The 144,179-nt window shown below is 37.7% G+C and overlaps 3 protein-coding genes across 8 annotated transcripts in view; 2 read left to right on the forward strand and 1 right to left on the reverse strand.

Annotated features, from left to right (window-relative positions):
* The first annotated feature begins 12,054 nt into the window (after nt 1–12,054).
* Nucleotides 12,055–105,729, forward strand: LOC141745114 (heparan sulfate glucosamine 3-O-sulfotransferase 1-like). Of its 6 annotated transcripts, XR_012587679.1 has the most exons (5): nt 12,055–12,520; nt 67,045–69,657; nt 97,390–97,585; nt 98,616–98,685; nt 104,954–105,729. XR_012587679.1 is itself a non-coding variant. In XM_074592276.1 (2 exons), exon 2 carries the CDS (start codon nt 67,164–67,166, stop codon nt 68,091–68,093), a length of 930 nt encoding a protein of 309 aa, XP_074448377.1. In that variant the 5' UTR covers nt 12,055–12,520; nt 67,045–67,163; the 3' UTR covers nt 68,094–71,095. The 6 variants fall into 6 exon arrangements, 2 of the variants coding, with proteins under 2 accessions (XP_074448377.1, XP_074448378.1); XR_012587680.1 differs by lacking the exon at nt 98,616–98,685; XR_012587681.1 differs by lacking the exons at nt 97,390–97,585; nt 98,616–98,685; nt 104,954–105,729 and adding an exon at nt 72,200–75,082.
* Nucleotides 105,730–133,629: 27,900 nt separating this feature from the next.
* On the forward strand, nt 133,630–136,492 carry LOC141745111 (homeobox protein vex1-like). The gene is made up of 3 exons (XM_074592274.1): nt 133,630–133,892; nt 134,100–134,377; nt 135,123–136,492. Exons 1-3 carry the CDS (start codon nt 133,766–133,768, stop codon nt 135,489–135,491), a joined length of 774 nt encoding a protein of 257 aa, XP_074448375.1. The 5' UTR covers nt 133,630–133,765; the 3' UTR covers nt 135,492–136,492.
* Nucleotides 136,493–138,157: 1,665 nt separating this feature from the next.
* Nucleotides 138,158–144,179, reverse strand: part of LOC141745060 (uncharacterized) — a 6,472-nt gene continuing 450 nt past the window's right edge. Inside the window, exons 2-4 of the mRNA XM_074592173.1 lie at nt 139,721–140,079; nt 139,315–139,550; nt 138,158–138,798 (exon numbers count right to left, since the gene is read on the reverse strand). Coding sequence (XP_074448274.1) covers nt 138,439–138,798; nt 139,315–139,550; nt 139,721–140,051 — 927 coding nt within the window. The 5' untranslated portion in view covers nt 140,052–140,079 and the 3' untranslated portion in view covers nt 138,158–138,438. The remainder of the gene's footprint in view (nt 138,799–139,314; nt 139,551–139,720; nt 140,080–144,179) is intronic.

Genomic DNA, 144,179 nt, shown 5'->3' on the forward strand with positions numbered 1-144,179 from the left:
CTGTTAACATCATCTGGTTTAGTGTGTCATTCAGTAGAACTGGACTCAATCTTTTAGTTGGTTCTTATCAGAAGATTTATATTTCCCTTGTTGGAGATTTTTCATACAGAGTCATACGACAACCCTGCATATCCAAACTCTCAAGCATCCAGAGAAAAAAACCCTAAAATTAAAACTTTACTTCTTATGCTTATCTTTTTAAAGTATGTTTAATATAGTTAAAACATCTATATTAACAAACAGTTAACAAATGACTTACACGCAAAGCTATCATTGATTTTATGAGGAGTTCTAATGAATACATAATACAGCATAGAACACCTATAGATTTTTGTTGGCTTGCTTTGAAATTATTTTAGAACAGTTACTCTGTAAAAGAATGCTATGACATAAACCTTCACTAAAGTTACAGAGATGTACCACCATTCTGCTCCACAAACCAGTGGACAACCGACTGCACATACATTTTGAAATCTCCAGAATGCTTTCTATGGAGGATTGATCTGAGTAAGAGTGTGGGAACCGTTTCTTGGAAGTGAACTCAAAATAGTTAAAGAGAATATTTTATTTAAAACCAGCAAAATTGAGACAGGGAATAATTGAAGACAATTTTTAAGAGGGTTTTAGGGTTTTTTTTGAGCTTGTTACATGTTGCTTGCACCAGAAGACACAGATTATGTAAAAGAGAGTTCATGAAAAGACGTTTGCTGTACCAAACCAAATTTTGAAAAGGTGCCTCTGGTTTTGATGTCTCAAATACTGGATATATAGTATAAGAATATTAAATTTAGTTTACACTTAGTATAAGAATATTTTTAAGGAATGAGTACCTACAGTTACCACATCAATATCAGCTGGGTTTTGAAAGCACAAACCACTCTGAAAAATCAGGCCTCGGTGTTGCATAGGTTGGACATGTCAAAATTGAGGGCATATTTTTAAATCTTTGCAATTGTCTCTACCTGTAGAGTTAATAAGCAATTAAGTCTATCTACAAAGATTTCTTAGGCAAACATCCATTATTTTCTGTGTTAACCTGTGTGGTAGCCTTTGCCTACAAAGCACCATGTCTTAATAACGGAGGGTTTATTTTGCTCATATGCCTTTTGTTTTGCTTGTAGAACATTGTGTGGTACCTAAAACCACAGGAATACAATTATTCTTTGGGGTTTTGCGAGGGAGGTCTAATTAAGCAAGTCTCCACCGTTACAGGCACAGCTGTGAAAGAACTGACTGTGACATGAGTTATGCATCCCAAACTGAAGGCCAGGTTGCTCAATAGAAGATTAGGTTTATTGTTTGAGAGTAGAATCCATAACAAAAGAGATAATTAACATCAGAAGAATACAGATACCATTATTTTCTTGGTTTAGGTGATTAGTTTTTTTTTACAGGCATGGTAAGTTGTTCTTTTAATGTCAACCTGTTCTTTTAAAGACTAAAATCATTACTGAGTAAGCTTCTTTGATGAGTTAGAGTGGATTCTATTTAGTTAAAATATCCCATAGTGCTCTGATGTGTTAAAATGACCCAATTATGTACATACTTATGAAGGAAAAATCTAACTGAAATACCAAAAAGTATCATGAAGAGACCAAATATCAAAAACTAAATGAAGTCAAGGGCCATCCTATTTTTGTTTTAATTACTATCATTTCCCCTATTCCCCACCTATTAAAAGTGTGTATTTCCTTGTTCACCTCTTTTCTGATATTTTGTAGTTAGGCTGTTTCAGAAAAGGACAGTTTGCCTCAAACAGAGATATTGATCTTGATTTTGTGATGCAAATCATAAACACTTCAGTTGAATATTTTCAGCTTCCTCTGTCATGGGTCAGTGGCAAAGACTCAGCTGACTTCTACAAATGTAGATGCAGATGTTAGAGGTCCATTTCATGATATATTTGTAAAAAAATGAAAGTATTTTCAATGGGAAAGCAAGACTTCAAGGAGGTGAGAAATCTTAACTTTGAAATTTGCAGTGTATTAAGGGAGCTGTACTAGACTTAGTCTCCAGGCTACTATAAAATGGAGTCAGCCTACAAAGTAGTTTGGGAGCTGGACAATGTAACTAGCTCGCTTAGAAGTATTACAGGTATCATTTTTTCATAACTTTACGTTTAGAACCTTCCACATTTCCTCAGATTCATTTAACCCAAACTGATTATAGTTACGTATGTGAAATGAAGGCCAAATGATTTTATACATTGAATTAAATAATTTGCATTTTAGATACATTTCTTTATTTTTAACCCTGGGCATTTCCTTTTAAATGTTTTTTTTCCTTGAGACTTATCTGCTACCAAGCCTTTTTTTCAGCCAAGGACTTCAACATTTGAGGCTATGGAGCAAAACCGCTGATTTTTTAAAATTTAATTAAATAAGTGTCAACCCAACCATACATTTACAGGAACTTTAAATGGCCTGAACTTTACAGACGTGGAGAAGTAAGCAGGGGAAACACGTAAAAGATGGAGTGAATAAGATAAAGGTATGGAATATGATTGTTGTTAATGTAATCATCTATCAGTCCGTTTCACTAGGCTGATTGGTAAGACTTCACATTTTCCTTTGGGAACAGCGGATTTACCCTGTTCTTTGCATTAGTCTCTTCTCTATCTTTTACTGTCTTCTATATCTTTTACTGTCATCTCTTAAATCATAGTGAGTTTTTATCCTGATAAGAGGATAATGACCATTCTGTAATGCCTGGATAAATAAATACCCCATCTAACATTTTCTGAGCACCTACATGAACAAAGCTAAGTTTAAATACGACTTTCAGGAAAACAAACAAAATTGATAAGGTATTTCTTATTTCTTAACAGACTCCTTTGTTTTCATTTTCCTGCTTATGAAAAAGAGAGAAAATAATTTGCCAAAAAAGCCTAAACTGGAATTGTGCCATCTTCAGTTAAGTTGCAAAGTTCTGTCATCTTTTTACAGGTCTCATAAAGGGCCAGTTACAGTCCTTCAACTATGATCCCCTAAGTTCATGGGTCACCCTTTGCTATTTCCTGTGTTCTGAGTTTCTCCACAAGGTAGATACATGTGGAGCTATGAGCTTGTATCCGCTTCCCATATGCCACTCAGAAAACTACCTGATTCATGTAGTTTGATTCCCCATTGTAAAAGTGTATGTATCTGCCGTAGTTGTTTTAGGAGCACTGAAAAGATACATCTCCTTTCCTTCAAAGCTTCATATGAAGTGCTGTCATGCAGTGCTTACAAAATGGACCACTGATATCAAGGCAAAGGTTGTCCCATAAATTGTTTTGACATGGGCATATTTCTTCAGATCTGCTGTAATGTGCTTTACCTGAACAGTCTTCTGGAACAACAGTGGCAAGGACAGTAACTTTTTAACCATGCTACCTGAACTCTGTTCAGAACAGATCTAAGAGTAAATGACAAAGTTGTAATAGTCTAATGACTTGTCTACATGATTATTACTACTATTGGCAAAGAACAGAAAAAGAAAAAATTCTATCATAGATGGATTTAATGAACCAGCTAAGGTTATTCAGTGTTACCACAGCAATCAGACTGACTGTATATAAAATACTTTTCCATTAATAATTTTTCAGCCTGAAGAATAATCAGTTATGCACCGACGTAGACTGACTAAACATTCCATATATCTTGCATTACAGACTAAACATAGTTTTAAATCCCTCCCTTTGGAATCATCATTGCATCTGGATTTCAGCAGTGTAGTAGATGATAACAAATCCCAGGACGCAGTGTGCTGAAACTCTATACCAGTTGCTTCAAAATACAGGAGTATAATATATTACAAATGGCTATTTATGGTTTGTATAATAGCATCGGTGTGAATAGCAATTTACCACATAAAAACTGACAGGTTTCTACCCTGATTTTCCAATCTAGTACTGAAAACAGTGGTGAGGGTCAGTTTCTTTCTTGACTTCACAATATTTGTAGAATTACTGTAGAATAAGTGATTGGCAACTATAAACTAAAAGGAAATAAATACATTGAGGAATTGTGTTGACACACTGTAGTACATAAAACTATTGATGCAGAGTGAAGGATAGATTTCCCTGAAGTCAATGGGAATTTTGCTACTGGGTTCCACACTGACATTTCACTGTCAGTACACAGTTTGGCTATTTTTACCTTGAATTAATGTACAGTTCATCTACTTTCCTATCCCTCCCCACTCATCTTCTCCTCTTCCTACTCTCCCTCCCTCCCTCCTTACCTCTCTTTGGTTCCTGTTCTATATCTGCTGCATCTGCCAGGCAGTTAAATTTTAAAATAGCTTTTCCCTTTGAAGTGCTAATGCCAGCACTGCTATTTCTATAGCAAGTAACTTCACTGACTGTTGTAGTTTGCTTTACTCTTTGTTTTATGTGTTTGTATGTGCATATGTAGGATGTTATGTGATTTTAACAGTGAAGAGCTGGGAAAAATGGAAAGAAAGAAAAAAATCTCCTAATTAAGTTTTATAAATAAAAGTTAAATCCCAGCTGCTCCACCTCAGGCTGTGATTTTGTCAGTTCTCACGAGCTAAGCAGGTCAAACTTGGTGAGTAATTAGATAGGAGACCTCTGAGGAAAACCCAGGGTGCTGTATGTGGTGGCACTGAAGATTCAGTAGCTGCCACCGTTCCTTTTCAGTAAGTGTTAAATCATTGTTATGTTGTTCTTTCTTCATTCAGTCCATCAGTGGCTATTAAACAAGACAAGTCTGTACAGAACCTCTGTTTCAGAAAACCTTTACACTGTTTACTGCCAGAAGGTAGGACGATGTTCTTCTGAAACGACCACTTTGCACACACACTCTTTTTATAGTCTTTAACCATCTGCTAGTGGCCAAGGACAGGAGAGCAGACAAACTATACACTGGAGACAGAGTACTGGACTTTTGATCAGTTCCAGCATGGCATTCATATGCTTTGTTAATAGCAAGATTTTTTTTTGTGTACTGAGCACTTGAGCAATCACTGTTGTCTGCTTCAAGATGGCTCTTTTTGCTGTTGAATAAAACTCATATGTGTGTGTTTATTTTAAACATCCATATTTACCTTATTTACAGTAATGACCAACTGCCCTGATGTGACCATTATACAATATGCTCTTCATTTATGTAGCAAAGTAGAAAAAAATGCATTCCATACTTGGGTGTAAACTTAAAGTGTTTTGGACCCCTCACTGATACTGTGAGATACAGAAAGCTCAGAGGTGTCCATTTTAAATATGAATGTTTCATTCTTTCACACTGGGAATGTTTCATTCATGAGTGTGTTGCATCTTCCACATAAGTTGTTTCATTTATTTACAAGTATAGAAAAGAAAAACCCACTAATTAATAATGAAGTGACCAGTCAGGTGTGGACAGAGAAAATTAATCATTTGGACTGTCTGGATTATCCTCAAGGTTTGCTTTGGGAAAGATAATTTGAGATAACTGTTTCCTGATCTATATAAGTCAGGAATGTACTAATACTTCAGTGAGTTGAATAGCGGGTCAAAGCTTGACAGGTTGTCCTCTTGTATGGCTGTTTCTTTGAGCTGATCCTGTTTGTTTACAAGAAACTACAAAATCCCATTTCCCTGAACCAGGCAATGGAGTATTCCTTCACTGCTTGCTCCAAGCCACTGTAAGCCCACTACCCTAAAGGCACTCTCCTTTTCTAAGCTTTTTTTCAAGGCTCCACAGGGCAAATTCAAAAGATACCTGCCTACATTCTCTCTTATTCTTTCCTACACTTGCTGGAGAGAGGATGTAGGTGTGTTGAGGAGGTTAGAGACACCTAAATCTTCACATAAAAGTTGAGAAATAAAAACTTTTTCTCCTGTATAGGAATGTCTTTTTGATTTAGCAGGTCTTTGGGGTATTTAAAAGATAGGTAGATATACCGGTTTCAGCTCCCAAAGCATAAATAATTCTTATGAACACCTTAAAGGAAGGTGTACATCTGAAAATGTGAGGTGGGTATTCTGTAAATCAATTAATAATGGTATGTACATTTATATCCGAGATTTATCACTTTAATAACAGCATGTATGCTTTTATCTGAGATTTATCACTCTGTCACCAGCTTTGTTATTGTGCCCAATGGCTGGTCAAAATTTTGGGGTTTGTAGACTACTCCCACTAGAAGGAGGAACTGTTAATAGATATTGATCTTTTTGCAGTGCAATCCTGTTTCTAAAAAGCAACATTAAAAACACCCTGCTTCTTTACGCATAGCAGGAATTATACATATTGAAAAAGCTTCTTTTTTTTCACAGATTTAACCCATGTCAGTCTGTGACAGCAGTCCAAAACCTGTCTAGGTCTTCTCCTTGGTACCTGTTCTTTGGCAGTAATTTGACATTAGCTCTTTTTACATATTGGCTGTTTCTGCGTGTTTACATGTGTCCTACATACATAGCCCCCATTGGTTTCACTTGTATTTATTTTCTGCTTAAAACAGCAAAACCACCCCACCCGCTTCATTCACATTCTGAGCTGGCTCTTTCAAGCTTTTGTTTTGTACAGAGATATGTAATTGTGTTTGGGGTTTAGAGACTACAGTCATTCCAGCTACTTGTTTCTGCAAAGGAGCATAATGACTTCTTACATCTATCTTAAATGAAGAGGGACAGCTATACCCAAGAGCTGCAATGAGGTTTACCTGACCTATAATTTTACAGCATTATAAACCACATTTCAGCTGAAACTTCAGGGCTAGCAAAACAATAAAGGTCTTGGTTCAGCATTGTGGTGTAGTGAGTTTTCCTTCCAGTGATCTCATGTCTGTTCTGCCAGAAGCAGGAAATGCATCGAGGTTCTGAAGGGCAAGTCTGCAACACCCTTTACTCTTTGGCTAATTGCACAGCATCAGGAAGGTGTTCGGAGATCACAGAATCAGAGAATGGTTCGGGTTGGAAGGGGCCTCAAAGATCATCTAGTTCCAACCCCCCTGCCGTCGGCAGGGACACCTCCCACTAGACCAGGTTGCTCAAAGCCCCATCCAGCCTGGCCTTGAACACCTCCAGGGATGGGGCATCCACAACTTCCCTGGGCAGCCTGTTCCAGTGCCTCACCACCCTTATAGTAAAGAATTTCTTCCTGATATCCAATCTCAATCTACCCTCTTTCAGTTTGAAGCCGTTACTTGGTGTCCTATCACTACACTCTCTGATAAAAGAGTCCCTCCCCATCCTTCCTGTAGGCCCCCTTTATGTACTGGAAGGCTGCTGTAAGGTCTCCTCAGAGCTTTTTCTTCTCCAGGCTGAACAACCTCAACTCTCTCAGATGATGTACTGTAGACACCAGCCACGTCTGCAACTCGCTGTAGCTGCGTATAGACAACTTTGGACTGTTTTCAGGATGAGAGATCTACAAAAGCAATTTTAGTTACAGTCCACTCCAAGTCTGCAGAAGGTACAACCCAGCTGGACTAGCAATTTGGAGTAATGTCTTTTTTTGGATCATCTTATTCCTTGCTGTTCATTCACCCTTCCTATTGTCTCTCTTTTCTTTCTTCAGTTCACTGCATCTGGTAACACAACTTAGAGCAGTGCAACGGACATATGAGTGAGGGTATTAAAATCAAGGGCAATTTTAAAAATCGTAAATAGACTACATGGCAAAGTGTTTAAGCTTCAAAAATTATATACACTTGTTTGGAATGACCTCAGTAACTCTTTAGGAATTACAGAATTATGACATTTTTGGAAAATAAATTTGTCATCTTTCAACACCATTGATGTCCTCTCAGTAACTTGTGTCTCTCGCTTTACTGGTAATAAGGATTTCTAACACTGTTTATGACTTCAGTGAGAAAAAGTAATTTCATGATAATTAAGATGTCAGGAATTACAATACTCAATTACTAAATAAACATGAGAGAGGATGCACTTCTCTGGAGTCTTTCAAAGGTTGGCACTGTATTGAATACCAGATGCTGCCTATGTCAAGCCCTGAGGTTTCACATCATAAAGTTCCACATTTGTCTAGATAATCTCACTTTGTTATAAAGCTGCGAAGAAAAGGTCTTTGGACAATGAGGAAATGTTGAGTCAAATTCACCCTTAATGAACTCTAGTGACTTGAGTGTAGAAAGGTAGACCTGCCCCATTATTTGTCAGATGTTTAATTCACTTTAAAATTAATTGAAAAATCAAGACAAAAGACACCCTTTATGCCTTGAGTTTTAGTCTGGGCTTCAATCTGAAACAAATAGTCTATCACAATTCAACTGAAACCACAGTTTCTGTGTAGTGGCCAGAACTAGCTGTAAATCAGACCAACTTCATGAACCTTAGTGGATGAATAATTGTGACCAAACTTTCAATCAAGCAAATGTCATGTGGCCTTCAGGCCAGGGATATTTCACATAGCTGTACTACTATCATTTGCTTTTAGTTTTTAGATTAGATCAATCCAAGTCAGGATTGATCATATAAAATATTCTTCCGTAAATATAATTAATTTTCTAGAAAAAAAATTTAGAAAACTCCTGTGTTTATTAGGAATTTCATGTCAAATACAGTGAACCCTCAAAGAAAATTCAGTGAATGAAATCCTAGCCCTGATGAAGCAACTAGCAGAATTTCTTTTATTTTTATGTGATCAAGATTTCATCTGAAGGCTTTGATGGATATGCACCAAGACTAAATGTCTAGATGTGACAGCACTGAAACTTGAAGTTATCCACAATATGAACACGCATATTACTTGAAATATTTCCAATGAATCTGCGTCCATATAAATTCAGACATTGCAGTAGTGGAACTATGCACCCATATGTAATAAATCTGTCCATCTTTTAATACCAATAAAGCATCAGCAAGGAAGTTAATCATTTAGTAGGAACATAAAGTTGTACTTCAATAAATAAAAATATAAGAAATCCAGGCTTTGAAATCTCTTCTATAGGTACGTAGCTCTAAAAGAGTCACTGAGATGACTCATAAATAAAATTGCCCATGAAACTGACTTCTGTGATAAGGAATCTGGAGAATTTCCAAAAATAGTCAGAAGAAACAAGTGAAAAGCGTTGAAAACAGGTCCATTCTCCCTCCTCTTCTAGCCACAGTGATTTTTCTTCACGTAATAGTCCTAGGCCATTTGTAAGTGGAAATCTGGCACAGCAGATAGACGAGACTTTCACCAGGCTAGCCATACATGTTTTTCTCCTCTGTCCTTATAATTATACTGTACCTTTATCCCTCTATCACAAACATATGACACCTCATACACCTTCTCATTTAACACCTTTGCTTTTTCCGGAGTTTAATGCTAGCCACCTGGAAGCAGGTGTCTGTATAGGGGCAACTATTTAAATGGAAGAGATTAAAATTAGTACAAAAATTGTGAAGCAGATAAGGACCTGCAAAAGGAAGAGTTGAAAATAGATCAATGCGTAACATGGAATTTGCTAGATTCTTTAAGAATCAGTCTTATTATTTCAGTATCTCTTAATAATTTCACTAGTAGTCTTAGGAAAAAAAAAAAAAAGAAAATGTGAAATTTACTGTTGATTCCCATCTTGTCAACAGCACAGACAAGCTACTGGAGACAAGAAACGGTGTTATATTATAGGATAACAAAACACAAGATTATTCACTAGAGCCTAAGAAATACTTTTGCTATAATCCGGTAGTTTAAGAGCCAAAGCTGTATAGCAAATGAAAAATCTGTTGTTAGTACTAACCACAGGACAAGCTATAAACTATCAACATAGGAAAGTCATGAAAGAAAGTAAGGCAAGGCCAATCTCATCTTTATCAGTGTTTAAATGGAGATGAGAGACTTAATGCTATTATGCACATTACTAGTAAGAGTTTACTGGAATGCCATTTATAAAACTCTGTCCATCAGCGTTTAAAACAGACTAATTCAAACTGTAATAGGTCATAGATGTCATCAGGGAAATACAGAACTTGTTTTATGAAGAGAGATTAAAAGAGGATCTGGTTCAAGTAAATAAAAACTGAGTGTTGTATATAAATACATCAAAGGGTGAACCGACGAGAATGACACTTAAGGACAGTATTGAGAGGGAAACAAATGAGGCAATTTCTAGTCAGAGGAGTGATGTTCAGTCAGTGCCTTCAGTTGGAACATTTTAAGGTGAGCCAATGGATTACAGAAGATATTAGATAATGTAATCTGCTGAAAAGCAGAGTTTTGGACTGGTGATTCAGAGGTTTTACTTGAGTCCCATGTTTTTTTTTTACTTTTTCCTGCTAAAACTGGTGTACTCATGTGAATCTTTCAATTCTGATAAACTGATTTTTTTTCAATAAAAAATAAGTAGTACCGTTCCATCTAATACTATGGAATTATGTTGGAACACCACTACTAAGTGCAATGAAGTAATATGGTGACTATACTCAGAAGAAGTCATAAAACAATGAACAAAACTAAATCCACATGAAAATCAGACAAGAGAATTAAAAGCAAACTTTGTTTCATCAGAATATTAATCCAGGACACACACTTTTAAAAATAAAATCAGAAACAGCTTGCTCTGACAAATCTCTGTCAAATGTAACTGGTCTGTGACAAATACTGGGATGATTTTATATGCTTAATTTTAAAAGTTCAAAATCAGCTTTACCTGTGCTTTTATCCTACAATAAGAATGGCTTGCAATACATGGGAACCCTTAGAATTCACAAATGTGAAGAAAATGTGAAAATTTTGAAAAAGAGGGCAATTAAGATTTTTTCTCTGCAGAAGGCAAATAAATATTATTTTAAAAAGAAAATTCAGCTTTAATTCTCAAGTGTTATTGTGCCAAATGTGTAGTCTAAATGCAAGCACTGAAGTATTAAACATAGAGATTTTAGTCCTGCTATAAGTGCAAATCACAATGCAACCTCAGCTGTGGAGTTACAAGTAATTACTCTTTTGTATACAAGTAAGACAAAATCTACAGCATAATGGGAAAGGAAAAATAACAATAATGTGTCGTGTAAATGAAATTTTCCCAGAAAAAGTGCTCTACCTTTTCATTTTATTTTCTTTTTTCCTCCTTACACAGATTTAATTCTCATTGTCTATGACTGTCTAACAAAGGGCATGTGACAATTTGGGGGATCTCTCTGTGTAAAGCTTATGAATTCTGTTTGATACTTCGGAATCTCTATATATAGCTGTGTCAGGTTGAAAATTCTTTGCTAATCTAAAATCCACAAGGTAACAGGAGAAATATTTGCTCCTGGCACATGATCAATAAAGAATTGTTAAACCTTGATAACATCCTATTCAAATACAGTCCCTTGAAGCATGATGATGCTACCAGGTAGGCAAACCCGGTTTTATAGATGAGGTGAGGAGGTAATAAATAGGTGATAAATCATCTGTTCTACACAAATTTAATCACCTGATAAGGGAGCTATCTGATTTCTTAGATAAGGTGGCTGTAAGAGCAAGTGTCTCTTGCTTGGTGTTGTACATTAAGAACATCTGGCAGTGAGTACCGGAGGGGGATGATGGACTTGCAGGACTTCTACCTGTATTTGGAGTGGAAAATAAAGGCAGAGAAATGCAAAGGGGCTCCTGCCTTTAACAGCTGTTCCGAAACCCTTAAAATCTGAGCGTTTGCTTACCCCTGCTGTGAAGAAACTGCAAGTCCAGCGTACCGCAACTTTAAACAAATGGTACCTGAAGAAAGCAGAAGAGAGGGCAGTAAAGCCCCGTGCCAAGACGGGCGCCGGACTGGGCAAGCAGCCGGTGCTGCTGCTCCAGCAGACCGGAGCAAGCTCACACGCACGTCAGCGGTGCGTAGCACGGAGAAACCCGGCTCTAGCAACTGCCCAGCGGCCGAACAGTTGTTTTTACCAAGGCCGGGGGGCAGGAGTTGGGATACTTTTGTGCACCTGAGCCCTGTCCTGCTAATGCGACCACGGCCACAAGGATGCTCAGTGGCATTTCTGCCATCAGGGATTCTTGCACTGCCCGGCTCGTCCCCTGCGAGCCTGGCAATCCGCTCCGTGCCGCGGAGCCTTCGCAAACTCCCCGCCGTTACCTCGGCCTCGCCCGGCCGCCGCCCGCCCGCCCGACTGTGGGGCGAGGTCCCGCTGACAGCGGGCTGGGCGGCGCGCGTGCCGCGACCGTTGAGCCCTAACGGTTCCCCGCGCAGCAGGCGCGAGCCGGCGTCACCTGCCCTGAGGGATCCTCCTCCCTCAGACCTGCCGGGGCACGGGCGGCCGCGGCGAGCCGGGCGCAGCCCCCGCTCCCTTCCCCTCCCTCCGCGCCGAGGGAGCCCTGCGCCGACCGGCGAACTCCGGCAGGAGGATCGCTCCCCTGCGCCCTGCCTAGCCAGCCCCCGCTCCCCTCCGCCTTGCCTCCTCCTCTGGTCACTGGGACTGATGAATTAATCATGATGCGGCCGCTGTTAATGCATTTATGTGGAGCGGGCTGTGCCACCGGCTCAAGGCGCAGCGCGGTGGGGTGAGGAGAGCGCCGGCCCCTCCGCTCCAGCGCGGAGCCGCCGCCTGCAGCCGTGCGGAGCCGATGCCGCGGCCACACTGCTCTCCATGGCTCCGGAGGAGGTAATGGGAGCCGAGACTCTCTCCCCCGTTCCCCGGCAGTGAGCGAAGGGGGCAGGGCTGCCGAGGGTGTGGAGGGGGCACGGCGGCGCTGGCCGGGCAGCTGGAACTTGGCGGGGGGGGGGGGGGGTAGGGGAATGGGCGTGTTGGCGCGGGGGAGGTTCGCCTCCCGTCCCCGAGGTTCCCCCCAAATCGTGCCCGTGGGTTAAAAATTGCTCTCTTGGCGTAACCGTGCGGGAGCCGGGCTCACTTTTATCGCCGCTGATGCTGTCAAAAACGTTGTGGCTTCAGCAGTAACAGCAGCGAGCCCCCTCCCTCCGGCGGGCGGCCGGGTCACCCGCTCCCTGCCAGAAATTAAACGCTGATAATCCATTAGCTTCATCTTCCCCGTTTACGCGAGCGATGAAGACTTGCTAATTAATTTACATGCGAGGGAATGATCTCTGAAGGAAGGGAAAAATACCCCGTTGCACCTGCTCCGCTGAGACTTGTCATCTGAATCTGGAGGAGAGCTATAAATCATGTAAAGTGTTCGCGGTGGAGTCGGCTTCTGAGAGCTCTAGGATTATGTATCCAAATGCTGAATTTACATTTCCCACTAGGAAAAGACTGAAACTCAGGTCAGATATAAACTACATCATTTCATTTAAAACTAAACTGTAGTTATTTATTGTGATTCTAGAGGGGATTTTTCTTCTCATTAAATAGGAAGTAATAGACTAGAATAACTATTAGAGCATGCAGTAATGACTTCCACATTATAGCTTGAAATCTCTTGCAGAGTTGGAAGTGGTTGACAATATAAGGATGATGCTTCAGAATCACATATGTCCTCTTATTTTTGCTACACATGGAAAGACTGAGAATAACTAGGCTGTTAAAATTTACTTTCAGTTTTTAGCCTGTACAAAACCGTATTTTCTGAGATACAGAATGGAGAAAACTTGGACTAGGGAGATAACAACTTCAACTGAAAAGGCTGACTTTCTCAGCTACATCAGCTAAAATCTGTGTGGTGTCTGCTTTGATTATTTCCAGCCTTTGAAAAAAAACTTTAAAAATGTAATAAGCTACTTCCAAGAATTTCACATACTGTCTCTAAGGCAATGCTGTAATAGTTCTTGACACTTGCCTGTTAAATGAGCTGAACTGGGGAGAACTACTGTTCAGTGAGATGTTTGTGTTTAGGAATATTTATTCCTGTGACAGGTATTTCTTCATAGAATAGGAAATGAGGTTTTTTTAGGCTGATATGATCATGGTTTCATACTGTAGAAATTATTAATACTTCAGTTTTAATACATCAGTGGTTTTTGATATATTTGACTGGTTTTGTTGCTGGCAAAATGAGACTGAGGTTTTGTCATTTCAGATGGAACTAATTAAGATTGGGGTTAATTGCTTTAGTAGCCTAACATATTTTTGATAATACTGTAAGTGGCAAATATTATTAACTTCTTTTGTTCAAGTTATGTAAAAATACTGCTTTCTGATTAAAAAGATGTTGTGTGTTATAGGTGGAGACTGTACCGTTGCACTAAGTCATGTCATCAGAATGAGGGAATTAAGGAGCCTTGTGTTCTTGAACAGTGCATGTGATTTGCAAGTTTCATAAGGTGTGAGCTTATTGTAAAAGTGTGTGTATGTGTGTGGCAAAAGAGGGCTATACTAGGAAAATAAACTAATAATAACCCAGAAATCTATGAGGTAAGCAAGAATATACAAGCTAGGCTAACAACTCAGTATGCTTACTTTGAAAACAAGTATATATGAAGTAATTTTTGTATCACTGTTCTACAGCAACAAAATAAGGGAGCCAAAAATAAGCACAAGCCAGAAATAAAAAGACAAAAATTTAAAAGGAGACTAGTTCAGAGGGGAAGAAATAATTTGAAATGGAGTCTTTATGTCAAATCCAAGACTGCATGTCATTGTTGAACTAAATCATACATATACAGCAGTTTATGACATTAAGGTGGACGCCTCAGTCTATTCTATAACAAACCAATTAAAAGAGATTCAGTTGTTGAGGACTCAGTTTGTCACAGAAAAAGAGATAGTAGAGGTCAAATGGCAGTCAAGAGATGTGGACTTTGTTGGCTTTATCTTTGAACTTGGAACAGGAGAGCAATTTGTTTTCTTCTCCGATTCTTCTCTCTCTAACTGCAAATGCTATCATGAACAACAGTCCCCAAAGTGACCAAAGTATTAAGTGGTGGACATTTATTGGTCTGAGATAGCACTGTAATAGAAATACTTCTTCTGTGTAACTGTCATTGTTCTGGCCAGTGCTTTGGCTATGTAAATCATGAGTGGATGACATGAAGTTGTGAAAAATTAGGGGTTTAAATTTCTATCATTACTTAAGTTTCAGTCCAGTGTACATTTTTAAGTGTACACTCGTGTTTGTCTGCCAAAGTGTGGATCAAGTTACACTGGAAAAGCATTTGCTTCTTCTCTAATCAAAAAAAGAAAAAAAAAATCATTTGTCAGCCAGAAGGATGCAGGGAAATGTCTTTACAGTCACCAGACTTTATTGTGTGTACAATAATGACTTGATTGTGTTTGATATGATGGATTGTGGGCTTGGTAACTTCAGTGAATGTCAGACCCACCTACCTTTTCAACATTTGCAACGGGTTAAGCATGCTTTTTCTCTCATGAAACCATAGTGCTGCACATTTCTTGATGGACATAACTTGGAAAGGAGCTGAATGGAGAAGAGTTAGCTGTCTGCAACATTGCTTAATGTTCCCTTAATGCTATACAAATAACTATGGGGCAACTGGTCCGTATCTGTAGTCATGTGAATATGCCCTCTCTGTTTTCTGTAGATGTTTTTGAGTTACACACTGCCATACGAAAACTTTTGAACAGGTTGTTCAATGATTAACATAGAAATAGTGTGTTACGATGGGTGCAGGTAGCTCCGTGTCCTAACAGAAGCTTATATGAAGTTTTTGGGTAGCAACATCAATATAGAAAGGATATGGACAGCATTTGAGGTGTAGAGTACAATCAAATTCCTTTTTTGGTTGTTTATACAGTAAGCAGGAATCTATTAAACTGGCGAGGAGGACAAATATTTAATGAAGACCTGAAGAGGCAGTATCATTTCAGTATGTTTGCAATGCACTGCTCTGTTTAGTTGCTGATTAAATCTTTTTTGATCTCAAGGAGAGCTTCTAGTCATCTAGAATTATAGAACATCATCATGTTTCTATAAAAACATGGAAGCTAGAGAGGCAGGGGGTTAAGTCTTAAGACTGGTTTCTCTTAAAGATAAAAAATTGAACGTAATCTTCTCATAGCCCCAGTTGAACTTTAGTGGGAATAGTAGGAACAAAAAGGAAGGGAGGGAGCAGAACAGGGAGCAGTGCTTCACTGAAGTAATTCAGGGTTGAAGAAAAGGCCTTTCTGAATTAGGCAACAATCTTATCTAATCCCAGTCATAAAGTTACCACAGTCTGCCTTAAAGGCAAAGTACTTTGCTGTTGTTGTTCTTTTCTAGAAAGATGTTTCAAAACCTCTCTCCTAATCTTTAGAACTTTCTTTGAACTTCCAGCCTAAATATATTCTTCGATTCCTAATTTTTAATATCTTAATATTGTTATTGAAAAACAACTTCCCTGGTGCATAGCCCTCAATAAATTATAAACATTGATCATGTGCCTTCCTCAGCTGTTATGTGCTAGGATCAAACAAGCAGAGCAAGCACCTTTTAGTCTGTCTAGTAAAACAGAACAAATAGGAAGATGCAGGGCTTAGCAACTTGATTCTCCTGAATGTATCTCACCTACATCAAATACCTTGTACCTGAAGTATTTCCTCAAAGTCTTGAATAATAGTGATAATGCTCCACTTGGTCTACTGAAAATACTTCTTCAGGTATTGGTGAAGATCAGGTTTGTTTTACAGGTATGCCAGCTTGGCTTCATCTTCTTGCAGTAGGTGAGACGTTGGTGGGTGATTTCTCTTTTCCGGTTGCTCTCAAATGATAACATACCATGTAATCACAGAAATTCTGCTATTTGTAACTATGTAGCTTTGAAGAGTTGCTAAATGCTTTATCATTTCTAATATGCCCAATGGTCCTCCAATTTCTTCTGTAAGTTAGCAAGAACCTCCTCTGTATCAAGAGTGCTTCCTGTAACCAGTTTTTATCAAAACATCTCTATTTTTTGCCAGGTTCACAAACATGAAATAAGATGAGTCTGAAGAAGGATTTTTAAATAAGTCCATTCAATATATAACTCTTAGTCAGTTTTATAGCCACTTCATTTTTGTGTTACACCTTATCTTTTCCAACTCTAAATAATTGCTTGGTGATACCATATCAAATTCTTTTCTGAAATCTGGACAGATTGGACTCTGGGTTTCCTTTGCCTTAGTATTTGCTTTTAATAGTTAACTTATTTATTCCAGACTAATATGCCTTTTTAAAGTTATGTTGAAAATATTCTGATTTTTTTTTTTCCAAATTGTCCTCCTTAGTGTTGATTACCTTTTAATTGAAAAAAAGAATTCCCCAATTTTTCATACATTGAAGTCGGGATAACGGTTACTTAGGTCACTTGTTTCTCTCTTCTTCCACTTAAGCACTGTGTTTTCTACTCTCCAATATACTCTCCACTTTAATCTAGTTTTTTTTGCTACTCACTGTTTAAAAGAAGTAGTACCCTGCAGATTTCTGCTGGTGATACTAGGTCCTTTGTAAATTCCCTGCCCTGTGGCCAATCCATTAATAAACCAGGGAAGAAACATAATGTAATAGCTCAAAAGCCATTGTGCCTTAGTTGTTTAGAACAGGGGAATGATCCAAATACTTATTTTTTTAATACTTGGTTTAATTTCCTAGGTCAGCTTTGTGTCCCTACTGCTTCTTTCTTTCCCCATTCCCCCCTTACAGTACTGTCCATCCTGTTCAGCTGCTCAGATGGTGTTCTCTTGAGACTTCACAAAAACATGGGATAGAGGTGGAATATAGTGGGATTTTCGTGATGACGTGGGCGACACTTGAAAATGGAGTCATTGAATTACTACTGAAAATGTACTATAGAAGTGGAAAGTAGTAATTTTGACTGCATAATTTAAAATTTACTTGGGTTACTCTGTTAAATAACAGACTGACCTATGTTTGTAATGAGCAAATTTGCTGAAATTATTTAGAGATTTTGTAATTCTCTAGATTAGGACAACAGCTAATTCATGTGGCTCCAAAGAAGAAAATTATGTCTTGCTGCTGAAAGGGCTTTGAAGCTCTTTTCTCGGTTTCACGTCCAAGTTTCCTTGACCTCAAAAGTGAAGAATCTCTCCAGGATTCTTGTTTTGCTGGGGTATCTTTCTTTCTTTTATAGACCTTTCCTGTCTGTTAAAGCAGGTTCCTATTTTCAACCCAGTCCTTATTTCTACTGGTACCTGTGAAACAAGTGACAGTTACCAGAGCTTTATCAGTCTTCCTGCTGCCTACAAAGTTTTTAATGGAAACTGTGGAATTGACCAGGATCTCGTGCTAATTGTTGCTGCAAGACTGCATCTGTAGCCTCAAAAAGCCATTCCCCTTTCATGGTTATTTAGAAGTTTAGCTCTTCTAATTATTCATGTAAGAATCTATTCTCTTCAAATATTGAAGAAATTTCTATAGGGAAAAAAAATGCAGTTAATCCCCCTTGGCTAAAACTAACAAATACATTAGGAAGTTTTTAGGCCTAAGTAAGAAAGTAAGCCCTTCATATTAATGAAATAGATGATTCTAACTGAAATGTGAAGTAAGTGGAAAAGTTACTAAAGGGACATATGGGCTGCAATGGCTTGAATAACTTGAGCTGAAATAAGAATATGGGTACATTTCATTAAAGTGTGGTTTTGAAACAACTTTATTTTTAAAATGTTTCTTTTTTTTTAAATATGAGTAGTATTTTGCATTAATCTTACTTTTATTGCATTTTGACATTGCAGCTTCCTTTTTTAAAACCTTTCACTAGTGTTGATTTTGCTTAATCCCCAGAGTGTAACAATATTTATATAGAAATATTGTGGTGTAGTATTACTCTTACTTCAAACTTAAAATTTTTAGTTGCAGATAAGAAAGCAGAGTATGTCATGTAAATTGATAAATTGAAATAATGATAAATTGAAAATTCAGGGTAAGACATTACCATTATCATGCTAAATAGCAGTAGTTTGCCTTTATATATGTAACGGAGCTGCTTACACAAAAGATCAAATGTATATGGAACCACAGAACTGGAGAAGGTGGAGGGGTCCTCTGGAGACCATCTAGTCTAATCCCCCTGCTCAAAACAGGGTCACCTAGGGCATGTTGCCAAGGGCTATCTCCAGTTGGGTTTTTAATATCTCCAAGGATATATACTTTACAGCCTCATTAGGCAACCTCTTTCAGTATTGGACAACCCTCATGTTCAAATGGAATTTCTTGTATTTCTATCTATGACTCCTGCCTCTTGGCCTTTCACCAGATGCTACTGAGGAAAGTCTGTCTGTGTCTTCTATTCTCCCTCACATCAGGTATTTATACATACTGACAAGATCCTTCCTGAGCCTTCTCCAGGCTAAACAATCCTAGCTCTTCCAGCCTCCCTTCATGTGACAGATCCCCATATCGTCTCTGTGTCCCTTTAATGGATGCACACCAGTATGTTCATGTTCTTCTTGTACTGGGGAGCCCAAAACTGGACACAGTACTCCATGTGTGACCTCACTGATGCTAAGGGGAAGGATCGTCTCTCTCAGGCTGCTGGCAGTGCTTTTCCTAATGCAGCTCAGGAGAGTGTTGGCCTTCCTTGCCACAAGGGCACTTTGCTGGCTCACATTCAACTTCTTGTCCACCAAGACTTCCGATGCATCTTTTTCTGTCCAGTTGCTCTCCATCTAGTTGGTCTCTAGCCTTTTACTAATGCATGGGGTTCTTCCTCTCTGGGTGAGGAATGTGTGTTTCCTTTTGCTGAACCTCATTTCTCCACCCTGTTGAGGTCCCTCTGAATGCCAGCACAACTACTCCGGGTTTCGTTTGGCCTGCCACTTTCTGAGGGTGCACTCAGTTCCATTATTCAGGTCATTAATGAAAATATTAAACAGCATTGGCACCAATATTAACCCTTTGGGGTGCAACATTAGTAACTGGTGTCCAGCTAAATTTTGTGGCACTGATCACAGTCCTCTGAGCCCCGCAACTCCCCTAGTTTTCATTTTAACTCACTTCCATACTTCTCAGTAATAATGTAGATTACTACTGCTGTGTGGCCAGGATAATTAGCAGATAAAAATGTATTTTCACCATCTTTCTTTGTTCTGATTTAATAGCACTGGCACATGTGTGTACACACTAATTGACAGTTGTCATTTTTGTCCATGTTTTAGTGTATGAGTGTGAATTACCCATACCATATGTTTGACACAGGGAAGATGGTGTTACGTTTATATGTCGCACAGATGCTGCATTTTTTTTGCATTAAATTTATTTTCCTTGCTCATTTTTAAGGGAGAAGGACCCTCTGGGCTTGATATAGTTAAGGAGATTTTAAAATGTGTAGTCTTGAAACTGATTGTGAAGTGGGGGTGAATTAATAAGGCTATGGCTGAAGTTCATGAAGCCTAAATGGCCTTTCATTCAGCTGAAGCAATTCTGTATCTTATGTTAGAAAAATGCAAGGGCTTTTAAAGATATGCTTGCTTCAGATGGAAAAGAAAACTTAAGAACAGTTGCATCTGTATTCCACATTTCATCTTGTTATGCCACGCTTACCTGCTTTGCCAGAAGCAGTGAGCAGAAGAGAGCACTGGACTACCCTCATTGTAAGCAAAGCTTAAGATTTCTAGGGTTATACTAGTGCTGTGTTTAAGCTTGGTCTAGAATCAAGCTGTTTTGTCTCAGGGAAATGTATTCAATTTTGCTTGAACAGAAGGAGTTTTCTATTGGCTCATCAAGTCACTGGTGCCTTTGCTTTTAGCTAAAAAGCTGTATTTTCTTTTTGTGTGTGTGCATAGAAAAATGAGGAACCTTTCCATTTACAGAATATTGCAAAAGGTAATACATAAAATACTGAAACTGCTGATTCTCTTTTTTCTTCTCCTTGAAATGAAGATATGGTGTCCTAGGGACATAGTGATGAGCTAACTATACTTTCAACTTAATACCTTGACACTGATTTCGAGAAGCAATCTAGTCTTTGCAATTTGATTCTGAATTCACGTCCTGTAGGAACTCCATTAGAAAAATAGAAGAATTTTACCTCTCTGTGTGATGCTGAGGCATCTCAGGATGCCTCCAGAATTTGGAGAGAAATGGCTCTTGGCATCTTGGCTGCAGTGAATAAGTGGGAATCTAAAAAGTGCTAATGGGCAACTGTGAAAGTATGCTACTCTAGCCTTTACCTTTTTTCCCAAAATTAATATAAATGCATATGCTTATCATCTGAATTTCAGAAAAATAGTTACTTTTGGTTTTTCTTCTTTTTGTTGTTGTCTAAAATTTCCTGTTAACACAGTACATCTGTTTAACTTGGAAAGGCAGAGCAAATCCTTTTCAACTGGTGCTATAAAAAGTGCAGATATAGTTATTAGGTAAAATGTTACACATTACCTGCAGAACAATGGAGAAAAATATTTTATATTTTTTCCCTACTGTGATTCTTCAGAGTGCTAACCAACCATTTTCTGTATTACATTTAAGTCTCTGCAAGTAAAGTTTTATCTTTTTGTCATCTTAAAAAGTGTTTAGAGGGGAAAAAAAGGGGCCTACTTAAACTGTGCATAAACTGTAAACAGAAGACTTTCTGGTTTTTTGCAGGGATTGACTATAGAAAAATGCATTCTAAGATTGTATTTATATACAATGGGATCTTAGTGGATATCTGAAAAAATTTGAAAACCTGAAAGCAACATAATAGGGAAATAGATTGTGTTGATAAATGGCAAAATATCAGTTAGTAGAGATACTGGGTTTTAGACATAAGAGAATAGAGCAATACAAATACTGAGCGTAACTTTTTAGTTTCTTGATGGGGAGAAACTGCGCTACTTCTGTCTTTGTCATAATTTAGCACTTATATAGTGCTTACTAGGTACAGAACTTTTTATAGATACTAGTGATCTTCGTTACACCCTATGAAGGAGGTGGATGATATTCTACAAATGATCAGCGTAGGGCAAATATATTTTAGACCTAGAAATCTGATAGGAGTTTGAATTTTGATATAAATTTGTTTGAAGTGTATAAAGGTCAGACTATATCCCTCAGTATCCAAAATTGGCTCTTACAAGATGTGCTTTCATTTTTAAGGAACAAAGATACAGGATTTCACTCTGAACACTTGAATAACATCATGTCTCTTTGATAATGGAGTCTAGTCAGATTTGTTTTTTCCTGAATTAATGTGTTGGTTACTATACAGAACACTTTTTTAAAGGTTCATACAGAATATAACTTTAATTTACAGAGATTAAGTCAGATTTAGCTTCCATTTTTGTGGAAAGGTGGTTACACATGGAAAGAGGGAGCTTGTCTTTCCTGTCTCCACCCTCCTTGGTTGACAGACTTTCCCTCCAGCAATCAGTTGACAGCAATCAGTTTGAGGATTATTTCTGGAAGGAAAAGGTTTACAGATTTACTTCAACAGTAAGATTAAAAAGAAAGTAGCTGTCATCTATTTCCTTGGCTTAACTAGTTAAAATCATAGCTATAAAAATGCCATATTACTCAGTTAAGCTGTTCTGTGCATTTTATACAGTAAGCAGACCTTATTAAATGAAAGGTGGGTCAAGCTTTACAAAGAATAGTTTGTAACACAAAATACAAAAATTTAATTTTGTGTGGAACTTCAGATTTTGTTATTTATTGCTTCTAGATAAACCAATTCTTTAAAATAAGCTTCACACAGATATTGTAATGAAATATTTACCTTATGACCTTGTCATATATGAAGGAAACATAGATAATTCTCAGGATAAAAAAGTTCATGTCTTATAACAGCCAGATTCTTGAGCATCTTCCAGACTTGCCTCACATTAATTCCCACACCACTGTGTTTCCCATTGTACCATTTATAAAGGAAAGTACTGTCAAGTTTAAGATGGAAAATCATTTGCAGTTGTCAACTTTGACACTTTCTAGTGATAGATTCCTAAGATGCAGTATGAAAATAAGCATTTAAGATTTTTTTTTTCTAGGTTCCAACAGTTGGACGTCTTTAGACCTAATCCCCAAACATTATGTTGTCAGTCTCAGAAAGATCCAACTCTGCTTCCTTTGTACCACATGCTACCTTTAATTTATTCTGTAAAGAAATAGCTCAATTTAGTTTGATGGTGTTTTGTTGGGTTTTTTTAATCTGTTTATTTAATTTACAGAATTTCATTTTACGGCTTTGATTTTGTTCTATATTATTAAATGTTGAGTCTTCCAGTAGTTTTGGTAACCTGTGCATCACTGATTTTCTGGCTGTAATATTTTTTCCTCCCCTCCTATAGTAGATTAATGAAATACCCTACAATGCATAGACTTTTTTGTGCTTCTAGGGCTTTCTAAATTCAAAATCTGACATGTGCACTGGAGAATGAAGAAAAAGAAAAGGCTTGTTATTTTCATACTCTACTGCACTCTTATGTTAGCTCCAAGTTTCTGGATCCTAAAGTAAGATCCGTGCCTGTACAAAAAATCCTACAAAAAGTCCTGAGAGTTTAGTTCTCTTTAGCAGGTTAGAGACCTGAATGTTTTTGTTGTTTTCACCCTTTTTTTTAATCTCCCCTCAACAAAATTACGGAAGTCAAGGACATCATTGATTTAAATGTTTGATGGCTGGCTTTTTATGCTTGAACTTTACGTTCTATATCCTGATAGCATAAGTAGTGGCAATGATAGAAAACAGAAATTTCAAAACTACATTTATCTTTAAAAGGGGGCTGTTATGATAATTACATATGGAGTTTTAGAAAATAGAAATAATATAAATCTTCACTAAAGAGTCACTCCTCAAAGTCAGATAATCAGGTATTCAGAAAAGAGCATTGTACCTCTTTTCTTCGCAATTCTTGTGTGGTCATATGCACAGAATATTGTGCTTTAATACTCCAAGGAATTGTTCTACTTTGCTTCTATAATGAAGCAGTTTCCTTTAATCAAACGGAAGCCAATAGAAGTACACAAGCATTGAACATAGCTCTATATTGCCCACTGGGAGATATTTAAATTTGTGCTAGCTTGCACTAGAAGGAAATGCTGTTAAAGCATTTTGGTTTGGTTTGTTTCTGTAAAAACTCTGATGTTCAGTGTGTAAAATTTCCATTTAAAAAAAATAATCGGATAATATCATATATACATGTTAAGGCAGTTAACTGTTCGGCCAATACTACTATATATGTTTTAACATGTTATTCCTATACAAGCTGATCATATTATTTTTACACTGTAGATAAAGAAATATGGGCTGCTCTGCTGTTTTTAATTTACTTTTTGTGATCCTAGGGTATTCTCATTTATTAAATCAAATCATTTGTGTGTATATGTATGTGTGTGTGAGGAAGGAAATAACTGTCTAGGTCTTAAATTGCAAGTATTTGTTTTGATGGAGGTGATTTTGCATTTATCTATAAAAGATTCCTTGCTAAAAGGGTTCAGAGAAAGAAGGATGTTAGGATTGCAGGCTAACTTTTAAAAATTATGAATCTAAAAATACCCATTGTCTCTGAATATAGCTTATTACATGTGCATTAGTATTTTGACACAGTCTCTGCCTGTGCAGTCATGTGCTGTTGATCCTGGTCCCATGAAATGTGTTCATTGTGCACAGTTAATAATAGCAACAGATATTTTGTAGTTCTTAATTTGTAAATTTTAATGAGGGTAATAAGATTATAATGATGTTTATTTTTACAATGTTATTATAATCTTATTTTTTTAAACATGTGGAGCAACCAAAGCATACACAGTGAGTTGTTACATAGGAAGCTCTGGGTCAGACTCAGAATTAAGTTTTGATTTTGTAGCTATTGAGAGGTGCTCAATATGAGTCTTCACTGAAGTGAAGTGTGCCTCGTGTACAGTGGTTTAAATCTACTGCAGTGTGTAATTGAGGTGAGCTTGTTTTTAACACTTAAAAATGTACTTACATAAGACATGAAGGAATTTTAGGTATCAGTGTAGGATTGGTCAGAAACTTATGGAGGGGATGTATCTATTGACACAGTACTTCATCTTAATATTTCATGAGAAAATATTAATTCTATCTAATAGAATTACTGTCTTTCCTACTCCTAACTGACTTTAAGGGAACTACAGGTCCCAGGAATTCCAGTTATAAGGCAGATGTTACCACTCTGGCAGCAGGAAATCTGTATAGCTAGAGGAGTTTGTTTCACCTAACTTAATGGAAAATCTCTCTTTTTCTTTTAACAAAGAGCTCGGTGAAAACTTCTGTCCCCTTCACCAAATTATCTGAGAAATTTTGCTTCTTAAGTGGAATAATTTCTTGTACTACTGAAGCTTCAGAATTCTTCAGAACATGAATTCCACCCTCCAGTTAGCTAAGTATCCAAGTATCAAATACCTTCGTCTTGACCTCTTAACGTCTAATTTATTCTAATTTTGATGCTAAGTAAATACTTCCTTAGCTTTAATACATTCCTGTTTAATGTGGGATGGCTCTGAAAAGTGAACATTGAATACTGCAATCTAATGTGTAAGGTCATAAGGAAAACATTTTGCCTATTTGAAGTTTTATAAATTGATCCCTTTTTATTTAATATCAAGGGAATGAGTGTAGGAAGGCTGAGTGAGCTGGGAAGGACTATAAGTGGTTTTCCCAATATATAACTAGACAACCCCTTTTAAGTCCCATTCAGCGTTATTCAGACAGATACAGAAGTTTCTACCCACCTCTTTGCTGATGATAAGGTTTTTCTTCCTCACTTTCATATATAATGCAGCTATTTTTTTAGGAGATGCTTTATTCTGTGTTGGAGGAACATTCAGTGTATTTTAGTCACCGTTTTTACATTTCTTAAGAGTTCTGATTTCTTTTTTGTTTGTCTGTTTCCTGTTGTTAAGTATAATCAATATCTAGTGCAGACTTCTTTTTATAAAGTCTGTTTTTTCAGATTTTTTTCCTTTAAGTCTGTGGTTCCTTGACACATTTATGCTTTATTTTTCTGGCATCTCTGGGGTTTTTTGTGGGTTGGTGGGTTTTTTTGTTTGTGTTGTTTTGTGGTTTTTTGTGGTGGTGGTTTTTTTTTCTTTTTTTTTTCTTTTTTTTTTCTTTTATTTTCTTCACACTTGCTTTCCAGTTCTGATTTTGCGCCCTGCTTGTCATTCTTCAACGTCTTCTAATCTCCCATATCTGGTTTTATGAGTTATGAAATGAAACCTCACACCCTGTTGAATTGCAGGTTTTGATTAGTGCTGGTTGAGATGGAATTTTCTTCTGAAATGTTTCTCGGTAGATGACACCACTTTGTCAAAATTCTACCTGTTCACCTGTATTTTGACAGTGGTTTGGGTGCTCACCTGGTATTTGGATTGCAGTAAATTGGGCAGAATTTTGCTTATATGTTGCACTGGGTAATTTTTAATTTTTTTTTCATTCAATGTCGAGAAACTTGTCTTTTTTATGATGCAGCAAAAAGTGTCTGTAGAGTATAGCATCGTAGTTCTTGGTGAACAAATTTTTTGCTGACCAGCTTCAGCTATAAATGAACTTTGTATTTGGGACATTTTTGTCACATCTTAAAGTAAAAAAATTTTGGAAATAATTGTGAGCCAAAAGATATGGACATCTGTCATTCATTTCTTCTGAAGAGATCTTCAGTATATTATCAGTCCCTTCTGTGTAGTAGCTACTAGCTATGACAGTGTGTATATAGTTGAGTAGCGCGGCATATGCGAGCGTAGGACTCCTTCAGGATTTGAAACCCAGGTTGTCTCCTACGTGCTTTTGAAGGCACATCTTCTACCTGCAGGGAGAGTGTCCATAATTTTAGTTCACAGAAGGTTTTGTGGTAGAATGTTGGATTTGGACCTTTACACTCAAACTGTTTTATTATTTTAAATACTAATGAGATGGAGAATACAGCCACAGTGCCCATATCCCTCCCCTGAAGAAGTGGGCTGTCTTTAAGGGCAATTGCCTCAGAGACAATTTCACTTTTGGTCTTGGGTTAGTTAATTATGCCTGCGAAGTGAAATAGTTTCACAAAATTAATAAGGAAGGGACTTTTTTTCCTGATTTTTCCTCCAGCATATGGAAATGGATGGGCAGGTATAGTGGAAGGTTTATGTTCAGATCGCTTCAGGCAATAAAATTGTCTCGTGAATGCCTCCTCTGCCAGTTGGAGAAGAATGGTGACATTGGCATTGCCTAAAAACCAAGGAGAGCTGTGCTAATGTGTGCCAAAAACATCTGAGAGAGAAGGCTGTGTTGTGTCTGGTTCCTGTTGTGTCTGTAAATTCCTTGGACAAATGAGTTTGCAATGGGAGATTAGGAAATGATCTGATTAGCTGTAGTGTGCTATTTGGGGAAAATGCCTGGGAAGCATTTAGATGGCAATAAAGCTGCCTGTTTAGTAGAATACACTTGAGTGAAATAAAGAAGTAGAGATCTGAATGTCCAATAGTGCTACTACCAGCACAGTCCTAGAACTGGCTAGTAACTTTGGATGCTCTCCATTTTGTGCTACCAAATGGTATATTTAAAAAAAGTATTTACAGATAAAATATATTTAATCTTTCTGAAAGTTAGATTGACTTTAAAAAGGTCAATTTTTCAAATTCTGGCTTCATGCTTAAAGAATCTAGTCCTATATATTCATGTACTTTAATATATGTTCACAATGCTTTTTCATAGGCTTGCTTACAAGTAAACAGAATAAACTGCTTTACTCTAATGCTGGTTTTCCTCCTGTTTTTCACTGAAGGCAGGTAATAGACCTTCTTTACATTAGTAGTCAAAGCACAGTGGTTTTTAATTGTCAGATTTCACCAGGCATTTTAGCATGAGTACTTGCAAACATAACATTAGTTCTGCTGAAGTCCATAGGGCTGTATGTGATTGAAGTTACAGTTGCTAAAACTGAGGTTGCATTGAGTACTTTTGAGAGGGGTGTTTGTTTATAAGGAACACATTCCCTATATTCAATTAACAGTTAAATGAGACAAACATTTTTTTTAAAAAAGCGCATGGTATATAGAATTTTGAAACGGACCTCAGCAGAAGAAAAGCAACGTATTAAAATTTATTTTTTCAGATTGTTTTAAGCAGCTGGCATAGGGAAAACTTTAATTACTTTTAGGTAGTATTTAGATTGTGGTATTGAAAGAAAGGCTTCCAACTTCGGAAATTATGCTAAATTGGGAGAAACAATACTGTCACATTTTGTACAAAAGAACTTAGTTTAATAAAGTATTCAGGCTAATAACTGTCAGATGTAGCTAAATGCAGATATGTAATATTACTCTGAGGCAAGATTAAAATGGAGGGTATCTAGTGAATGGAGAAATCTTGGAGTGTGATGACCAGCAGAAGGATAGAAGGACCTGTTAGAAAAATACCTGGTGTATAAGGCACTGTTTCAGTACAGCTACACTGCAGCTGGAGAAAAAGAAAAGGGAGAGTTATATACATAAAGAATTTGAAGTCATAGACGTTTGTTAACTCATACATACATGGGAACATTCAAAGTTAAACTGAACTAAACATTTAATTCATATTAAGTCAACAGATACACAACATTTCTTCCTTGTCTCCATTCAGTGTATTTCACTGAATGGCCATTTTATTTCTTAAGAAATACGTGTACACATGGATCAATATATTTTAGATTTAATTTGGTTTAATGTTCCTGGAATTTTCTTATATTGGTGTGACCTCAGATCCTATCTGGCTATTAAGGTGTACTGTGTGCATTTGTCTGAGAGTAGCTACTTCATGTGCTTAAGTCATAGATTCACATTATCTCCCAGTGAGAATGCAGACAGGTTAAAAATACTGTTGTACCTTCTTGCCAAATAGCAGACTAACCTGCTGCATGTGAAACTTATTTTGAAGAGGATAGTAGAGAGTAAAGAGAATATAATAAAAAAAAAGATGTATCGTTCTTTCTGGGGGAGCAAAGAACGTGAAACACATTGAACAATAGGGTGGAAAGATAGATGTCTGTGTTTTAATGGACTTTAGGTAAGAGGAATGTCTGGGATTAATCTGGTGATAAATTAGATTCTATCCTACTCTCATAGTCCGTGCTCATTGGACTTGTTATTATGTGGTAATCCAGTTTCTCCATGTGACACCAGTATAAAAGAGGACTGTCTTTGCCTGCAGAGCCCAGTGCCATCCATTTTCCTGGTTGCCTCTGTTACAGACCAAAAAAATGAATGTACGTTGTGCTCCATTTCTAAGCATGGCTTTCTTTGCCCTTCATCACATTCCGCGTTTGTTGTGGAAAATGCAAGAACTGAGAGTCTGTTTTGCATCTACTGGGCTCGAGTTTATTGGTGAATGAAAAAGATGGGGCTCAGATTGGCTGACAGTGAAAAAGCTGAGCTTTCTGCTGTGAATAATCAACAGTTGGCCAGCAGCTGTGTGTTGAAGGGCTCAACTGTAGAGCCTTGTTGTGGAAGGCTAGTGTTTTATCATCCATATAATTGGTGTCTGAAATCCATCTGCAGCCATGTGTCGACAGATAACTGAGGTTAGAAATTAACAATCTCTAGCAGTGATAGCCACTTCCTGGAGAAAAACATAGATGCTATAAAAATGTGATAACACTATAGTGCTGATGTTGAATCAGCGTTAAAAGTTGGGGGAAGGACAGACCCTTAATCCAAAGTTTTAGTCCCCAAACCTTGGCCAAATTCCAGTTTAAATATATGCTGTCTACCTACCCTGACTGTCTTACTTTGAAGATGGTGTACGATGAAGAAAAGATGTCCATGGTGCAAAGGAGCAATTCTAACTCTGGCATTATAAAATCTGAGACATCCAAACTTAACCTTGAGAAGATAATCTTGCATGCTCCCCATCAGTTCCTTAACATCAGAAAGTGTCGGGGGGGTTGGCTGTGGCGGGTGCTGATATTTTCCCCTGCTCTTCATTTGTGGTCATCTTAAGTGAATTCTGTGTTCAGTCATTTTGGAGGCTAGTGTAAGGAAATACCATCTGTTCAGCTTGAAATTCTTGCTCTTTGCTTTTAAGCAAAGTAGCCAGTTCCCTTTTATCCCTCTCTTTGTTTTTTTCTTTCCAAAGCATGGTGAATGTTGTTGTTTCTTTTTTGTGAAAAACAGCCTGCATGCCCTAAATGAGACCCTGCCATTTTAATTCTTAAATTCAAACCTTTATTTTTGTTTTTTATGTATCATCTCAGTGTATATGCTGTCTCTCCCCTCTATTTTTCAGAAACATTAATGTGAGAGTAGTCTATTAGCATAGCAGGACCCAGGATTGTATTAGCTAGTTCTTGTCTCTCTAGAAAGGACCCCTATTCCTTTATTGTATGTTTTCTTTGAATTTGTTGACAGTTAGAGCAGGATCCCACTAAAGGAAAAAAATATCTCTTTGGAAAGCTAACACAGGAACAATTCCATATAACAGAAGTGTTACAGAGGAGTGGTCTTAGTTTTCATTGCTTGCACCTTTAGAGTAAAAAGTAGAAATGGATCCAGTCATTTAGTATGATTCTTGGACACTACAATCACAGTAGTTGAGAGTAATTGTGTAAGTGGACAAACAGGAAAATAGTAAAAGCACTTTAGCATTTAAGGGTATATACTATTTGAATTCTTTCCTGAAGAAGAATGGGGTCACTATTTTTCACACTTAGGTAGGATGACAGAATAATTTAAACTCTATTTGTAACAATGCTAACTGAAGCTGATGAGACACTGCTTTTCATTTAAGAACCACCAAAACAAAGGTATGTCACTCAGTAACACAACAGTACATATAGCTGAGTGGTTTTGCTGAATAATTCTTAGGAGAAATGAGGAAATGACACAAAGATGAAAATGAGCCGAATGCTCATGACCTTGTACTAGTACTTGAAGTGTGAATTCAGAACTGGTTTGTGAGAGCCCTTTAGATGGAATGGTAGATGAAGGTGAGCAGTAAAGAACTGAAAACAATTGCCTGGTTGTGTTTTGTTGTGCTAAGAGAAGTGGGACTTAAACACTCTCTGTAAATAAGCAAGATTGCATCAGACACCAAGTTCCATCATCTGTTTCTTTCCTTAATTGGAAGAAATCTTGAGAACACTGTAATTTTTTGTAGCTGTTTAGGTCAGCTGTAGTTGAGTTGATCCCACCTTTAGCAAGAACCAACTCTTTTCCTGCTAAAATAATTGAGATAAGAATGGAAAAAACAAATTCATCATGCTGAAGCATACTATCTCTGTTCTGAGTAATTGTCCCAAGGGATCTCTAGACAACTTCAGTTTTCTCAGTTATTTTTTAGAGCACCAGGAGCACTTTAGTCTGTTGGGGAAGCAGTTATTAAGTCTGCACAGTGCACTCTAACTCACTTTTGAAAGACTTGCACCTGCTTCCATTGAAATGTCAGAGAAGCCAGCCTAGGTATTGGATGAGGAAAGGACTGAACATGCCTCTTGCATTTGACTTCTTACACAGCTGCTCAGTGACAAGAGCTATAATTGTCAATAAAAAAACCCTTAGTCATGTTGAAACTGGGAAGAGATTAATTCTTCCAGAATGGGATGTTGGTTTTTATGTTGTTTTATAAACTTAGATAATTTTGAAGCTGTGGGTAATACAGTCTTTTATCTAGGTTGGCTTAAAAGTATGAGAGTTTTTAATCTACAGCATAGGTAATGTGTAAGATAATGAAGTGTTGTTTTCTGTACCATTTTGACTCTTACTGTATGTGTGGGTACTTAAAACTTGGTAGAGAATTAGCATTTAATATCTATTCCTCTTACTTACTTCTATTTTAAGACCCTTTTTCCTATTCCCATACAGTTCTTACAGGAGTGTGTTATTTGTCTTCACATTGTGTGTATTTCAAGACCATAGATGTTGGGTATTTTGGTTGGATTTTTTTTGGTTTAACAGTGCTAGAGCTAGTTCAGACCTTATTCACTTCCTTAAAAAATGAATTGTGAACACTTCTGTCATAGATTATAGGCTCACTCAAAAAATCAGTTTGGAAGAGACTGCAGGAGGTTACCTTGGTCCAACCTTCTGCTCCAAACAGAGTTAGTGTTGAACACAGGCCAGGGTTTTTTTCACAGTCTGGTCTTGAAAACATTTGAGGACAGAGACTTAACCACCTCTTGTGGAAACCTGTTCCAATGCCTGACTGTCCTTATAGTCAAAAGGCTTTTCCTTACATGCAGTCAGAATCTTTTGTGTTTCAGCTTACATTTGCTGTCCTGTGTCCTTCCACCATGCAACACTATGAAGAGCCTGGCTCCACTGTTGTGATGACCTTCATATAGACAAACTCCTTTGTTGTTAATAATAGTATTATAGATGTTTAAGTACTCTGGCTCGCTTAGAAGACTGGCTTCCTTTTTTGTGGTTCTGATGCCAAAAAGGTATTGGAGGCAATTAATCCAATGTGTCTACTCTTCTCTTTCATAGATGTGAGAGACTTTGTCAGTGTTTATAAATATCTGACCGGAGAGTGCAAAGAAGATGAATCCATATTCTTCTCAGTGGTGCCCAGTGGCAGATTAAGAGTCAATGGACATAAACTGGAACACATTAATTACATCTAAACATAAAAAAACAGTTTTTTACTGTGAGGGAGGTCTGGAGTGGGAGTTTTTGGGGTTGGGTTTGGGTTTTTTTTATTATTTGGAAATAATCTCAAATAATCTCATATAGATAAGTAATTTTACATGATGATAAAGAGATGAGATGCAAGTTAATGGAAGCCAACTGAACAATAGCTAAAATGCTATTGGAAGACAATTTTTTTTAACTGTATGTTCTTAATTAATTGCCTTTTATTCAGAAGCATATATCTGTTGGAATGAGAATAAAAGATCTTGATGTTCTTGTTTCCTTCTGTGAATGCACTATGTCTAATTACTTCAGTAATGTTAAGCATTTCAGTAAAACTTGTCGGTTATGTCTCCAATCAATTCCTATTGTTCCAGTAAGAAAAAAGGTAAAGTATTCTGAGTCATCGTATAACCAAAAATTATTCTTGTTTTCTGATTACGTATCTCTCAGATTTTATAAAACAAGACAAATAGAAGTTTATTCTGCTAGGTGTACAAACCAAAACAGAATTTTTCTTTTTAAGATAACTATTGAATTTCAGCCTGAACTAAATTTTCCACAGAATAAAGTAATTTGAAAATGCACTCAGTATTTTAGAAGCATTTTAAGATTTATGGCCTGTAACTGAAGATATTCAGAATTACAGATTAATTACTAAGTTGCAAAAATAGTGTATATTGAGGGAATGCCAGACATTTCTAAGCTGGTATTTAAGTCCTTTATTTCCAGGCAGGCGTGTACCCTGAAGTATCGACATTCTGTGGTACTATTACAACGATGATTACGCACTAATGCACTAATTCATCTAGATGGAACATTCCTGGAAGATGGTCTGACTGGAACCAGTGCTTTTGTTGCTCATAGATCATCCTTTCATGCTACCTTGATCAGCCAGAACTCAAGCACAGAATCTGTCGCCTGTGTTAGACTCCTGTGCAACACAAAGCATGAGATGTAAAGAAATCAGAAACATCAGAATTAAAACTTCTGATCACAGGGAAGATGTTTGTACTGTTTCACTCTGTACACAAGCAGTAGGTCCCAGCAGAGAGTAAGGTGTACAAAAGTTAGGTCTTTTTTTCCCCAAAAGTTGTTTCTACTGCATTTGGTGGTTTTAGTTGTTTCTTCGTTCACTTGATCATCAGAATTCATTATTTTGTCAACCTAAGGAACTCACTCAGAAGCTTAGGAAGAAGAAGTCCTATGATACAGCAGATGTGATAGAGAACTCAAGATAATAATTGATGAAAATAATAGAATAGTTTGTGTTAGAAGGGACCTTTTTATGTGTTTTTTTTAATGCTTTTTTCCTTCCCCGTCCCCCCCCCCCGACTTAGTTGAAGACAGGTCATGTGCTCCTGTCCTAGTAGATAGAACTTCTGAGTATGAGATTAAAAATTTTTCAACCCTGTGCCACCCAAAGAGCTGATCTTAGCTTTTATCATCTAATAAGTCTAAGATGTTTTAACTGATCAAATTGGAGAATCAGTGTGAATACTTCTTTTCTTCTTTCATTTTCTTAACCTGCAGCCATTACATATTATTGCCTGGCTAATTGATGTATATAGAAAATAGGTCGCATGTCAGTAGTGACATGTCCTAAGGCAAAGCTCTGTGGAAGAAATACTCCTTGAGACCAGACTTTCTCTGCCTGGAGATCAATTCTCCACCTGTGAAGTAGTCCTAGGGAAACTAAGCAAATCAATATAAATGCAGAGACAGCAGAGAGAAAACCTTACACTGAGATTTTCCTATCATAGCATGTCTGCCATGTAAGTTTTCACACAAAGATTGTCAAGCCTCTACTTTTACATTAGGAAATACGTCTCCAATAGATTGGATGGCAGGGTTTTATGAGGACTTTATTTGTGGGAAGAGTGAAAAGTAGAAACAAAAACTTCCTTTTAGAAGCTAAACCTCTAATCCTTGATTACTTGGTTGGAAAAGTGACAGTTAATCCACTGGTACCATTAAGAATTATGTCTCTGGTTTTCATTTTCTCTTGGGTAACAAAACCCAAAGAATTTAGTATGCTTGGCATATATCCCTCCTCTGCCAAAGTAGTAATGTTAAGACAAACCCCATGGGAGTAGACTGTTTTGCCAGATCTTTTACATAGATTCAAAACCTCTCAGTAGTCATGGTATTCCTTAGATTTTCAGTGTGGGTTGTTGTTTTCTTTTTTTGAGACGAACTCCTGTGTCTGTTTAGCACCCAAGGATATCTTTGTGGACTTCACATTGTCTTGACTGGGAGTAAGCAACATCTTCCAAAATGTATTTTTTTTGCAGTCATGCACAAAGTTAAGACAACTGCTTAGAGAAACTAGCTCTAATACTCTTCAGTTTTACTGGAACTTCTGAAAATGAGGTGTTATACATATGAACAGCCTAGATTATATTTCAGATGTGAAACTCATGGTTAGAAGGGTCTAACTTTTGGGATTTAGTCACTAAAAGAGGCATCAGAATCTATATCTATAGTGGAGTGTTTTGATAAAGTTGTTTTTGCAAAAAAAAAAAAGTATAAATAATCTTTGAATAAGAACAAATCTGTCTCAGAAGCATTTCTGGTACTATCAAGTTTCCTCTTTCAGCCCTGAAAGAGATAATCATGCTCTGAGATAGAAGAAGATTGCCTTTGGATTTTAGAAACATATTTTTAGGTGAAAGTGAATTTTCATTGTTGTTCTGTTATTATTTATCTGTGGTGGTGACACTGTGTTAGGTAAGGTGTTTTCCTGTATTGATAAGCTTTGCTAGGAAATCACTTTCTGATCATTTCACTTAGTAAGTTTCAAAGCTTTGATATCCTGGGCATTAAATGTAAATGTAAATGAGGTTTTATTCAGGCTTTTTGGTTTTGATGCATTTCCCAGAAAATTAACTGTAAATGCAGATCCATGCACTCAGGTTTAGAGATGCATATATAAAGAGGTAAATTTTCTTGAGGAAGTGTCTTTAACCTGAACTTGAATTTTTGGGTTTCTAAAATGTTTTTTTTGAAATGTAGTTATTCTAATTGTTTCTTCAAAGAGAGAAGAAAAGGATACTCTTTCCACCCCCAAAGCTACTGTCATAAAAGCACTGTTCACATCTTTCTTTCAATTTTGTTTTGTAAAAATATTTTTAGAAACAACAAAAAAATCTCCTGAGTTGAAAATTTTTTACATTAATTACAGTTTTCCCTGTCTGTTACCATCCTGATTAATTATTATTATACCTGCACCTCTGCTTTAAAGAATGCTTTAATTCTGTCTCATCTATCACATTAAAAATAACACATTGAAACTCTCTCCAGACATCATAATTTGTTTTTTAAATTTTAGGATTTATTTTCAGGAAAACTGAAGCAAAATACATGTATACAATAATATTGCAGATATATGCTGCTTCCTGATGACACTGTGTAAAATTGCACCAGATCACCTTCTGTTTCAAATAGATTGCACAAAATACGTTTTTACATTTTATGTTGACTTGTTTTTGGTTTGCCCTCTTTTCCCCAGATTATCCTTTTGGGACACTGGATATGGCTTCAAGCAGCACCTTTTTAGCATCTGGTAATTGGTAACACAGCAATTGAACTGAAAATGCATATCTTAAAATGAAAATCAGGAAGGACAATGTAGGGCATAGATATGAAGTATAGAATACAGCCTTACGGAGCACCTGCTATTTGCTAATGTTTGTGTGCTTGAGCAGTTGGTGGTACTTAAAACTGACATGGTACATTGAGATTCATCAGTTTGATAACAACGAGTCCCAGGGTCCATGCTGTGGGCTAACAGAGACACTGGTAAAGTCTAGTCAGGAGTGAAGTGCTGTGGCTGTAATTGTAACAGACAGTGATCCCTACCAGTTCTACAAGTAAATACAAATATAAACTTCCTGTTATATACCTTTTAATAGCCTAAATGTAATGTAGTTAGGCTCTTTTTCGTTGTCTGATAAATCTAAAATAAAAATGATGTGATGTTTTTGTAATTTTGCTTTTTCTCCCTTAATCTATTCTTCAGAAAAATGAGCTACATTAAGGGTGGTACAAGCACATCAGAGTGTTCTGATCTGCTTCACTTAGTAATCTGTTTTGAAAGACGATACATACACAAAGGCAACAATTTAAAACTTCAGGCAACTAATTTTGAATAGAAACTTTACTGCTAAAATGATTTAGTAGTATCAGAGGTTTCAATAAACAAAGTTACCCTCTAGATACTCCATAATAATTTTTTATTTATATTTATATGTATGCCTTCACTTACTAACTTTCAAATTAAAATATAGTTGGTGAAACTTGAGGAATCTTTTACTACAGACTCAAGTATTTTGCAGTGTCTCAGTGCAGGGCTAGCTAGAAGACTACCTATTTTAGACATGAAATAATACCAAGTACACTTTAATTGCACATTCTTCAATTCCAATCTTCAAGTTTTTGGTGGGGTTTTTTTTCAGTTTCCTCCCATCTGTGGTGACTGTACAGATACCGCTGTGGCACAATAGAGCTCTTAAGATAGTTATTATAGATTCTATAAAGTAATACAAGTCAGTACTTTTTAATAGCATACTAACACCTGTGACTCTTGTTCGAAATTTTGAAGCCCTGAAAATGTGCCACAGAATAGCTTATATATTATAGCCATTATTTCTGGACTTATCCATATTGTACATTGTTAGAATTATAGATTATTGTACTTTTAACTAGTCAGATGTAAAGGTTTTTCAGCTGTTCTGAGAAACTTCTGATGCTTTTAACCACTTCTCGTAACTTTGGTCTCTGATTAAAATTAAATAATACTAACAGTTGTTTTCTGAAATTCTTTCTGCTTTATAATTGTTTCTAAGAGCATCAAAGACTAGAATGAAATTGATATTCTTATAACTTAATTAAAATGTTGTTTTACTGCAGAATACTGAGCATAACCTTCATGATCATACTGTGCATATGAAACAACTCTGTATTAAACTGCAGAAAAGAATCTGCACACATTTAGATACAAATGAAAGGTTCAAGCCAGACCTAACTTTGCACTTGAATTTACATCTTCTGTCTTTAAGCTTGTCTGTTTGCTCAAATATCTTGACGACTTTTCCATGTTTGATGACTTTTCCATGCTGTATTCATGAACGTGTCAGTTTTAATGGGGAATACTTCATCTCATCCTGGACTGAGGTTCAGTCAAGTAAATCCCTGCGTCCAAACATAGGCCACAGAAGTCATTAAGCTTTTATATAGATTATAAAGATGTAAATACAGTTTGCTCCGTCAAGGAAGGAGAAGTCTTCCTGTGCATGCACTAATGAGTTCACAGACAGGTGGTAGCTCCAATGTAGGATGCACTGAAACTGTTGCTGGTGCATTTGCAGCTTGAAGTGAGCACACATGGCAACTTCACCTACCTCTGCTAACGTTGCCATGATTGGAGCTCTTACATTTGCTCTTAGGGGGCTGCTTTTTTTATAAACTGAATCTTATACTAGTAGAAGATGTCAATTTTCAACAAGCCTAGATGCAGAGTGGAAGTGTAATCCCATGCTCTCTCCAGAGATAACGCTGTCTGAGAGCTGTACAAAAATAAGTCTTGAGTGACTTAAAGTGAGGAATTTGATTTAAAAAAAAAAAAAAAAATTTCGTTTTATGCACATTATTAATACTTTTTTGTTTTTAACCTAGCAGTATTTTTTAATATTTTTTTTTGGAAATGCTCTGGAGATGTTCTGTAGGTAAACAAATACCAGCAATGCCGTGTCTTCAGGGCAGGTAGAGAACAAGGTAAAACTTAGAAGCAAACTGTGTTTGACGAATTCTATGTTAAATAATAACTTCCAGTAAAGACTTTTTCCATTTAATTATATTCAGTTCCTGAATTTTTGAGAACACGTATAGTAACTATTTTGCAGTGTCCAAGTTAGCCCATACTGAGCATCTGGCACTTTTTATAAATAAAGTGGTATATTAGTTTTTTGATTGAATCTTATGGGGATGAGATGATCTAAAGTTCTTAAAGCTTTCTGTTCTGCTTCTTTCAGGGAAAATTTAGGAAAGAGAAGGTGATGCTTTGATATCTGTTTCTTTTCTCTTTTTTTTTTTTTTCTTTTTAGTATGTTCTTGCAACCATCTGTTCTTTATAATTTATTTTTATGCCAGAAAGTTCTTACCCAGGGTGAAACTAGCTTTATGCAAAACACTGTGTGCTTCTTACATCCTCATAAAAAGGTGTTGGATCTTTGCACACGGATAACATTCCTTTGTGCAACAGTCTCAAACAGATGAAAATATGTTAAATTTAACTGGTGGCTTTCTTGTGACCTTTTTTTATTGACAGATTTTTTAAAAAACATTATTAGTAATATACTGATATTTAATAAGTGGCAGTTGATGTTGCAAGGAACTCAAAGGCTTTTTGTTCTTTGTTCTCTGCTGTAGGATTTCACGTGTGAGGCACTGCTTGCTCTAACATTTCCTATCTTACTTTTGTCTGTGGTGTAGTTTAGGTGGATCTCTAGACATTTCAGCAGAATGCAACCAGGTTACTTTGTTTTATGGAAATTAGCTTTCTCTATTTTTTATTTTTGTGTCATTTTATGTTTACTGGTTTCAACATATATTTCACAGAGTTATAATCAACAAGGTATGTTAATTTGAGAAGCAATCAGTGGAAGCCAAAAATGCGGCATAAAGTTAGGTAAATACTTCGTGGAGAGCAAATGCATAGATATAATTTTTCATGATCTTGATTAATCATGCTTTACTTCAGAAACTAATTAACTGACCATATGTGACATTATGTTCTACGTATGTACCAAGTTTATAATCAAACAGAAATCACATTATACTAGAAACTCTTGTAATGCAATTTAGTCAAACGTTACCATTTTCCATTTATTACAGCTGCTTATTAAAAATACAAATATAAATAATACAAGTCGATAAGGGCTTAGTGTCAGTCTTGCTACCATTCACACAGAGCAGACAGCACTTTAAACACAAGGAAACTGAAGCTGATATCACCTTGCTTTTGTTGTGCAGGTTACTCCTTCCTTCTCTCATGTCCTGGCAGAGAGACTCACTGACTGTCCATTAAATGCATGGAGGCCATAGGTTTTCTTTAGCTTCATCTCTTGATAATTGCTGTGAAGTCTCAAGATCACAAGAGGAAGTGCTTGATAGGAGAAGGGGAGATGAATGCTACATGTCTTAAAAGGGACCATGGCCTCTTCTGGTTTTACCTGGCCAGATAGAATTCTCCTGATTTCTGAGAGCTGGGCTACAGGCTAAGGAAAGTCCCAGAGATTTCATTAAGCTATTACTTTTACTGTGGTATTCAGTGGGTTTAATAAGAGTCGAATTTGAGCAGAGAGGAAGGAATTTCATGGAGAAGAATATTGAAATTTAAAGGCTTCTAACTCTTTGGATGACTTTAATTAAAAAGTTTTGGTAGATTTTTTTAATGTATTTTTCACTGTGTCTGGATTTTGATTCTTTATTTAACTCTACTATGTATTCTCTCCAGACAGCTTAGTAGCTCAACCTCATTTACTATTAAGAAACTAAAAAAAAATGTCCAAAGGGCCGGGAAAGAATACCAGTCTTTAAAATGAAATCTTATATATTTTTTTCCTGAAGTGTTTTTGTTCTGTTATCTGTCTAGGAGATCTTTGGTTTGTCACTAATGGAAAAAAAAATAATTTAGGCTTCAAAATAAAGTCTATGTAATTTTTAAAGTATTGTTTTCTACAAAAGCAGGTTTACAATAGCACTATCAGATCTTTTTCCCAGCAGAAGTATATTACAGTACTTATGCTGAGCAGCGTAGACATTAATAGCATTAGACAGTGTCTGGGCAGGTGAGCTACTTCACCACCTGCAATATCCAAACTAAAATCAAGACTATTTCCAGTGGGAAGGGGTGCACCACAGTTCCTTCTTAAAAACAATCTGCTGTGGTGGATTGAGGTCTTCGCTGTCTGCATTGATTTGTCACCCAGTAACACTCCTTTTGGAACATGACCCTTTGCTGCCAATAGCAGCTGTCGATCCTTTTATTACCTTACTAAGGTAGATAAGGCAATTCGGTAGCTAGTAGAAGCTTACTGTTTCAGGTATAATCTCTAAAAAAAAAAAGTGTGGGCAAGCCTTCCACTTTTAAGATTTTCAAAGTACTAGACTTTCTAAACTTTTTAATGCCAGTTGCCTTTACAAGCAGCATCTTCTATTGCATTCTTATCCTTAGGATATTTTAAAAATTATATTTTATTGCTATATCTCTTGTCCAAAATTGCAAAGAGTACATTTTTTTACAATTATGTCAAATGTCCATTTTTAGAGGACAAGTTGAATATAAGGCATAGGTGGACAAGAACTTAAAAGCTGTAACAACAAACTAGATATAAATAAATGTTTATTATATTTTATTTGAAGAATTTTGGCATGGCTTGTAAATGATAAAAACCATGCTTGGATGTGATACTGTTCCTTGTGGAGTGAATTTTTGCTCTGAGTGGAAAGAGGCCTTTCAGCCACCTCTGGTAGGTCAACTAGTACCTTTGCCATGTGAAGATTCTTCTCAAAAAAGATTCACTTCTACCAATGTATTCTATTTCCTTACCTACCCAGATTAAACAGCCTGTTCTTAATAAGATTTGGTTCCCAGCCACTGCAGATTTGTCCTCTCTGCACTCAAGGGCTTAACAAAATAGTGAAATCTCAACTGTTGGAGGAAAACTAATGGTTTTTTTATTTACAGTATTACAATGTGTCTTGGAATTCAAGCCTAGGACCACTGGGTGGGGCTGTACAAATGCCAAAGACTTCTGCCTACAAGAGTTTATAGTGGAAGCTTGAACTAAGAGACAACAGGTGGATACAACACAGGAAGGGGGAGTAATATAAGGAAACAATGAGATGTTAGAGGGTAGTCAGTCAGCAAAGGAGCAGCTGGCTTTTGAAGGCCAAGAAAGCAAAGAATTTAAAATAGGGCAACGAAGTAGCTTTGCTGATACTTTCTAGTATGTTTTGTGTGCAGAAGGGCACCACAGGAGAAAACTCTGCAATCCTCCTGCGAGTAAAGGAATGGACAACAGAAATAAGTTACAGATGGATGGTGATAACTAAAAGATAGCAACAGACAAGGGTAGATTATAAAGCACTGAAGAAAATGAGGAGAAGCAGAAGACAATGTGGATTTTTAGCATATATTGTGATAGCTTCAAATCTTTTTAACTTTTCTTCTTTTAAAGAATTATGTTATGGAACATTAGAGTTAAAGCATCCATCCTACATACAATATGTGATACTTGATCATAAAAGTTGCATGTTGATCTGCCATAGTGTTTTCTGTTATCTTTAAGTTGCAGTAACTACAGAATCCAAATGATTTAAAGATCGAAGCCTTCTGAGAATACATCTGATTCTTTTCTTTTGTGTGTCAAGTTGTTGAAAATTTCACTCTGAAAGTCTACTGCCATGCTTAATTAGCAAGCAGATCATAAGAGAAACTGCTTCTTCACCAACTGTGACCAGCAGGTATTGACAAGAAAGTCATGTAAACTCTACAAATGACTGCTGGTGTGCTTAAAACAGCAGAAAAATATGTTCACTTCAATGTCCCCTGGGGCATTTAGCTTTGTATATTAGACAGCAGCTTTTACTGGAAATGTGAGCACAGGGCTTGTGAACCTGGAAAAATCTATAGATAATGTTCCAGCTGTTTGAAAAAGCCTACACACAGGTAGAGTGTTGTCAATATTTGAATCGGCAGGTTCAAAACTTTTTTCTAGGAGATACAAAACCAAAACAGAAATTGTTCATTTTTCTGCTTTTTAAAATAGTTTTTGATCTATTTTTGGTACCTTTTTCTTCCAGGTATCAGCACTAAAGCCACAAAGCAGTCCTCTTCCCATAACAGCAAGGTCCTTATCTCTCTATCACCATGACAATTTTAATTTCTTTAGTAAAATTATTCTCATAAAGCAGAAAAGAAAAAAAAAAGTTAGAAGCCTTACTTAATCTGTATTAAATTCTGTAAAGAATTGATGCCTTTGCAAATAAAATCCTGCTTTTTATTGTGTTGTTAGTAGAGAATTATTTTTACATCCTAATTACAAGCAACTGGGATTCTGAAATCATGTTTGCGAATAAGCTGTTATATTGACGTCAGTGCAAGTGAGGATGCAGACAAGTATCAAGAGCTGGCTGGCTTGACCATAGAATCCTCATTTGTGGAGATGCTAATTTGTTTATCATTAGGTCCTTTGGCTTCAATGGACCCAGGCCCCCTGGGAATGCTTTGCATTATAAATTTGTATTAAACCACAGCCCGCCCTGAGAGATGTGTGTGTATACATATGTATGTATACATGAAAGCATCTCAATACTTCTGTATAAAAATAATCTGAAAGATACATAACTGTATTTAGCACACAAATTAAACTGTATTGGAGAATACCTTGATTAATTATAAAGTCCTTTGTAACTTACTAATTTAAGAGCTCTCGTGATCAGTTATGCAGAATTTCTCTCTTTAAAAACCAACATACATTTTGTATGCCTAGTGACAGAGATATGTGTGCATTGTTATTACCTGTATGAATTCAAGTGACATATTGTACATTAAAACTGGCAAAGAATTAATCTTGCAGACCGGTGTCAGTGAGAACTTTTTGCTATGTTGAATTATTAGTAGGTGCAATTTATAACAGTATTTTTGTAGATTGCTGTATGCCTTGTCCTGTTGATGGAATGAGTAGTACAGTTACTTTTAGGAGTCTTCAAAACTTTAGATGGTAGCAGCAACGTTTATGCCTATGCAGCTATGTCTGCAATTTACTATCAACTTCCCAAGCTCAAAAACTGAAAACCCAAGGGAGGTGGTAATTAAACTGGAGTTGAAAAGGTATAATGTTCTGTAAGATGTTTTGAGAAAAGGATGAAAAAGCCAGGGGATAAGGAGGAGAAAACACAAGCATTATCTCTGAAGTGGTGTGGTCTCATAATGGAAAATTAGTTCTCAATCAGTCAAATCAGGTACTTGACTGTTCTTCCAGAGACCAGATTAGTGTCCTAACAGAGGCCTATCAAATATATTTTAATGAAATACTGTTTTTGTTAAACATTGAAATGTTTAAGTTTTGATATTGTGCAGAAGGAACATCAATTTGAAAACTTTGGAATTTGTATGGCTTTGCAGTAGTGATCTCCAGTACATGTTTTAACTGCAATTATTATGACTTAATTGGTATGAGAAATACAAGGTGGCTTCTTTCTTCCCTACTAGGCTAAGCTTGCTAGAATTAACTGAAATTAAGGCTCTTATGAAAGTGCTACAGTAGTTTCACTGGTAGAACAGAATTCTGGTATCTTGATTCTTGAAGTGTGCCTTAACCAAAAGTCATATTTCAAGCCTAGTAAAAATTTATATCCATGCATATGCGTGTCTGTGGTTGTTGTTGTTTTTTTTTTTAAATTGAAGACCTCTATTACTGTAGGTGATGGGACCCCCATCAATATTGCTGAGTTCTGATTTTTTAAAATTAATATTATTTGATATTATTATGTAATATTTCTGTAATTAAAATACATGTCTACTATTGAACATTAGTTTTTGAGGATGCTCTTTAAATACTACTGTATAATAATTGACTCAAAGTATTTAGGTTTTTGCAACTGACCCATTTTTAGAAATTTTTGCAACATTTGCAGATTCAGAATACAAACAACTCCATTTATAGAATGCTCATTAAAAATGAAGTAGCAATTTAGTATAGGAACAGTTAAGAGGTCAGTAAAAGTCACTGCAGCATGGGGCTAAAGCATTTCCTTTTATTTGTCATGCTACATACCTTTTTCTATCAGTAATATAAAAATTTGGTAACATGTAGGTAACATAAGATGTTTATTACCTCAGATACCTGCATGCATAATTAACTTTCTTATTCTGATTAGACATAGTAAAATAAAAAGTGCTGATAATGGTAAGCACATAAGCAAATATTCACTTTCAAAGAAAATAATATAAGAAAATATATTCTGTTGCATTGAAAAATATTTCACATACATTTTTAAAAGTACTTATTAATTTTACATACTTCTGTTCTTAGCTGTTTGGTGTAGTTGGAATCACAGAATGGTTCGGGTTGGAAGGGACCTTAAAGATCATCTAGTTCCAACCCCCCCTGCCATGGGCAGGGACACCTCCCATGAGACCAGGTTGCTCAAAGCCCCATCCAGCCTGGCCTTGAACACTTCCGGTTATTATCAGGTGATGTGTACCTGGCTGGTCTTGTTAATATGGGCTGTGTTTGCAGAAGTCTTGCATTTGTGAAAACTTAGACTTTGATATTAAAGGTTGTCCATTTAGAACGGAAACATTAAAATGTACTGGAAGCTTGTGAAAAAGTTGCCCTATGTTTCCATCTCTATGGAGTCTTGAAATGTTGTTGTGTGCCTATTTCTAAATCTAATTTTTATAGAACATGACTAGTTTGAGCCTTTTAGGTTCTGGGTGCAGTTAAGCAAGTATTTAAGAATGTGTGAACAATTCCAGTTTATTTTGAAAGTGAGCTATTAACATAAGCCTAGAGGTTTATATTTGCTGAAGTGAAGTTCAAGTGCCAGATACAATAACGTAGTTAAAAATATTCCAGGACTTGATGTGGAAGATATGTCAACTGAAGATGATTTTGTTGAAATTGCAGAGTGATACGGAAATAATTATATACATATTTTGCTTGGTTGTCTTTGTTGGGGGATGAAACCTTTGATAACAAAAATAATGTAAACAAACACTTTTCAACTTAAGTATGGCTTTTTTGCCTCAAGGAATTCTAATTTATGCTTAAATTCAAGAACATGGCTAAGAGCTTTACTGGATATCTCTTTTCAGTCATGTCTTGAATAGAGAGAAAAAGTGAAAATTTAGTTCTAAAAGTTACTTGAGACATGGAAAACTGATCTTCAAGAAATAAATTGTGAATTACCAAATGGTCGTTTGTGGATTGCGCTTCAAACGTGTATTACGTTAGAGACTTTTTGTGTTTACCTTCTCATACTGAAAAGGCTTACAGCTGTACACATTTAAAATGTTACGTGTCAATAGGCAAGCACTTACTCTGTTTTTAAAGTATTATGTTAATGCTTTTTAAAGCATTTTGGAACCCTAAACATGTTGCAATACTCTTGATGAAAGCATAAACTGCTAACGTTTTAATAGCATAAAAAACTAGTTTTCTTCTGTTTTAGGAAAAGAAACAGAGACACTGATTCTCATTACTTCCTTACTTTCTGAAGAACCTTGAATCTGTATGCATTAATCTACTTTTAAATTTTATACGTGACCATTTTAAGCAAACTTGAACTATGAACAGTATACTGAAGAGCTTATTTCACTGATTTAAATTGTTGTAGTTCACATATTTTATTTGGAATATGCAGTGAAGTTTGCTAGTGGAGCAAATTACCAATGTACCACCAATTAGGGTTAAAAAAAAAAAAGTAAGTTACTTTGCATAGAAAAAAAATAAGAGCTTTGTTAAAGAAATAGTGAAGTCCTTCGTTATGGCAAACAAGTTTCAAGGGTTTGGGGGAAGAAAGGTCCAGTGCAGGTGTAATTCTATTTGCAATATAAAGAAGAATCTGTTTACACAAATGTGGTCGGGACAGTTTTTGTTAGAAGACTAGAAAACAAATCCTTGAAAGCTTCCATTTCAAGGTAGAAATGGCAGTACAGTTGAGCAGGTTTAAGAATATTCAAAGTTGGATTAAATGTCTTCTTTCATCAGAACTGCAAAAGGACTGAAAAAATGAGAAGGTTCACTGGGTATCAGATCCCAAAGAGACAGCTAAAGCCTTTTTATGTTGAAAATGTTTCTGTGATGTCATATCTTTGAAATAGCTTCTGGGTAGACAGATCTTGGAACTGCTTCTGCTACAGAAGACTAACACCAAGAAATAATTGTTCAGCTTTTCACTTTTTAGGACATACTTATGTTCTAAAGTCATAGAGTATGAATTTTATTGCATGGGCAGTACACTGTATGGGCAGATATAACAAGCATTTTGTTAGTTACTTCTTTGGGGGTGTATAGCTTTCTCATGTAGGTGTGCTCCGCCCTTCGATTGAGTTCTTGTGCCATATATTAACTAATTCTCTGAAGTTTGCCTTTTCTCTTGATTCTTCTGTAAAACAGAACTCTTTTGGACAGTAATGTAATTTTTTCTACAGCCTGCTAAGAACCTGTAAGTAGGTGTCTATTACATTTACACAGGTAGTTAAGGGAATGTGGGGATGCCACCATCTATGCAATCATTTAAAGAAATGCTAAAACCACAAATGCAGCAGTTATTTCTGTAGAATACATGTAATTTGGGTGCAATCTTAAGAGTTAAAATCTCAAACCATTGGTTAGCAGAAATGAAAGACTAAATTGTGTTTTGTCGTTTGTTACTTTGTTTTGTTTAATGGAATACCTCAGATTATTAGTCTTTTTGCTCTCATTTAGTTTTTCTGTTGTGCTTAGTAGTACTTGTTTCATGTGTATTGTTGGGGTTTTTTTAAGCTTTAAATAGACTGCCATAAGGCTGGCAGTGTAGAATATAACCACAGTGCCCTGTATGATGGAGGCAATCAGTAGAAGTAGAGACAGAGAAAGGAAAGCTCAGGATGATAAAAATAAATTAATGATAAAATTTAGGCATCTTATCTGTGTCTTACTAATGCTTCTAAATAGCAACACATTGGTCAGTATTTGGAATGCAAAATACAGAAGTTCAGACATTATTGTTCTGTAATTTCCAGCACCACAGTGTGTGGGCATTCTATGTGCAGTGAATTTAGATTACATATATGTATGAATATATATATGAAAATATATATATGAATATATCATGTGCTGATAATTGTTTTCTTCATGCACAGCAGAGGAAGCTGTTCATGGAGGATTTGCAGCCATCAGCGGACTGGTCAAGGTAGTAGATTCACTCAAAAGCCTATGGAAAACTCAGAGAAGTGGTCAAAAAAGGTGTTAGCATGGAGTGGTCTGAAGATATTTGTATGCAAGTGCTTGTCTTATAAAAGAAGCTAGAAGAGGTGCCAGTATTTCATACTGCACATTAATAGCATCAGATTTTAGTTTTTCATAATGCCCAAATAATCAGCTATTACAGGAAACTGTTCCATGCAAGTCATCTGTCTCAAGCTGAATGTTTCTCAAAATTGACCTATTTCAACTATATCCAAGAATTGTTTAAAAATAAAATAGGGAAAAACATTGCTATAACCTCTTAAGACTAAAAAGCTTGAAACCTTTGCTAGTAGCAGAAAGGGTTTCCCTCTCTGGGGTTCACTTTTTGGAGTCTGTAGGGAATGAGCTGTTAGTGGTTACGAACACCTAAGCCTCCAGCTCCTCTTTGGTCCTGGTATTATTGAAACACATCTGGTCTTCCTTTCCAAGTGTCTCAGCCCTATCTGTCTGTTCTTTTCAGCTTCTTCAGCACCCTCATGGCTTTTATGCTCCTTTGCACTGCGTGGTTCTTCATTGCAGTGCACTTCAGTGTGACTGCTGCCTCACAGCCTGGGTGCCAGGCGGGGAGCGCTGAGCCCATAACAGGGGGTTCCTGATGGGCCTGGCAGCTGCTCTGTCAAAGGGTAGGGCAGGTTTGAGGTAAAAAAGCTGTTTGGGAAGGTGGAACAGGCTGTGCGCAATGGGTGATTCAGAGAGCTTTGGCAACCAGGTTTCAAAAAAGATGTTGTGTATAAACACAAGATTGTGTGTATAAACAGAAATTAATAGAAACTCTGTAACTTGGCCAAATCTGAGGGACATTTTCATGGGCTCAGTAAAATGCTGACATTTCTTTGTCATATTACAAAGCCCTGTTTAACAAAACAACACTAAAGCTTCTCAAAAAGCAAGTTGTTGTGTATGTTTTTTATAACTTGAACAAACAACATGATTTTCCCCAGCTTCATTCGTGGAAGCAGCTTAGCTCCCTAAATTGCCATTTTCAAGAAAAAAAAACCACCTTGGGCAGGTACCCAAACGTGGAGAATTTCAGCTGACAGGTTTTTGGCAAATTTGCATGCAACTGAAAACTGGATTTGCTGATAAACTGTGTTGTGCAGCATTGGTGTAAGTCATTCTAACAGTAATTAAAATGGCAAAGATAAGTGGCACTAGGGAGGGGAAGAACTGAAAAAGGAGGGAGGAATACAGTGCAGGAACAAAAGGAGAAAGGTGAAGCCATGAAGGTAAATGCTGAGAGTGCAGAGCAAGTTAAATAGGAGAGATAAAGATCATGGAGAGCATACAACAGTTGGATAAAGGTAGATAATAGGCATTGTTTTACTGTAAACAGGTGTCTATTTAATAAAGTGTTCTGGAATGAGCAGTGCATAGAGCTCAATTTCAAAGTAGTTGCATAGACTTAACCATATAATAAAATGTCAAGACTAAAGACATTATGAGTTTATTAACATTATTTAACCTATTCTTACGACCTGTTCCAAAGCTGTTGAATTCAGTGCAAATAATTCTTACTGGCAGGTGGAGTTTGTATCGTATACTTACTGTAGAGATCATTTACTGCAAAACCATCATCAAATCTCAACCAGTGAAGTGCAGAATGCTTTCACCTAGTGTGGAGCATGGATTCATGGACTCTGGCAGGGTATAGACCAAAGACCTTTATTGCAACAATCTGACAGGCTTTATAGCTATACACACTCTCCACGCGCAAGTTGTGTCCTGCTGATAGATTGAAGGTTGACTGCCATGCGCTTCTCTACTTCTTCCGATTGGTTTCTGCTGTCTGTTCACGAGGAGCAACAACTTCATTCTCACGTCCTGTTTCTTGCTGATTCTTACTTGTTTTTCTGTTCTCTCAAGGACGCAGCTTTATCTCATCAAGGTCGAACAGACCTATGCTGCTCTCTACCTACTACAACCTAGACCACTTCCAAAGCAGTATATTGGCATCTTGAACCATCTGTGTCTTTTTGGTCTTGGACTTAAAGTACCAAATTACAATCCTCTAGAATGCAGAAAGGTGCATTTGAATTATTCTAATTCATTTGAATAATGTCTTTATTCAGCTACTTTTGATACATCTCTGACAGATGTATGTTTAGTCTATTCTAAAATTGAGATTTTTCGCTAAACCTTCTTACAAGGAGGCACCAACAAATCAGTATGTAAGAAATGAAGACATGCCTGTTATTCCATTATTGAGGGATAATAGAAACTTAAAAACCACAAATAGAACATAAAACCACAATAAGGTAAACTTTAAAAAGAGCTTACAAAACAATTTGTTAAAGACATAAAACTAGCATTCTTCCAAATGCACCAGGAACAGGAAGCCTGTCTTTATGCAGCAAAATTTGCAGATGAAATTAAGTTACTCAGAATAGGAAAAATGAAAGACAACTGCAAAGAAACACTGCAGTGATACTGAATGATAAAGTGACAAGTGAAATTCATTGTAAATAAATGTAAAGTAGTTCTCAAAGGGCTAAAAAAAAAGCCTTTTTTGTACCCAAGAATGGACTTCAAACTGACAATTACTGTTCAAGAACTTCACTGTGAGATGATATATTCACAGAGATGTGTATTCACTGTGAGCTATGAAAATACTAGCAGTCAAAAAAAAGCAAATTTAATATTAGAAATTTTTAGGAAAAAAATAGAACAAAGTAGAGAACACCGTGGTTACAAGCAGTCACAGTGGTGCACCTGCACCTTGAAAAGGTAAAGAGAAGAATGAGTAGGAGGAGTAAAGGATGATTAAATCTTTCAAACAAGGAACAAGTAGAACTACAAGTTTTCAGTCTGGGAAGAAGAAAATTGAAGGGGGCTATGACAAGTTTATCAACTCATGAGTGGCGAATAAATAGATTATGACTCTTCTACTACAAGGACATTGGGCATTAGATGAAACTGGTAGATGGTATGTTTAAGTTAAGAAAGGAAGTATTTTTTCATGTTTCATATAGTTATGCCATGGAACTCCTTGCCACAAGGTGAGTTTACATTGATTCGAAAAGTAGTAAGGCTCGTTACGTAAGGACGATAAACCTAATAATTCTGTCTCAGAGAGCCACTGAAACTCAGGCTCACTGGAAGCTGGGAAAGTATGCTTGGAAAAATCATTGTATGTTTGTCTCAGTTTTGTACATCCCCTTACTACGTGTCCATGGGCCACTGCTAGAGAGGGGATACAGGACAAGTGAAATGCTTGGTCTGACCTTTCTTAGATTAAGTTTAACAAATGTTCCAGTTAAAACTGCTGCCATTGAAGATGCAAGCATGCTTCAGTTTGCATGTAGCTTCAGAGATGGAGAGCTGGCTTTGTTTCTTTCGTGTGTTTGTTTTAATTTGACTTAATCTGAAATATTAACATCTCCATTGAGACGAATGGGATAGCATTGCTAGATCTTTGTTGGTATTGTTACATGAAAGTATGTAACTTTCATGGCTAAATATATTTTAATTTACTCACTGCATATATTTGTATCTTTTTTCTGCATTTAATCACATATCAGCTGTTGCCTTATATAATTCCTATACTTTCTTTTTAGTACATCTTGAATGAGAGTTCAGTGTTTATTGTCAGAAAGCTACAGTGGACTACACAATTTTTAAGCATAAGAAAAACAGTATGCAGTATCTTTTATTAATGACCCGGATGATGGAGGAGACATATGTGACACTAAGCAATGAAAAGTGCAAGCACACTGAAGGACAGGGCTGGGTGTCAAAATGTTTCACTATATTCCAAAAATGGTTTGAATGAAATAGGCTGCAGCTTAACAGGGACAAGTACCAGTAGGAATAAACAGAAATGTTTAACTGTACAAATCCCAGGTGTGGGGTTCCTGACAAGCTAAGAGTGCTATGCAGAAGAATTTAATGTGATTTGATGGATTATAAACTGCCCAAGCATTAATGCCAACCAAGCAAAAAAGCAGGAAGAGTGTAAGGATTATTTACAGAGACCGTAATCTGGAAACAAAGTTGGGTGGATGGTTGTTCTCTGTGTTAATGAGGTCTTATCTGAAGAGTGAGGCCTAGGATTCTGTGTCATGGTCAAGGTGGAGTGGAAGCAACAGAAAGAGTCTAGAGATCAGCTCTAGACTGAAGTCAGAAGTCTAGAAAACCCTCAGAGGTTTTTCTTTGTACAGTATAATGTCTTCAAATTCATCAAAAGCTGTCGCAAGACAACTGTTTAGGATTCATCACGTAATCATGTTACTTTGTGTGTGCCCTGGCACGTAGAAGGATCTGAGTTCCTAACTTTCTCAGTTAGCTTGCTTCATTTTTTTTATATTTACAGCCTCCTCTTCTCTGGCATGTGACTGTAGTCTGTCATGCTGCTGTCCTTTTTCTTGTCTTCTGTAAGTATGGTCTTTTAGTCAGAAATGGAGATTTTTCTTTGCCCCTCTTTCCGTAGAATTCAAAGAAGTAAACAAATGCATCCAAACCTACTAAAAATTATTTATTCTTTATTGATATGAAATTTCTGTGGAAAATACATTAAAATAAGTTGTTACATACTTTCTATGATCTACCCTTTAGTTATTATGATCCCAGTAGTGCAGATTTCTCAAATTGAATGTTGTTTCCCCTTGAGCTCTTGTAAAATCTATTTTATAGTAGACTGCTTATTTAAGACACTAAATACTGTATTTTGAATAGAGCTTAAAATATCCTTTTTCTTTGTTGGCTGTTCTTTCTTTTTTATTTGTGTTGCATAGGTTTTCAGTGATATTTAGTAGCAATGACACTCCTAGATTAATTGTGCATTGTTTGGAGCATATAACTTTGTCAGTTTGAATTTTGTTGCCTATTTGTTTCACTGAAACATGTTTTTTCCAGAACTTGCAAGGGGGTGAGCAAGGGTTATCCTAGTTCGTTTATCTAATGTAGCAGTCAAAGTACAAACTCCTGAGAAAGAAAAATACACACATCTTTTCACTATCTCTTTATATTAACAAATTATTTAGGCTTGCAGTCTTCTGTTGACAGCCACCTCTGAACTCCCTCTGTCTTTTGAGAGAGATTGACCAGAATGAAACACACTGTTCCTAGTCACTCTGAACCATTCGTTTACCAAAATACATTAAAATTGGAATGGCATTTTCTCTCACTGCTTTTGCATACTAATAGTGTGCTTGCCTTTGTCCACTGCTGTGCATCAAGCTGAAGTTTTCATTGAGAGCTTTGAGTGTTTCACAAAGAATCCAAAGGGTAGGGCTTTCCAGGAAGTCTGAGGGATCTAGGTGTCCATCTGTAATTTGAAATTCAAATTTCAAACCAATTAATAAATGAATCTCCCTTAGACTCCTTTGAAACTCTCAGACTGTATCTTTTTCTGAAGGGATGCATGGTGCAAAGTTCTGAATTAACTGGAGGCTGAAGATTTCATGCGCATTCCTACATCTTGGTTTCTGAGCTATATTTTAATTCACATTGAATCTTTGCTTTTTACCCAGAAACTAATAGTGAAATACTTTGTCAAAAGGTCAAGTAAGGTATTTCAACCTGTTCTTTTCCCCGTGCTATTTAGCTTGCATGGTCAAGGGAATCTAAAAGCCATGTAAAAATTTTGCTCAGCAAAAAAGGATAAGTGTTGGATTATGGGGGGGCTGGGGAGGGTGTAATCTAAATAAGTTTATTTAATTTTAGCATATCATAGTTCCCTTCCACTTTCTTAAGTTTTTCAATGTAATTTCTTCCAATTTACATCAATGACCGTGGCTTTTTTTTAGTATTGTTCATAGATTTAAAATTGTTATCTTTCAACACAAGGGGCTGATACTGTTTAATAGTTTGTCAGCTCTGTAATTCAAAATACCCCCAGAACACCTGGATATATTTATAAATGTGCATGGATTTAACATTTCTGTTATTGTTCAGCTGTAGCAGTGCAGCTCACCATTACATTCTTAAGGAATCCATTTTATGGTTGCCTCCACCTTTCTATCACCTGAACATTCAAGATATTTGGATTTGCCTTTGTCATATCACTGCAAGGTGAGAAACACAAGTCTTAAGAACACAAGGTGAGGAAGAGAGGGGAATATTTCAAAACTTTCATAACTTTGCTACTAAGTAAACTACTCTGTGACTGACTTCTGTGCGACTAACATTAGACCAATGTAAATGCTTCTGAAAAATTTCACCCTCAAGGCTTGTCTTCAAGGGGAAATTGCTGTAAGAAAGCTAAGGTGTAAATTTTAAAACACATTAACTGCTGAGCTCTGACTCCCCATGTGCATAATCTTAGAGTGTGAGGTGGTTGCTCTACTTGAAGAGCATCTAATCAACTGTAAATTCAAACTCCGTCTCGCTTTGTTATGGCATCACTGTCCAAGATATGTTTGCTCCAGCCCCCACAGGAAAATGTGGACATTGATCTCAGATTCATTCAGCCTCCACTCCAGTCACAACCACGATACCATTCTTACCACTTTTGCTTTCCTACATACCTGCACTATAGCAGAATCTAAATTTTCCTAAGGTTTGATATGTTGTAACAAATCTAAGTTCTTCTATCCATGTTCATGTTTCTGGCGTATACACATTTATCTGTTTGCAATATACTTTTATAATCTACATTTATCAGCATCAGCTGCATTGCTCGTGAACCCAGGTAATTTAAATTCTTGAATCTGACTACATTATTTTCTGCTACTGCCTCTTCTTTCTTTCTCTGTGTGCTGTATGTGTTTGTGTATTTACACAAATACAGTACCTAACTCTGGTCATTAGAATTATTATTACCATGGTTTTGCCTACAGATGCTTAGTTTTTTCGCTTTTTTGTAACTTCCATTTCTTTCTCCACTCCGTTCCTCTTTCATTACCAGCTTTGTGGTGCTTTTAGTAGAAGTTGGCTACATGTTATAATTTCACATTCAATTTCTCTTGCATACTTAAGAACACAGCAGATCCATAATGTTTTATGAAATAGGTTGGACTTCATGATTTATTTCTCCTGCTACTTCTAAATTTGACTGAAACTTGGTTTCTGAAACATTCTCAGACTATGGCTGACAGTTATATCAGTCTCTTTTTTAGAATGTCAGGGGAAATAGCTTCATTTTATGAATGTTTTTGATGTGCTACTCTAATTTCTTATATAATTTTCATAAGCTCCATAGTCTAGGAATTGAGACTCCTTCACGTTCAGTAATTGAACCACTTATTTCTCACATAATGGCACTTCCATGTTGTTTGATTGTGACATCTTGATTCTGATCTCAAAAATTTGCTCTGAACTGTTTGTTATCTATAAACTCAGAGTAAGCAACTTTTTCTTTTGACTATAATTCCCTTTAAGGCATCAGCAGGTGTGACAGCTTTCCAAGTACATTCGTGTCAGACTATCCCCCCTAGACAGAAAGGTTCTGGAAGAAGTTTAACCTGCTCTTAATATTAATGTTCTTTTTGCTTGAAATGTATTTAAATTGATAGGTGCCATAAAGAATAAGTGGGACATGAGTGTGAAAATATTTTAGCTAAGAAATGTCAAACTACAAATCTAAGATTCAGCATTAAAAATGTAAAATAATATATGCAACTTATAGTTTCTAGAAGAAATACTGTCCTCCCTTGAGAGGAAAAGCTATTATCATTGCTTTAAAACAGAGCTGGCATCAATAACCGGTAGGTTATGCTGCTTACTTGCATTGCCTTTTTTAGCATGCTGTGAACAGAAATAACTATTCCATATTTTACAGTTACAAATTAATTTAAAATCCAGATTTATTTTCCCCTGTGGGCACATATGAAAGGTAAGAGGACTGAACATTCATAATCAGAAAAAGTCCTTTATTGCCACAAAATTAAACGTGATGTTGCTTTAAATAGAAGTATACATTTTTCACAAACTCCACTGGGAGGAAATAGTACTGACTATGCTTTGCAAACTACTTTATGTATCAATGACCAAACAGTGAGAAACTAAAAGCTGAGAGTAGGAAGATGGATAGGTTGTGATAAGTAATTCTGGCATTTTTGCAGAGATCCTCTTTCCCTAACAAAATTTCATGTTAATCTTTCTGAATTAGTGTGTGTTTGTGAGGTTTTTTTTTTTTAAACTCAAAGTTCTTCGGAAACAGCACAAGGTTTGGACACACGTCATCAGCTGCAAATAGGTAGTCTGCAGGTGTTTGCCAGAGAATCATTACACATACTTGTGTATGTTTCTTCCATCTTGCTGAGTTGGAAACTGGTTGTATCAATGTTTGAGAACAGGCAACCTTCACTGGAGTTCTCAGCCACCCTAGAGATAGAAAAGCTTCAGATGCTCAACATCTTTAAAGATTACACCACCATTTACACAGGGAATTAAGATTCTCTAGTCTTATATTCAGCACTATCCTACTCCATTTTATTAATGGAGTAAAGTACTGAGAGTAATGGCAGCAGATCGTCTTTCTGATTTTATGTGCATTTTATGTGCATTTAGGCAGTCTCATTTGAAAGTGTTGATTTGGTGCTTCACTTTCTGTTTTTAGTGTGAGTCCCACTGGACTTGCAAATTAACTGGTATTCAGGTGTTGACATTTGTTCTTCAAAAGTTTTAAAGTAACTGCTAAGCTACTGATGAAGGATGCCCATAAAACTTGCTGAAAATACTTCTGTTAACGCTCTGGAAAAACTCAGAATGCATTGAAAATGGAAAAAATAATGTACTCAGAAATAAAAAGTACAGTGAGATAATTTTTATTTTTTTTTAAATTACGCCATGTATAGGGGCTGCTGAGTGTGCATATAAGGCAACAGAAACAAGGATCAGGATGCACAAGATATGTATTTTACGTTTAAAACCATCACATACAAACACCTACATCCTAGCTTTACATAAGATTGCTTTAGTGGTAATGGAGAACAGGTGAAAGAGAAAAGAGGACTGATCCTCAACTTTTCTTTTTTAAATTTCCTGAGGACAAACTAAATGGATTAGAACAGTATGGAATGTGTGGGTTGTAAGCTATATAGTAAGAAAAAATAAATTAATTGTGGCTAGACAATGGCATTGATAGATCACAAAATCGATCTCCTCCTGTTCTGTTGCCAGTCTGGAACTGAAATAACAACATTTGTGCTTTGGTTTTTTGTCTCTCTGGAATGTTGTTCTTGACTTTATTTGTGAGGGAAGGAGACTGAGGGGGAGAAGGAAAAAGCAAGTGATGGAAGTACCTTTTGTCTTTATGCCACGCTAAAGTATTGATCCTTGGGGAATGTCCAGTTGTGGCAATATAAGACCAGTAAGCCATCATAGTGTATCTTTTTGAGTAGCTGAAATCAGGGGTTTTACAATCAAAGTACGTATGCTGTACCAGCTACCCACTGGTAAGAGAATGACTTTGAACATTCTAACACCTTATTGCTCTAATTAATATGCAGTTAACTATGAAAATATATCAGAGTCCCTCCCTACCTCTGCCTCTTTCTCCTCTGTTAGAGGAGTTTCTAGCTCTTTGCCAACTACCGGAATACTGATAATATCGTTCAGACTTAAGGAGGAAAATATTAAAAGGTCCTTATAAGATATCTGGGTGCAAAAGATGTTTTCCAAATTGATTCAACAATTTCAAATAAAAAAGTACTAATTATAAATTTTATCATAATAGCCAGCAAACTCCCGTTTGAATCTGGGAGGGAATCTTACCATGCTCTGATTCAATTTGTGACCACATCTGTTACGGCTTCTCCTAGTCAGAGTTTCTAATGTGACAAACCCTTACCATTTGTCACACGTCTCACAAATTTGAAGTCTTAAAGTCCAGATCCCGAATGTATGTGATGACTCCTAAATATGATTTTACCTTAAAGAGCTATGTGAAAATTGACAGACAGAGCTTAAAGGCTCCAAAGAATTGCTGTAGGCACTCTCAGCCATCAAAGAGCCTTTCTGAGAAGTTGTAACTGATTTGGAGTGAAGCAGCATTAAGTGAATAGTGCAGAAGGCTTATTTGGGTGCAGAGTAGCACTCAGCTATGGGGGAAGGTGATGCCGTATGGCAGGGAACACGTTCTGCTTGAATTAGCCAAGCTATTTGATGCAGTGGTACTGCAGGTATTTTTCCCCTGTCTCTTCAGGTTTAGAGTACAACCACAGAAGGTATTTTTGTGGGGAGACCTTAAGCTTGTAGATGCAGAGATTGTTTTTGCATAGGAGTTGCTTTGTTTTCCAATTAAGTTTTAAGAGTTTTTGACGTATGTTTGTATGTAATACTTTGACTTTGGTTAGACTACTGATATGCCTACAGGTTCAGGCCATACATCAAAGTTTGAAAGATGGGGAATGCAGAGACGCTTTTCTAAGTTCTGTCTTTCCTAATTAAGAAGTGCAAAAGACAGTCAGATAGGATCCCTACTAAATCTCAAAGAAATGCTGGAGATAAGCATAAGTGCTTGGTATCAGCTATCTGCTCTCAGACTTTCCACATGGTGAGTGGTTTTTTTTAGTGTATTTTAGCGTATTACTTCAACAGTGGGAACAGGTCTGGTAAGGGGCAAAGGATCTGATTTCTACTTTTTCTATGATATCCAGAAAATAAACTGTCTCCTACTTATTTTGTGTTTTCAGACTGTAATCTTTGACTCTCTGTTTTAGCCTGAGGAGCAGTGCCAAAGAGGCATGAGTTTGGCACACTGGCCTGTTTTCTGTGTTGTGCTCTGGTTATTGGTAATTTTCAAATGAGTCCTCGATTGCTTTCATTCCTGTGCCTCTGCAGCTTCCTGCTGGGTTGCATGTACATGTAACTCGATAATGGATATGTGTTGAAAACATTGAGTTTTTATTCAAGAAGAGTATTATACCTTTGTTTCTTTGCTAATGTGTTTGCCTGTTCTGTATTACAGTATTGTATTTACCTTCTCTGTTAGCAAGGATTTGGTTACCAGTGTAAGACAGAGTTTTGCCTTTTTACTACCTTCTGTATTAATCAGTTTTAGGAATTGATAGGAAGTTGCTTTCTGTGGTCTCTGACTTGAAGCTCTGCATGTTTATTTACTTTGAGGAAATATAGACTGTGAGGCTTTTTTTGTAGAATTTTGGATTATTGATGCCCCAAGTATCTCAGCATACCTAAACTCAGTGTGGACTGGGTATATTTCTTGGTCTTGCAAATGCTATTATTTCAGCAAACATTCATATTCACTCAGACCTTTTGTCTCTGATCCTGTCTCTTATCAGGGCCTATGCCAGTACCCAAAATTTCAAAATTAAATTTTCAGTCTTAAATCAGTTGTCTAGATGACTTTTGTTTTCGGTGTCTTTATAATTCTCCCACATCCTCTGTTTTATAGTCACTCTTAAAAAAAAAAAGAAAAAAATTTGCTCCTGAGCTTTTTTTTTATTTCCCTCTGCAGTATTTTTCACAATCCTGAGTTAACTAAAAACTATTAAAGATATCAAGTACTTAAGAAGTAGCTGTAGTCAGAAAAATAAATATGTCCTTTGGTTGCATGCAGTAATGAAGTACTACTTAAACTTTGTTCAGTCATCCTTTACAAGGCCAGGTCATTTTAACTGTGATGGGCCTTTCAGCTGCTTTGTTTTATTGTGAGTGAAATCTCAGCTCACTTTATGCCTCTGCTTTTCAGTATATTCCTGAGCCAAGAAGTTGGCTCCTTCTTTTAATGTCTGAATTTCACATTAGAAGTTCTCCAATCTGCTGATTGATGGATAGTAGGACTTATTACCAAGGGAAGGATCAGTTTATTTCATGCCTTCTATAATGGAGATATACAGCAATTATCCAGGACCCAATACAGCAGTTCTTACCAGTCAGCATCATATAACTACTTCCCAGAGGCTGATGCCAGAGCCTTGGAAACGTTCTCTGAAAAGATATTATAAACAGAGGGTAAGATACTGAGCTTGGCTCAGCAGCCTTGGCTGCAGTGCTTAACAGTAGGAGAGCATTCAAGGTGGGGACAAAGGAGCCTCCTTGCCTGCAAGACTTCTGCTTCGTGGCTTCTCTCCGTGGCCAGCTCCTCACATGTCACTTCTGGCTGTCCTGGGTACCTCCCCCTGCAGCTGCCGATGTCTGGTGAGCTCTGCCTGGAGTGCTGTCACCCTGCATTGGGGCAGTGCTGAAAACATGAGGCATAATATTGACAAGTTCTGCCCAGAAAAACTCTCCTGTGAGACAAAGTCTTCCATTTTTGGAGTCCTTGAAGTTGTAATGCTTTGGAATCCCCACCAGTTCAGAATAGCAGGGGGTTATGTTTTCAAATTGGTTTGGTTTTTTGGCTTTTTTTCATGCCAGGAAGCTGTGCTCTTTACAAGAGAGCATAACAGGTTCTAGGGTCACCTATTTGACATGGATGTTCTGTAGGAATTTTGTACAACAGAGAGCTAACCTGTCCTCATCCCTATCAAATGCCTCTGTTGCCACCTCTGACCCTCTGAGAAATCTTTTCCTTTGAAAGACAGGTCTCTCATAAATACTCTGCAGCAAATTCTAATTTTAATTCCTAAGCATCAGTGAGCATTAAGGTGTTTTTTTTTTGGTGACAATGAATGTGGGCAAATGAATAATATTCAATTAATTATACCAGAGATTGAAGTTTAACCTTAGTAAGATCTGTAGAAATAAACACAAAAGCTAGTTATTGGCCACACATTGCTACATCTTGCACCTTTATAATTACACAGTTCCTGCTTATTTGGCTGAAGACCTGGCATGGCATCTCAGTTACTTCAATTTATATTAGTCCTTATGCATAATTAACAATTAGAGGTGTAAGTTTAATTCAACAAAACAATAATGTGATTCCATTTGAAATATGCCAGTGCAATATGTAGGTATTAGATACATAAAATTGGCCTTGTCATCTCTATTAATTTGACCACTATCTGTGTTTTACATCTTAACAGCAACAGAATTTTTGTTATGTCTATTTAGAGGTATGCTTAGAATGTACCTGGCTTTATGGACTAAACATATTAGGGGCCTTTATGAAATTGAAATTCAGTAACTTTTATGTAGATGGTTTGAGTATGATATTTTTCAGAGATACCATGAAATATAAACGTGTAGGCTACAGCTGTAGAAGGTTTATTTAGCTCAGAAAGATATTAGTGTATTTATACTGTATATATTACCATATATAAGATACTGCTATATATTTGCAGTCATATTATCAGGCAATTTTCTATCTTGAGTTATCAGAAAAGGGAATTAAAAAATATAATGCCAGCCTTAGGGAAGCAAACTTTTTTCAAAACTCCTATCTGCTAATATCACCTGCCAATGATTTAATGTGTTTATAGTTTATTCTAACCTTTCTTAGCTTTCCTTTTTATCCATTATAGTCTGTGTACTTGGTAGAAGGGAAGCCTGCAGCCAATTACCATTACTTCGCAGGTCCTATCTTTACTCACCAAATACCTGTTTTCTTTTTTATTCCTTTTTTTTATTCCTGTAAGGTAATAACTGTTGGCTGTTATAAAACGGCAATCTCATTAGAACAGCTTCATCCAAATAAATTCACTGCTGATATTAGGACTTTAAAATGTTAACGTCTTTGTCTTTCTTTGTGATAAGATATGTTTTTATATTGAAGCTTAAAGAGATACCTTTTGACTCTTTTATTTCCAGGAGAGTTGTTATGACAGCAAAACAGCATTTTTGGACAGTCTGTGGGATCATGTTATTTTAGGTAGTGCCTCATTTAAGAATTCTTAGTACATCTCACTATTAAAAATATGTCCATAGTTAGAGTAAAATTAAAGTGAACAATATTCTTAAGTGCATACAAGAATGTTAGTGTTCTTTATCAGCAATATGAATTGCCGCGATGTTTGTTTGATTCTGGAATCTGTGGTCCTTTTTGTACTTTCTTTGTCCTCTTCTCCTTGTATAACCAGAGGCCAGTGGAGCCCAACTTGAAGCTCTGTTACAAAACTCCAGTGTCATATTTTACTCACACTCAACCTTTCTTGCTGTCTCCAGTTTGCATTAGACATTTTCCGCAATTACAGGTGGGAAGTATTCTTCATGTCAAATCTGTGTATATTCATGAAAACTGACAAGTCTCTCTTAACAGATTTTGATAAAGCCTAGTAATGACATCATGGGAGTGTTATTTAGTTTTTACACTTAATCTGGCAACAGAGTATAGAGTAAACGTGTAGCAGAATAGTTTCGTGCCCTATCTGAAGATAAAAGGTTATCGTGTGCGGGGATAACTGTCCTTTCACACATGGTCTTTAGTTTCATGGAATAGTTAATTTAGGATTCTTCTGAATCAGATCTCAATGAAACTTTTAGGACACAGCTCTAAACATATTCAACTGCACCTATTTCTAACTGGTCTTATTCTGACATAAACCAAAAGTAATTGCACTGCTTGTGATAAAATTAAGGTCTGCTCACGATTGTTTCAATGTAGGAAACTTTTTCAAAATTTTAAATATTTTTTACACTTGGAAATGTGCTCTCATTCTCTCCTGAAGTTGGTCTAAGCGTAGCTAACCTGTGTGGGTAGAAGAAGATACTTTTTTGTCAACCACTGGACATGTGCCAAGTATTTTTAAATGTACATTATTTCACAAACTATTCTATAAAGCAGAATTAAGGTATTATAAACAGGACTTGTGATGGTTGTATTACTTCCAACATTTAATGCTTAGAATCAATAGAATTAGTCGTTGCTTTATTGGATTTGAATAAATTGATGTTGGATTGTATTAAGCAATGTGTACCATATTGCACTGGAATATTCATTTGCCTGTTTTTAAAAAACGTATAAGCCATACTGAGAGCAGATTTGCATTTATTATGCTATGTAATTAGCTCTACTTTTACCAAAGGAAAAAAAGCAGCCAAATTTCAGATATTTGAAAACTTTTAGAATTGTATTGTTGTTGTTGTTATTTAGTATTATTTATTACATAAAGCCAGTATAGGTATGGATATTTTACGCTGCCATCACAGTATGATTTTCTTTTAAAAAATTCCTGAAGCATTTCACCTTATATGACCTTTGGTTAGGCGTACAGTTAGGTTGCTATAGCTTTTATTTATATTGTCAGCATTAGAGATGTTCTTAATTACAGAGATACAATTGAGCTGTTACAAATTTGTGTTCCAGTAAGCCTTAAAATCTTTGAGTTGCACTTTTCTCAGTGGCTGATCTCTGTGTTGGGATGAGTTGATATCTAATATGAATAAACAGGAAAAGCACTACACCTTTTAAATCCAAATATAATTTTAAAAACCAAGGCAAAAATTAGTGCTTTGTTATACTTGTTCTGACCACCTCCCTTTGTTGTAGTTTTCAGTAGTGGACAGGAGTATTTCTGCATAAAACCTGAGTTCATACTTTGTTTTAATTGCGGGGGAGAGGGAGGGAAGTGTGGAGCAAGTGGGAAGAAACTGCTGTATTCCATAAGATACTCGAACCTTACACTGAAGCATTGGGGAATCTCTTCGCTTTTCAGCTCAGCATGTAACCAAACTATAAGTTACCATAAGATATATGAGTGGCTGCCATGAAGTGGCAAAGTTGGAATTGGAAGGAGAATTCGAACCCCTGGGGTTTTTATTCTTGGTTGGACTGTAAACCTGTTATATGACCTCGAGCAGATCGCATTAACCCTGACTTTCCAAAACATTTGCACTCCTGAACTGGATCTATAGGTTGGTCAGTTGCAATTTCCCGTAAGGTGGGAATGGTGCCTTGAAAGGGTGCAGACAGGTCATTACCACAAAGTGCTGTGAAATTCTCCACTGAAAAGCATTACAGGCAGTGGAAAGTATTATTAGAAATTAAAAATATTATAAATTGATAATAATAGTATAGTTAGGTTTACCCTAGATGTCGTACTTTACCCTGAAGCAAGATAAATCATAAGCCGCTTAGAAGTTTTTTTTTTTACAATAGAGTGCAGCAGTTAAGGGTCTTTAGAACATTTCTTCAATATTAAAATGATTTTTCAGCCAGCATATTAGCTTCTTCAGTCTAGTCTAAGGTTTTAAAAAAGTATACCAAACAAAAGTGCAAGGTATTAGTTACTTAATTAGTCCTCTCTGCAGCATGAATTTATTTCTGAACTTAACTTCTGCTTAATAAGTATCATATCTGTTGATGTTCCTTATGTTACTAAGCAACACCAACACTACCAAATAATAGGAAAAAAACCCACATAATAAGGCACTGTAATTCTGATCGTGTATCATGGGGTTAATTTCTTAGGAATACTCTGAGATTCAAAGAATGTGCAGTGCAGCAATGTAAAATATATTGTTTTCATTATAAAAAGCAGTTCATATCTTCTAAAAATGTGCAGTTAATTGCATAAAGACAGAAAAGCAACACAAAAATTACTCAAATAACATTCCAATTATATTTGATAAATCATCTTTAAAACCTTTACATTTATGTAGCAATTATAACCTAACCACGGGATCTAACATCTTAGAGCTTCATCAAAATCAATCAAATATCTTAGGCTGAAGCTGCAACGTAGTTCTGATGGAATTGCTCCCAAAGGCAATGTTGATCTATTTAGGCACCAGTTTTACAGCACGTTCCAAATTCAATTATTTCTGCTAGTATTTCCTGGGTAAGGTTTCGTTCTAGCAGTGACTCGAGTAAGAAATTGCTGTTATATAAAACAACTAATTAATTGCAAACTGGTTAAACTGACATAATTGTTTTCAGAAATGCTACTAATACTTTCATCCATAGAAAATGCAGAGTCTCTTCCATTACTCCTTTCTAAGTGTGTTTTATAGACAACTTTTTTTACACAGGTTTTAGTGTATTTCAGAGAAATTCCTTCTTTCTTCTCTTCCCCTTCTATTTTTTGCTTAAGCTATTAACCTAGTTAGTCTCAAGAATACTTCTCACAAACTCTAAAAATAATTTTCTTTCCGGTTAAATAAAGTTAATTAAAATACCTGTCAACAATCAGTTTATGAAACTGTTTCAAGATGGGATAGTTCCAGAATTTAAATAATGTAGTGAACCATATATCTCCACCTTGGTATTTGCAAGGCATTTCTTGCTTGGCAGACATTCAGGCTGGTCTTGCCTTACTTTCAAAGTGCTTGTAGTCTAATGTATACAGGTGCATACACATTATAATGTATAATGTGCTGTATGTATCAGCACAAAAAAGGTAAATTGAAAAAAATTCCTCAGCCTTCCTGAAAGAATTTTAATTTAGAAATGAAGATGAATAGAATGTAAATTAACACAGGGGTTTCAGAGTAGGTTAAAAGAAAGATTGACTGCTTCCTGCTCCCTTGCCGGGGGCGGGCGGCAAATCCCTGCCTACTGGCATCGCAGCTGTACTGCTTGAGATATTCCTACTTCAGAGAAGAGAGGAAGTGTTTTCAATACCATCTCGTGTGTAGCTGTATCCTTACTCAGAATGGACTGTTCAGGAACCTTGTGAATCACCCCAGATTTGGCTTGAAATTATTAAAGCAGAGTCACTGCCTACAAACACACTTAACATTTGAAGGCCGATATTTTAGGAGTCATCTGGGGTATGATGTGTCAAATTGCACGGTCGGTGTTGTATGAGAGCTTTTCAAAACCAACGTTAGCTGCCATTACAGCAGAATACATTTTGATTCTTCAACAGCACTAAATAGCACGTTTACCATTTCCCAAACTTGCCATGCAAAAGAGTAGTCATTCTGAAAAACGTAACTACAGATGGGTTTCGTATAAACATATCTGTTCTTCTGTCCTGTAATTGGCATAGAAATGCTTGCATTCCCGGCTCTTGAGAACTTTAAATAGAACTTCCCTGTGAAGTTCTTAGTGAAAAACTCGTGACCTTTAAAATGAAACTTCTTTTCAGGTTTGTAAAGGAGAACAGTATTTTCTCCAGTCTGATTACAAAGCCAATTTGTACTTGGATTTTTCCAATATTTAATAAGTGTATGCTCACACACTTTACCTGGTTGAAGTTGTGCTCTTTTTGAAGAAGCAGTTGCCCTTTAGGTCTTCCTTGGACATAACAGGGAATTCTCTCCACAGATTTACTCACTAAAGGTCATAGTTTATTTTTTTAAATGGCAATTTCAGGGTTAATATTTTCTATCTATCTGTGATTTTAGAGCTCATTCAGGCTAACAAGAGTCATTCCCTAGATATCCAAGACACTGGAGGAGGTTTTAATAAGATTTAGAAAATAGATTTAATGGATCTGCTACATTGGCTAGACTGTTATTACCAAAAATGTTCTTACGTTAAATGTTTAAGTCTAAATGTTTAAGTGTAAAGTAAGCCTCAAAGTAAACAATTTCTAAATAGAAATACTGAGTGCTTCTCAGAGCCATGACAAATGGGAATTGGCTGTGTTTTCTAAGGTCGTTTCTAAGAGGCAAAGTACTGTGACCAATATATTCAGAAAAAGAAAGAGACTAACTGACAGCTGAACTGAAGAAGGAGCTAAAGTTGTAGTATTTCTGAGACTACTTTAAAATATGAGCCATAATTCAAATAGATTCCAAAAACAGTTACTGTTTTTAAAATGACTGCTGCTTCACTGTATGAAATAGCTTGTTTCCACATCCTACATTGAAAACAAAACAAGTTGAGGATATAGGTCTATCCTTAAAAATGTTATAGTTGCTCAGAAATGGGATGAAGTCCAAGAATCCTCTCAATGAGGATTTATCCTGTAGGATTTTCAGACATACAAGCAGGCAATCCAAGTATAGTGGTTCCAGTGCAGGTGTTGCATTGATCTGAATATTTTATCACTGCTATCTGTTTCAAATAGTATATATAAGAGTTACCCAAGGGATTTCAAATGTTAGCAACACAGTTGCAGTGATGTTTTCTTTTACTTACACGTGTATGTGTACGTACCTGCAAGCCTAAAGTTTTTTTCAAACGTTTAAGAGATTTAACATTGACCACTTCCTTAAAATGATCATATGCTCTGTGGATTAAGAAAAATAAGGTATCCAGCTCCAACCAGACTTGCTGCCCTGCAAAAGGTTTTAGGTGCCCAGAAAGCACCTAGGTATCTCTTATATGGAGCTTTGGAGGAACTGCAGAATATTATCTGAAGATTTGATTTTCCCAAGATTTTCCCAACACTTAAGTAACTACACTTCACAACACCTGTATACGTGCAAAGAATCCACCCTCTCTCACTTATTTTTTCCACAGTGATCCAGCACAGACACTTCACTTTTGCTTTGCCGCACTATTAGTTTTCTACTCTAAATGGCTCAGATTCCAAAATTTTTCCTATATCTGTGCTTTGTTTTCTGTGTCTAAGAACTCTTTTTGTATGATCCTTAGCTCACTGGAAACCAAATGGATGCACCACTCTTCAGTGCTATTATTTAGATTAGGATATATTACTCTAGCAGGAAATTTGGGGAAAGGCATTGACATTCAAAAATACTTTGTAATTATTATTAATATCATATTTGGTATGGTATATATGTCACGAGAAGTATATGGTGTTTATGGAAGAGAAGTAGGGAAATCAAAGCAAGCGAATAATGGGCAGGAATTTAAAATCAGGTAAACAATTCTAATGTTCTGCTTAAAGGAAACAAAAGCTGTTTGAAAGGTTAGAAACCATCACAGGTCACCCACGGTTAAGGAAAAAAACAACAAATCGGGGTTTTTTGTTCTTCTGAAATAAAGTCAGGGAAAACAAACAACTTTGGTATAAATTTTCTGTTGTGATGACAGATTAGATTTGTGAATTGAATTGTCAGTTGAATTTCCAACTGATGATGGGTTTAGAAATACTGATTTGTCTTATTTTATTTTGTAGATGCTTCAGAAACTTGCTGTGTGTTTACCACGGGTTCTGCCAACCAGCTCGAGAGGGGACTTACCTATTCTTTGATTAGTTGAGCATAATATTATCTTGAACTAATTATTTCTCTCCACATGGCCTTCCTACTAGTGTCAGCTTATCTTCTGCTGACTCACACTCAGGGTGCTCCTGTTGAGAACGGGGCACTGTTGGAAACACTGAAGTCACAAGTAGGATTATTCAGCAATAAAAGCGAACACTATTCAGCACAGGTGAAACCTCCTGGCACAAGCCGACAAATACCTCAGACAATCATCATAGGAGTTCGTAAAGGAGGGACAAGGGCTTTGCTGGAAATGTTGGATATTCATCCTAATATTGTAGTAGCAGCTACAGAAGTCCACTTCTTTGACTGGGATGAAAATTATGTGAAAGGAATAGACTGGTATAGAAGTCTGATGCCATTTTCTTATGGAAATCAAATTACAATTGAGAAAACACCAGGCTATTTTACATCACCACAGGCTCCAGAAAGAATTCATGACATGAATAGCTCCATTAAACTGCTGCTCATTCTAAGAGATCCCACTGAGAGGGTTATATCTGACTATACCCAAGTGTATTACAACAGAGTAGAAAGCCACAAGCCTGTTCAGCTTTTTGAAGATATTGTTATTAAGAATGGAGCACTTAATACCAAATACAAAGCTATTCAGAGAAGCCTATATGATGTTCATATGGAAAAGTGGCTTAAGCATTTCAGTTTGGATCAGATTCATATAGTGGATGGCAATACTTTAATCAAGGACCCTCTTCCTGAATTACAAAAAGTTGAAAGATTTCTGAATCTTCCTTCCCGAATTATGTCTTCTAATTTTTATTTTAACCAAACCAAGGGATTCTACTGCATTAGAAGTGATGGAAGGGAGAGATGTTTACACGAATCCAAAGGGCGCCCCCATCCTCTTGTTAACAACACCGTTTTAGAGCAACTGTATTCTTACTTCAGAGAGCACAATGCAAAATTTTACAGAATGGTTAATCATTCCTTTGACTGGCATTAATGCCTTTGGAATCAATGTTTCTTAAAAAGGGCCTGAAAAAAACTCTTTCAAACATATCTTTCTAAACTGTAAAGATTCATGTTATGAGAACTTAACATACTGGTTATATGCTTCTTTGGAATAACCCATCTGTTAACTCATTGAATTGGTACCTTTTACATTGGGGAAAAATGTGTTTCACGTATTTGTATGATTACTGTGAGTCATATTCTGATCTTCTTTCTCCCATCATGCAAATACATTAACTTCAGCAGACTTACTTCAGATATGTATCTGTTACAAGATTTGTGCTGTTTTGGAAAAATGACTGCTTCTAACAGTGTAAAATATGTAAATATTTGAAATGGTATTATTCTAACTGTTCTGTATTTTTTGTTGTTAGTATTTTTTATATTACGCACAATGATAGTGGTGTTGATTTCTAGAATTTTTCATACAATAAGCTAAATTGTATGTTAAAACAGGAGCATACATAGTGGCTCCAATAAATAATTCATCCTCTGTTAATATGCCGAAGTTCTTAACCAATTCATAATAAAATGAATCTATTTCGCCTATGATTTTGAATAGGTGAACTAGAAGCTCCCTGTCTGTATATCATTAGTATTAAACCACACTCATACTATCTTGGGTTTAAAAACAAAAATAATCTCCAAACAAAGAATATGAACTGTTTGAAGAAGCTTTAAGTGAGAGTTCTGAATGTAAAGAAATTAAATGATCCCAGGTAACCTCAATTTACACTGTTATTCTATACACTAAAAACAAACAAACAAACATCAGTAACTGTACAAATATTTGATTATATAAATTATGTCACTTTGCTCTTGAATGGAAAAGCTCTTCATTAGTACTACCATATTAATCATGGTTGTATTCTGTGGCTAGTTATTCTATTTCTCTGCTGGCTTTAGTTTACATACCTCCCTTGGCACATTGATTCTTGTTAAAAAAAAAAAAAAAAAAAGTTTTACTTGCTTGCTCTCCAAAGCATGGATTATTTTTATTTTGTCATTTCTAATGCAAATTGTGGGACGTACTCAAAATAACATCTTGTTATACTGTATAACTGAGACACAGTGGTCAATATGCTAAATATGAGAGATTATATGTAAAAAAACATACCCATCTATACCCCTGCATTAGGCATTTTTTTATTTTTAATATTTTTTTGTTTGACAATATTGTGCTGGTCTGTTCTCCTTTTTCATGTAAATGTTTTATTATATATTAATACCAAAGAAAAAAAATAACTTGAAATGTTAAAGATGGTGCCAGATAGAACTATAGATGCAGATGTGCTTGTTTGACATTGTACCTTGTAATCCAGAACCTCTGGTGCACCCCGTAGTAGAAGCATCCATTAGGTGGATTCCTCTTTAAGCTTCTCAGGACACTGGTGAGCTGTAGTTGTGTGGGCCCACTCTGAGCATCGCAGCATCAAATTCCACTGAAACCTTGTTGAGAATCCTGAATCTGTGTCCTTCTGTCTAAGCCGCTGTGCAGCCTACAGGAGCATGTGTTCCTAACGTGGGATTCAGTCTTCCACTTCAGAGGCTAAAAGGTATGTATCGCAGCACTAATTTTTAGGCTGCTAATACTTTATGAAGGGGCTACTTAGGTGTTAGGTATGTAGCAGTATTTCACTGAAGCTGGACTGAGTCAGACCCAGACAGGTTGTGTGCAAATAGCCTTCATCAAATATTCGCTCAAAAATGTAAAATGTTAAAAATAATATAATAAACCTTACTCTTTATCTCTTCTGCTACTTGTATGTGCATATATGAGAGAAAATTATGTTTATTTTTCATTAGCATATAATTGACTTCTGAAATTGTCTTTCTGAAGTATGATTATTTACTACATCTCTGATTTCTACAGATGGACAAAATTGTTACTTACTTCTTCCACCTTTTCTGAGATTGTGGCTTCTTAATCATGAATGGTGATCAGATCTGGGCACTTCTCAGAAGTACAAAGTTGACCTGAACTAGATGTGGAAAGAACAGGATGATTGTGCTGGTCTTAGACCATCTCTACAAGGACATTGGATAGCTAAACTGTAATAATTACAGCTGTCTAGTCTAACAATACTTTCTTCATTTGTAAGTAAAATGATGAAGTAGTTAAGTAAAAACCCAGAAAAATTCTGAACTCTGAATCAGCAGGGTCATTTTATATTTGACCAACACTTTGTATTTTGTGGCCACAATCTGATAACAGAAGCCCCAAATCCAGATTCCCTATGTTGTTTAACGTAGCCTGTTCTTTCTGACCAATGCAATCTCAGTGATGAATGAAACTCATTCCAGTCCACTAATTTCAGAAATGCAGTATTGAAGGTAGCAGCATATAGAGCAGTTTATATCATTGTAACTTTTTTTCAGCATTGCTTTCTGTTTCTAATACATTGCAAAACTTTCCATATTCTTCTTGTTTTCTTTCTTTTCAACGATGATTCCATTTAATAGTATTGAATATGAATAACATTTTGGGGTTTTGTTTGTTTGTTTTTTTTTTTGCAAGAAGCTAATTTGAAGACAATGTATACTTCCTGAAACAAAGGTTTCAGGTAGTTTTCTTCAGTAACTGAAAAGTTCACATCTATATGTCACATTCCATTTCATAGGCTTCCGAGAAAAAAAAATAATTCTGATGTCTTTCTGTATTTATGCTTGCAGGCATCAAGTCTTTCTCTCTCTTCTCTGAAGTTTACAGCTAATCTTTAAATGAGTTGAATGCAGGAACACTGGTTGGCAGAAGCTGTATGCGTCTTTGAAAATGCAGGTCTCTTTCAGGCATTTACATTTCAAGGAGAGCTGATCTTTATGGATTTGTGACGCATATATCTACTTGATTTGTTAGCACTCTTCATTCCTAATCAGCATTTTTGGGAAGGACAGAATTGATGGAATGAATTGAATGATCATTTTAGAGTTTACTAATATCAGAAGAAATAGATTATGCATATTATGATTTGGGAGACGGGTTGGTTGTTTTGGTTTGGTTTTGCATAAATCAAGATTCTCATCTGAAGTTTTGTTTTGGTAAATGGTCTACAAAGATACAACTTAACCTCAGCGTAACAGAATTCAATAAATATAGTAGACTATAATTTAACATTACAAACTGTTTCAATCAGTTTCTGATTTTGTGGTCTGAAAAATATTATGAGGTCATGACCTCCGTTCTTACTGTCTTCAAAAGATAACACTCCTTCCCTCATCCTCAGGAAGGGGATCAGATCAGCTTAAAGATCTCCTGACCCATTCTTTAGTAATTCTTTAGAAATAAAAAGTACTCACTTCTTGGCATTTCGGATTGAAAACTAGTCTAATTTTGGAAAGAACTAGAGGCTCACCATCAGTTTAAAGATGCTATTAACAATTTAAGAAATTACAAATATGTCTTATGCGTTTCCACATTGATAGCAAACCATAAACTATTCGTCTCCAAATTCTCCAAATCAAAGGACTTTCATCTCCTTATCTGATACTCAAGAGGTATTTGCAGAAATAAATTTCACGTGGGAAGGTTGCTTAAAGAGATCACGCAGTTGTTTTAAAGGTTGTTGGGAGCATCTGAAAGAGATGATACAGTCACATGTGTAAGACTACTGCAGAATTTATGATGATTTGCACAGCTCTTTGATGTTGTTTTGCATTCCACAAATACTAAGCCTTCACTTTAAATACTGTTCTCTTCCTTTTTTTAGTTAAAGTGCCATAGTTGTAGTTGCTTTGATCTAATAGCACTGAAAATTACTAATATCAAGCAACTGCAGCTGTTAACTGGATTGGTTTAGCCTTTGCCACAATAAGCAGCACACTCACACTTAATACCTAAACGAGTCTAATATTAGCATTTTTTTTATATGGGCTATATATATTACCTATAGTACATAAAGAAAAAGCAGAAGGAAACTTAAGAGCCAGGGTTTTGCCCCAAAAAGCTTCTAGTACGTAACTAATGGGATGAAAAAAAAGAGGTTCCTCTATTGGACTCACCCATTATTTTTCCAGGAAGAGGGTTGGATTTTTTCATTGTATCCTTTGTATCTTGCTGCTCAAAGGCTTTGGGCTGACTTCTGGCCTTTTCTTTCACAGCTTTTACAGTTCTGCTGAAGAATACCTGTTAAAGCAGAGACGTTTTTGGAATATCCATAAACAATATTGTGGAGACCTTTACAGACAGCATATGCTTAGTACGCATCATTGTATGCTGCTGCACAACATCAACCCCTTCAGCATCCGTTTGATACTGTAGGGAAGCGCATCTGCATGCAGTTTTCAGTCTTCACGCACATTTCATGAGTGCATCAAAAAGAAATTTTAAAATTGGGTTGCTTCCAGCAAGTCTGACTGCTTTTTGCCTTTGTCAATTCAGATGCTTTTGTGAGTAGGACAAAAATTTTAATATTGTCAAAATCCTTATAATGTCTCGTTTAATCTATGTGGTCAGAAACAAAAATATGGGTTATTGCTTTCCTTTATAGGAGCACAGTTTAAAAAAAAAAAAGTGAGAGATGCCCCAATATCTTGATGCATCGTATGTCTTGCACAATAACATTTCCTTGCAGAGAAAGAAACATTTACATTATTTAAGTAAAGATTATACTACTGTAGATTATTATTTACTGTACTTTTGGATTTGATCCTTCATTTCCTCCAAAAGCTTGAATTTTGTCATAGAAATGAACAGACACATTGGAATTAAAATCAATAATAATTTGCATAGCACATTAATCATTACCAGCAGTTAATAGCCAATGTTTACTGGCCAAATAATTTCCACTTTGATTATTTCAAGTTTCAATGTGACTTACTAAATTGTTCTGCTATTTTATAAAACAAATTTAAAAGTCAGAACCACAGTGGATAAAAAGACCCTGTAGTATCATTCTGTGATTATAGAGGAATTGTCATGTCTTTAAGGTTAATTAACAGTGACATGAGTTTACTGCAATTCCCGAAAAATTTTTGGAAGCCAAGATACTAACGGAACTGCAAAGTATAAATTAGTACTTGAGGTTGAATCTGCTACTAAGGGAAGATAAAACAGATTAAAATGGACTGACACAAATCATACTTTCCTGGTAAAGTAAATGTGATGCGAAATGTGCAGTATCTCATGTATTAGCCCATATAACAAGTGCTATGAAGTCTATTTCCTGATGCAAAATGGTCTTACACTTTTACCTTGTATGTTCTTTTAGTTCCCTTACAAAAACTTCTCAGTAAGTGTTTAAAGAAAAACATCTTAATGTAAACTCTTTACCAGTGGTACAGGTTTTCTCTCAAAGGGCATTTCTCTGGTTTTGTATTGTTTCCTCTGAGATAAAAACGTGGTTTGAGTTGCACTGCAATAAAAATAGACAGTTATCGTACCAGAACAAAGAATATTACTTCTGTTTATTACAGTTCCCAGTGAAGAACATTTTTATATAGGGACTGATAATAGTTTAACAATCTCTTTGTATTTTCTGTCTTCATTAGATAATGCAACTATGTTATAGTTTTTCTTATTCTGAAGAACATTAAAGCACTGACTTACAGATCTAAATCAGATGGCAGTAATAAAAGGGAGGCACAGGTAATTAAGAATCCATTCACTTTGCCACTCAGATTGGCTAATATTTGCTTATTATTTAACTCTTTAGATGTGAACATTTTGATCCATCGTAAACTTTCCATTAGGAATGCATCAGTCAAACTTGCAACAGGAAAAAATAAGGCAAGGGCAACTAGAACGCAATGAAACCTGAGGTGAAGGCCCTCTTCTGCTAAATATTTGTGGACATAATATGGCATAGTTACAAATGAAAGTTATGACTGGCCTGATAAGACAATGCACAGGACTAAGTAACATGTTACTCCAGGGATTTATCTAGGTATTCTATGTGCCTGGATTAGTTTTACGATCATTAGGCTATTAGGGAAATATGAGAATATACATTTTCAAAACACTGTATTTCATCTTATTAGAGAATACTACAATACTGTAGGACAGGTCTATCCTTGGGTGAAATGCTGCAGTGCTACTAAGGCAAATTGGATGGGAAGTAACAATTCTCTACACTAAGTGTTGGGCATTTTTAAATTCCTTATGGAAAATTAGCAGCACTAGATAGAGCGGTTTTGTTGTTGATTTGACAAAGACTGTCAGCCTAGAAAAATGCTGTGCAACTGTCATGAGAAGATTGAAGATACCTTTTCTGTCCTCTGCCAAGATACAAATCTACTACTCAAGACAAGTGACACAGATGGAACGCTGCAAACTGCAGGGGGTGCATTGCTGCCTTGAGTGAAGAAAGATTAAAGACTCATAAACAACATATGCGATAGTTACACACACACACGAATCACACGCAGCTTGCAAAATACGCTCAGTCTAAAATAAAAACAAGCAGGGTCTACAGCTGCGCACTAAAGTGGTGCTGTTGAAGGCATACTGAACCAGGGGCAACAGTTCCAGTACGAGCTATCTGTAACTTATTATTTGTTGTATTAATAAACTGAAGTCTGTTTAGGCCATGCTCTAGGCATCTTCTGTGAGCCCGCACCATATACTGCTCTTAAGATTTTCACCTTGCAGACAAGGGGTATTGTATTCTTAGATTCAAAGTAAGCTTCATCCATTATGTGTTTACCAGACAAACCATGTTTATGTGATTGAAGTTCCTTGTCAAGTGTACATACAACAAAATGAATAAAACAGATAAACAGATTCTCTGGAAAAAAAACGCTAATAGGTCATATACATAGGGCCTGTTTATGTAGAGTAAGCATAGCAGAACAGGGTTCAAGTAAACTGCCTTTCATACTTTTCAAAAATAAACTTTCTGTGTGTTTTCATTTCCTTTGATTTTGGGAGGGGAAGTCTCCTCTACATTGTTTAATAACAAACTTGGAATTTTAAAGTTCAAATTCATCTGAGAAATTAAAATATTTTGGTTTCAGTGTCTAAAATAGGAAATTACCATTCAAAAGTTATTACATTTTTAGTAGCATTAGAAAACTGTTCACTTTCTTTTTAGTTCTTTTATGCCTTTTGTCACACCCTCCCGCCTCTCCCTTGAAAAAATATTTTCATAGCAAATACCCTTTTTGCAAGCTGATTTCAGAGTTAAATGGGCAGAGTTCACAATATTAATGACTTGCATTAGAATTACAAAGATTAGGTAGGGTGATAGCGAAGTCTTACATTTCCACGACTGGAAAAAAATGGCATATGAAGTAAAACTGTGGTCACCTAAAGTGGGTACCTGCTGAATCATACTAAGTATTGTGTGCTCCAGATTATATAGAGAGAGATCAGGGATGCTTCAGCCATCCAAATGACTGCTTGCAATGTGTTTTGTGAGTTTGGAAAGAGTGGTTTCCTGCTTTCATCAAACAGACGTTCAGGCTTCAATCTGAGAAAAATCTGGGTTCCAGTTCTTAGGGTGCTTGTGTGGAAGTGAGCCTTTAGGTGCCTTTTTCCCCCCTCATATTATCTGCAGGACAGATTTTTGCCAAATTGCAGTATGTATTCCATTGGTAACAGCAAACTAACTTTGGAAACCCCATTTAATTTATTTTACAAGGTGCTGGGTCCTCCATTACTTTTGTCCAAAACCCCAGTTGTTGCGGATAGTAATTATTCTAGACAAATACAACCACCCAGAAAAATAGGAATGAAATGCACTAATCCAGCTTTCTGTAGCTACTACACACAATGAGACAGAAAATACAGAAGCTTGTTATCTTGTTAGGGTCCTTTGTCCATGACTCCTGTTTATCAAATAAGTATTGGATACAGTTATATATACTTGTATGACTCCCTGTCCTGATCATCTGTATATTATGATCAAAGGGCACAGGATTATGTTACCTCACTTTAATGCTAAAGCCCAGGATGTTTATTTCACATAAATGCAACTTCACTGCCAGTCACCCACTGTCTTTGATTTTCTTCTCTATCTATAAATTCTTCTCTTGTGTTTTTTTCTTTATTAATGAACACTGGCTTTTTCGTGGAATAAATAGTTTTGATCTTAAATTTAGTTTTCCTGATCTGAGAAAAGTAAAAGCTGAAACATATACTACGGCTTCCAAAAATGAATAAATTTCGTTTTTATGCTCTGTTAGTATATCAGGGAATCAGATTACAAACTTGTAAACAATTAAGACAAAATAGCTAATCCTAACACACGTAGCAAGCATAATGACTGAGGATATTTTTTGGAGGACAGGAAAAAAATTCACCTTCTGTTTTAAAAAAAGACATATTTATTTGATATTTAACAGAAGCATTTGGATTCAAGTGCTCCATTAACGTGAAGTGGCACTGGCTTCAGTCAGCTGCGCTGACTGCAGTAAAACTACTCTAATTTGTAGCTGAGGATCTAGCCTAAAACGCATCTATGCACAGAATGCTACTTCAGTGTTAGGTGGCTGATAAGGCAAATGAAATAAGTCTGCTTTCTGAAACATAAATACTCTTATCACTTAATACACAAATTAAACATTTGATGGTAATGCTAATACAGAAGCTATTTCTCTCTTAATTTGATTTTTCTGTAGAAATTCTAGTCAGTGACAGATTTAGTCAGTGACAGTGAATAAACTGTATTCTCTAACTTCATGTATAAATGAGTGCATTTACTGCAGGGGGAAGGGGGGGGCGAAATTCCTTTATTTGCATCGCTGGCCTCATTCTGTCAACATATCACCCAGATTGCTGGATACACACAGAGATGCATTCTGGCAATGCTAGGAAGGGACCTGCACCTCCTGCTGTCTATTTCAAATTATTAGTAATAGGATGATGCTTCTGGCACATCTAAAATAAATTAATATTGGATTAATTCAATTCAAGGAGGTGTCAGGAAAACATATTGCAGATTCATTCATCACAAAGTTGAGACCAATGTGTTTCAAAAGTAGTACCACAGTAATTATGTTTACATGTATAATTGCCTAAAGTTGAGCCAAATGACAGAAAGTATTCTAACACTTTCCAACATGTCTTCAGTGCTGATTAACCCACCAGTTCATAAATATAAATATAGTATTTTCAACACTAACATTAACACAAAGAATTTTTTTTAATTAGTTTTGTTTTACTGCAGAAAGCATTTTATCTGAACTACCAAAAGTTTTTTTTTTTATTGCTGCTGATTCAAAGTTGTGTTCACTGACCATTGCTTTGTTGTTCACCAATGATCATTTAGATCTTGTAGAATATCAAGGAATGACAGTGCAGCAGTATTTTTTTTAAATGGTAATAGGCTGGGCAAGAACAACTGCCAAACTTTACATAATTGCGTTAAGCGTAGTACTGGTTGAAAAATTTTGTGAGACTATACCTAACCAAGTTATACATAGTTAATGCAATACCAAAAGTAAGAGCAATAGAAAAGGCCGAATAAACATTTTAGCATTTATAGCACCTTATTGATAGGAAGATCAAAATAAACAAAACAAATGGGTGACTGATTCTGTAGTCTCTGACCAGGAAAAACTCCTACCTATACGAGACGTAACGCTTGAGCTAAGGCCGCAGATCTGGACCATTGATCTGAATGTGCTGTATTCTGATATTTTATTCACACTACCTGTGTCTTCAGTAGGACCTCAGATACAGTTATATCCTACTCAAGGTAGGTAAACCTGTCAGAATCTCACTGGATGTGAGGATGAGTTCGGATTTACTCGTCTTGTAGTCATGACAGGCAGATGAAATACAGATAGAGTAATAAAGATACCTTTAGCAAAAGAGCCTCGGCATGTTTAGTAGCTTGCCCTTCATGCATTTTACAAGTGAAATGCATAAAAAACTTATTTTTCTCAAGTATTTAATATCTTATGATTTAAAATAAGCAAGCAAATAGCCTCTCAAAGTTTCTGAAAAACACTGCAAGGTAAACTGAAAAAGTCAAGTTAATAATTTTTCATAACCAATGTCCAAGGCAAAGAATGATGGCTCTTCAATAAGATTAGAACATTTCTGCAGTCTTCCTTCCTTAGTCTGCCACTTTAAATCATAACTACAAACAGTGAAATAATTACAACTAAAAGTATTTTTGCACAAATCTTGCCGGTTACAGGAGAAAAGCATATTTTTAAATATACTACATTTGTGACACATTTGAGCTCTGGAGGGAAAACATTCCACACACCCAGTACTCCAGAGGAAAAGATACTGTACACTTTCAGCTAATTCCATTTCAGAAAGCCCTCAGGCCCCAAATTTCTCTCTCCTAACAGTCAAGATTGAAATGGAATACAGGGCATCAGAAGCTCAAAAATGCACTTGGGATGCAATCCTCTTGGGACTTTAAATATTAACATGAAAAAAATCTTAAACCTTGGGCTACCAGGCAGCTGAGACAGATAGCAAAACATTGTGAAGAGTTCACGCTCCTTTCTGCTAATCTCTCCTTGCAACAATAACCCACAACTGCACAGTGAACCAGCTGCAGGCAACAGATCATTTATGCAAGTTGCCTAATGTACTGCATGTATTTCTTTAATCTGTCTGCCATTTCACAAAGATAGGCATCGTGATTATCATCAGGGAATTCAAACAGAGCTTGATCTCATTTTCATCGCAATAAAGTTAACAGTGGCTTCAGGTCCTTGAATTGCCGCCCCTGGTCAATAACAGCACGTAGACTGCACAACCTGCCGGCCTGCAGGAATGGTACCTCATCACAATTCAAAAGGCCTAGAGAAATAACACTTCCTTCAGACCTCCTGCCTAAACCAATCACAATAAATTAAATCTTCAGGGATTCTGTTTTAGCTAATCTCGTCTTTTTATCATGTACTTCAGTCATATCAATGGAAAACAATTGCATGTCTTTAGTTGCAACTGGATATAGGTTATGCTAATGATAACTCAGGCCATCTTGCTCTCAAACTCTCGATAAATCATCATACGTAAGCACAGGAACCAAACCAGACCCTCGTGAGACACAATGCTAGGCAAAAACAGGCAAGAAAATAACTACGTTCAAAAGTATGCTGGCACCATCTGCCATACCAGGTGGCTTAGAAAAGTAAGCCAGTCCCAAAGAAATGCAAGACTGAAAAAAATCATAGGTTTCTTTATACTATTCATTTTGATTTTACATTCCATTTTTAAGCCTTCAGGGTGTTCCAGTGTCATATATCCACGCTTTTCTCTACAACCAGAAAACACAGGCATTTTCTTTAGTTAAAAAATAATACGCCAAGATACTTACACTAACATATTCCCAAACTTGCAATAGCTGAAACTTTTGGGGGAAAAAGAGCAGCTACCTTGAGACTTGCACTTCAAACATGGGAGCTGGCAAAGTTGGAGAGAGCTTCATCACACACTTCCTCTTTCTAGCTAATTAGCTGGAGAACTATCTGGATCTGCAGTATCAGGGAGAAGATGATGCAAAAAGGCAGTAAGGTAAACAGTTATAAATCTCAGGGGCCAACCTCGACTCATCAGATCCTCATTTAATTTTATGCTAATGGCATAATTCAAAGCCAAATTCTTCTGCTGCTTTAATCTGAATTTGGCTCGTGGTAGGAACTTGTAACATTTAGATCAAACTCTATGAACAACCACTTTTGTTAATCTAGGGGATATATTCTTTTGTCAGTAATAATCAGTGATACATATTCTTTACAGACTTTTTTCTTTATAATGAGATGTCCTATTCAAAAAGATTTGTGCAACATTTTAAACAGAAGCTGCAAATTTTCAATCTCTGACCTATAGTGTTCTTTAAATTACTTAGATTATCCACATTTCATGTGGATTTTGTTATTACCCGGTCATGAAGTTTTCCTGTATGTTTATGCAAGAAAGGAGTTAAATCAGATTCGAGCTATATTCATGCTCCAATACTGTCAGGCATTCTGCACATGAGAATGAAGTATAAGTTACATAATTTAATAAATGTATGATTTTGTAGCTAACATACTTGTGCTTTCTTGACGACTTATAACTAGAAGTTAGTAAGTCTGTTTTGGATGGGAATGACATCAAGTTTGCATTTATAAACCCATTAACAAATGAAAGAACTTTTTAAGTGCTGGGAAGCAACAATTTCACAATAATCTTTTAGTTTATCCTCAACCAAATACCTGTACTCTGGCACTTTGTAAAAAATTACAATGTGAAATTCCTTCTAGTCTTCGTAAACCAGCAGTTTATGCTGGTACATCCTAATCTCTCCTCCATCCATACCTCAATCACTGTGACCAAATAAATGAAGAGAAACTAAATTGTTTCAGAGCTTTTTGCAAAGAGGAAGGAGCAGTTTTCTCTTCAAAGCTCCAGGCTTACTGGCCAGCTGTTAATTTACTGTGACTTCCTTCAGCAGTAGTTAAATTGGATGCATCTTTAACCAGGGAAAACTTTGCAAAAAGGAAAGGCAAATGCTGTCGGGACAATTTCTTTACATGATGTTATAGAATTTTAAATAAAAGTAAAAAAGCCACACTCCCTTCGCAAACAATGCCTCTAGATGTGAAACACTGTTAGCATCTTTTACGTACACAATCCTGCAGCAATCAGTATATCGTAACAAAGACTGTATTATTCCCTAAGCAGCTCCCTGAACTGCGCAGACAGAACACAGCCATACCGTCCCCATACCTCTGCTATGGGCAAAGCACCACCGGGGGGACAGGGAGCATGTTCTCTGTAGTGGTCTATCAGTGGTGATTTATCAGTCTGATCTAGAGATACACCTTGACAAAGAAAAATGGAACAGAAAATAAATTCTCTTCCAAATTTCTTAAATGCAATGGATCCCTGTCTTTCAATAATGCGGGGGGGAGGGAAGGGGGGGAGGGAAAGAATCGAACTACTGGGAACATCGGAAAAGAGAAAGACATGCTTCTATTTAGTCCAAAAGCAGACATTCAACAGAGCTTCTGTACTGAGAGAAATTTCCAACCCCACAGTAGAAGGCAACATTAAAAGCACAGGGCATATAAAACAGGGCCCATATTTCATGTGGAAAAAGTTAAAATTTCTTGTGGTAAAATGCAAATTTACTTAGATGCTGGGGGGGGATCAACAAATGCTAAATAGATCTTTTTTAAAAAGTGAAAAAGAAATAATGAGTTAAACAGTAAAGAAAAAAAATTGATGTATCATATAAGGAGAACATTAGCTAGATAAAATTAAGTAGGGTACTGTTTCTCATGTATTTTATGTAAATATATTATTTGAGTGTGTTGAATCTCATCCATTACCTTGTAATATATCAAATGATTTTTTTCCCCTCTCAAGATTAATCCATGTGGTTTCAATACTCACTGTAGTGTAAACAGAATAGTGATGGTTTTATAAATATTAATAACTTATTTTATATAATGTGCTTCTAATGATAGAAAATGACAATATGAACATTAACAACCAAACATGTTGAATCCGATGCTGAGCCAATAAGAACGTTTTTCAGACAAACTGAAGTCATGGTGGCTATTCTTGGATTTTAAAGATACAGCTTAGCTGTATCAGTTTCACCCAGTTAATTAGAACAACTGGCAGTCTGAGCTGACAGCTACAATTACTTTTTTTCCTGCCACAGCAATAGTTTCTTATTTTTTCTAAAGGTAGTTGCTTGTGTTTCTTATGGGAAAGCAAAATAGAAAAAATAGCTCTTCAGAATTAGTTTTCCTTGAAGAAAACTCCTACCTAATGCTTTCCTTTTGACTAAAGCTAAGTTTTAATCACAAATATCTAAATTGGTTCAAGTATTTTTTCATCTATGTGTGTATTATCTTTACTCATCAGTGTCAAACAGGCATGCAGGATTTTCTGGGTGGCCGAAAAGATTCTGTCACTAAATATGGATTTTTTTAGTGCACGCAAGAGTGCAGTACGTATTTCTAAACAAGTATTTTAAAATTTGTTATTTCTATGTAATTATAAGGAGAACTGGTACTGACCGTAGGCTCAGTAGGTTTTTCAGATGTATCTATTTAAAATGCAAATGTGTGTATATGTGAATATCAGGGTCTGTGTCTATAAAAAGCCTCTTTAAATGTTCAAATTCCTAATTATTTTTTCAAAAGATTCCTGGGGATTCTTTCACTCAGATCACCTTTCAATTTTTAATTTACTGTATTAAAATCTCAATAAATCATCATATTGCCAACTTCTTTATCTGGAATTCATTAACATATCAGAAGATAATTTATCAGTCACATCTCATATATTGCTTCTCATACATCAATTTGTCATTTCTCTGCTTTCATTCTCCTTTGTATGAACTAAGAAAATCTTATCTCATTTCAAATTTCTATTAATCCAGGACACATACATTTTAACTATTTAAAGTCATCTAAGTGCTTAAATTAGCTAAGTTTACACATGCCAAACTGTTAAACTTTTTTTGGTTAATAGGTGAAAAATTTTCTAAACTTACTGAGGCATAGAAAAGGTTAAATTTAAGACTCATCAATGCTGGTAAAATCTTGCAATAACAGATTAATAACTATTTACGTACAGCTAAGAACCATTTAGCTCCAAGAGTATTAACAGTGTTGATATAGAAAGACTTCTGTTTTCTGTGCAGTCTTGGACAAGTCACTTAAGCCTCCCTGAATCTCAGAGATTTTCTGTAGGACATCAGTCAGAAGAACTGAATAGTGCTCTAAGTAAACACTCTTCTTCCAGCATACATAAGGCACTATGGAACAACTGCAGGTTGCCCCCACTTAGAAAACACAGTGGTCCTATTTCATGGAAGTGTAGTGAAGATGAATTAGTCAAGATTACAAGGCAAACAGACACACACAAAATCTAGAGTAGACAGATAAGTAACCACATGTGCCTGAACTAATATGATCAAAGTGACACTAAAAATGCTTTTGGTAGCTGGCCATCTGCCTCCATTAGAAGACAGGTTCTCATCTGCACTCACATTCAGGTGAGATACATAGTATCAAATTGCATCTACACCTTCTCTGAGTTTCCTCTGATGGCAAGGATGATAGAAAAGAGCTACTGCATAAATGAGATTCAATCTTAAGGCATCAGATGTTGCCTACAGGAACAGAGGTATATTTTACAAAATTCAGTTATAGTATGCAGACTATCATTAGATGAATGAGAACTCCATGTGGATTAGCAGCAACTGGAAAGTCACTAAGACTTTATGTCAGTTAAACATATTATGGTTTGAATTTTGAAAACCACAAAAAAGCCAACTCTTTTGCACAATGATTTTAGCAGATCCAAAACAGTCCCGTTTTAAAACTTTGCAATATAAACAGAGGACTGATTCCATAAATATCCATCACCAAGGATAATAAAAGCTATCTGATTTTGTAATAGCACTTTTGCAGGAGTGAATATAGAAGAATTTATGGAATGGAGACACCAAGTAGAAGCAGAAGAGGCTGTAGATAATCTCTCGTAACACTTTGCAAGACTGCAACTATAAAAGACAGTTGTGAGCAATCAATATGAGAGTTACCTCACATGACTTTAGATACTTATATTGTAGCTACCTGCATGTAAGTTTACTGTCTACATTTATCCAATAAGAAGTAATATGCAGCAGGGGAAGAAATATTTGCTTCTAGAAGACAGTTCATCTGACCTATTTTAGACATCTCTGCCATATAATACAAATTATGCCCTAAAAGTATCTATTTCCATTGACAGAAATCTTCAAAAGAGTTAACATTTGCAAATATTTACACTGTACATTTGCACATATTTACACTACAAGTGTCCAAGTTTGAACAGATGAATCTTACCCAAACTGCTGTCAATGAGAAGAGCAAATGAAAAGTGTTTATCCATAAACCTGGATGAAAACAACCATATTCATCCCCACTCTGGCAACCAAAAAAGCTGTTGTGGCCAGAAATAATTGTGGGAATTCAAGTAGAGGTATTCTCTTTAATACGTGTACCTCCTATTTTTTTATAAGGCATTGCGCTCTAGGTCCTTGTTTTTAAACTGTATCCAATTTATTCAGTAGTGTTCTACAAAGTACTCAAAAGAAAAATTTTCTACTAATTGCTGTTAATGAACCCTTAAAAGGCTGCTACAATAAGCTCCTGACTTGTCTCAATGACCTCCTGAAACAGCAAATGCCAATGAAAAATTATATTCCAGGAAAAAAAGTGACTTTATTTTCACTTTATCTCCTTACTTCATACTTTGAGAGAGCGAAAAAGAAGACAGTAGTCATTTCTTACTAATCTTCGCACCTCAATCAAATCCCTATTATTCATCTTATTCAGACTGAATTATCCTGGTTCTTTTCAATCTCTCTTTGTTCCTATAGAAGTACTACTACATCTTTAATCACTTTCTTAACACCTATCTGGACTCTTTTAGTCTCAGCTTTATCTTTCTTAGGCAGCTGTCAGAGAAGGCACTGGGATCACAAACATGTACAGAAATATGAGTAACAGTTTTTTACGTAGGGTTTCTCAGATTACCGGTGAGCCTGTGCACTTACTTGTTCATACCTTGAACTTAAAAAACAAGATGTTCTTGTGTCAGTTTATAGACTGCAAATGATCTTCCAGATTAGAGAATAATGAGGTAGAATTTGTGAAAGTTTCAAATGACAACACAAACTTGTAATCTCCTGTAAATATAATATAATCATGAAAACAAAGTGGCAGTCTGCCAAAGCAAATATTTTAGAACTCCATGGGAGTACTGTGGGAAAATACTGCAAATTATATGGCTTAACAGCCACAGAACCAAGAACAAGTATAAAGAACAGAATGAGTTAAGAGAAAAGAATGAGTCATTGGAAATTAAAAAAATGGTAGAAAATTAGTTGATCTAGGGAATCTGCCTAGGTGGAAGGAGGGAAGAGTGGTAGGAGAAAGATACTTCAAGGGATCATGGATATTTTACTCTGGCAACAGCGCCAGAGAAAATTAATTCCAGAAAACCAATATATAATTTTGTTCTGAGTCCTATTAAGTTTCTCTGAGACAGACATCCTTTCCGCCCTTTCCCCTCCCCAACAAAGAAATGCACAATGATCAAATGAGACCTTTTAATCCTTTATATCAAGTTGGATGCCAAGAAGAAAACATTGAAGAACTTTTCCTGGACAAAAATGTAACTGTCTTTGTAAAGTTTTATTGTTGGTCAGAAAAAAGGACAGAGGTGGCATAACACAGCTGAATGATCTTGAAGTAAAACCACCGCTCAAACTGTTGAAAGATTTCCTACATATTTTTAATATAGCATTGATAGAGAATTTGGGCCAAATTAACGTAACTATTGATACCAACCTCGTTACATGAGGGGTAAGTGTGAGTCACATTTTCTTGAAAAATTTGCAGTTATTTCAACTCAAAGAAAAAAGAAGAGACTAAGCATTCTGTCAGAGAGCTTCTTAAACAGATTCTGCATGACTGCAGGGAGAAAACAAGCAAAAAAGCAAAGATTTCCAGAGAATTGAAAAAAACTTTAGGAATATAGATAAGCCAAGTTCACTGAAACAATCATTCTCTTTGAATCAAAGGTTTTTAAATGGATTTTAGACAAATTTTGTAGCACCAGGATGACATCAAGTGGCTACTCAAGTCAATTACTCCACACTTGCTGGAAACAGTCATTATGACATCTCTCCTTAATAAACTATTCCTACTGTGTAAACAAAATTGTGTTACCAACAACTGCCTCTATTTTAAACTCAATTTTTACATGTCTTAATTTCAAGTCCTCTGTGCTTTCCTCAAGCCTCTCTCTCGAAATAATAAAACTAGAAACCTTCCAACTCATGAAATAAATCTCATTTTCATCTAATATTTTTCAATTAACGAAATCAGAAATACAGATTTCTTTGGATTTAACAGGTTTATTAAACTTTGTATTAACTGAAATAATTAGGCTTCTCCAGTCAGACTTTAACTAGAGGAAAAGAAACTAATCTAATACCAAGATCTTTCAAGGTGTGTAAGGCAGATTATTAAAAATTGAAAGAAACTTTACAGTTTAAAACAGTGAGAACAATCATTCACTGCAACAACCTCCCCAGCGACATGATAGAGTCCCCAACGCTGGAGGTTTTCAAGATGTGGTTGGACAGGGTGCTAGATAATCTTATCTAGGCTCCCCTTCCCATGAAAGGTTGGACTAGATGATCTTTGGAGGTCCCTTCTGACCTGGGTTATTCTACATTCTAGAGAAGTAACAGCTGTAGCTTCTGATAAACTTGTATTAAGGCTATAAAAATATGATAACCGGTTTAAAACTAGTTAATGGGTAAACACTTCAAGCACCTTTTGACTTTATTAGTAATGTGATTCACTAGAGTTTGTATTTCTCAAAATTTTATTCCAAGAAATGTCCACCTTCAAACATGGCAGTAAGAATTATAGCCCAAAACTGAATTTGCAGACAACCAAATATCTAAGAGTATTTACATCCCTAACATGAAGAATGTGATCTTAAAAGTTTACACATTTCCTTCATAGCTGTTGCACAGGCTTTAAGAAAGTCTCCTCAAAGCAAAAAAAAAAAAAAAACACAACCAAACCAAACAACAAAAAACCAACATAAATAGCAGAATTAATGGAACCTTCCTATGAATTTGTATCCTTTGATCCCCCTCACAAGCTTTACTCACCACAAGAACCTCACACTTACTCCAAAGAACGAGGTATATTCTGCCTGCTTTTCCTTTAGTGGGACATTATTTTGAATAAATCTCTTGCATCTAAGTACCATTTCCACAGATCTCATAGGAATTTAAGTATATTTCAAATTTGCTTGAAAGTAGCTGTCATTTGAAATGTTATTATGGGTGCAATGACAAGACATAGAGAAACAGAGCGACAGCATCACCAAGTAAGCCTTGTTTCCTCAACAAGTTCATAGAAAAAAAAACAACACAATAAAAACAAACAAAAAAACCCCAAACCACCACACCCAAAATTCCAAATCCCCCACTAACTATTGCCCTAGACAGGCATAAATTTTCATAGAATCATAAAATGCTGTGGGTTAGAAGCGACCTTAAAGATCATCTAGTTCCAATCCCCCTGCTACGGAGAGGGATACTTACCACTAGACCAGGTTGCTCAAAGCCCTATCCAACCTGGCCTTGAACACTTGCAGGCATGGGACATCCACACCTTCTCTAGGCAACCTGTTCCAGTGTCTCACCACCCTCACAGGAAAGAATTTCTTCCTAATATCTAATCTGAATCTACCCTCTTTAAGTTTAAGGCCATTACCCCTCCTCCTATCCCTCTCTAGCTTTCTTGTAGGACCCTTTTAGGTACTGGAAGGCTGCTATAAGGTCTACCCGGAGCCCTCTCTTCTCCAGGCTGAACAATATCAGCTCTCTCAGCCTGTCTTCCTAGGAGAGGTGCTCCAGCCCTCTGATCATCTCTGTGGCCCTCCGCTGGACCTATTCCAGCAGGTCCATGTTGGGGGCCTCAGCTGGGAGTACACAAGAGTGGAGCAGAGGGGCAGAATCACCTCCCTTGACCTGCTGGCCACACTTCTTTTGATGCAGCCTAGGATGCGGTTGGCTTTCTGGGCTGCAAGTACACATTGTCAGCTCATGTTGAGCTTCTCATCAATTAACACCCCCAAGCCCTTCTCCTCAGGGCTGCTCTCAATCCATTCTCCACCCAGCCTGTGTCTGTGGTTGGAATTGGCCTGACCCATGTTCAGGACCTTGCACTTGGCTTTGTTTAATTTAATGAGATCTGCACAGGCCCACCTCTCAAGCCTGTCAAGGTCCCTCTGAATGGCATCCCTTCTCTCCAGTGTGTCAACTGCTCCACACAGCTCAGTGTCACCAGCAAACTTGCTGAGGGTGCACTCAATCCCACTGTCCGTATTGCTGACAAAGATGTTAAATAGTACCAGTTCCAGGACTGACACCTGAGGAACACCACTCGTCACTGCTCAGCACTTTGACATCGAACCATTGACCACAACTCTTTGAATGTGGCCATCCAGCCAATTCCTTATCCACCGAGTGGTCCATCTGTCAAATCCATGTCTCTCCAGTTTAGAGACAAGGATGTTGTGCAGAATAGTGTAAAATGCCTTGCACAAGTCCAGGTAGATGATGTCAGTTGCTCTTCTCTTATCCACGACCACTGTGACACCTTATCCATCAATGCTGTAGTTTTAAAGGTGTCTGTTTCTATTTTTCTCTTGCTCTTCCAATGTCCTATATTAATTTATCGAAGGCTAAAAGTCTTCCTCATTCCTTTTGTTCTTTCCTTTTCCCCCCAGTCTAAATGTACCTGAAAAGACCACCCACTTTGAAGATGCCTTGCAAAATATACCTACAGGAGTTTTGTCCAAACCTTGTCTTGGCAGCAGTTTCTACTCTGCTTGCACGTCAGCTAATATCTTCATTCAAATACTCAAATGACACCAAGCTGTCGAGTTCTGCCAAGAGTTCCTCTAAGTTATGTTGTCATGTTTTTATTTAAAAGCTCCGGTTGACTCTTGGAAAGGTGTTTTTATCTGCTATGAAGCCCACAGTAAGCAGATCCATGATAATTCCTAGAAAAGCAGGCCTTAAGGAAGCTACTTATCTAGAAGAACTAGGCTGCCCTTCAGAATCTGATAATCACCCAAATGCCCTCGGGGACTTTTCTAACAAGACAGTCACCTTGTCTTGTCTGATCTTTGGGGTTTCAGAGCCCAACTTAATGAGGAATGACAGCTCTTAGTTCATGGCAGGTTCTGGAATTAATGAACTTATTTTAGATGACAGACAGAAAACCTGCTGCATTTAATTTGTGATTTTATGGTACTGGGTATAATACACATTTTTAAAAGTATTTGTCCTCTAAACAGCTACACATTTTTTTACTCCAGTCATTTATTCATATTGAAAGTCATTTTAGAACAATATAAGCACTAGGGTTGTAGGCATTATCAATATTAATTTAACCAGTGTTACAATATTAGCAACTTAAAAATTACCAGAGGCAACATAAAGGCTTGATTCTGTTTTCACTGAAAGTCACAGCAAAACGCATGAGTTTTAACAGGAATATAGTTGAGGTCCTATCATTTTTAATACTTTATTTTGAATTTTTAAAATATTTCCTTTTAGTAAAACACTGCAAATTCAAGCATCTGTAAAGTTCAGGCCATTATCCGTTTGAAGACTTCAAACTATTGCTAGCAGATTAGTCATACAAGTGGCCAAGTGTTTAGCTGAAGCAGTTCAGTTGGCTTTTTCTAGTGGTATTCCCTTTTATGTCCGCGTTTGGTAGCTCTACCAATTAATTTTCTTTCCTCACTGCAAGATCAAAAGGATGTTCGTTCATGATGACTTTGCTTTTCTCTGTTCAGAATATTTTTGGCCTTTCACTTTTCGGGCAAACTAGAGAGTGAACTGTCAGCTTTGAAAGTATATTTGATTGCCATGATGCACAGATAAGAAATCATGCCCCTATTTCAGTCATAGACCGAAAATAAAGAACACAGAATTAAGCACTAACCAACTGATATCATTAAGTCATTGGCTGTAGAACACCGTCAGAGAATGGAAATATGCGGCACTCATCTAAAGCACTTTGTACACATTACTTCCAATAGTATTTGATAAATAGCTATAAACTTTAAATAGTCACACTAGAAAACCTAAAAGACAGGACATCTTAATAAAGGACAGATATAATCAAATAGGAAACCTGTTCTTATTGTTGTCAGATGCGTGTTCCAGTTTCTGTAATTTATTTTTCAAAGCCTTCAGGATTTTTTTCTCTAAATCAAGACTAATAGTGCATGAGTGTCAGAGAGAGAGCATGAATAAGCACAGGAAGAGAGAGAGCAAGAGCACGGGAGCACACAAAAACTGCTGAAAGTTATTTCCCATAGGCTTGCTCTATAATGATGGAAACCATCTCAGAACAAAAAAACGTAGCTACTTAAGAATCTCTTTTGGTGTTCCTTTTTAACAACAATTCAACATGTTTTCCAGTACTGACCATCATTGGGAAATTCAAACTTTTCCAAGCACAGGAGCAAAGGAAGAGAGGTATTGTAATGCCGCGTTCAGCATAAAGAGAGAGAGAGAGATGCTTTCTTTCCAAATTCCAAGAGAATTTGCTTCCTCTTTTTTTTTTTTTTTTTGGCACAGAAAACACTGAGAAAGAGAATGCAGTCTGAGTATCAAACAGGATGCTTGGATACCTTCCTTTTTAAGCATGGGGAAGGACCTTTACTGGCAGACAAGAGGAAGAGACGAATTAGAGAAGTTGAGACAATGGGAAAAAATAAGTTACGGAAGCAATCATATTGAATGCTAAGTACTTTGTAAACATCAGAATTACTTTGTTTTGATATAATTGTTTTAATGAGAAAATATCAAAAAGTCTTAATAAAAATCTGTTAATGCATTATCTCTTAGCAACTTGAGGCTTGTTTTGAGTTCATTTTTTTTTGAGGGTCAGATCCTTACCTGACAGAAATTCACATAGTTACACTGACTTAGCTGTAACCAGCTGAAGTTTCATGAGCTATAGCCTAATATCAACAGGAAACATACAACTTCTATAACTGCAATGCCTGCCACAATGATAACAAATGACTTTTTCCTCTCTGGTGGAGTGCTATTTTAACTTGAGGTGTAATTAGTCACAAAGGAGCAATAAGAAAAAGTTTTAAAATCCATTTCTGATCTTACTGACATACATAGAACTTGATATTGCAAATTAAAAGCAGGTTGTAAAACAACTGGATGAAATAATACAGTATTTGGTTCATTAATGGAATCCTGCATTGTGAATCTAGCCATCAAGAATGCATAAGGTGTTGCTTAGTCAACAGCAGGCAAATGAAAAGCTTTGGAAATAGCATAATACAGGATCAGACCCTTTCATCAACAGACCTATGTTTTCCTTTTGTTACTGGTGTACTTGTAGCATCATTGATGTCTACTTGTTATGTTCCTACCTAGTTTTAGCTCCAGCTAAGCTCGGCCTTAGAGATCTCATCCCTAAGTGCTCGAGCAATGCTTTCATAGCACCTTCCTTTGGCACCTATTCTAGTTTCCTCTTCCTATATGCCCTCTTTTTGCATTAAAATGCCATAGCTGACTATCTAGTGTTGGCAATAGTCTCGTTTTGAGCAGGAGGTTGGACTAGATGCCCCTCAAAGGTCTCTTCCAAACAATATTTCTATGGTTCTGTGAATACTTATTTCCACTAAGTATTGAATTCTAAACTGTACATATAAACAGTACATATAAAAATTGGTTTTTAGTGCAATTTATTCATCAGAATACAGTCAGTACTAGTTTTGGAAACCACAGGATATCACTCCCACTTAGTAATCAATGGTCATTATCTCAGAAAAAAAGTTATTTTGACAAAAATTTTGGTGCTTACACTGAACTGTCATTATTTAAATGAAATATTTTCTTTTAAGAACTGTTACTGTGATGGTTGTTAACACCTTAAGAAAGAGAAAGATGGCATTTCAGGCCCTAAATGTTGATTATTGGCTGGTATCATCTGACGATACACATAGATGTTTTAATAGTTATAAAGACAGGCAAAAAGATGTTTTATATTTTCTACATTATGGAAAAGCTATCGGACAAAATCACTTCATTTTGCCACAAACAGTTCAGTTCCCTACTCCTTTGCATTTCATCACAATAATTTACACCTGTTCAAAGGGTACATAATTTGTTACCAAACTGGACTGGTTTCATTTAACACCTAATTTCACTCTGCATGTGTGCAAATTAATACACAAGGTGCAAACCAGTAGAGAATTAGGATTCAAGGTAGAAAATTCTTATCTGGTGATTAACATTTCAAAATACACTTATAGAATGGAAGTTCAACTGAGGCAATTCCTAAGAGTACAACTAAGTACACATGAAGATATTTGAAAGTCTTAGTTCTGTCACCTGACAAGAGGACAGAGGTTTGGGTTAGCCCAAGGATGTAAACTAGATAGGAGTTATTCCTAGATGAGTGTCCACAAATAGCTGTTCCCATCCAACTGTCTCCAACTCTGTACCAGAGACATGTTCTAGGGAAACTAGGCAGCAAAAACAAAGTATAGAGGAACTTATGAGCCCGTTTCCTTGTGGACTTTGCCTCCAGATCTGAAGAAATTAAATACTGTCACAGGCAAAGCAGTCTTATCACTCAGGGAATTATTTTTTACTTCATTTAATTTATTGCCAATTAACACTTCTAATCACTGATTCAGGTATTGGGAAAAAGAAAGAGTAAGTAATTAAACAAACACTTATGGAAACATCTTTCTTCCCCCTTCCCCAGGCTCAGTTCAAGACAAACTCCTACCCTCTCCCACTTGCAAGTCTCAACTTGCATTATTTTCACCATGGGTTATGTTCTGTCCATCCCAGTTCCCTCAGTGAGGTGATGGGCAGTGCAGGAAGTTGTCATTAAATGTGTAATGGTTTCATTCTGCAACCCATTTCCGGGGCCAGGAAAATGAGGTACACAAGCAACGAATAAAGATAACAGCAAGAAGAAACTTGTGTTACAGGAACACCCAGTCACCAGTATTCGTAAGGAATAAGGAAGCTTTCTCCTGGGAAGACTAAATTGTCACAAGCCTTCTCAATATTTTTGGCCTTCTTTAAAGTAAAAAAGTTGTCATGCAAATTTGCTGCAAGCACAGTATGAACCCCATCAGGCATTTTCCAAGGTAACAGGACTTGACTTCAAACGTAAAAGCTATAGGAATAACTTGTATAATGCTGAACCAGAGCTAAAAGGCTATCCTGCAGCAAGATTGATTTAAAGCCATTTCAACTTCAGAAAAAGTGAATGTCTTTCCATAAAAGGAAAGAACATTTTAGAATCATAAAATCATAGCCTAGAAGACAGTGTAAAGAAACAGAATAGATAAATAGCTGGTGTGTATAATCATCAGGCCAAGAAAAAGCTGAACAGATATAAAATTAATTTGCAGTTTCCACACCAACAGGAGTGATTATATGCTTTAGTATGAAACACCTAATTTGGGTGCCTAAACTAAGATGCCAAGTTTCTATGCACAAACACAGAAGCTTCCTGGACTATAACACCCAAACATTAATTTCCTTTGCGCTCCCCTGCAAAGAAAACATAAGGCTGTGCTTTTGACCCTACCTCTGCTTCAAAAGGCATGCACCTGACATCACTTCATTCTTTCTTACTAACAAAATGAAACTGGCATCTAGTGGCAACACCCTGACAGCAATGACCTACAGGAATTTTTGCTATCAATTTCTTTGTTGCCAGGATTTCACTCATTCATGGCAGAATAAAGTGAGAAATGTCAGGACTTGTTTTCACATCAGGAGAGTCAGCCTACATGGAAGAACGCAAGATTGTGCTGATATATTCATGCTAACTCACGTTCCAAATGCAATAGAGATGAGTTACTGCATTGTTCTGCCCTGGTCAACTTACTCTGCTTTATCAGCAAAGCAACTAGCCTAAGAAAACATTGATCATCTAAAGCTATAGTGCTTTTGAGATCTAAGCAAGTATATGATACTGCGTTGTGCCATGTCAACACTTGCCAACAGTTTATGTGAAAATATGGAGGCCAGTCTTCTAGGCTGACTTTTCTGGTTTGGACCAAAATATAAGTGAGAATTGATTGGTTGAACACATACCAGAAATGACTGAGGAGAAAAAAGGAAAAGAAATTGGAAGATTAACACTAATATCTCAGTTTAGTTCTGTATGTATGCTTATAAATGGTTCCAGCTGAGTGGCAACAGATGGGGAGATTTTGTAGTCTTTTCCATCATTTATCACAAAATTGCACGCTGAACAGAACTGAGCTGGGATAGAGACTGTACAGTCTAATTTCACTGCAAATTAAACATACATTTTGAATGACTATTTTTCTTTATTTCAGTTTGTCTTTTATATGACTGTAAAAGATGTGAACATATCCAGGAAACACCTCTGGAGGAAGGGGTGAGTTCTCTAAAATTCAGCACCCAGCCAATCTTAAATAGCCCACATCCTTTGAACCGTGAAGTTCATTGCTACAGGGGTTCGGGTCTTTGAGCAATGCAAAAAACCTGCAATCAGTGGATGTAAAAAGTAAAGTCTCAACATGAAAATTTTCTTTTGACTATATGGTAGGTACTGGTTTTGTGTACTACTTTAGGCTCAAGAGCAGTGCTTATAGTAAAACAATACCTGTTTCAGTTTTTGTAATTAATGCAACATCAAGCATAAAGATAACAAAAGATACTACAAAAGATACTTCTTTCTCTCACTAGAAAACATACTCTGACAGTTTATACATTGTCCATCTCAGACAAATACAAATTCACCATAGGAATAGGTCAGGGACTAGAAGCATTCATGCAGCATTGATGGTGAAAATATTCATGAAAATATGCCATGTCATGATCTTTTCTATAGCTTCTCTGGATCTAATGCACATCTATATTGATAATTTTGACATAAGAGGTAATGGAGACTGCCTCCATCTTGCTAATTACAGTTTGCAGTATCAGACCCATGCCAGTGGGTAATTCAACATTTGAATAAGTTGTGCAAAACTCTTCATACCCTTGTCATGAGAAAACAAAAGATTGTGCAACACACAACTCAAATTAGGGTAGACATGCAACAGATCATTCATCTTTAAGGGCACACTTTAAAATTTACAACAAAGATTGTGGCAAAGAACAAAAAACATGAAGACCCTATGGTGACAGATGCATAGCAAGATTATAAGATTTAAATATAAATATTTAAACATATAAAAAGTTCATAATATTTAAATATAAACAAAATTATCTCTTCCTCAAAGTTAATTGCAGTGTCAATGCAAATTAGAATTACAGTACAGGTTCTGGGGCTCAGACATCCAGCTTCTTGTGTACAAATAGTTTTGTTTACAAATGTTAATTACCAAAAACAAATGAACCTCTCCTTCTAGTCTGTTTTTTATTCTTACTAATCTCTTGCTCTTCTAATTTATAGGGACCCTCAAGCTATCCGAAATTTGTTCTATTTTTTTCATTGTTTTAACTAAGTTCACCTTAATGACAGCAAAAGGAATAGCAAAAACTTTATTTTAAGCAAACAAACCTAGGAGTCTGCTGAGCTGGCAGATCTTCCTGAGCTCTCACAGCTTTAATTTTAACATTGAAAGGCTAATCAAGTTCCACCTTGAAACTCTGTGAAATCTTACTTCCTGCTGCTAGATTCAGGGCTGCTAATTACAAACTGGTTTTTGTAGGGGGAAGGGAAGAATATCTGCATAGAGCCTTCTGACCTAAACTTAGTGGAATGCATTTCTGCTATTCTAAATCCACTCAAAGGCTTACTTTGCTGCACTTTAATTTTTGTTAAGATCGTTAACGTTCATATGAAAGCAAGTTCATTACCTGAATTCAGCTCTTCTCAACAAGTTCAGCTTGGATCATGGAATTTACGTAAATCAGACCTCTAACAACAGAAGTATTTAAAAAAATAATAGCTTAATTTTCTGAAGACCCTACAGTAAATAGGAAAACTTTGTATGCTGCAACATTAATGTAAAGCATGTTTAAGGAACAAAATCCAAATAAACTGTCTTTTGAGTCACAAATATTGCAATATTTGAATGCAACAGCTACTCAGATGGTCTAAATAAATTGATTCCTCAATATGCCAGGAAGCACATGTTCTTTGACTTTCATGTCCATAATGATCTTTAAACATGGACATAAAACACAAAAGACCTATCTGGTTTGATCATTAAATTTTCAGAATGAGAACAACTAAAATGATGAATGTAATTATAAACAGTTCTTGCATCCTCCCACTAAATTTATTCAAGCAAAGAACAACAGCAGAAGTATCCGAAATTTAATTTAATGTCAGTAGGACATTTTCCAGCAGAACTACTTAGTGTATTTCTGACTTCTGTTAAGAAAGAGGGGGAAAAAAATAAAATAAATCAGTAGATCTCTCAGCTCTCTTTATGTTGTTAACAGAAAACACAGTGGAAACCCCAGAACTTGTTTTTGTTGATTCTAGGTTTACTCGGAACTGAATCTCAGCCCTGTCTTGCTTGGTTGTTGCAACAGCTCTTATCTGCTCCTGGTGCAGTCGTTGGAAGCAGCAAAAGAGCCATTCTCTTAAGTTCAATGGCTGATTTTACTACCTGTACTCACGCTGATTAATTCCTTTCGAATTGCTGCTTGTGGAAGAAAGCACTATTCAGATACAAGCAAGGGAGAGAGAAGCTGAGTCTTACCTAATCTTTACTGCTATTAGTGTATATATGAAAAGGGTAGTGGTAATTATTTCATCCCTCACACACCCAAAGATACTGTGCATAGCACCTGAAATCTGGGAAGAAAGGGTGCTATGTCAGTGTTAATTCATTGTGAATAATAGAAAAAGTGAGATGTTGCCTGTGGCTGAGCACACAGAGGATTTATTCTGTCGGAGACTGGAAATGAAGACATGAAATTCCAAGCACGAACACAGGCTGGGTGGAGAATGGACTGAGAACATGCAGGCCTGAGAAGGACTTGGCGGTGTTGGTGGATGAGAAGCTCAACATGAGCCAGCAATGCGCGCTTGCAGTCCAGAAAGCCAACCATATCCCCAAGCTACATCAAAAAAGTCATGGCCAGCAGGTCGAGGAAGGTGATTCTCCCCCATGACTAGTGAGACCCCACCTGGTGGACTGCATCCAGCTCTGGGCTCTGGGTCCCCCAACATAAGAGGGACACGGAACAAGTCCAGAGGAGGGCCACGAAGATAATCAGAGGGCTGGAGCACCTCTCCTATGAAGACAGGTTGCTCAGCTAGGAGAAGAATCTGAGGAGACCTTATAGCAACCTTCCAGCACCTAAAGGGGGCCTACAAGAAAGCTGGAGAGGGACTTTTTACAAGGGCTTGTAGTGATAGGACAAGGGGTAACAGTTCTAAACTGAAAGAGGGTAGATTCAGATTAGATGCAAGGAAGAAATTCTTCACTATGGGGGTGGTGAGACACTGGAACAGGTTGCCCAGAGAAGTTGTGGATGTGCCATGCCTGCGAGTGTTCAAGGCCAGGTTGGACAGAGCTTTGAGCAACCTGGCCTAGTGGAAGGTGTCCCTGACCATAGCAGGGGGGTTGGAACTCGATGGTCTGTAAGGTCTCTTCCAACCCACACCATTCTAGGATTCTATGAAATGAAGCATTTGCTTTAAAAATCCTCTAGTTTGTAACAACAATTAAAAGTTGTTACAAACTAGGATGTTGATTTAGGTTCAGTATCTCCTCGGCTGCCTCAGAACAGCTAAAATAATCGAGAATTTTTTTTCCTTTCCAAATAAAGATGGAGCTTTTCCTTTTTTTTGTACAGGTGATACCATCTCTTCTCACTGGAAGAAAAATTAGTGTAGTGGATAAAGCAGGGAAGATAAGGAAAGCCTTTTGGGAGTTCTTTAAGTGAGAACAAGAGAAGAGCACAAGAAACCAAAGAAAATTAGAAGAGACATCCAGAATGTGCATGGGATGATAGCATTTAACATACTGAAAGCTGGAAACAAGTAAATGAAGTAAGTATGGCAAATTTATGTTCCAATAGCTATTACACTATTTCATATATCCTACTTTAGGATGTCATCTGCTATTCAGCTTATTGCCTTTGTGTGGCAGCGTGCCTTCTCTGACCTTGTTTCATTCCACATTCGGAAACCTGTTTTATCCAGTTGGGCTGTTAAAATTTCCAAGGATGAAGCTGCACAATCTCACAATGCTTGACAGTCCTCATGGTCAAAAGTTCTTCCTTATATCAAGTCAGAACCTCTCTTCTTTCAACTCATGTCCATTGTCTCCCATCCACTGTATGGATCACTGTAAAGGGCCTAGGTCACCTTGGTAACCTTCTATTGGGAAGCCACTGTTAGGTCCCCATAAAGCCTTATCTTCTCAAAAGCAAAGAAGCTGAGTCCCCTCAGCTTGTCCTCATAGGGAATGAGCTACAACCCTTTTTTGACCATCTTCGTGGCCATCCACTGAACTTGCTCCAGTTTATGTCTTTCCAGTACTGAGGGACCAAAACTGGATGCAATATTCTAGATGTGGTCTACTGAATAGAGGGGGATAATCACTTCCTTTGGGGTACTGGCTATGTTTCTGCACCTACTTGCAACCAGTGGTTGTTGTAACCTAAGGGAACTCTGCTAAGAAGTTGTAGCCAAATTATTTCTCTTTTTTCTAGTGTCACAAAGGACCTATACAGTGTGTTTGTGATAGATTATTTTCCTTTTCCAGTGGCTATATGGCATACTTGTGACATGGCACAGTTATTGATTAATAAATACACAGAAAACTAGAGTTGCTTTTATATCAGCTAATGACTTAAATTACTATCTTGATTTCACAATTGCTGTATTTGTTTCCTCCATGCCATCAAATTTTTTTCTACAATTGTCTTGTTTTAAACTTACTCAAATCCTACAAATGGACACTATTTTAGATGTTTCAATTTACATATTATCCAGTATGCTCTGTTGCTGTTCTGCAACAGCATCTGCCTCCTGCTTATAACAGTTTATACTCACTGGTTCATTTCCTGTCTTCTAGGCTCTGAGTCTTACTACATCAGAAACAGTCACTTTGGATATTGGACACTGGACACCTAACTTCCTGGCTGGTTACTTTTTTTTTTTTTTTAAACAAAACAAAACACCATCCAGATAAAACAATTTGAAGATTCTAACAGGATCCTCAAAGCCCTAGAACGCATTGCAAATGGCCTTTTGTAGTATCTTATATCTTGTTAACAGACCTATGAAAGAACATAATTTATATCTGACCTGGATTTGGACACAGCAGAATGTCATGCCTAACATTTATATCTATATTCAATATTAAGAGATTAAATTCAAAATAAAACCCTGAGATGCTTTAGGTGGCTATTTCATTTCACTTGGCGATGACTGCCATCTAGTGATATAATTTACAATCTTCAAAACTTCCCATTTAGAAATTACATTGCATCAGATGTGGAAAAGTACACAACATATTCTAAAATCTATGCTTCATTTACTTGCTAATGTAACGCCCCATGCTGGTATGCAATTATGTATATATTCAGTTTTGGAAGTTAATATTTTTTCTGTCTTCCCTATAAGCACACATTTGAAGACCCAGATACTTGCCTAAGAAGAAAACTGTTCAGAACCATAGCAGTAGTTTATAATGTATTCGGCTCCTCTTCTGGCAAATTTCCCTTTAACAGGGCATATTATTTATGACTGCAGTGGTTTCTAGGAAATTATTCGTAACAATTTATATTAATATAAATTATGAAAATAATTATGGTCAAGTAAAGGGAGCTAATCTCTTCCTCTTTTCAGTGAACAGAAAGTGTCACAAAAAGTTGCTTTAAGCATAAACACTTACCAAATCTCCTACTTACCTAATATGAGACCATGAAGTAAGAAAACACTTAAGAGTGAAATCTGACTCCTACGATATTACTGGAGGCTGAAGTTCAAAGAACAATAAGGCACAAAACCTTAATCATGAAGATAGATGGCCTATTGAAACATTTGTAATTTATCTGTGATTTGATGTCTTTCAATCAAGATTAGTCTTTCTAAAGAATTTGCTAGAGCTGAAACTGACAATTTAATTCATATGAAAAGACGTCTGGTTTTACTTCCTAAGTAGCAAATTACTTAGCAATTACTGTAGCTATGTGCATATAATTATTATTTTTTTTAAGTCAGATTATCTCATTTCCCAGCATGGTCATTCAATTCATAGTGCTCCTGAGTTTAAATCAAGTTTATGCATCGAACATAAAGAGATACAAACCAAATAAAACAAGTCAAATATCTAAGAATCTCAGATTTGACATAATCACATCAACTACATTCAAACTTGTTGAACTGCACATGAAAAGCCTTCCCACACAATTCTACCAGCTCCAAAATCCCAGACAGTTTCATTCTTAAATTTTCAGCTTTGTGGTCCTAGATAAACCTCATTGTAACGAAACAATCAGGCAAATGCACCTCTGATAATATTAACTATGCAAATTGGAAAGAAGAAAATGCAAGTCAGACATCATATTCTGTACAGTGGATTTCCATTCTTCCAGGAATCTCTTCAGATTTGGATACTATTAATAAATATGCATTCTACCATATTACAGTCAGACATTCAAAATATATATTTCCAACCACTAGGGTAAACTGGAAGAAAATGCTGCTTCTGAAATCAGAGAAGTTTTGGCATTGCTAATTAAATACACAGATTATGCTGTTGGGCACATCTATGACTTCTTGCATTCACTGGATCACTGTCAAAATAGCTAAATTGATGGACCACTAGCAGTTCTAAATTAAGCTATTTTGTGAGTTAAACATCATATCTAAAGCAAGAGATGACTTCAAGTGATAGAAAGGTGTGCATTTTTAATTATCTTTTTAAGAAGCCATCTGCTAGTATCAGCAGTCAAAGCAAGGATAGAAAGTGGAAATCATGCTCATACTGAGAATTTTTATTGTCAAATTCTGTAACTTGCTAGACCTAGCAAAGGGGATCAGACATGGGCTTTCAAACCAGTGTGTTACCCAGAACTGGTCCAGGAAAAGGGAACATTCAGTATTTAACTTTGATATGAAATAAAGATAATACCTAAGAAATATTTTTTATGAAAACAACTGTAGGGCTGTTGTGAAAAATGACAGCATGGGATTAAGTTAGGCATTAGGTCTCGAATTGATCTCCTAGTTCATCACTACCAAAAGGGGGGGATCTTGTTCCTCCTACTTCTGACTATATACACTGTTCTTTCTCCTTTCACATTCCACTTGCTCTGGCTCTCCCACACATCATACCCTGCATTGAGTCAATTGAAATTGTTGAACCAGAAGAAAACTAACCTGACAAAGAAAGGAGAGTGAATAGTTTGTCTATGATTTAAAGACTTGAATCAATTTATCACACAATCAGTTAAGCCCTAGAGCTGGTGTGAGGGAAAAGGTGGGATCATACAGCTGGGAATCAAACTTTCCTGTTCTCGCAAGAGTAAACTGTTAGATTACATTGGTCATGAAGTACAACTTTATCCTCAAACTGTGCTTCCAAATCATGCTTATTGCTGAGATTTAGTTCTACTTTCAAGCCATCTATACAGTCTTGCTCCCTCTTACGCCCCAGAACAGGTGCTTGTCCAAACAGCATACTGTCATGATCAAAAGACATTCATTTTTTGTCACTATCATACTTTACTGGGTTAGTGTGCTTAAGAAAAAAAAAAAAAGAAAAAAAAAAGAAAAAAAATCAAGTCAAACAGGTTGGAACTGACATAGTAAAGGAGCAGGAATCTTGACTCAAGGCACTTAGAGAAGCCAGGCTAGTCCACAGAAATCATACCATCTTAGTTTGATGCTAAATTACAGTCTCCCTCTTTTCCCCCCTGAAAAGTAACAAAAAATATTTTCCATACAGTATTCTCACTTTTCATTCCGTTTCTCTTTCATCAATGTTTTGGACTACATTGATCTTTCTTTAATTAAGCACATGTCAATGATAACAGAACAGGGCCACTGGAAGACAGAACTGGGGCATCATTTGGTAGAAGGACAACTAGAAGGGAAGTGGGGAAGTACTAGGCCAGTATTTAGCCCACCCTCCTCCTATCTTTACTGCAACTGGGAAGTTATCTGAGGTTTACAGTTTTGATTTCTCAATAGCAGACTTCAGTAGCATATAAAATTATTTCATTCCAATGATAATTGAAGAAACTGAGCTGAAAAAGATTACCATATTGTGATTAATTGAAAAAACAAGGGTGAGCTAAATGTCAATTTTCAAAACAGTAGTATCTTAATAAACCCATTCATTATTTGCTTTTTTTCATTTTGCTAAATGTAATACTTGGGAAAACTTTTGAGCTGGCAACATTAAAGATGCAGTTTGACTGTTCAGCTACAAAGTTCAGGACATGCAGCAATCAACTATTGAACTAGCCCACCAAAAACATCAGCTCTGCAGTGACTATATCCTAGGTCAATCCACAATTCACTGTCCTTCAAACCCTTACAAGTTCTCACTGGTCTGTTGAAAATGATTAGGCTAACTCAGATGTGATCTTTGGGGTGGAACAATCTCAAGATACACTTCTTTTCTCCTACAGATAGAGCTCAGTGTTACAGCCCTATCACATAAAATGGTTCAATTAACACCACCCCCACAAAAATAACTTTCAGGTAGAGCAGATGTAAGGAGGTCTTTAGGTGCAGCTTCCTGCTCAAAGCAGGGTCAGCTTTGAGATCAGGTGAAATTCCTTGGGGCTTTATCCATTTAGGTATTGAAAACCTCCAGAGACTGCCCAGCTTCTCTGGGCAGCCTGCTCCAATGTTAATGCAAACAGCATGACTAAACTATTTCCTTTGTACAGTCAGGCACTATTGGGCAGTAACAACACTAAAAGACTGTGCTGAATTTTGGTGCAGAAAAGATCCTAAAGTCTGATTTCTGGCAAAAGCAAAAAATTAAATAAATTGCACAGTTCATATGCATTCAGCAGAGCAACATCTTCCTCTCTTACGATGGCCATGGGGGATACAAAAGGGATACACTCCCTTTTAAATACTCTTCAAAATACTGATCGCTACTTTGCCTTTATTCCTCAGAGCCACATTACCCGAAAAGCTTTCTTTTTTTTCCTGCTTACCTTTCCCCATCCCCTGCCCGCCCCCCCCGCCCTGCCCCTTCTTGATGAGACACGAACTGAGAAATTCTGGACAGCTGCTAGCTCAGGTAACATGCATAAGGCAGTTCTCTCTTAAAATTCAGATGACTGTACCTCTAAATAAAACAAGGCTGAAAAGAGCAAGTCTTAATTATTTCATTCACCAATATCATCTGGCAGACTGTATCTGAAAAAAAATTGTAAAATGAACTGGTAGGATCAAAATTGGTTTGATCTTAGAACACTCAAATGAATGATGAAATAGCTACCTTTGTATTTAATTACAGACAAACACTCCTCAATACCAGAAACAAGATTAAGGCCCAAACAAAAATCAAGAGCAAGGCAGTCAGAGAATACTCAATCTCTATTTAAATAATTTCCCACTTATATAACTGTTTAAGAAGAATGAATCATGACTATACATTATCACCTTCCATAATTGTCCTTTCACTCTTTTGGGCACTAGTTGAAAGAAATTGATATTTAGAATTTATTCCTTAATCTTTTCTGAATTCATAATTTCATTTTTATTCAAAAATACATTACATGAAACAATTGCCAGAAATAGATGGAACTTTTAATTATTTGAATAGTATTAAATACTGAAATCCTTGTACTTTCAATGAAAAGCAGTATACTGTGAAAAGAGAAAAAAACACAAAACATTTTGTACTGAAAAGTTTGGCACTAAATATTGGTACTGGTTTGCATTTTTAACTTTGCAGCTATCAGTGACCAACTGGAATGCATCTTATTTTTGCTCGAACTCAGCTGCAGGGGAGCTGTTTGGGCTTCAGTTATCACAGAGTGATACAAACTGTCTTTACAGGGCGAAAATACTAGGTAATAGAGAATTATCTAATTCCTAAGGAATAGCCTAACAAGAAGCCAAAAAAAGAGAAATGCAAATCAAGATCTTAAATAAGTTGACTAATCAGGGGGATGGGGTGGAATTTACCAAGAAAAATAAGGGTACCACCTTTTGATGTTTCAGTTAAAATTAGGTAACCTTTTGAAAGGCAAACTATGGTAAAACAAAATTACTAGGTTCAACAGCAGAGGTGACTGAGGGAACTTAATAGCCTGCTAAATTATCACCTCATATTAAACCTTCTAAGGCTTCTTGTCACCTTGAGTTCCACGAGTTTCAGCTCATTTGCAATGTTTTGCATCTAAACAAAATCATACTTTATACATTTCAGAGCACCTTCTAGTGTAATTATAACAGAGGAGAAGGAATCAAAACAGAATTAAGCCACATCCTAACTCAGGGAGAAAAGCAGAATAATCCCAAGAAGGTTTTCATTTCTAAGGCTTAACATCTTCAGAGTTCATTCATTTTAAGATGTAAGAAGATACATGTAAGAAGATACAAATCTTTTCACTACATTGTCTGATAATATGCATTTTCTGGCTATAAATTGGAACATTAAAAAGTTAATATTCTCATTCAAAAGACCAATTTTTAGACAGTAATTATGGTCATTTTTATGTAGTCCTGCATTTCACCTGTGTATTTCTGAGTCTGGTTTTAGAAGTATTTTGCAATAGTTTGGGAGCAAGGGCATAACATAAATGGATTTTGAGATTATTAATAGATTCCTTATGAGAATGTTTTCTATCTAAGAAGTCCTTTCTACAAACAAGGAAAACACCACAAAAAAATGTTAGTGTTATCAAAGCTATGGTTTGTATACCTTTTGACAAGCTTCAAATCCTTATTTTTATTGAAATATTTTTAAAGATGAAAAAGGAATTGAATTTTCTGTGAATAAAGCTTTTCAAAATAAATTCAGTGAAAACTTCGGTAAAAAAAAGTAAGGAAGATATAAAATATTGAAAGATATTTAAACCCTGCACAGTGAAAATGACAAGGAAAAGATTTTTAATATTCACTCTGGCTTAATTTTTTAGTCAAGATAGTGTTAGAAGTTTTTCTGATGTGTTTATGACACACACAGATCACCCAACATAATTCAGAACTTGGCATAAAGAGTTAAGATTTGAAATAAATTTAAAGAGTGGATGCTTACTGCACAAAAAGGAAATATTTTTATTTTTTGCTGTTTATCAGTCTCCCTCCAAAAAAAAGTTGGTGCAGATGGTACAGAAGCTGCTTAGAGATATTCTCAACCACAGATACTGCCAGATGTGGATTACATTTGTTCACAAACTGAAATAGTTTGCTTGTTTTCTTTCTCTGTTTTAGGAGCTCACAAGTCTGCTATGAAGGGGGGAAAAGCCTGTAACAATTCAAATAATGATAGAAGAACAGACCATTGTGCAACCCTGCACTGGATGAATCTTTTGGGACAGATGAGCCATTACCTAGTACTACTTATGGGAATCCCTCAAAGCAAAATCAAAAACTGTCTGCCTGTATAACTACAGAAGTGTCAGGAGACCCTTAAGTTCAGGAACATGAAAGACAATAAAAACAGATCTGAACAAATCCTTGTGGACATCTGTAGTGAAATCCTGGCTTAATTACATCTATCAGAAAAATATATTTTTTACTTCAATAGAGCCATAACTTTTTGCTGATGTCCATCCATTTCTATCTGTCCTTGGTATATAACAACTTTCTTTCATATAACATGTGAAATTTACACACGTGAAGCCAGCTTTCTGTCTTGTCAAAGGAAAGATCATCATATTACTCTCTCAATAAAAGTGAAGAAAGCATTTAAATGGGAATATAATTTTCTCTGATTCTTCAGCAAGGCAAGACTAAACCTTGAAAACCTAAGTAAGTTTTGGACCTTATGCCACTGCAGTTATCACACTGATACAAAAGGACAGAGTATATGTCCAAAAGCTTCAGGAAAATTAAAATCCTTTCAAAATGCATTTATTCTCATTCAATTATTCATGATAATTCTCCTTCTTTAACTTCATATCTCAGTCCCCTTCCTGGCAAAATAAAGTAACTTCTTAGCTAGAAGTTCTCTAATATTCCCCTGGCTAAATATAAGATCCAGTCATTTTCACTTGTTTTTTATGTTCTTTCTACTTGCACACTCTTTACTATGATGTCTTTGTTTCTTTAAGTACTGAAATGCACCAGGAGAAACTTATTTTTCGTCAGAATGGCAAAACTGCCCACCATCATCAAATTGCCAGATACAAGTTTTCAGACTTCAATCTTCAAAGCAGGTTCCAGCTCCCATGCAGTAGAGAAAAATATCACACTGCAATTCATTAAGCATTATTTTAATTAAAGGCTCCCCAAAGAAAGGAAAACAACTATGAACAACATGTTAAATCACACATTTACAAAAAGGACATGTTTTAGCACAATACAATACAGAATTTTCTCTGTATGACTTCTGAAAGCCTATAAACACTTTATACTTTTAATAACTTTAAATTAAACAAAAATATTGACTTCTAAGAATAGTATTGTTCCAGAACAAAATAAAATACATTCAAATTTTTTCTACACACATCGGGTCCTAATAAGCTGAACACAATGTTTAAATGGCTCTGAAACAGCCACAGAATAAACATGATGACACAAAACATGACCCTTAGTCATTCTGCTGAATATCTGCTACAGGGCCAAAGTAGCTCCTACAGCGTTGAACATGAGCCTCTTTTATCATAATGAGTGAGCTTCTGGGTTAAGATTCTCAGAAATTATTACGAATATAAGTCCCTCATTTACACATGTGCCAAACTTCATGCTCAAAAAAAAAAATCAGATCTCATTAAGAAAATTCTGCATTAAGACTATTTCAAAAATGGGACCTCTTAGGGGCAGTTTCAGAGAAGACATTCAAAATCACTAGCACTTCTTAGTACCTTGGCCTTGGTTGTTCATTAATAGGTTTGTTGTTGGTCTCAAAAACATTTACCTCAAATTAAGTTACAGATTGCAACCTTGTAGGATCCTGCTGTCAGCTACATTTACAGTTATGTTATTGATTAATAACATGCTGAAAGAACCCAAATTCAGTATAGTCATACTCAATTTATAATGAAAGAACTCTGTATGGTAAGAAAGGCTGAAAATTTAATGATATTTTTCTTAAACTTTTTTATGAAGTGTAGATTTCAACTGTTATTAAATTTGTATTTTTCATAAGTTGTTAGCAATGATCCTGGAATTTTGCATTCTAAGCCAAACCAGGGAGCACGGGGGAGATACCCCCCCCCCAAAAAAAAAAACCCTGAAATACAAAAGAAAGCAGATAGCAGCTATATTTCTAAATATACAAAAACAGACTTTACTTTTCAATAGCAAAGAACTGTTATTTCAGCAGTCTCAAAAAACCACACCTGAAGGATGCTGTTCCATGAGTTTGAAATGTCCTAAATATACATATCATTATCCCGTAACCACACTTAAACTAAGATCTGAAAACATATAATGAAGGCACCAAAATTATACCCTAGGACCATTTCTGAAGGAACAAAACTTTAAAAAAGAAAAAGGTGTTCTTAAAAAAATAGACTATAAGACTATTTATCACAACCACCAAATATTAACAAGAAGTCTACAGCAAATATGTTCAAGTTAATGTGCCCTACTGACAGAAACATTATATTAACAAAATCCCATGTCCTGAACTATAATTTCTAATCATAGCATATGGAATGCATAGTTGATAGGTTTTCAGCAGGTTGCTACAAGTAGAAAAAAGATCCTTAAATATACCAAACAAGTCTGAATTTATTCTTACTCCACTTTATTATTTAATCTTGCAGGCTATCAGGAATTGAGCCTGAGGCAGGATCAAGAATTTTAAGTCTGAGTAAGACTGGAGTTTTATATTCTTGACATGTTCAAATCAGATACCTGGATGAAACTTTGCTTTCAAGAAGAGGGGTGAACAATATAATAATTTAACAAATCCTTCGATCAGGCTACAGAAAATCAGAAGATACTGTATTTGCACTCAGAAAATTAGCAAAAATAGATCTGCTGTAACATTACTTTAAACCCACGGTAAATAAAAATGCAACTGCCCATAATCAGTTAAGAACTGTTGACCTCTTCATATCCATAACTTTCACATTGTGTCATACTGTTTTCACAAGAATGCTCTCCAAACAGTTTTCAAGGTTAATTTTGCTGTTACTCCCTCTGGCAGGGTAAGAAGATAATTCTGTCTCCTCGCTAATTTCTTTCCCAGCTTGTTTGGTGTCAGTAACTTGTACCAATGTTAAATGAAGTTTTCAACTTTTCTCAAGGCCACGGTTTGAATTTGTCTGTCAGTTATATTTCTAAAGGCAATATTGATACTTCAAAGGATGTAGAAAAAACACAGGGTGCTTCTTGTTAGCAAGATTGCTGAGAATGTTCCATACCTTCAGTGACAACGCTGTAGAGCAAGCTGCTGTATTTTTCCATTTCTATTTCTGAGTAATTAAAATTGAGGAGGATTTGCTTGAACCTGATCAAAAGTATTTGCTCCTGTGGGTGTATAACAGATTGGGGAAAAAAAAACCAAACCTGAAAAAAACAACCCACACACAACTGTTATTCAGTGTCACATATGAAGATATAAATTAACTCTATAAGCCTTGAAGTTTTACTTTTCAGATTGTAACCGTGAAAAAGCATTCCTTTACTCATATTAGTAATTCTACTGAAATAAGACTATTGTAAGTATAAACATCTGCTTTTTTTTTTTTTTAATTTGGGGGTTGCGATTCTTTTCAACGCAGGCAGCTTAGTTGTTGACAAAATTAATAGATTCAGACTTAAACTAATGTATGTTCAGAAATCCCTTTTCTTAATGTACATCTTTCAAGTTTGAACAAGCTCCTAAATACTAAAATATGAGCTTTAGTTCAATGTACAGCACAAAAACTTTTGGGGCTGCTGCTGTGAATCAACATACTTTCAGCCCACAAACGTTAACAAATCTTAACTCATTTACACCAACTGAGTATCTGGTCTACAGGAGGTATATTGATTTGCATTTGAGCCTACAAGGTTGTTCAGATGCAATACCACCATTTCCTAATCACTCAGGAAAATGCTTGAAGAACTCAGAATCTTGTGAGCCCATCCACATATTTACAGGTGAAAGAAATCCTCACATTTTTATTAACACGTAGGTGTTTTTCCACACGCATCTGAAATGCATTCTTTTTAAAAATTTTATCCAATTACAATAATGTGTAATCTATACATAATTATTGCATTACCTGTAATAAGAGATCAGGCAAACAAATGACAATGAAGGTGGTCCACACTTGCTAATATTTTATATTAACAAAAGGCCTTCAGCTGATAGACTAACATAGAGCTACAACAACAATAGAGAAATAAAATAGTAACAAAGGTTTTCATTTCACTGTACTGTTAGCATATATTACCTACTCCATTTCCAATTGGAATAGAGACAAAACCCGGTCTGTGGGGATTGCACACAGCTACCAGTAACACCATTCTGGGACAAGACACAGAAAAATGACTATTATTCTGGCTATGTATACTTTGAATGTGTGGTTCTGCAGTCAGGCCAACCAATCTTGCTTTTACTAGAATAGGGAGTCCTTATTTCCCCTTCTTTTTCCCTACACCTTGCTAATCTGGCTGAAAGCTACTTTTTTGTTGTATTAATCTTTCATTGTAAACTCACTAGTGAGTTGGGCTAGGTTATGAAAACGTACACCAAAAGCCAGAGCCAGCACAGAATAAGCAGCAGGAGCACGTGGCTGGGATTCAAAGAGAAAGCAAAGAGGTAGTGGTGAACTGTTAAGATTGTCTCAGCTGATGTCAAGAAACTGAATCTTTGGAAAGATTATAACCAACCCAATTAAGGATTTGCTTCCACCAATATCTTCTTCTAGGTTTCCACAAACATGAATAGTGAGGTTTAGCTTTGAATGTCCTGGATTCCCCAGTATTATACTGAATTCATTACTACTTCAATTAGTGTGCTAATGAAGCAAAATGAAGACAGCAAAGTCACCTGCCAACAAAGACAAATTGAGAATTTTTAACTGTTCACACATGCTTCTTTCTAGTGAAATACAAGGTGCCAATGGTTCAAATACTTCTATCAATGCTCAACTTTAAACGTGACTGGTTTTTCCTTGAAGTCAATGAGTGTGCAGGGACTTAAAATGAAAATTATGTAAGAGTATACCTAAGCTGCTGAATTAATGTGAGTGATCCACTCAGGTCCTACAGGAAGACAGAGTTCAGATATGAGAAGCAAGTAATGCAAAGCCATTTTGTAGAGTGTTCGCTCCACTGTACATATTTGGTAGAGATACAGAGGCTTGTCGCAGCTTATTCCCCCGGTCATAATATTACAATAAGCTTAACAATCTTTTCCAAGGAACTGTGGAACAAGTTATTTGTCCTACTGAGGACACAAGGGAATTACCAGCTATTGAGCTGTTTAGCCTGTTTCCTCATTGATACTCTGGAGAAGATACCTGCATGCAAAAGCATCTTGCAACTTTTATCTCATGCTTCAGACAGATCACTTAACACATGAATAATGGAGCACCACATTTTAGTTCAGAGGTACCACTTGTGAAGGACAGCGTGGCCTGCATCAACACTTTAGTAACAGTTCAAATTTAGCCTGCCCTAATGTGCAAAATTTAAACCAATTATTTTTATTTTCACTTTAAGAAAGCTGGACTCATACCCCGGTAGTTCAGAGCAATCTGCAGTTTAAGACAGCTCTGCACCACATAAGTGAAAAGCACAGCTTTGTTCAAGTTCTACCAATAGATCATCCATACAAACACACAGCTAAGCATGAGTTAACAGTATTTTAAAAAAAATAAAAAAAAAATAAAAAATGTAAAAGCCACACTTGCAGGGGTGGGGAAAAAAATGATCCCAAATAAAATATTTAAAAGAATGAGAATCTCGCCTCCTTAAAAAGATCAGCAGGGCATAGCTGAAGGGTAGAAAAACTTTTCTTTGGGTAGGTTCGAAAAATGCTTGTACTGGTTAATATATATCAAGTGGAACTTAAAAATAATCAGATGGAAAATCTTAGTTTAAAAAAAATAAATAATTCTGTTCATTGTGCTGAATTTGTAATGAAGCTGTAGAATTAAGCTGGGCTTCAGCTTTGATTTGTAAAATACTAGCACTTCATATATTATGCAGACAAAATGGAAAAAAATAAAGATTTTGAGGCTCCTCTAAAGTCCAGTGTTTTCACTGGGAATCTTCCACTGGCTTCAGTGAACACTGAATCATATCTCTGAATTAGTTTATTCCAGTTTAGTTTCATAACTTGTTTCCTGCAGTTTGCATACAATCAACTTTGTTCACCCTACTTGGCCCAGAAAATAAGTTTTGAAGGCCGACTACTGTATCTTGCATTCCTTTAGTAGTTAAGATGCTTGCCAACTTCATTCTTTCAGACATAAAATATGCAAGGTTTCTTTCCAACAACTTTGACCATTACAATTCATGTCAGTAGCACATTTTTTATATTTATGCTTCAGCTATTTGGGCACAGTTCATGGATCTTCAATTTAAGAAAATTTAATTAAAAGAACCCCCACAGAATAATAGAATAATGCATCTTGTTACACAATTAGAACTTGGCATTTGCCAACAAGAATGCTCATTCTCTTTTGCTTATATAATGCTTCTATAAATGGATTTTATGCAAATGAACATTTTTTGCAAGGATCGCTCACCACCTGCTTTTATGCATTCAGTGTATTTTCCTGAAATGAACTTGCACAGATTCTACTTTTAGCTAAACATCTAAGACTTTAGGCACTGAATAGTGAAATCATTTACATTCATTTAAAAAAAAATTTGTATCTGGGCAGAACATTACTATATGAAACTTACAAAGCAGCTTAACATCAAATATAAATATCATGTACTTCTTCAGTATTTTTTAGTTATGATTTCCATTATAAAGTGTACCTCAAATACTAAAAATAATAGTAGTTTAATTACATGTTTGTCCAGGTAAGTATGTCATGTTACAGAAGAAATGAAAAACTTATAACCTCACGGGATCATAATTTAAATATGAAGTTTTGTCTGCAAAGCTCTTGGCAGCTCCCCGACCATCTGTTAAGAGGCTGTGTGTTGATTTTCACTTGCTGGAACACACAGGGCAATGTAAGTCTGTAGTTTCATAGAAAGGAGATCATCATTAGGAAGAAAGAACCTGACTGCGTTCTATTAAGCATATTACAGAATAAAAAAAAAAAAAAAAAAAAAAGTAATTCTTGCTCCATACCACTAAAACAAAACAGAAGACAGGGAGTAGGTAAAAACAATGAGACAACTAGTCTCACAAATTAGTGCTGACAAATTAGCCAGCGTGATGAGCAATACGATCAACCCTACAGCAACGTAGCTAGAAAGCTATTTTAGGTACCATGGCAAAAGGTGAATTTTAACAGATTTGTAGAAACCTAATCAAAAAGTTTTGTACATGTATAAGCAAAGCCATGTTGAAGAGTAGAAAATCAAAGATTCTTGTTTGAAAAAGTAACAATGAACGTTGTCATCCTTGGTTAATCAGAGGCACAAATCAACTTCTCTGTAGTAAATGCAAGGAGACTGATACAGGTACCAATTGTATATGAAAGGCCTTGAAAGCAAAAAACATCCTCGTTCGTACAACGGGCCACAGCCTGCTTCTAAATAATGCTGCTGTACCTGATGTCGGATATTTTACCTTTAAAACATTAAAACTATATCTAATGTTTAAGAAGGAATGTTTCTCTCTCAGGCACTCACAGAAAAAAAGTGAAAATAAGAATCAAAATATTTCTGAGAGCAAGAAAAAGAAGTCGTCACATGCCTACATCACAAACTGCTTACACATTAGTCCTAAAAAAAAAAAAAATCCCAACTTAAACCACTGTAACCCAAAGCACTTTTAGAATATAGCAACAACAATTCTTCAGAATCTTTTTAAAGCTATCTTCAGAATATGCATTTTAATTATAGTCATTCATAGCTGCTTAGCATAGTTAAAGACAGAAACCAATTGAAATCACACATATATACCTATACAAACATACATGCACCAACCATATGTTTATCAAGAATGTCAAAACATCCTTACATGTCTGCTGTCTGAAATTGTACTTATGATCATCATGTTGCTAATCAGAAAAGATCCATTGGTCCCAAAAAATAAATTTAAAAAAAAAGTATGGAACTTAAGATCAAAGAAAGAAGAAACCATATATACAAGACTGTGTGTGTATCTTGAACTATTTCAACGGAAAGTCACCACTGTAGGCTGCCAGATCCCACTCCAGTTCACGTTTATCTTCAGTCTGTATTTAGAATATAAAAAGTAACATAAACCAGGTTTTCATTTCTGATCTTCCTCCTTTGGGACACTACACAGAATTTGCAACTATGAATGAACATTGCAGTTTTAATTCAGGTGCTACGGTGGAAGGTCAAACAAATATCATTTTGACATTTAGAATTTATAAGAAATTAATTAGAAAAGGCCCAGTCCTGTTATATCTGAAGGTTTTTTTGAGAAATATTATTCTAAAAATTTGGGCTTAGTTTGATTGTAAATAGTATCTTGAACTAAGCACTCAAACCGATACTACATCTTCAACTTCCAAAAATTACGCCTCCACCCTAATCACACTTTTCCAAGATGCCATACAGGCCCAATGAATTGCATTCCAACCTGTGTTGTTTTGAAGCTACAATTCAGGCATTGTAAGTCATGTGGCTGATGAAAGATAAATCTAGGGCTTTCTCTCCGGTCTGTGTATTACAGCCCAGTTAACTTTCCCTTCTGGCTGCATCTACTCTGCAACAATCATTCACGGAAGGACAGGTTACAAATGTTTGGTTTAGATGAGCAAGCTAGAATAGCTTTTAACATTAGAAAGAGGCTTTTCAAACACAGCGCTCAAAGATTGGCAGCTACATACAATTAAGAACGTTCTTTACTTAGGCCATTAGAGTTTAAATATTGGTTTAAAAATGCCAAACTCTCCCTCTTCCCCAAGGCAATGATCAATAAATTAGTAACACCAAGAATACTGGGATGGCTTTTTTCAGATTCATTAGCCTTGACAAATATATATATATATATATATATTTATATTCCATAACCGTAAGAACACTAAGCATTCTTTTAAAACATCACTTCCAGTGATTTAAATTAATTGTTAGCTCCACATAAAAAATAGTGCAAGATACACCATATAGAATTACTGAGGTTTGAATACTAAAAGTGCATGAATTTATTCAGGCTATTGTTCAGTCAGTGTAGGGATCGGTTTGGACATGCTTGCCCAACATGCACACACTGAAGGCTAAGGGGAGGTTGATCACTGACTTTAACGAGAGTACCCTCAATCCTACAATTACCCCCTTTGAAGCTGCATAAGCATACAGAAATGAGTCTGCCAAACATTTGAAATAAAAAGCATTGTCCCAGATGTAATGCCATCCAGGTTCATTGCAAAATATAACAAAAAAGCAAGCTGATGGTTTTTTGTAGGATTGGAGGGGGAAGGCTTATGGGGTGTTGGTGGTTTTTCTGTTGGTTCGGGTTTATTGTGTTTTGGGGGTTTTTGTTTGTTTGGGGTTTTTTGTTTCAGTTTTTTTAAGAAACTTCCATTTGTCCTTCCTGATCAAGGTTCAAATATTTAGGTTTTGTAAGGGAGCTGGATTTTGACGTGACAGAATTCACATACATAGGATGCATGAGCCAAAGGTTCTAGCAGTCCACCATCCTGTAATATGGAACTCTTCCTATCCTATTGTTGCTCAGTGTAAAAGAAAATCTCTGCAAGCTGTCTTCTGCCTACTCAGTGCCATGTATCCTACCATTTTACTTGAAAATCAGCATGAAGGAAACTTTCATCAGACACTTTCTTCAGCCCTCACTTGCATGTTCCACTGAGATTTTATGCGACAAATAGAAACCCAAACAGAAACTCAGCTTTAACAAGGCATTGTACCTGCAAATATACACATTAGAAGTTGTGAATGGTCATAATAATATAGTACTTCCTAATTTAGGGGGTTATAAAGAGCAACTTAAAGTCAAATAGCTCTGCAGGCAGTCTTAATCAACATTAAAAAAAAAAAAGTAGATTCAGCAACACCCAATAAAAGTTTATAACCAAAACCCCCCTCCCCAACTCTGAACTTTATTCTTAGGGAAAGCACTCATGGTGTTCCAAGTAAGGCTTTTTCCAATACACTTCAACCTCTCTCCCACAAGTTACATGCTTTAACTTGGTCAGCCCTGAATTGGTTGGGCAGTTGGACTAGATGACCACTGTAGATCCCTTCCAACTAAAATACTCTATTCTATTCTACATTTTTTCACAAAGCCAGAAACATTGAAAAATGAAAATTCTATATAAATCTGTATGTGTTGTAATAAAAAAAAAAAAAAAACAAAACAAACATTCACAAAGCAAAAAACAACTTGAGGCCCATAAATAAATCCTTGGAAAAACACACATACATAAACACACATACACAAACACACATATACACACACCTGACCATACAGGAAATAAGCTTCTGCGAGGAAAAACATGGGAACTCAGACTGAGCTCCTCTGCAAGCATGTGGCTGTGCAGGTCTCGGGCTGTAATGAATGCCTGAGTCTGGCACTGCTCCCACAGGGATCCAGAGACACTGTGTGCATACGGTGCGATCAAGTAAATGATCTGCTCAGGAAGGTGGTTGAACTGAAGGAAGAGGTAGAAAGATTAAGAAGTATTAGGAACTGTGAAAACGAAATAGATTGGTGGAGCCATACCCTGAGGCAAAGGCAGCAGGAAGAGGCTCTATCAGAAGTGGATGACCCACTTCCCTCCTGTCACCAGGCAGAAGGAGAGGACTCAAGGGATAAGGGGGAGTGGTGTCAGATCCCTCCTCGGAGAGGTAAGCGAAACCTCTCACGGCCCCCCTCACCATCCCAACTGCCCTTACTTAATAGGTATGAGGCTCTGGAAATTGAGGACCAGGCGATTGAGGATGGAGGAGCTGATCCATCCAGTGAAATGCACAGTGCTCGTCACTCACCCCCACGCCTCAGGACGTCCTCAACAAAGAAAGAAAGAAGGGTTATTGTAGTAGGTGACTCCCTTCTGAGAGGAACAGAGGGTCCTATCTGTAGACCGGACCCATCCCACAGGGAAGTCAGCTGCCTCCCTGGGGCCAGAATTAAGCACATACGGAGGAAACTCCCTTCCCTGGTCCAGTCATCAGATTACTATCCGCTACTGATATTTCAGGTAGGCAGTGACGAAGTAGGTACCAGAAGTCTGAGGGCAATGAAGAATGACTTTAGGGCCCTGGGACGGCTGGTTAAGGGATCGGGAGCACAAATAGTGTTCTCCTCTATCCCACCATTTGCAGGGGTAGACGAGGGGATAAATAGGAGGAGCCAGCAAATTAACTCCTGGCTCCGTGACTGGTGCGTCCGGCAGGACTTTGGCTTTTTTGAACATGGGCTGATCTACAGGAAACCAGGCATGCTGGCATCAGGCGGGGGAAGCCTAACCCGAAGGGGAAGAAAGAGACTGGGACAAGAATTAGCAGGGCTTATCCATAAGGCTTTAAACTAGGTTTGATGGGGGATGGGGACGAAACCAGGATCACAAAAGTGGTGCCTGGGAGCAACATAGCAGTGCTCATGGGTATAAGTGATAGCAGGGTCTTGCAGCCTGCCTCAGTGATGGTGGGGGATAGTGAATTGTGTGGCAGCATAGACACAAGGAGTAGTGATAATTTGGTAACTACAGTAGTGTCCGAGAATGACCAGGTGCAAATCAGGGCCTGTCCCCCCAAGAAAGTGGTAGGACAATTAACCCAACTGAAGTGCATCTACACTAATGCACGCAGCATGGGGAATAAGCAGGACGAGCTGGAGGCCATCGTGCAGCAGGGAAACTATGATGTAGTCGCCATCACAGAAACGTGGTGGGATGACTCACATAGCTATAGTGCTGCCATGGATGCCTATAGGCTCTTCAGGAAGGATAGGCAAGCAAGGAGAGGCGGGGGTGTGGCCCTGTATGTTAAGGAGTGTTATGAATGCTTTGAACTTAATGATGGTGATAATGGGGTTGAGTGTTTATGGGTAAGAATCAGGGGCAGGGCTAACAAGGCGGATATCATAGTAGGAGTCTGTTATAGACCGCCCAATCAGGATGAGGAGGCAGATGAAATATTCTATAAACGGCTGGGAGAAGTCTCAAGATCGCGAGCTCTTGTCCTCGTGGGGGACTTCAATTTGCCGGACATCTGCTGGGAATACAATACAGCAGGGAGGGAACAGTCTAGAAGGTTCCTGGAATGTGCTGGCTAGTGAGACACAGCTAGTGAGAGAGCCAACTAGGGAAGGTGCCCTGCTGGATCTGTTGTTTGTAAATAGGGAAGGTCTTGTGGGGGATGTGAAGGTTGGAGGCTGTCTTGGGAACAGTGACCATGAAATGATAGAGTTTTCAATTCTGCGAGAAGCAAGGAGAGGGGTCAGCAGAACTGCTACCTTGGACTTCCGGAGGGCGGACTTTGGGCTTTTCAGGAGCCTGGTTGACAAAGTCCCCTGGGAGGCAGTCCTCCAGGGCAAAGGAGCCCAGGAAGCCTGGATGATTTTCAAGAAGGAAGTCTTAAAGGCGCAGGAGCAGGCTGTCCCCATGTGCCAGAAGACAAGCCGTCGGGGCAAAAGGCCGGCCTGGCTAAACAGGGAGCTAGTGTTGCAACTTCGGGAAAAAAAGAGGATCTATGGCCTCTGGAAGGAAGGGCAGGCCACTCAAGACGACTACAAAGAGGTAGTTAAGCTATGTAGGGAAAAAATCAGGAGGGCCAAAGCCCAGCTGGAGCTAAACCTGGCTTCTGTTGTCAAGGACAACAAAAAAAGCTTCTATAAATATATTAGCAATAGGAAGAGGACTAAGGATTATCTCTGTTCTCTAGTAGATAGGGCCGGCAACATAGTGACCAAGGATGAGGAAAAGGCTGAGGTACTTAATGAAGTCTTTGCCTCAGTCTTCAGCAGTAGGACCAGTTGTTCCCTGGGTACCCAGACCCCTGAACTAGAAGACAGGGATGGGGAGCAGAATGAAGCCCCTCTAATCCAAAGGGAAATGGTGAGGGACCTGCTTCAGCACCTGGAGGTGCACAAATCTATGGGGCCGGATGGGATCCACCCAAGGGTATTGAAAGAGCTGGCGGAGGTGCTCGCCAGGCCACTTGGTATCATTTATGAGCAGTCCTGGACGACCGGGGAGGTCCCAGCTGACTGGAGGTTAGCAAATGTGACACCCATCCACAAGAAGGGCTGGAAGGAGGATCTGGGGAACTACAGGCCAGTCAGTCTGACCTCGGTGCCTGGGAAGGTCATGGAACAGATCCTCCTCAGTGCCATTACACGGCACATGCAGGAGAACAGGGTGATCAGGCCCAGTCAGCGTGGGTTTGTGAAGGGCAGGTCATGCCTATCAAACCTAATATCCTTCTATGATAAGGTGACCCACTTAGTGGATGAGGGAAAAGCTGTGGATGTTATCTACTTGGATTTTTGCAAAGCTTTTGACACTGTTTCCCACAGCATTCTCCTGGAGAAACTGGCTGCTCATGGCCTGGACAGGTGTACTCTTCGCTGGGTAAAAAACTGGCTGGATGGCCAGCTTTTGACACTGTTTCCCACAGCATTCTCCTGGAGAAACTGGCTGCTCATGGCCTGGACAGGTGTACTCTTCGCTGGGTAAAAAACTGGCTGGATGGTGGTGGTAAATGGAGTTAAATCCAGTTGGTGTCCAGTCACAAGTGGTGTCCCCCAGGGTTCGGTGCTGGGGCCGGTTCTCTTTAATATCTTTATCAATGATCTGGATGAAGGGATTGAATGCACCCTCAGTAAGTTTGCAGATGACACTAAACTGGGCGGGCGTGTTGATCTGCTTGAGGGTAGGTTGGCTCTGTAGAGGGATCTGGACAGGCTGGACCGATGGGCTGAGACCAATGGTATGAGGATCAACAAGGCCAAGTGCCGGGTCCTGCATTTGGGACACAACAACCCCATGCAGTGCTACAGGACTGGGGCAGAATGGCTTGAAAGCAGCTCGACAGAAAAGGACTTGGGAGTGTTGGTTGACAGCCGGCTGAATATGAGCCAGCAGTGTGCCCAGGTGGCCAAGAAGGCCAACAGCATCCTAGCCTGTATCAGGAATAGTGTGGTGAGCCGGACTAGGGAAGTGATCCTCCCCCTGTACTCGGCACTGGTGAGGCACCACCTCGAGTACTGCGTTCAGTTTTGGGCCCCTCGCTACAAGAGGGACATTGAGGTGTTGGAGCGTGTCCAGAGAAGGGCTACAAAGCTGGTGAGGGGCCTGGAGGACAAACCTTATGAAGAACGACTGAGGGAGCTGGGGTTGTTTAGCCTGGAGAAGAGGAGGCTGAGGGGAGACCTTATCACCCTCTACAACTACCTGAAAGGAGGTTGTAGAGAGATGGGGGCTGACCTCTTCTCCCTGGTGACAAGTGATAGGACGAGGGGAAACGGGTTCAAGTTACGTCAGGGGAGGTTTAGATTAGATATTAGGAGACATTTTTTCACTGAAAGGGTTATTAAACATTGGAATAGGCTGCCCAGGGAGGTGGTGGATTCACCATCCCTGGAGGTGTTTAAAAAAAGGGTAGATGGGGCACTGAGGGACATGGTTGAGAAGTGGCTCTTGTCAGGGTAGGCTAAAGGTTGGACTCGATGATCTTAAAGGTCCCTTCCAACCTCAACAATTCTATGATTCTATGATTCTATACAGGAAATAAAAAGTCTCTTTCACACTGTTTAAGACACCAGCTAAGAGAGAGCTCTGGTGTAAGGTTATGCAAAATGTGTTCCAGAGTTCACAAGCACTATAATCTGCCCTTTTGAAAATACATTACAAAATAGTTGGGATTTCTGGTCCCACTAATTCTAACTGCTCAGAGGGGGTTGAAGCAATAAACACACTCTAAGATATATCTGTGCTACCTAATTAATTTGACTGTTACTTTTTTTTTTTTTTTTTTTTAAACAGCAGCTAACAGCCATAATCCACAGGTCTACACATATGCATGAAGTAAAGTTTGGATCTTTTTATAGGAAAAGGTTGTTAAATATAAACATTTATGATACCAAATTACACACACAATACATAAAATACTGGAGACCTCAATCCTGATATCAAATTACACATACAATACATAAAATATTGGAAACCTCAAACCTTGTATGCATTAAAATTTCAGGCTATTTATTTTACACTAGCTACAGACTTTATGTGGCTTTCAGAGGAATGGCCGAATGGAGAAATCATGCCTCGAGGTTAAAAGGGATCAGATCACTTCTTTGTATTCAATATCAAAGGCAAAAGATTGACTAGTGCGTTCATGTCATTATTTTTTTCTAAAATTTCAACATTGACTGCTCTATTTATATTTCTGAATAAAACACATAATTTAACAGAGGCTTAATTCTTCAATCCAAATCAAAACCAGCTTTGATTTTGTTCTTAAGAGAGACTGATAAATTACAAATCAGCTGTACCAGTTATTTTCCCAATCCACAAATAAGCAATATAAATTATAAACCACAAAAATCAAGGGACTGCTCCTTCACACACAAGTAAGCAATCTTACTACTCTCAGTGAGAGCACTTAGCTGAATAGCCACTCCTGCTCATAAAGATGGAAGCCTCAGGCCCTACTCCAGATTTTGTTAACATCTTCTGTGGATATAGCCCTTAAACAAAGCTTCACACATCATCTAATGTCAAAACACAACATTCACGAGTTTAGTGATGCTTTCACCGTGCATTAGGTGGCCTGTCTAGGACTCAAGACTAAAGCATAAACAGTGCTTATATTCTAGCTGCTAATCCCCTAGGGAAAAAACACAACACAACTCTTTCTCTTGATATATATATATTTATCAGAAGACATACCAAATCCAAAACTGACAATTCCTCTAGCATGTGTTATATGAGAAGGTGTTGAGCAGTGCTCTGAACAGTCTCTGGTTTTGTGCAGGACAGGTTTTCTCTTTCCAGGTGACATAACTGTCTGATTGAAGGCCAAAAGCCCAGCAGAGCTGAAGTAACAGTTGCATATTATAAAACACAAAACATACAATACTTGCTTCAGGAAATAAACTAGGATGACTTCAGGCCAGAAACACAGAACCTCTCTGAAGAAAAAGTGAAAGAATTTTTGTAAAAATCTAAGGAAAGATTCATCCTAAACTAAAAACAGACATCTTTTTATTTTAAGGCACTGTACACAAATTAGAATGCAAGGACTGTTTGTTATGGCAGGAAGGAAGAAACTGAACCCGCAGTTACAAAATTAAAATTAAGAAATTAAGGAAACTTGTAAAAGAAATAGGCTTATAGACTCCCAGGCAACGCAGCAGCGAACTGTGTTCAAGCTTAATTTTTAATGTAGAAAATAATTATATGTCAGTGAGTAGATAGATTATAGTATTGTAGAATTGATTAATAATATGTAGGTAGTAAGAACAATACTAAGCAATGTACTGCTCATTTGTCCTTTGTATAGCCCTTACCATGGCTGGCTTAAAACCCAGGCAGGCTGAATCAACAGAATAGTGAATGTAGATAGTGGGCATAAGACAGAATTAGAGATAGCAAATAAGTGATTAACTTGGAAAAGGTTGGGCATTCAAAAATAGACATAGACTAAAGCATATAATTAATAGAATGTCTTAAGTTTCTAAGAATCCTACAGGTAAAGATTGTTTGAAGAAGACAAAAGACTGTGGTGACCAGACACCGCGCCAGTGAGCTGCAACTTCAAAAGGAGAACTGGAATGAGACGATGAAGAATCACCTGAGGCAGAGGAATTGTATGGACTTTTGAAATTACTAAAGAATAGACAACTGAAAAGCCGTAAGGGAACACCCAGACCCTCTTGGACAGAAATACCAATTATGTAATGTTTGTTTTAACTGTATATATATATGAGATTATTCCTTGTCATTCTTCGCCACTCACTGAGGTGATGGCCCAACTCTGAGTTGTTAATAAAGCAAACCTAGGGGCACCCACTGAGTAGTGAAATTCTTCAACAAACTTCAACAAATCTTCTGACACTGAAAGAGCACACTTAATGAATTTCAGGAGTGTCCAAACTTATGAGTAAACAACAGCACATAACAATTAGTATTGTGGCTACTTGTGACACTGTAGTTCTCTGACTTAATTTGAACCAATTCCAGACAATTTTAGCTGATCGCTCCACTTCTAATATATAAAACAGATCATCTCTACATAGAGGATCAAGTGTTATAGTGTAATAAAGGTCCTAAAAGACAGACAGCAACCTGAAAGCAAATGGTTAAAGAATTTGTTAGCACATAGGATTAAATATGGTGAAAGATGTGCCCAGCCTTGGCATCCAGCAGGGAGCCTTGCTGGTGCCTGGATAAGCAGAGGAAAGCCTTGTACACAGACCTTGATATCTCCCCAGTAAAGTTGTATTTGCAGTGAAGGACATTGATAGAGATTCTCAAAAGAGTGTGCTGGGGAAAGGGGGGAGTTAGACAGAAAACACAGCACAGGCTTTGAGAACAAGAAGTCCTCTCCCGGATTTACATTTTTCAAACACCATTGACGTGTGTGAAAGAAAGCACAGAAGATAAATTCTCATTCTCAGAGCACATTTCAAGCCATCACTTTAATTATTCCTATCAGTTCTGTTGTCCATTGCAGTCCCGTTTCTACCTCCCCCAACATATGAATGATACTTCCCATATTTTCATCAGTTTTACAAAGCAGCGCTTTTTCTGCACCCAATCTGCAGGTGCAGCAAAGACCTTGGCAAGGGGCAAACCGATTATCACTTATGAAAACAGTTACTCTGTATTGTTCATACTTCTTCAAGGTCTTGAGCAGAGCATAAATTCTCATGAAAACGAAGTTATTGCAGTTCAGGCATCAGACAGCTAACCAGGTAAGCCTTACTGTTCTTTGTAGAGACGATTTTACAGTATTCTGTAATTTATAAGCTTTTTCTCTCTCTCTCATGCATTTGTTGGGTAATTGAAGTAGGTATTTTTGCAGCCTTTAATTAAAAAAGCTTCAAATATTGTGGGGTAGTGCAATATACTGAACACAGGATATTGTTACTGACTTTTAATTCATCTTCAGGTCAGTTCTACAGAGATGATTCTTCATTTTTTCTGTTTTCTTTAACATATTTCAAAAAATGAGACTGCACTGATGAATTTTTAACATACTAAATACTCTTAAGTCTCTGCTGAATCCTAGGCATTAATGTTGGTTATCTCATACTTTAACCCCTGTTCTAGCCTGCACTGCATTCAGCCTTATAACACTGAGATCAAACTAAAAAGTACTGTGTAAAGAAAATAATTTATTTTTATTCTCCTTAATCTATAAATTTATATTCCAGGTTTACTCTTGCTGCAGGTGGAGTTGATCTTGACCTGGCTCGTTGTTCCTTTTTCCTATGCTTATACTTCTTTGAGAATTGGATCTAAAGAGGCATAGAGCATGGGAAAATGGGGCGACTGAGGTACCTCGCCGTTCATTTCAAACAGCATTGCCAAAGTGACTGTAGAAATGCATAGAGAAAAACAGATGTATGAAGAAATGAAAGGTTAATTTTTGAAACTCTTGCTTAACCATCAAAAACTGAATAAAAAGATATTAGCATTATTTACTCTGATATAATGGTTGAATGTTGGTTTCATGCTAAAAACATGATTTATCACAAGAATAATGTTTTAAGCATTTATCCAAGTACAGTATTTAACACATTGTATGGTTTAACATTCTACCCAAAATATATGCCTTGCTAAGAAGCTACTCCTATAGCCCTTATTCCCATAAAACTCCAATTGAAAATAATAGGAATGTAGTCACACAAACTGCAAAAATCCAACTCTTTGGACCTATCTCAGTTGCTCGGAGTCAGTTAGTGCTGAATTCAGCTAGTGCTGACTCAGGTGTGTAACGCCCAGTCATGCAAATGTTACTCAAGTGGGCTGTCTTCAATGGGGTTCTTTATTCTTAGGGCTTGATCCTTTAAGATCCTAAGTACCTTTTACATGATGCCTGCGCATGTGGCATTACAAATTCTTCTCTTGTAAAAATCAGACAGTTAATAGTAAATCAAATAATAAACATGCTAAATTTTTTTCTTCTTTCATCCACAGGTATCTCAGAAGTATAGACGTTCTCTTGGCTTTTTTCACTCAGTAGAAAAATGGTCATTAAACATGTTTTTTATGTTTCTGTCCAATTACTTTTATTTAGTTTAAATAGCAATGTATCACATCAATTCTGGGGGGAAAAATACTATTATGAAACAATGTAACTGTGTATACTGCATGTCAAATAAAAATCTAATGTTTCAGTCAAAGATCAAAAGTTTGCATTACCCTGCATCAAAAATTCTAACAAGTCTTGTAAAGCTATGTGCTCGGAAAATGCAAAACTAGGTGCATTACAAGTCATTTTACTTAGTAGTTATTTTTATGCTATACCATACAAGCCTAAACAAATATTTTAGAAGTTACTGTTTCATTTGTCTGTAACACTATAGTGTCAGAGGACTATTCTATTTACATGTCACTTTTTTTCTTAAATTAAAAGGCAATAAAAAATTGCATCCACAACTGTATGTTTATTCACTGATTTCATATTAAAGCTTGTGTTAAAGGGGATGGAAGTACATAACCAATACATCACTAAATTCACTTGTGAGAGACTGGGAGTATTTTTTAATATTAAAAAAATTATATCTAATAACTGTCATTAAAATCAAGAGGAACCTCCAGAATCACTGCACATAAAGGTGCAAAAAAGGCATACAAAACAAAAATAGAAATAAACAAGAGACAAATGCCCATAAAAGTTCTAGTTTCTCAAATTCCACAAAGATTTCATGTTAATGTAAAATAATTAAAAAACATAATTGTATCAGAAAAGTGTACATTTTACCTTTAATATATCTCTTGTATAATTCAGCCTATAACAATTCCCAGAGCCCCATGCAACAAGATTACAACTGATGCTTATTTCTATCTTTTCCCTTCCCCCCCGTTTTGTTGTTTTTTTTTTTTCCAAAGACACAGAGTACACAGTTTAAATTAAAAGCTAATAGGAAAAATAATGCCATGTTACGAAAAAGAGAAGAAAACAAAGTGTTTGAGGTTGGAGTGAAATCAATAAAAATATCAGGCCGAAGAGCAACCATATCAAACATGGTAGTAGCAAGACAAGTAGGCAAGACTGAACTGAAGGAGCACATGAATATCAGAAAGAAGAGAATTTTAATATTTGGTATCTCTTTTTTTTTCTTTTAAATTAAAAGAAGTAGCTTTTATAAAAAGAAAGTTAGAACAATCAGGTCTATGTAAATTCAAACAAGAAACACAGTGTTTCAATTCACTCACTATGTTAGAGGAATCATTTCAGCTCATTTACGAAAGCTCAGGAGGGGGGGTATATGAACAGATAAACAAGCACCTCATTGATTTATTATATTTTTTATGCTTCGGGTTGGGTTTTTTATGTTTTTAAAATCCTTTGAGGAGAGTGAATCTAGTTCTCATTCTTCTTGGGTATCACTCGTTACTGATCCCACAGTAATATACTAAATGTTAACTAAATGTTTACTAAATGTAAACATACTCCAAATGTTCTCAAACTCCACATGTTTTTATTAACTCCAAGACACCAGTCTTTGTAAGCATATATAAAGTGATGAAACAGCAGGACATACAAATGATAAAACTCAGGACAGATACTGGAAGCAGAACCAGCAAATCTGTAAAGAGATGGGACAACAATGGGATAGCGAAGCACAGATTATCTACAGGCTTTTCCACGTCTGTCCAGTTTGTGCTTAATCCCTCAAACACAAACAACAACCCTATGCTTAAACACCTTCCTGAAAAAGACTGAAGGGAGAGTAAAAGGTATGGTTAGTGACCAGGCGGAGAGACATTTTCCATTTTTCTTTATGCCACAGTGTAAGATACAAATTAATTATCATTAAAAAAAATTATTTAAAATTAATAAGTGGTAAAGCTAGAAGGTAAGGACAGGAGGATCCCATTGTGTAAGGCTTAAATAGAAAGGCAGAACCCTAGCTACAAATGTCCTTTTCACCTCCTAAAAAAAAAAAACAACAAAAAAACCCCAAACCGTATAAGATGAAAATAGCACGATGAAAATAACATACAGGGGTACATGCCACTGTTCTACAACTGTATTGAAGTTTGTACCACTGCCTGAGTTAAATGTGCAGTGAAAGCTCTAACAAAATTCCTTTGCACAAGTATACTCCCACTGTTGCCATTTCTCAACTGTTGGGAAATTGAAAAAAAAATGGGATACAAAAGAGGGGAAAGTGTGAACTTACCTCTATATGCAGATAAAAGTACAAAATGCCGATTATTTAAAAAAAAAATACAAGTGAAGTCAGGTACAAATCAAGACAGTGGTGAACAATGACACTATACCAGTTGCACAAAGAGGGAAGCACCAAGCTGGAAAGGACTTTTGATTATTTATTGTTCTAAAGCATTGCAAATCTACCTCTAACACAAGAGGAAATCTAGTAAAATTCAGTATCTTAGGGTTTTAAAGTAATTTCATGACCAATTTTTCTCCCCTGGGATAGGGTCTTTTCCTTTCCATCAGCAGAAACACGATTAGAACATTATCAGTCTATGAGAAAACAAAGATTACTAAAACCCAAGACACAGGGAACAACGTCTTTTTTTCAGAAATTGTGCCCTTATATTTCGTAATGATGTGCATTACATGACAAGTATTTTGCAGTTCCCATGACTTCCTATTCCTACTTTTGCCTCACTGTATCTGTGCTTTAAACTTGATCAGAGAACCAACCTGCCTAGAAAAAAAAAAAAAGCAGCTGACAACAAATTCTGCTCCCCGCCCCAGAATTAGTTCACTGATCTGATTCACCTTGTACCTGCAAAATCAGCTGCATCAATATAACGAAGGAAGAGAAGCAGAAGTTACTTAAACTGGAAGGACACTTAGGAACATCTTCGGAATCCCCCTTTGAGGGAAGAGAAACTGTTTACATTTTCTCTGTACTCACTCTCTCTAACACACAAATATCTGTGACAGATTTGCCCTAGAGAAAAGAGACAAGACTTAGGTAGAAGGAAATATGTTCATCTCTGCCTTTTTCAAAAACTCACTGGCACGTGTAAATTTAATTCTCTGGAACACTACCTGTCAACATTGGCATAAGTGACAGTGGGAAAGCAATAAGGAATCGTGGTCTGTACATACAAATACAGTATTTTGCTACAAAAAACAACACAGCAGCAACATACTATACCATGAACATTTAGATTAATTTTTAACTGAAACTACGTCTTCAAATTCATGTTCCAACAACTACATAGAACTTTTTTCTTTTCTTTTTTTTAATCTGTCAAGAAGTCAATTTCATTACTACATGTGAACAAGAAAGGTGCAGTTCTATATGAAGAATTGAGCATATTAAAAAGCTCACTGATGCTGAAAAGGAATAGTCCCTCATACCTTCCTCCTCATCCTCCTCCTGCCTAGCTTGCACCAATTCAGGCTAGTTTTCTGACCCTCGGCTAACTCTTACCACAGACATCCAGAAAGAGGAAAATTCTTGGGTTTAGGTTTTAACAAAACAAAACACACCCCACCAAAACAACTTCAAATATTTGTCTTTGCTGTTGTTGTTTGGGTTTTTTTTCACTGAAGAACTGCGGTTTAATGAGAATTTACACACCACAGGTGTGCATGGGGGTGGGGGAGGGAAGCCTGACTCAATACCCGACCTAAAATAGCTCAGTTTGGGACTAATTTTTTTTGTTGTTTTAACTATATCAAATACTACAGTAGTTTAATTAATGAGCTCTAATTAGATTTCACACAGACTCCAGAGACGACCTTTTGAGATTCAGCATTCTCCAAAAACTTTGCTGCCGCGGCTGCGCCCCAGCCGGAGCCAGCCTCTCCCCCGTTCTCGGCGCTCCCCCTGCCGACACTTCCCCGGCGCACACGGGAAGAAAGAAGCGGCTGGACTGAGACGGAGAGAACGACAAAATACGGCAATCTCAAAGGAGATTGAAGGAAAGAAAGGACTGGATGTTTATGAAGCATACGGGGAGACAAGAGCTATTGCTGTGAGGAAAGAATTTTGGGCCTTTAGGGTTTTTCCTCTTCAGTTTCTGCAAGCCATCTGTTTCTATAATACAGTTCCCTCCGGAACTTGGGACTACAATGCTTATTCCTGTCAGCAAACTGTATTTTTTACCATTTTTGATAGTGAGCTTTGATACAATTCCACATTGTGGGTATTTTTTTAAAATAAATCTTTGTAAATATTGAGCAATCTACTAGGAGCTGAAAAGTTAAAACATACTGGAATTACTCATACAATCTTAATTCCACTTCATAAAATATGCATTACAACGTGGTCTGAATTCAATCCTCTATATAAATTATTACTTCCCCTCCCCCCCCCCCGCCGGACGACTCCTCCATTCTGCAGGATCAAAGCCTTATCAGCTGTAGATATGGGAAGCTGTAGATCAAGTGAAAAAGGGAAAGCAGAAAGAGAAAGGAAAAAATCTTACAATGAAGAATAGTTAATGCTATATCAAACAACTTATTTTCTTCTCTCAGGCACAGACTTCCTGTGAGTTGGATCAAGTTTTTTAAACAAATTTCCTTGGGTTTTTTTTGTTTTATAATGTATTACGGGTGTTAAATTAAGATTAAGCACTATTTGAATTTAAATTCTAAAAAGGTATTGTTTTGCATTAAAAGTATTTTTTCCCATTACCGTATAATATCCTTTAAGGAAGAAAACCATTATCCACTGTCAGAGGTAGCCTGAAAGCAGTAACAGACTACCCCTTTATTGGAGAACAATGCGCTATTAAAATTAAGCTGTTACTCAGCTATTGCTGAATCACAGATGCATAGTACTTAACGAACGGAAGAGCATGCTTTCAGCCCATTAACAGATTCTTCTTTGAGTACTGCAAAGTGCCACTAGATGACGTAACTCAGCACCATCATAAGAGGCCTTGCACCAGTGCGAGCAAGCAACATTAAATTCGATAAAGTACTGGAACAAGGAGCAGAGGACATGCTACAGGGTCAAACTAATCTAATCAGAACATCTAGAAAAGCTGGCAAAGAAGCCTTGAAAGTAAAACCCACATTCAAAAATCACTATTGAGTTACATATGTGTCTGCACATCACTCTAGTTCTTACCTTAGTCTCTCCATTTGCAGAAAGTGAGTAATTATACTGACCCACTGAGTGTAAAGACACCAGCATTAATTTATATAAAGCAACAAAACTACTCACTGCTGAAAGGAATCATGCTGTTTCTTCCTCTTCCCTTCCATGCACCAAGCATTCTTCTGTGCAAGTTATAGAGCTCATCCAACTGAGCAGGTTTAGCTCTCCTTTCTGTTAAAAAGCCATTTGCTATTTTTTCTTTCCTGCTTGTTTCCTGCTAGATTAGAAACCGAGATGGACTCCCTAATAGAGGGTTAGCTAAACTCTGAACATGTGGGGAAAAGCGTGCCTAGAAAGATAGAGGGAGGGGTGGGTGAAACCACTCCCTTCAACAGCAGAGAGCTGTTAGTTCTACTCAACGTACATCGTTTAGCTAGGTGTGCCCTTTGTACGACATAGAAATTAATGCGGTACATAACATTCTTATCTGACGAATGCCTTTAGAAATTGTTCAAATGATTGAATTAGCCTGTCTCCGGTGGTTTTGATTGCTTAGATACTTTCACTGCTAGCATACTGACAAATCCTAGTACAGCTTCTACGCATTAATATTTTCCATAATCAAATCAACACCACGAGAATAGTTATTGCTTTGCAGGACGAGACCTTCACAACTGATGCAATGAGTAAAAACGTATGATTAATCGAGACACTCCGTCAAGTTATTTCAACAAGAGACTTAAATAGACAGAAGAAAGCATAGCTCTAAGTGATACCAAACATTTTCACCGAGATCTCGATCAAGAAATGTTATCATTAAATCGCAGCAGTAAAACCTGAGTCAGATACACCTCCACAATACTTCTCCAGTTTACTATTTCCATTCAAAGTTTTGGTCATTATGGTTTTTGTAGTCTATGTATTCACAGAAAATGCTAATCATCAATGGAAGATGGGATAAATGTTTCATCACAGGACCTGCCAGTTGTTAATTGCTAACCAGAAACACACCGCAATTACCTTTTAAATTGTAATTACTCTCATGTGATGGTCGCTTATGGGATTACAATCACTCCATCAAAGTCCTTTGAGTGGGGACTTTGCCTCAAGCCGTGCTCTATATCTTAGGTAAATCATCACAATAACACTCAACCCATGAACATTACCATTTAAAAACTGTAATTCACTTCAGTCATATGTTTTCTTGTATTTATCACTTCCATAGCCCTCTTCTCGTTTTGTTGAGCTCCCTGCTTAGTTTTGTTTTAACATTACAGGGTTCCACGATCTGGCAAAAATTAAGTTTGTTATGAATCAGTACCCTCCAAAAAAAAACCCCAAAACCTAAACCACTAAAGTTTAAACATCAACTCAAGGAAACACGACAGAAAAATCTTACAGAAAAACAATCACTTTAAGTAATACTAACAGCTTTTAAAAAAATAAAAAGAAAACCCACAAACACACAAAAAATGCATATTGAGTTTCTAACGTGGGAGATTACATCTTTTATACTGCAGTCACATGCCAACACAAGAAAATTTAGTCATTATCATCTACTTCTATTTACAATAAATGGGACAGTATTTAAAACATGGGCAGTCCCCAAAGCCACTTTCATTTTATACCTGCTCACGGTTTACTGCTAAGAGTTATACCAACACAAAAATATTGTTGTCCGTACATTTTATTTTACCCAAGAAGCAGGAGAAGTCTTTAATGGTATGCCTAAGCCTGTTATTTACAATTATAAATTAAAACTACTAGTATTCGTTTCTAAAGTGGTTGCATTAAATGCAAAAACATCCTCAGCAATGAAAGAATTCTCAGAGAGATTCTGACACAAACATATGAGTTTTTATCACCAGCAGATAAAGCAAAGGAGATTCCCCCCCACCACCCTTTAAAAAGATACTTGATTTTTCAGAAAGAGCTGGGCAATATGGAAATCCCTACTCCTAGCCTCCTAAGTACAATTTCGAAGGCAAACTACTTCAGAGGATGTAAAGATAAATTCTAGAAAGACTTTCTCAGGTGATTCAGTCCCATGCAAAAAAGTAGGAAGGAAGCCTCACCAGCCTAACCACAGCATGAGTCTGAAAGTCTCCTCTGCTACAAAAATATTATATTAGCCTCCTGTGTCTTTTGAAATTGAGGGTTTCCTCCTAAAAGCTATAAAATCGATTATTCCAATCTAGTCAGTTAATAAGGTGATACATGATTGAAGGATTAAGAATAAAAAAAAAAACAAACACCATAAATAAACCCACGAGTTTCATTAACACTAAAATACAAATTCAAAAACTGACATCATAGTGGCAATCTTTTTGTTGCCTAAAAACATTTGTTCATCTCTTAAAATAAGCACAATACTAATTAACAACTAGAAACAATAATATAATAAAGGATTGATGTCTTACTGATCCCTCTGATTAGATGTTACCTGTAACACTAAGTATATTACAATGATCAACTTCAGAAATTGTCTATGACTACCATTTTTCCAGACCAAACATTATTCTTTGCGGGACTAATTTGCAGGTTTGTAGGACTAGGCACCAAGCTAACTAAAATACATACATGTAACAGTCCATTTCAGACAAATCATCCTGAATACTGAATTATTTCCCAGTATTTTTTTCCATAACGTTGCACTAAGGCTTCAAGACTATACCCCTTCATTGCCATCAAAGCAGACTACTTAGCAACAATCTCCTTTCTGGTTTTGGGAGGGGGTGTGTGTGTGTTTTTTTGTTGTTGTTTGGTTTGTGTGGTTTTTTATTTATTTGTTTTAAGATTTATTTCAGCTGGTAAATGCATAAAAAGAATCTGTAGATTCCTCTGTGGTTCTGGGGGATTTTGTTTGGGTTTTTTTTTCATTACAAAGAAAAGCTGTAAACTTCTAACTTGCATCTTGATTGTTTTTAAAACCTATAAATTGCTGTGTGTGGCTTTAGACGCACATTAAGACAATGCAACTGCCATCCCTATTAGTCTATTCAGATAAGTTTTACAGTAAAACATAAGTGTCAGCTATGCGAAGTAATTTCTTTACTTTGAAGCATATGTAATCACCTGGAGGTTTCATGCTGATAAAAAGAAGAAAAACAGACTGCCCAGATGGATATTCAAGAGAATTTTTCTTGTTATTACAAGGAGAACAAAAGATTTTTTTAACTGCAAATGTATGTATGAAGAATATTCAAAGTCACCGTCTAAAAATTTCTTATTTATGCCATGCTTCGGCAGATTTAACAAAAGAACATGCAAATAGCATTACGTTTTACGGGAGAAGACAATATTCCTGCCTGAGAAAATATAGGAAACCTTAGAGGTTAAAGAGCTGGAAGGGTAGCATTATCTGACTTTTGCCATCTCACCACAAATAGATCACCGTTCATAAAAGGTGACATGAAGTTCTTTGAAGTCTAAGAATTAACATGTTGTCTCAAGCACATTCAGCTCTGCGAGAAAGCTAGTTCATTATCTCTGACTGTATAAACTCAAGCAGTAGTGGCTGTTTACTGAAACAACCTGTAAATGTGTTAGCCTGTGTTTGCAGAGGATAAGGACTGTGCCATCCCAGGCCCACTTCAGACCGTAAAAGTGGTTCTTTTCTCACCCTTATCTGAATCATCCTTGAACAGACTGCCTCTGAACAGAGTTTACACTCCTCTTCTTTGATCTACTTTATAAGAACATCAGAACTGTTTACTTTGAAATGCACACACTTCTTTCTTGGGGTGCAGGGAAAGGAGATCATGTTTTAAGACATGAACAGATAAATTCGAGCTAATTAGTAATTTTCTCAGTGTTTCTCATCCTGTCCGATATCCGGAAACATAACTATTCATTGCTTAATTTTATTCTTAAATAAATTCATAAGAATTAAGTCATTCTACTACCTATTAGATAATTCAAAACTTCCCTCCCTACCTTACACAAATGACCTAACAATTTGCCATGCTAACACTACTGTGATCTAGTTTCAAACCTTCTCTCGCTGAAGACTTCTTTAAATCTATGATACTACCTAAGCTGAAGTCAACAACTGTACCTCACACTTCAGAGAAAGATGAGTCATAACTGCAGCACTCTGCCTCGTGGACAGCAGTGAAAAATATTTAGCCCTGCGTTTCCAACTAACTCCTAGTTCAAACAATATCTACCCACCTTGACTTGATAAAGAGCAGAGTGTTATTCATAGGCATATTGAGAAGATACCAGTATCAGTGTTTCTCCATAATTTTTACCTGTTTGCAAGCTCGAGGACTACTTACTCGTTCCTACTTTGAGTCACTCTGCTGGTAGAAAGACAACAGGATTCTTCCAAGCCCTGCATCAAACATGCAAGAGAGGCTCCAAATTTGGGTTTAAGTCTCATAAAACAGGCCCCTCTATGTCCTCCTTTGTTACCAGCCCCTTCTGCATCCTTGTCCTTCATACCAGGCGATAAAGATTGAAAATCACGGCATGGTTCGAGAGTCGAGGCCAGTTTTGGCAGCACAAAAAGTGCAGGCCGTGATGCAATTACCAGCAGCTACGTGGCCAAGAGACAACTCAGAGCTGAACTTGGCGCCAGGTCAGGTAGCCTTGAGTCCTGCTAACTACTGCATTCAGAGATTAGGCGGATGTAACAATCACCTGAAAGGGGAGATTAAAGCGCCTCTCAATGGGGTCCTTTGTTCTCGGCCTCATTTGATGCTTTTGCGGCCTTTTCAAACCACGTCGCAGAAAGCGCTTTAAATGTTTGCCCCCAAAGCCGGGGCAGCTTCAGTGAGCGGGGAGCAGCGGCGGAGCCGGGAGCGATGGAGAAGGGCCCCTTCTCGGTGGAGTGGCTGGCCCAGAGCAGCCGCGGCGGAGCCCAGGCCGCCGCCCGCCGGCCCCGCTCCCCGCGTGGAGGCACCGGCAGCCGGGAGAGCCCAGCGGACCTCGGTGAGTCCCGCGTTCTCCTCACAGGCGGGTCGCGCGGCGTGACCGTTGGTGGCGGCCGTTAGCGTAACGGCCGCCGCGCGTGGGGCCGTCGGGGAACAGCAGCTGCACGTGCGGCCGCTGCCTACGTCACCGCCCGCGCGGCCCGGCACCCGCACAGAGGGAAGGATCCCCCGCTCCCCCCCCTGACGCCCCATCTTGTCCCCGCAGACGCGCTCCGGCACCGGGAGGCCGCGGACGGCAGCAGCCCCGGGCACGAAGCGGAGGCGGGCGGCGGCGGCCCCGCCGTGCCAGAAGCCGTGGACGGCAGCAGCCCCGGGCACGAAGTGGAGGCGGGCGGAGGCGGCCCTGCCGTGCCCGGGCGACCCCGCACCAAGTTCTCTGCTGCGCAGCTGCAGGAGCTGGAGCGGAGCTTCCGCGAGCAGCGCTACATCGGCGCCAGCGAGAAGCGTCGCCTGGCCGCCGCGCTGAACCTCTCCCAGAGCCAGGTGAGCGCCGCTGGGGCCCACCGGGTCCCCCTCTGCCTGAGGGGGGAGACGGGCCTCGCACCCCCCCGGAGAACCGCGGGAGGTATGAGCAGAGGCGCCCGTGTTCGCCTTGGTAGGCACGTCGTGATCGCCCGGCGGACGGGGACAGTGACAGCGCCTGTCAGGCCGCCTGTCAGCCTTAACCCTCTGTCAGAGGACAAGCTTACAGCCCCGCTTCATCTGGCACAGCTCTGCTCTCTGCCGCAGGTTTGCGTTAAAACGGAGACAGCACAGAAATGTGAAACCGTGAATACAAACTTAAAAGGCGAAAACTCATTGGAGGTAACGGTACTTGCACCATCAGTGGAATTTCCATTTTCAGGCTAATTCTTCCTTCAATTTATGAATATCCTTGATGGTATTGCAGGATTTCTCTTGGAACAGAACTAGCCCTACCCACCTATTTAAATTGCACTGTACTAATCTTGAATTACAGTCCCGCTCCAGATCTTATCTCTGATTGATTGGCTTCCTGTGCATCATGGGGTTGTCACAGTTTGATTTCTCCCTCATGCCAGACAATTACTCTACACTGAATACAGATCAATGTTATTAGCCCTAAATCTTATAACTGTTAATACATTCTGTTACTCAGATAGTAAGTCTGACTTCAGGATGTTTATATGGTTATATAGGATGTACTATATGGAAAGGGGACAAGGGACAAGTGGGTTGGTTCTTGACTTTTTTCTTTTCTTATCCTCAGATAAAGACCTGGTTTCAGAATCGTCGCATGAAATTTAAACGTCAGACTCAAGATGCCAGGGTGGAAGCTCTTTTCTCAGGCCTATTTTTGCCTTATTGTTATCCAGATATTGCTAACTCCAGCTATTCTCAGGGGATGGACATCAATGTCTCTTCTACCTCTACTGTTTCCCTTCACCCAGCTATGCCAAGCCCTGCCTTGTTATTGCCTTCTGTTCCAGCTCAGTCCCTTCAGCCTGTTTTGCCAAGTCCAGCTTTACTGTTGCCTCCCAGCCCAGGATTATCTTGTTACTCTTCTGTCATTCCAGCAACGACTCTAACCGATGACCATAAAAGACTGAGGTTCCAGCCATATCTTCCTTCCTGTTAAAAATGCCAAAGACTATCTGTAATCTAAATAAGAACTGCCAAATATCTCTAGGAGTAATTATTTAACTTATTTTGTTATATTAAATAGATTGATAATTCAACTTTAATTTTTAAAATCAACTTTTGGGGTTTATGTTAAAGGAGAAAAGAATTTGCCTGTATTAGAGAAGTAATACTGAGGGTGTATGTGAAGGACTTGGAACTTCACTTATTCCTACAGTCTTCACTATGCTGTATTGAAATTTCTATATAAATTTTTCTATCCAAAGGTTTGTTTTCAGAAAACAACTCATAATCATGTGGTGATCCCCACTGAAAAGGAGAGTACTCCTCACACTTAAATTTACATAGTAATTATATAACGTAGTAGACAAGAGTGTTAAAAACTTAGACCATTCTGTTTGAGTGTGGGTTTTTAGGGAAATACTTGTAATCTACAGCAAGCACATTGAAATGAAAATGGTACCAAAGTTGTCAGCCCTATGAGCAAAACTGAACAAGTTGTCCAGTATTGTCTTTTATCTGTATGTTCTGCACCATTCCTGAAGTGGCCTCCCCTGTGTGTTGACGCAGATATTCCATTTATGCATTTAGGGAGAGGGAAAGGATTAATTGGCGAGCATGTATTTTGATGCCAGTGTCAAACATACCTGTGATTTAAATCTGCTGATGAAAACATTGGAGTTGTTCAGGTCTCCTGGGATACTCAAAATGAAAATGTTTCAGTTTTTACTTCTAAAGTTTCAGCTGATTTTAAACTGCAGGATTCTGTTAAGCTTGCTATCAGGAACACTCAGGGCTGTTCCTAAAAATCTCAAAGCAAGCTTTATGAAAATGGCAAAGCCGAGCCCTTAGGGAATAATGAGAAACAAAAGATCTTGCATCAGCATAAAGCAGTTGCAATGGGTGTGATTACATCTCCTTCCCTCCCCACTTCATCCTAACCTGCTTGCTAGGTGACAGTTAGACTACTTCGCAATTGTCAAAGGAAAGAAAAACCAAACAAACCCTCCCTTCCAGGGAGAGATTGCTCATAAGAAAAAAAGAGTCGACAAACAGGGCCTACAACAGCTTTGTACCCCACTCTCCCTTTGCCTTCTCATTAACGGTTGTGTTGTGGGGCTGAGAACAACGTTGAAATCAGCCTTTGGTAGAAAACAGGGATATTGAGATACAGGAAGGGATGTACTTCCATCCAAATTCCCGCCTCCTGTGTCTCATCTTCTGTTTAATTATACCCTCTGATGAAAAAAGAAATCCCTGAGCATGCCGTAACGAAGTTACCTCTGAACCTGCTCTCAAGCACTCCTACCTTTCATATCTGGGGCGAGGGTGGGAGACACTGGAAGGAATTTCCCGCTTTCCCAGCACACACCTTCTCAGTGCCACACCAGAACAGCACTGCTCAGAGATGCGGCTAGGCAGCTGAAGGGACAACCTTGCATTTCTTAGTCCCTTTGAACACAGAGTATACAATAGAAGGAAGATGCAGCATGACTCTTCGTGAACGGTCAGCCTGTAATTCCACACCTTGCTTCCCCCGATAACCAGTAAGTTTGCTTCCAACATGTCAACCTGAATCCTCTTGGAGCTAAGACTGCATCTGGTTTGGAACAGCATAATTGGAGAAAAATTCCCTTTTCCCCATCCTTTCACAAGTGAGACGCCCCTAGGCTATTACATTGAAACTCTTGATGGCTCACTGGATTGGAGGGGGAAAATTTAGACAACAATACAGCAACCAACTTAATTTCTAATGCATTTAGAAGATCTTTCAGATGAATAAGGAAACTTCATTAAAATCTAAACGATCAAGACAAAAAAAAGTGTTAATCAAGTTCTTTCAAGAGTGAAAACTGATCCCAGGAAGAACTAAAAACCCAACAAATTTCAAAATTGCTAAAGCAAAAACTTGAGCTACTCCCTTTAAACTTTTCTTCTAAAGGGTTCAATTTACTAAAAAAAAAAAAAAAGTTGAAAATATGCAATTATCATGGGCATTTAGTCGTGAATCAAAGGCCAAATTTGCAGATTAAAGTCACATTTAAATGATATGGCTACAAACTGAACACAATTATGCTCTTAATTTTTTTCACAAAGTATTTGTTTTGTTAATTGTAGAACTTTAAAATTCCATACTGAGGCCTTGAACCATTTAATTTCTGTTTAAAGACACACCGACTTAATTAACACAGCTGACGCTTTCGAGGAAAGATGAGACTGGAAATGCAAAGCAATAAATTGATTAATATTCAGAAGAGAAACTCACCAACAGTTTATCCTTCCTCTTGGGGGATGCACTTAGCCAAAAACAGTGCAATGCAACTGTTAAGGTTCAGGCTCCCAAACACACTCAACAACAGAGAGAATATACCTAACCATGAGCGTAGGAAAGTCAGGTAAGGTGCATTAAAACATCTAAACCCTTCCCCATTACCCAAAACCGATGTTCACGCGAGCACGGTCTTTTACACTGCACGAGTGCAACCTTGATAGAATTGGCGCAGGTTCAGATTTTATTTTTATATATATATGGAAAACTGGGGATGTGAAATGAAAACCAGTTTCTTAACATGCCCATTTCAGACTAAACTTAATATCTTTTCCCTACACCATGGGAAATTTGGCAAAAGCAAGTTTCTGCTGCCACCTTTCTCCTTCCAGTTTCCTTTCATCAGCTTCCTTTCAGTCTATCTTTTGAATAAAGATAGTAGACTACCAATTTTTAAAAAATTAATAGCCTATCAAACAAAAAATGAAGGAGTGGCATCATATCCAATAAATTTTAATATCAATTAGCAAAAATATATAATTATTCCTTTTGATATTTAAGTTAAAATAATAAACACATACTCTTCCAAATTAGACAAGAGATTCTGAGAACACAATAATACCATTACAGCATGCAAAACTTTCCCCCTTTGCCTGCCCCAGTTTTTTTTTCCCCCCTATAATGCGTATACAGGGTGGCATTGCTTGTCCATTTTATTCTGAATAATTGGATGGAAAGAAGGATGAGGAAGAAGGCGCTGATGGTAGTACGGCAGCTCATTTGCCATAAAGCAGTAGGTGCTTTGCGATGCATCGTATCTGGGAAAGGAGAAGCTGAACTGCACAGCAGGCACCGGGGTAAGAGGCAGGAGTCTCTGGTGCTGTGGGGCAAAGGGGTAGTGGAGACCCTCCTGAAACAGGGCTGGATGGGGCCCCGGGGGGTAGCTGTAGAGCGGAGCAGGAGACACGAGGCTGTGCTGGTGGTCCTGTATCTGCCTCTTCAGTTTCATCCTCCGGTTCTGAAACCAGGTCTTGATCTGAGCAACAAAGAGAACGGGGTGGGGAGTGGAGGAGAGAAATTAGGGACTTTGCTTAAAAATAATGTTCAGACTATAAACAACTGTATCTCGTCTGCCTTTGCCATTTTGCTCCACTTGAATTGACAGAGTTGGACTGACGCTTTCGCCCTAGTTAACTCAGGGCAGAGGATCTGAGGGGTGTAGAGGGGAAGAGTGTCCGTGTTCAGTGATTTAGATTAACCACTGAGTCTTTAAGACCATGTGACAAGACCTTGCAAGGTCTACGCAGATCGCCGTATATCAAGGGCAAATAGCTTGCCTTATTAAGAAATACAGGAACCTTGATACTTGCCCGGTACAAAGCGCCCCAAAGATCCTCGAGCGTTAACTCGTTAATTCCCGAGGGATTTCACTACCCTTCCCACAGCCCCTGCTAAACCCAGCTACGTCTGTTCCGGGCCGGGAAGGCCGAAGCCGAGCCTGCCTGCCCCTGTCCGACGGGGCCGGGAAGGAGCCGCTTCCTCCGGGACCCACCTGCATCTCCGAGAGCTGCAAGGCCGCCGCCAGCTTCCTCCGCTCCGAGGCCCCCAGGTACTTCTGGCGCTGGAAGGTCTTCTCCAGCCGGCAGACCTGCTCCGAGGTGAAGGCTGTCCGCGCCCGCCGCTGCCGCCCGCGGGTCCCGCCCGCCGCCGCCGCAGTGCGCTCCCCGCCGGCGCTCTCGCTCTCGTAGCCCGAGGACTCGTCGGCGCTCAGCCAGCCGCCGTCGGGGGCTGCGAAGGAGGAGGGAAGGGGCGGCGGTGAGGTCCCTTCCCCCGGCTCCGGGGGTGCCTCCGCTTCCCCTCGTCCCGTCGGGCTGTCGCACCGACGGGAGTCGAGGTTCTGCGTCCCGTCCCCCCGCGCCCGCTCCCCTTTTCTCCCTTCCTGCCCCCTCCTCACCCACCTGGCTCCGACGGGTACGGGTCGGTGGGCTCCCGGGGACTGGCTCGGTCCCGCTCCGCCGCGCAGGGCTCGCTGTCCGCGGGCTGGCTCGGCCGCGGCCCCCCACGTCGGGGCTCGGCTCTGACCAGGAGGGGGGTGCTGCCGAGAGAGGTGGGGGCGCGGGGAGGGGGCGCGCAGCAGATGTGGGGCCTGACCCCGTGGGGCTTGGTCTCTGCCAAAGGGAGCTCGGCCTGGTTCATGGCGGTGAGGGCCTGGGGGAGCGCCGGGCTCGGACCGCTCTTATATGGGCGCTTCGGTCTCGGGCGGGCTCGTTTGCAAGTGTGAACCCACATCAAAGTGGGAATCGAGCAGAGATAACAGCTGCCAGCGAGGAGGAAAGTTCACACGTGTGGCAAATGTCTACAGCCCCTGGCTCCAGCGTGTCTGCGGGGCCGGGGAGACCCCCTTGAAGTGCAAACCTGCCCATCTCCCCCGGAGGGCAGGGCACGGGCAGGCCCGGCCCCGCGGAGGGGCGTTTAAAGATACCGACGGTGCCGATAACTGCGCGGTTTTACCCACCCCCTTTTCAGCCGCGGGGTCCCGCTTCCGCAGGTACCCGAAACCGGGGACGAGGGATAAGGTCGGCCCAGCCCCGCCGTCGGGCACTTCACCCCGGGGGAGCCGCGGAGACCGGACTCCCTGGGAAAAGCGGTGGGGGGCCGCTATCAAGAAGTCCCTATCCCCGGGGCTGAGCCCTCACCCCCGGGGACCACAGCCGGGCTGCGGGGTTAGCAGCGCCTCGGGCCCTCTCAGCTTGAACTTGGCGCCGTCTGTCTAGCCAGAAAACGCAACAGACCTCCCGAAGAGTTTAGCGATCAAAGCACTAAGTGAGCAGCGAAGCTCGCACCTCATCAACTTCAAACTATCCCCAATCCACACGACGCTTCCCGAGGAGGACGATGCCCTTGTTATGCAGGGAGGACACCGAAATGCCTCCCCAGCAAAGCTCGACTGGGGAAATGCCGGCTGGGGAAAGGGGCATCCCGGCAGCTCAGCCGTCTCCGGGCTCTCCTTGTGTCCAACTTGCACCCGGCTTTTTGCCACCCTAGTGGAAAAGACCTCACCGGCCACGACCCCACTGGCAGTAGCGGTATATGGGTACCACACATTCTAACCCTCGATGCTCCTAAAGACCAGGGAAAGCTACCGCCACGCCTGTAACTGGGTGAATGCCCTGACATTCCTCAAAACTCCTCAATTAGTAATGAAAGATCAGCAAAGAAAATCATATCCGTGCTACTCATTTCCATTGTTTCAAGCGTTCCCGTAACTTGATGGTTACCAGAATGGACAGCACGTTATCGACCCCTCCTGTCCCTGAGGGCCACACCGGCTTATCCCAGCTCTGTCCCCAGGGAAGCGATAAAGCCCGGGCACTAGTGCAATGCAAACACCTTACAAAGCCTACAGAGCCTAGGAGCTGGATTCCTTCTGCAGCTTTGGTTGCAATACCAGCCCCTAAGGGCAGGCATGGGAGAGGCTGTACTTGCCTCGGCACAGCCCTGATAGTAGCTCTGCCCTGCACCCCACAAGGAGCAGGCCCATCACTCTAGCAGAGGTCCAGTTACTCTTGGCACAAGACTGTCATTTTGGCTGATATGCATAAGCCAGTGCAAATGCCCAAGCAGTTGAACACTGGGCTGGAGACCAGACTCCCTCCCTGGGTCAGAAACACATACTTGTGTGTGCCATTGACTGAACCAAACCCACTGTAACAGGAGAGCGTTTAAACCTCATAGCATTTCTTAGACACATTTCAGTCAAACAGAGATAGGTGACTCACTGCCCCCAAAAGATCCAAGTGCCTGTACATTAATTTTAATAATTTCTGGATTTAATAACTATTCCTGAACTGTTACACCTGTGTACGGTCCCTCTTCTTCTGGAGCAAACGCACCACTGTACTCACTATCTCCATCTTATTTCAGGGCAGCCATTTCTGAATAACCCCATGTGCGGACAAATTCAAGCAGAGAAAGTCAGGTTCCACCATGTATAAATTCATCCACAGCAAGTTATTCCTTGTAACACACTGCGTACTATCTGCAGAGCCCAACTGCCTTGCCAAAACCACATTTGGAGGTAGTACCTGAAAACCACTGGGATTCAGGAGCTCTTAAGCTGAGCAGACACCTGCCCAGCAAGCAGTGTGCTCCCCCCTGTGCAGCCTCCCCACTGGTTCTCCAGCAGATGAAACCCGTGCCAAGCCAGGCATCCCCAGGTTCCCTGCGCCCTGCAGTCCCCCCACCCAGGCACAGAGTGACACCCAGGGACTACAGTCTAGGGAACGACACTTCATCCCTACTGCCAAAATTAAACCAGGCACTCAGCGCCGAGCCCAAAAGGACCAACATGTGCATTTGTAATTATACATTATGTGTCTTATAGAGGGAAATCGTTAGTACCCCTGCATAGCTGCTGCCATTTCCCCTGTCATTTGACTGAGTATGCAGGTAAGCAGCTGACCCATCCCACTGTTTGCTGAAAGTCAATTAAAAAATTACTTTTTCCTTTTTTTTTTTAAATTAGAATCCAATCTGTATTGCGTGTTGAACAAGATGTTTATACCCAGCCATAGGATTCCCACACACACACCCTGGGTGAATATAGCTGCATCTGTGGACCACAAAACCCTGGAACAGATGGGGAAGGGTGGGAGGTGTTATGTGGCTGTTGTAGCTCCCATCAGAAAGAGGTGGCAGCTTGAGAAACTTGAAAACTTTGATGACCCTGGGTGGATGGAGGCTCTCCTCCCCTCACCTTGCAGAAATATGGTGCTTAAAGGAGACCCAAATTTACTTCCATTCTATTCTTTTGTATCACTTGAAACTTTTGTATCATTCAATTTATGTATAATCATGATCAAAAAGAGATCCATTTTTTTAGGGAAATTAATATCTTTTCAAAAGAATTCTGTATACCCAGAATTTGGAGATAATGTAGAATCTTGGAAAATACATGTATTTTTCTTACACGATTTGTATTAAGAACATAGTGAACCCATTTCTCCAAATCATATTTCAAAACATTTATTGTGCTGCATTTGCGTGTAAGCCTCACAACCATAAGAAACATGCTTGCTTCAAGAAATTTACTGTTAGCTTATGTGCACTTGTAACTTAGTATGACACCCTGAAATTTAGGTCCAGTGATTAATGCCAGGATGTGAGAATTACAGCTAATGTCATTAGGACACAGTGCTCTTTTCATGTAAGCTCTGCAAGACTTCTAGGGACAAATGATAGATTTACCTCACTAGTACATAACGGGAATATGTCTTTTGGGGCCTTGTGCATGCATGCAACGTATAAGCCTATGAGAACAGGCGGTACTGTAGCAGCTCTGCATGCATGAAGGTATTGTTGGGGGCAAGCTTCATCCCATTATATAGGCTGCAACGTTTCCTGCACCGGTTACTAGAAGCTCGAGTACTTGCACTCCCCAAGAATGCTATTGGTGTGCCAATGTTTAAGTCCTTCAACATACCATCACACCTGTTTTTGTGTGACAGCGTGAGAAAAAAATGGCCACAAGTTGGAAAACAGAGGAATAATTCTTCTCAATAAAAATAATTTCTGGCATAATTGGGCAAATTTTCAGGTTCCAAACTTTCCTTCTACTGGCCGTGTTTGTAAGAAGTAGTCCATGAAAAAAAACAGCATACTGAGCAAATTATCACAGCATTTATCATAGATTAAGAGCTGATGTACTAGGTCACCAGACCTGGGACCTACTGAGTTAGTGGCTCCATCATAGGCAGATCTCATTTATCTTTCTGAAAAGCCCAGATATTTCAAAGTCTTCTTGACAAAACTGGAAAAGTGGGGATGATAGAGGATGCAGTGAGAACAACTACAATGCCATCTCACTCCCCGCGGGGGAACCAACCAAACAAACCAAAAAACTAAAACCCAACATCACACACAAACCCCAAAACCCCACTATGTTTAGCTGCACAAACAGGCAGCAGTGTTTTAGGAGAGAGCCTGCGGCAGCCCTTCAGAGGTAAGTAAGATGACTTACTGCAGGGAAGGAGGTTAACATTGCTGGAAGCGCAGGCAAAACAAGACATTTTGCCCTTCTCCAGCCGGGGCCATAGAAAACTCAGGATCGTAGCGAGCAGCAGGGCCCGTGCCGGGCTCCCCGCCCACGGCCGGTGGGACAATTGATCACTGTTTGTACCCTCCGCTGCTCCCCTTTGGAAATGCTAACTACGTTATTCAGCGCCTCCTTTGATGTCCTGATAGGTGCTATTAGATAGTCAATTAGGCATCAACGAGATCGATTGTTTCGGAATAGATGCTCCGCTGTTTGAAGTACCCGTGAACACTAACAGGGCCATCAGCCAGTCGCTCCTTTGCCCACGGGAACAATGCGGGATAACACACAATAAACGACAAACGCCACTGACTCACTCGGCA

This window comes from Larus michahellis, chromosome 6, assembly GCF_964199755.1.
Source record: "Larus michahellis chromosome 6, bLarMic1.1, whole genome shotgun sequence".
NCBI lineage: Eukaryota > Metazoa > Chordata > Aves > Charadriiformes > Laridae > Larus > Larus michahellis.

Excerpts from the sequence above, each read along its gene's own strand:
- LOC141745114 (XM_074592276.1), top strand. The coding sequence starts at position 67,164 with ATGGCCTTCCTACTAGTGTCAGCTTATCTTCTGCTGACTCACACTCAG.
- LOC141745111 (XM_074592274.1), top strand. The coding sequence starts at position 133,766 with ATGGAGAAGGGCCCCTTCTCGGTGGAGTGGCTGGCCCAGAGCAGCCGC. Across the intron at positions 133,893-134,099 it reads GGAGAGCCCAGCGGACCTCG|ACGCGCTCCGGCACCGGGAG; the intron begins GTGAGTCCCGCG and ends TTGTCCCCGCAG. Across the intron at positions 134,378-135,122 it reads TGAACCTCTCCCAGAGCCAG|ATAAAGACCTGGTTTCAGAA; the intron begins GTGAGCGCCGCT and ends TCTTATCCTCAG.